Genomic DNA, 142,176 nt, shown 5'->3' on the forward strand with positions numbered 1-142,176 from the left:
TGCACTCAAAGTTTCAAAGGTTTATTAAGTAAAATTTTCTACTACTTAAGCCCTATCCAATTGAAGAGTCAAAAGTTGGTTTACTTAGAATCTTGCTCATTAGACAAGCCTTATCTTAATTTTCTTCTTTATTTGAAAATAAATCTCTAATTTTGAGCAATTTTGAAGCTTTTTTAGAAGAATTTGCAAAGGTATTTGAAGAACATGGCAAGTTTTGATGGACAACAATAAAGATTTATTTATTACATTAAAGATCATGCTTTATATCACTTTATATATTTAATTTTAGGCAATTGGCTTCTGATATCAATTGAGATAAACAATCTCTTATAAGCCAATTCTATTAAGGCATAAGAAATGATATAAAAGATCTATTACTATCATTATCTGATCCTCAATCATTGAATAAAGGTATTAGCCAAGTTGTGAAGTATGATAATTGATTATTTCAATGCTATCAAGATTAAGGCTTATGGACTTTAACAAAGCAACATACTAAAAATTTGTACTCTGCTGCTTCATCTAAAATATTACATCCATATTTGGAGTTAAAAATATGCCAATTGATGCAATACAATTCAAACTTCTTACAGTAAAAGAAAAAAAACTTCAATTTTAACAAGGCACATGCTTATTTTATAGTGAAGAAGGTCACAAATTTAGAAATTGTCCAAAAGAACAACATATAATCAGGAGTAGAAGTGCAATCATTTAAAAAAGTAAAGATATCTAGCTACAAAAGGAACTATGTAGCTAGATATTTTAATACTTCAAATTCATTAAGATCTTTTTTTTGTTCTACACAATTTGCTTGTTGTTTTACTATGCATTTATTTCTTTCCCTACAAAAACTTCAAACAAATATTTTATTAGATTTAGAAGTATTAACTTATTTTTTAGATAAGAAATTTTTCAAACTTCATAAAATTCTTCTAATACAAAAGTCAAAACTTATACATGTAGAAGTAATTGATGGTTAATTTTTATCTTTAGGTAATGTTACTCATGAGGCCATACCACTAAAAATATCATTTAAGAGCCATAGTTGTAAAATAATATTTAATATTATTAGAACCTCATCTAATCTTGTTAGGGACATAGTCCTTAGAACCTTCTAGAGACAAGTTTTTAGAACCTTCTAGAGACAAGCTTCTAGAACCTTCTAGAAGCAAATCTCTGGAACCTTCTAGAAGCTTCTTAGTTGGTAGAAGATGTTAAGGACATAGTCCTTAGAACCTTCTAGAGATAAGTTTCTAGAACCTTCTAGAAGCAAGTCTCTGGAACCTTCTAGAAGCTTCCTAGTTGGTATAAGTTGCTTGAGAAGCTTCCTAAATAGGAGTATATATTGGAATCGAGGCTGAAGAGTTCTTCAGTCTCGACAACACATCTCTTGGAGCTCTAGCTCACCTCTCTGGTGTTGTTCGTGTATTCATCTGATTAAACTAGTTCTTGCCAGTTCTTCTTGAACTTCTTGTTAGATCTCAAGTCTGTATTTCTGTGTCCGTGACAGTTTATCGAGACTTCACTCACCTCAGATATGAGAGCTAGTTTCTTCTTTGTTAGAGTGTGGATTATCCCTCTGCTTGGAAGTGTACTAGCATTTTAGAGGTTGCAGATTACCCTCCTCTAAACTAATACTTTTTTTGTTACAATATTGGAGTCTTATTCTTCTTGAAGAGAGTGGATTATCCCTTTTCTTGAAGCTCTTAAGGCATTTTAGAGGTTGCGGAGTACCCTCCTCTAAACCAATATTGTCTTCTTGTAGAGTCATTTTTGTCCTTCTCTTAGAATGGCCGGGGGCCAAGACATTAGTATGACGGAAAGTTTAGAGTCCAAGTTAGATGCTATCACGAATGCTCTCGCTACGTTATTGCAAAGAACTGCATAGATTGAAGGAGTTGTGGCAAGGCTTCATAATGATGGAGCATCTGGGATGGCACAATGAAGGTTGCACCAACCTCAAACTTCTGCACTTGGAGAAGCAACTTTGCCTCAGGTTCGACAAGCACCGCTGGTTCTACAACATAAGGAATCCCGAGTTAGCCTTTCGGACAAGTTTGATGGTACGCATTCCAAGTTTCGAGGATTCGTCAACCAAATCAGATTGATAACAGTTTTATAGCCCGAACGCTATCCAACGGAGGAGTCACGTGTTAGGCTTGTTCGAACCTTACTTACAGGACAAGCTCTATCATGGTTTGCTCCTTTGTTTGAGAAACGATCGTCCATACTAAACAACTTTGAAACCTTTTTGGAGGCATTTGAGGAAGCATTTGGTGAACATGACAAGGTTCGATGGGCTACAACAAGGATCCGGTTACTATGACAAGGGATGCGTTCTACATCAATCTATGCATTGGACTTCAGGCAATTAGCATGCGACATCAATTGGGACGAAGAAGCGTTGATGAATCAAATCTATTGAAGTTTAAGGGACGATGTGAAGGATTTGCTGTTAATTCTTCCTGATCCGCAAACACTCAACAAAGCAATTAGCCAAGTTGTGAAGTGTGATAACCGTCTATTCCAACGTCGCCAAGACCAACGTTCAAGATAACATACAGTTTGCCACACCCCAACTATGTCGGCAAGCAGGGTGAATTCACATTCAGAGGTAGAAGACATGCAAATTGATGTGGTATGTGTCAAATCTCTTACTCTAGAAGAAAAAAAAGGGGCGTATGGAGGAAGGTCTATGCTTGTATTGCGGTGAAGAAGGCCACAAAGTTGAAAACTGCCCCAAGAAGCAAAATCGACATATTATCAAGACTAAGGGCATGTTTGTTGAGAAAAACGAAGATGCCCAGCCACAATAGGAATCGTGCGGTTGGACAGTGAAATATCGCAACAACAACCAGGTTCCTTTCTTTCCGCTCAACCTGCCCTTTATTTTACAATCCTTTTGCTTATTGGCCCTCAGAAACTCAGAACCTTAGCATTATTAGATTCAGGAGCATCTGCTTATTTCTTAGACGAACAATTTGCAAAGCGTCATAAGATCCCTTTAGTACAAAAATCCAAACTTGTTCACGTTGAGGTCATAGATGGACGACCTTTATTGTCTGGTAGTGTCACCCATGAATTAAAACCTATAGAAGTGACGTTTAAGGACCATAGTAGTTATATTATTTTTAATATTATTAGAACTCCATCAAATCCTATTATTCTTGGTCTTTCTTGGTTGGAAAAGCATAACCCATCCATAGATTGGAAGTTACTAAAGATCACCTTTCCTACAAAACCACCCAAGAGTAAGCCTAGTAGAAAACCCCGAATAGAGAAATCGTTATTTATTGAAGCAAGAGCGTTTATAAGATCGTCCAAAGAAGGCACACCGTTTGTCATTTATGCGGCTCCAACTATGGGGGAGAAGATCTCGACAACAAGTATACTAGAGCAATATAAGGATTTTAAAGACGTATTTTAAAAGAAAAATGCCGACATGCTACCGAAACACAGACCATATGATTGCGCCATAGACTTACAAGAAGGAGCACAACCGCCTTTTGGCCCAATCTAAAATCTATCGTAGATGGAGTTGGCGGAGTTGCGGAAGTACATCGACGAGAATCTAGCCAAGAACTTCATCCGTCATTCAAAATCGTCAACTGGAACACCCATCTTATTTGTGAAGAAGAAAGATAGCTCATTGCAGATGTGCGTGGACTATCGAGGCCTCAACAAGGTAACAAAGAAGAATCGTTATCCGTTACCCTTGATTTCTGGTCTCTTAGAACAACTTTGACGTGCACGGAACTTTACAAAAATTGATCTAAGGGGAGCTTACAACCTCGTACAAATCAAGGAAGGAGATGAGTGGAAGACAGCGTTCCGTACAAGGTATGGCCATTTTGAGTATAATGTCATGCCCTTTGGTCTTACCAATGCTCCAGCAGTCTTTCAACATATGATGAATGACATTTTCCGAGAGTACCTTGATGATTTTGTTGTCATTTATTTGGATGATATTTTGATATTCTCCAAAAATGAGGAAGAGCATGAAAAACACGTTCGTTTGGTTTTGGAGAAACTATGCAAGTGAGGACTATATGCCATGTTGGAGAAGTATTTATTTCACCAAATAGAGATGGAGTTTTTGGAGTTTGTTGCGACTACAGAAGGCTTGAAGATGGACCCTAAGAAGGTGGAAGCAATCGTGTCCTGGGAGGTTCTAAAGACGATTAGAGACGTACAATGCTTTCTTGATTTTGCCAACTTCTATCAGATCTTTATCAAGAATTACTCTCAAGTTGCTGCTCTTCTCACTCGGTTGACATGCAAAGATAAGCTGGAATGGGGACCTCTAGCAGAGAAGGCGTTTCAAGACCTGAAGATCACATTTACTACGGCTCCAATCTTAGTACATCCAGACTTTACAAAGGCCTTTTATTTAGAAACTGATGCTTCGGATTTTGCTTTGGGAGTTGTACTTTCACAAATGGGAGAAGACAAGAAGCTCCATCCGGTTGCATTCTATTCTCAAAAGTTCTCTGCTGCTGAAATCAATTATGAGATCCACAATAAGGAACTTCTTGCTATAGTAGATTCTTTCCGAGAATGGTGTCTCTTTCTTGAAGGAGCTACATACCCAATGACCGTATACACAGATCACAAGAATTTGGAGTATTTCATGTCGGCTCAAGTTCTAAATCGATGTCAAGCTCGGTGGAATATGTTACTATCTAGGTTCGATTTTGTTATTACTTATCGACTTGGAAAGCAGCAAGGCCTATCTGATGCCTTATCGAGGAGATCGTATCTTGTACCAAAGGCTGGAGAAGCAGCGTTTGATCAACAATGTACGACATTGTTGAAGTTAGAGCAATTTCAGCTTTGCGCTACTATTGTGCCAATTGATGCTGACTTTCTGAATCAGGTACGTGCCGTGACCATTGAAGATTCAGTAGCCATTGATATTAAGTAGCGTGCCAATGACGACAAGTTCAAGGTGGAGGGAGATCTTTTATACTTTGAGGAGTGGTTAAATATTCCAAAAAGACCAGCATGACTACGAGTTCTTCAATCTTACCACAATTTTCCAACTGCGTGACATTTTGGATTCGACAAGACCTTAGAGCTTATTTCTCGAGATTTTTAGTGGCCCCAAATGTGGAAGGATGTGAAAAATTTTGTCATCTTCTACGACATTTGTTCAAGATTCAAGAATCCTTGGCATCGCCTTTATGGACTCCTACACCCATTGCCGATTCCACGTCGACTATGGTCTTCAATTTCCATGGACTTCATCACGGACTTGCCATCATCGAACTCATTTGACAACATCTTTGTCGTGGTAGATCGGCTTACAAAGATGGCGCACTTTGTACCTTGCAAGAAGACATCATCCAGTGAAGTCACAGCAAGGCTCTTTCTCGATAATGTGTATCGATATCATGGACTACCAAATGATATCGTATCAGATCAAGGAACCCAGTTCGTATCAAAGTTTTGGAGATCTCTCTTTGAGATACTGAAGGTGGATATCAAGCTTTCCTTGGTTTTTCATCCTCAAACTGACGGCCAAACGGAACGGGTGAACCAACTCTTGGAACAATACTTACGATGCAACATCAACTATCAGCAAGACGATTGGACCACATATCTGCCGCTAGCCGAGTTTGCATATAACAACACCCTCCATGCGTCGACTCAATACACACCATTCTTTTTCAACTATGGGTATCATCCGAAGCTTGATTTATTGAGTCCATCAACAAATAACAATCCAGCAGCTGAAGGATTTGCGAAACAACTATCAGAGCTTCAAAATACGTTGAAGCTTCAATTACAATCTGCTCAAGAATCCTACAAGGCGTCTGCAGATAGATTTCGGAATCAAGCACCTACTTTCAAAATTGGAGATAAAGCATGGCTTCTTCGACGGATTATCAAGACCAAGCGACCATGTGATAAGTTGGACTATCGAAGATTGGGACCATTTATCATCCAGAAGCAAATCAATCTAGTGGCGTACCGTTTGGAATTACCGGCTTTTATGAAGGTATATCCAGTCTTTCATGTTTCTTTGTTGGAGCCTTATCGAGAGTCATCTTTTCCTGAAAGAGTGCAATGTCCGCCACCTAGTATTGAGATCGAGAACCATGAGAAATACGAGGTTGAAAAGGTGCTGGATTTACGGCGAAGGTGGAGCAAGTTGGAGTGTATTGTTCATTGGTGCGGCTACGACATTAATGAGCGAACGTGGGAGCCAGCTGAAAATCTCACCAATGCGCCGCAAAAGGTACAGGAGTTTCATCAACAACATCCTCATAAACCTAAGCCGATTTGACGATAGATTCTTTTTGAAGCTTGCTCACCCAAGAATATAAGAAAGGGGGAGAGCACCACCAAAATTCGTAGTTGATGTAGTTATTTTTTCCAAGATAAAATAGAATTTTTTCTGTAGCCATAGTTCGGTCTTCTGATATGGATAGCCAAGAGATAGATACTATGTGAGTTAGATTATCTCAACCAACTAGCTCACGAAGGCGACCCTGAGATGAAGAACAACCTACACCACGACGATGACGGAGGATACCAAGTAACCGATCACTGGTGATTGTATTTGAGTCTGAGTCTGCTTACGATGGTCAGCCAGAAGGCGTATTTGCAGGACAATTTCACAATGAAGACACGAAAGTTCATGCTTGGTCAGAAGTTGAAGGAGTGGGCCACTACCGTTGGCTTCAAGGGCCGATGAACCACTTACCTCGTGAACAACAGTTGGAGTTCATAGCAGATGTTATGCGACAGATCTTCATTTTCTTGCGTTGGTACTGATTGACAACAACATTGCTTCTCAGAGACCTCGAAGCTAAAGAAGGGGGTGATATTAGGAATATAATCCTTAGAACCTTCTAGAGATAAGTTTCTAGAACCTTTTAGAGACAAGCTTCTAGAACCTTCTAGAAACAAGTCTCTGGAACCTTCTAGAAGCTTCTTAGTTGATAGAAGATGTTAGGGACATAGTCCTTAGAACCTTCTAGAGATAAGTTTCTAGAACCTTCTAGAAACAAGTCTTTAGAACCTTCTAGAAGCTTCCTAGTTAGTAGAAGTTGCTTGAAAAGCTTCCTAAATATGAGTACATATTGGAATCGAGGTTGAAGAGTTCTTCAGTCTCGACAACACATCTCTTGGAGCTCTAGCTCACCTCTCTGGTGTTGTTCATGTATTCATCTGATTAATCTAGTTCTTGCCAATTCTTCTTGAACTTCTTGTTAGATCTCAAGTCTGTATTTCTGTGTCTATGACAAATCCTATCATATTAAGACTTTTGTGGTTAAAAAGGTATAATCTATCTATAGATTAGAAGTTTTATAAGATTGAATTTCCAATAAAATTACTTTTGGCAAAACCTATTAAGAAGTTATGAACAATAAAGCCCTTATTTTTTGGAGCAAAAGATTTTATGAAGATGGTTAAGAAAGAAATGACATTTACTATTTATATAACTTTAGTTCATAAAGAAACAAACTTGCTAGTGGCTATTTGAGAGTATTATAAGAAATTTTGACATGGCTTTAAAAAAAAATGTTGAGATATTACCAAAGCATTGACTATATGATTGTACCATTGATCTTTAAAAAGAGGTTCAACCACCATTTGGTGCAATCTACAACTTATTGTAAAACAGATTTTTGGCATTAAAATTTTAAATAAACAAAAATCTTACAAAAAACTTTATTTTGTATTTCAAATGTTAAGGAGAAGCATTAATACTTTTTATAAAGAAAAAAGATAGATCTTTGCAAATATATGTTGATTATTGTGGCCTTAATAAAATAACAATGAAGAATCATTGTATATTATTATTGATATCAAGGCTTTTGGAGTAATTCAATCAAACAAAGATCTACACCAAAATATATTCTTGTAGAGCATATAATTTGGCGTGAATTAAAAAGAGGGATAAATAGAAGACAATATTTTGGATAAAATATAAATATTTTAAATATAATGTCATGCCTTTTAGATTAATAAATGCTCTACCTATATTCAAGAATTTGATGAATGATATTTGTTGAGAATTCCTAGATAAGTTTGTTGTCTGATATCTTGATGATATCTTAATCCATTCTAAGATTTTTGAAGAATATAAAAAACATATAAGATTAAACTTGCAAAAATTATAAAATATGGGATTATATGCCAAATTAGAAAAATGCATATTCTATCAATCAAAAGTGAAATATTTTAGATATATTATATTAAATGAAATCTTGTTAATAAACTTGAAGAAAGTTTAAATTATAACAGAGTAGACAACTCCAAAGACAATATAGGATGTACAATGTTTCCTTGAATTTGCTAATTTCTAAAAAATATTTGTCAAAAATTACTCCTAAGTTGCTACTCTTTTTATTCATTTGACATCCAAAGTCAAATTGAAATGAGGGCCTAAAGTACGAAAGACTTTTTAAAATTTGAAGGTTGCTTTAACTAAAGCTCCAATCTTACTACATCCAGATTTCATAAAGGCCCTTTATTTGGAGATTGATGCTTCCAAATTTCCATTAGGAGTTATATTATAATATATAAAAAAAGAAGATAGAAAGTTCTACCAAATTACGTACTATTCTAGAAAGTTTTCAGCTATAGAGATTAATAATGATATTTACAATAAGGATCTTCTTGTGATTATAGAATCTTTCTAAGAATAGTGTTACTTATTTGAAGGTATAATATATCTTCTGATTATATATATAGATCACAAAAATTTAGAATATTTCATATCAATTTGGATTTTGAATTGCAACCAAGTTTGTTAGAATATGTCATTATTTTGTTTTGATTTTGTAATTACATATTGACTAAGAGAGCAACAAGGACTATCAAATGCTTTACCAAAGAGATCATATCTTAGTCCATAGGCAAGAGAAGTACTATTTGATCAACAATATTCCACTTTCTTAAAACTAAAATAATTTATCTTTGTGCTACTTATATGGTTATACTTGTTGATTTAAGTTTTCATGAATAAATTCATATAGCATTAGTTAAAGACTCATTAGTTTATAATATCAAGGAGTGTACTAAGAACAGCAAATTCAAGTTTGTGGAAGATCTTTTGTATTTTGAAGATTATTTATATATTCCAAAATAACCAATATGACTTTCTATTCTTCAATGTCATCATGATTATCCAACTACACGACATTTTGGATTTAATAAAATATTGAAGCTTATCTCCATTGATTTTTGGTGGCTTCAAATGTAAAAGATTGTGAAGGACTTTGTCTTCTTAAATGACATCTCTTCAAGATCTAATTTTTTTTGACATTGTTCTTGTAAACTTCTATAGCCACTACCAATTTTGAAGCAACTATAGTCTTCAATATCAATGGATTTCATCACTGATCTTTTGCCATCAGCTATATTTGATGCTATCTATATTGTTGTGGATTGACTTATAAAGATAGCACATTTTGTCCCATACAAACAGGTAATTTTCAACGAAGTAATGGCAAGGCTCTTTCTTGATAATATATATTGACATGATAGCCTACCTAATGATATTATTTTTTTTTATCAAAGAACTCAATTTATATCAAAGTTTTGGAAATCTTTTTTTGAAATATTAAAATTAGATATCAAACTTTCATTTACTTTCTACCTTCAAACAAATGGTTAAATAGAACAAGTCAACCAAGTTTTAAAGTAGTATTTATGATGTACCATCAATTATTTTCAAGATGATTGGACCTCATATTTATTTTTAGTAAATTTTACTTATAATAATATTCTTTATGCTTCAACTTATTAAACACTATTTTACTTTAATTATGGTTACTATCCAAAATTTGATTTATTAGGTACATCAAAGGTTGAAAATCTAAGAGTTGAAGATCTTACAAAACAATTGTCACAATCCCAAATAACTTTGAAGCTCCATTTACAAGAAGCTTGAGATTCTTATAAAGTATTTTTAGACAAATTTAGAAAAGAACCCCTTATTTTTTAAGTTGGAGATAAAATATGGTTTCTTTGACAAAATATCAAGACCAATCAGCCTTGCAATAAGTTAGACTATCAAAGACTCGAGGCATTTTGTATTCAAAAGCAAATCAATCTTGTGGCTTGTCAGTTGGAACTACCCACATCTATAAAAGTATATCCAAAATTTCATATTTTTCTTTTAAAGGCTTATTCAAAATCAATTATTCTAAGAAGAATACAATCATTTTGACCTTGCATTGAAATAGATAGTTATGTAAAATATGTGATAGAAAAGATCATGGATTCTTGACAAAGAAGAGGTAAGTTAAAATATTTTGTTCATTGGTGCTACTACGATATCAATGAATATATGTAGGAATAAAAAAAAATCTAGTTAATGTGCTGTAAAAAATATAGGAGTTTTATTGATGCTATCTTCAAAAATTTAAACCTATTTTAGAATGACTTCTTTATGAAGCTAGTGTTAGAATGTATATAACAAAGAAAGTAAATATGAAATCAATATTCTTCATGGAACTCGGAGTTAGAAGAAGAAATAATGTCACAGACATCTAATAAGAAGATTATAAAAATATTCTTAGAATATTCTTTTAGATTCTAAAAGTTTTTTAAAAGGTTTTAGAAGATTTAAGAATATTCTAATAAGTTCTAAAAAGTTCTAGGAGGATTATAGAAATTATTTGTGAAGCTTCCTAAGATTGCTTCATCTTTAAGCAACATCAATTTCTTTTGAAAACCTTCTTGATACCTAATATATATTGGAGTTTAGGCTGAGGGGATTCTCAATCTCGACAATACATCTCTTAGAACTTTAGCTCACCTTTCTTGGTATTGATCTTGTATTCATTTGGTTAAATCAAGTTCTTCTTAATTTTCTTGTTGAAACTCTTCCGTTCAACTTTTTGTTGGTTTCTTATATAATGTATCCATGTGAAGTGCTTTTCATTCTTCTTATTCTTCTTCGGTTGATCACAATCACCAAAAAAGTGACCTTAATACTACAATTCCAATTAGTAATATCTTTTTGGAATTTTGATTTACTCCTTCATTTATTTTCAATATTCAAGACAAAACTCAAAGATTTTCCTAATTCTCTCCTATTAACATCCTTGCTAAGAATTAAATCTTGTACTTTATTAAGTTTCAACTTCTTGTTTTTTTAAAAAATATTTACTATATTCACAATTATTGTCCAAATTTTAGATATGGACAACAACAAAATTAAAGCTTTAGTCTTATTTTCAAGGGTTAGTTGTACAAAACTTATTTGAGTTGTAATCACATTAAATTTATTAATATGATTTAGAACAAATACATCTTCTTTCATCTCCAGATTAAACAAATAATATGTCAAATGTACCTTGTTAAAGGCAAATGTACCTTTTTAAACTACAGTAATAATAAAATCTTATCATGGATTCAACCTTAATAAGTAAAATCCACATTCTTGTAAAAAGGAAAAAAATCAAAATTTCATAGTATATTTTCAACCCATGTACAAAATTCTTGGATTGGATGTAATAAGCACGAGAAAACAGTGATTAACGACCTATGTAGATACTTGTTTTAAAGAACGTGTCTGGACATGCTAAACCTGATTTAGAAAATCCACGTCGGACGAAGACCATGGATATTAGGGCTAATCGGGCCTCGAACGGGCGGGCTCTCGTGACCGCGGCCTCCGAAGGCAGCACCCATCACCACTACGGAGTTAATATGAAGAAGGACCCAAAGGCGGGGGCGTCGGCATGAATGTATACGTGTGTCGGCCCCCACCGAGTCTAAAGCTTATGCCGCAAGCTGCACCTCCATGCTTCTCTTGTATTGCGTTTATTGCAGTCAATGGCGAAGCATCGCAATGCACCTCGAGCTGCTAAGCTTCAAGAGGAGCAGCGAACTACATTAGAAATTGCAGCTCCGGAGTCGGTCGGCTTTGAATTTGATGGAAAGGTTTTGAAGTAAGGGATGGCGATGGCGGTGGCCGTGTGGAGGTTGCAGCCAGGGCGATGCAGGTGATGGGAGGTTTACGGGATGAGGTGGACGGTGTTCGTGATAGGAGCGTTGGGAGGAATTTGAACGACTAAGGAAGGTCGTGAGGATTTTCGGGAGCTGTGTTGGGTCGTTCAGAGGATTTTGGGGGATATTGGTGAAGGAGAGAGAGAGTTGGGGGTTAGAGGGAGGGAGGGCGATGCGTGAGGGTGTTGGGTTGTGGAGGGATCCAGCCTTGGTGAGCTGTGACGTGCAGGAAGAGGATCACCAGCAGGAAAGGAGGTGGAGGCGCGATGTTGGTCGTATTCTTGCTGGACACCAGCGCGTCCATGAACCAGCGCTGCAACAATGGCCTCTCGTTGCTAGATTGTGCTAAGAGCGCCGTGGAGCACTTCCACAAGGTCTGTTGTTTTCGAGCTCCAAGGACTGTTTTCCCTCAGTTCTTGGCGTTTCAAGTATCGTGTTGGTAATTGTGCGTTTTGAGAGGTGGGAGCTGGATGGATGGTTCATCGATTTTCATAATAATGACGCAGGAGTTTACTTCGCCGCAGGAGTTTACTTGTCCCGCACCTGGATGTGAAGGCGCTAATAAGAGTATATAGGAAATGTCGAGTAAGAATTGGGGACCGCCATTTGCGATTTTCTGCTCTAATTCCGGTGTTTCGTCCCTGCTGTCATGTGTAGGTACGATCACGAGATGCATCATGTCGTGTGGACAGGTTAGGGAATTTTACTCCTGTTGATTCTTCTCGCCGCGGTGTTATTGTAACAGGCCAGAGTTGATGTTGTTGAATGGATTTTCTTTCTGGAATCAGTTAGGTAGGGGACATGTGCATGTGCATTATGGGTGATGATGGGCGGACGGACACTGCAGGTATATGCTCGTCACATGCGATGAGGGATCGGATTACATTAAGGTATCTCTCATATGGCTTGCAAGCTGGAAAATCCTGTTTTTCCTCTCTTGTCTAGAATTTTCTGCGTCGGCATGAGTGTGGTGAGGGTTATGGTTTTGAGGTATCGAAAATGGTGTGCATGCTCGTTGACTGACCGCCCACTGTGATTAGGTGGTTGATAAGTACCCCTTTACACATTTCATGCGTGCTCTGAAAAGCGTGCAAGCTCGGGACATGACCAATCTCGGAGGAGCTTTGCACCGGATTTTCAACTTTCTGCATGTGCAACGTCTTGTACTTGATATTGATCGTTACGGTAAAGTTCATTCCTGAACAAACTGCATATTTTACACAAACCCTAAATGAATGGGCTGGATAATGCATTTAAGTTTTGTTTCTTTTGGTGATAGCCTAAGCCATTCGCATATATAATGGTATGATGAGAGCTATATTATAAAACATGACCTGTACATCTCACAGCCCTTTGCTTTTCGGATTTGATCCTTCCTTTTCCATTTTGTGTTATTGTTTTGGGAGGAGTAATGGAGAGTCTGAGTTGTAGGGTTCTGAAATGCAGGGCAAGGGCGCAATCCATGCTACAATGACTTGACCACTATATTGTTACTCACCGATGGGACCGAGCTCACTTCTGTGGTACATCATCTGCTTGTCACTGATTGATTATCAGTATCTGAATAAAATCTGGTGCGTTGGACAATTGCATTATTAAGTCGTTTTTATTCATTTTTAACCAAGTTCTACTTGTGCTGCTCAGGATGGCGTGAGTAACAACCTGCAACCTACTGGTCCCACGGCAGTGGGAAGCGAATTGACGCTGCAGCCATTCCGATGGGATCAACGCGTTTTTGCAACCGTCTTGAGGTGACATATTTATGCGTATATATTCATTAATGTCATTCTACTTTATGCGCTCGCCATTAGTATTTGTCTTCGGTCATTTTAAACCAATTTGTTGCGGTCCTCTCCAGTCCAATCATTTGTTCAGAGAACAAGTGGTCATATTTTGGGCACAACGGGTAGATTTTCTACCAGCTTAAGACAAACCACAAAACCGAATCAGCAATGAAGAGAGCTTGAAGAGAACATGCTATTTTGAGGATGTAGTATTGTTGAAATTAAAAATCTCCACTTTTTTTTCATGCGAACGTTGAAACTTTTCTGGTGCAATTCAGAGTTATAAACTTTTCTGGTGCCATGGCATACTTTAAATTTCTTGAACTTGATGAAATCTCTAATATTGGATGTGGTTCTGCGCTTTTGTTACACAGAATACCATCAGTTAGTCCTGCAGTTTTGGAGAGAAGTGGACCTATTCCTCAAAATGCACCTATATCAGGAGCACCTTCTGCTGTGGTCATGGATACAAATATTTCTCAGTTTTGCGAGCACACAGGGTAAGTACGAGTTCGCATATGGAAATTTGGATCTTGGATTACACGTCTTGTCAATTATACGATTGGACGTGCGTATTCAACCTCTCCACTTTCTTACTTTATTCTTGAACTGCTGTGGTAAGGGAAGGTCTGATCATTCATAGATGAATAAGTCTCAAAGACACTATTCGAAATCACTTAATCGCAGGATGACTTCATATCAACTTTACCCACAACTTACCTAGTTGTGTATTGTGTTATTTGCAATATTTTAAAAATGTCTTTGTATAGAAGGCCTGCAACTGATTTTGGGTGACTCCAGGGGAAAGTGTTTCGTTGCGACTAGCTGGAAGGTGCTGATGCAGCACACAGAAGCGACAGCCACACGCCTGCCTCCTTGTGTCATTGTCTCCTTTGAGACTATGCCCAACCCCTCTTCTCTCCCTCCGCAGGTGCCTCAAACAACCAACTGTCTGATTTTCTTAATTAAGATTTGTATCCTAATTTCGTTGTCAGAAATAATTGTGCGAAAAAGGACTTGTTTTATCTGTCTTCGATTTACCGTCTCAAGCTTTGGAATACATGTATGCACCTACAGTCTTTGCATGCAATACTGAGATGATGTGGGAAAATGTTTCCATTGTTAAGGTGTTAATGAATGTGCTTCCACTTGTGACAGGTACAGCAGGCCTGTCATAGGAAGATGTTGCTGGTTCGAGGCGGACAAACTCAAGGACAGGGGCACTGGCCTATTCCTGAGGCATACTGGCCAGATCCCTCGAATCAGGGCATTCCACCGCGAGATCCTCATCCTATGATTGCATACAAGCCAGTTGACGCTGATCCTCATATACCTGTCAACTTCATTTTCGACAAGTATGAGGTGCGTTTTTGTTTTGGGGACTTCTTGGTGCTTCTTGTACCAAACATGTACCCGACATGCTAATGTGCATGTTTCAGGTCTGGTTTGTATTATATATTCTCGAAGAAGGGTGGATGTATTGAATTTATGCACTGTTGCAGATTGAATCCAATCCAATCATGGGGTTTCTCATGAAAGCCAATTCTGGAGCTTGTTGGCAAGTCTTTGTCCGTAATAGTAAAGGCACAAATCATGGCTACGGTGATCCCTTCGGGTAATTTATGGATTTCTAGCGTTTTCAGAAAGGAAATCTATTTCTGATTATTTTGTTTCTCTGTCTTTATTTCTTTATTTTTTTATTTATCTTTGTTCCTTTCCATGAGGGCATTTAATGTGCGTATCTGTTTCATGATGCTCTTGTTTTACGATTGATCTTTCATCGCTGACTTTGTTCTCAAAAATGACAGATATTTGAGACTCAATCGTGTTGGAAGCAATCTCACTCTTTTTGTTCTGCCGTACAATTATCCGGTAAGCCAGCTTTTCCTTTTTTGATTTAGTTTTACATGGGCTTGATGTGTGATTCTTAGCGTGGCTTATGTTCTATCTACACTATTCTGTCGTAAAACTTTCTTAACTTCTTACTTAATGCAATACCTTTTTGGATGTTTGGGCTCCAGGTACTGTGGCATCTTCTAGAGCAGCTTGGCAAGATGCCAGGGCAATCCAAAATGTCTCCATTACCTCAGTGGCGGCAAGACATGGAGAAATATTGTAGCAGTATTCCGGCATATTATGGACAGCCCTTACGAATTGCCTTGAAGCGTTGGGGCATCAACGCTCACGTCGTACCTGAGTCAATGGACAGTAACCTGTACACAGGATATGTGGGCACCCAGCTGAAACGATTCAAAACACAAGCCAAGGAGCTCTTTGATGCTGATATGGCTCGCATCATGGTCTGTATTGTAGTGGTGAATCGTTTTTGCTGAAGCTTTGATGTCATTTTTTATGACGCGTGTAATATCTTCCTCTGCTTAAGCTTTATTTTTAGGTTTCAAATTTGAAACAGGATCCAACATTGAATCGTGAGCCGCTCCCTGCTGCCGTGAATTCACCCTCTGCCGACGTTTGAAAGATAACCGTCGGCTCTTAATCTGTCTATTTAATGCGGATACGTAATCCTCTTCTGACTTCCTTCACTGTCTCTTTCGAATCTTAGTGGTCTAATTTAACTCTAGTCTCGTTGGTCTGTAACAGGCTGGACAACAAGTAGTAAGTGCTGGCAACGTAACACGATCATTATCGAGGACCCTTCCTCAATCCACTCCGCCAACTGCAGAGGCACCCCCGGGATTCACGTCTACGACTGCAACAAGTCTTGTCACACCTCAACGGGGAATAGGTCATGGTGAGCAAGTGAGCATTCGAAGACCAGGCTGGGAAATGCCTCTTCCCACTGGCCCCACCCCTGCCCATGTTCCACCAACATATACCCCAGCTACTTCATTTCCACCTACGCTCAGCATGCCCAGCCCTGAAATTACAGCTCCTCCGGTTGCAACGGGTATCATGAAAGATGTTAGTCTTTTCAAGAATCCTTTTGATATTCCGCGTGATCAACTGCTTAGGTACTTGCTTCATCCTCTTACAAAAGTGCCATCTTTTCTAAGACGAAAAGCTTCGCCTGCATAGCATCATCCATCAGATTTAACTTATTTTTCTGCCGGATGCAGTCAACTGCAATATCTGCCCATTCGAATTGGACTAGCATTGGAGACACGGCAAAGTAGAAGATTGGATAGAGATGTTGGAAAACCAGCCATTAAGTCCAGCCTTAGCAACCTGGCTGCACTTCTGGCGGCGAAGGAGGACGATGATGCTCGACATTCTCTTCCGATTGAAAAGGTGGTTAAATTATGGCAAAGTGTTGCTAGTTATTTGTTCGATTGAAGGCATTCAATTATTGATTTGCAGTTGGCATTGTCCACTACATACATATTGACTATGTTCAGTGCTAACCAAGAGTTAAATTGAGAACGTCTCACAATGACATGAGTAAACCTGATAATGCTCCTTCTCCCTTGATGAAACATCTTACGTCTCCTGTCTAAGCAGTCCGGTGATGTTCCTGATGTGCCCAGATGGGAGATTTCAATGATGCGCTTCTGAAGCAGCAGCCACCCCGCAACCCATTTGTAAGTAAATTTCTGAACCGAGTGTTGAATGTTAATCAAATGCATAATATATTCTTGACATTGAGCGCACCGGATCAGCTCTAGCATATTCATTTCAGCATGCTCCCTTTTTAAATCTCGGATTTGGAAGATGTAAGCAACATGTGTTGCACGAAAGCGTAGAATTTCCTCTCAAAGATACGATGGTTTGATATTAACCTGATTCTTCTCGGTATAGTCATTGTTGTTTCAAAGCTTAGAGGTTTTGACTTCTACGATAATAAGATGGTTCTCTGTGGCAATCTGGTGCTTGCGACTGATCTCCTCGATTGCATTTCATTTACAGGCAGAAGAACCTGACCGGACAAAGCAGCAGCGCATGATGTTTGGTAACCCATACAGGCAGGAGAAGAACGATGGTGGAGCGGATGAAGGTTGGAGTGAAGGTACAGGAGGGCTTTTGCAAAGAGGACGGAAGCGAGGTCGGAATAGGCGTATTCATCAACAAGGGGAATCCGGTTCCTCTCCATCACTCTCGTCATCCCCTTCCTCCTCCAACCTTTCCAGTCTCGCTGATTCTTCAACAGAGACATCGTCACCAAATGCGGAGGTCACATCACCTCAAAGAGGTCAACAATCAAGTGTAGATGCTGCAAACACAAGCACCCTAGATGGGAAAACAGTGGAACCAGTCTCAGTTACTTTAGAAAGGAAAGACTATGATCACAGAATCCTAGTTGCTGGTGCTGATAATGTAGAGAAAGGAAATATGTTAAGAGCCAATCACAAGTCACCAGTTTCAATCCCTGAAAAGCTGAACGAGTATGGAGATAAATTGAGAGCTGTAGAGAAATTTGACAATGATATGGATATAGAGGTAGCAAATGACATGGGGAACCGAGCAATTGATCAAGGGAGACGGAAGAGGCATATGGCGCCGATGGGGATACATCAGGAGCAATCTCATGTAGTTGCGTTTCTTCTTTCTGTTATCCGGGCTCTCCGTTATTCGAAGCCTTCAAACACTAAACAGGTCATCTTCTCTTCATCAAACAACACTACGCATCAAATCTTTTGTGACTCATTTCTTCTCCGCTGTGGTCTTACTCATCAATTCTCGTTTACTTTACTGCCACATAGTATTACTGATAAATGTTATATAATTTGTTATATAATTTTCAACGGATTCAGGATGATATGCTCTTTTACTGGTTGTTCTTCGCTGATTACGCAATGCATGTGTTGTACGTGCAGTTGTTCGACCTTCTGTCTGTACCAGATTTTCCAGTGGACAAAGGCAATTTTCTGGAGCAACTTATTCTGCAGGTGCGTCTTGCAGTTCTTATTTTATCCTCGACTGTGATGGATTTCTCCTTGTAGTTCAAGATCACATTTTTTACTTATGATGTAGCCTGATTTGATTCGATAGCTTCCTGATTGTTGCACATCATTGCAATATTTGACGAGCTTATTCAAGTATATCGGTACTAATATTTCTCTCATTCATTTAGATGACAACTGTCAAAGAATTCTGCTTAAAGTTACCTGTTTTGAGAAGTTGGTTCTACAGCTAAGTTTGGAATGTACGTTGATTTTTGTTTGCAGGCACATCGGTACAACAAATTAGCTGTGGCTAAGAAGCTGGTAGAATACCGAGACACCCTTGTAACAACACAACCTGATAATAGTGGACCCTAGCACCTAGCTTTCTTGGGACTTAGACGGAACGTCAAGGTTTGGAATCCCTCAAGCAGATACTCATATCCACTGGTGCATCTTGGAGGAGACTTCAAGTGGGGAGCTGCAGATTTACTAGGTGTAGGCATCGCAACAAGTCAACTTATTGCAGGCAACAGGGAATAAGAAAGTGAGGTAATCGATTTTTGGACCCAGAGCGGGACTTGGATGTAGCTGACACTTGGTTGAGTCAGTTACGGCATTTGTGAGGTATGTCGCATATCAGCTCGGATTTTTGGCCCATAGAGTTGCCAAAAAAGAAAACAATAGATGTAATTCCTTCTCAACTGATGTCGATAAATCGGTGTTACCCTCAAAAGGGGTATAGCACGATTGCAATGGAGCAGATGCTTGTGGTTTTAGCTGGCCAAATTCCCTCTATGGTTGAGGTTAAGCACATTTCGGCGGAAAGAAACAGGGCTGTTGAATGGACGCTCTAAGATTGTGGATGTGTATTTTCAATGTACATGGTGGATGAATTTTAATTTGCATAAGCGCAATAAATTTGGAGCTTTTATTTCCATTGTTGGAGACCAGGTGGTGTCTCTGGAAGCACATTATCAAATTAATCTAGACATCCAAAGTTGATGTTACTCTGTGGAATGGTATCCGGCCAGTGGTTACTGACTTCCCGGTTATTAATTGTGTGATGATTTTCTTAATGTCATCAATTTCGAAGTACACAAACCTTTAAAGGCACAATATCTACTTGAAGGAACAAATTACTTACTTCAAATATATTTGTAATTTTAAAGATTCCTATGATTTCATAAAACCACTCGTATTCTCATTTTTCACTTTATTAGAAATTCTGTGATGGTGTAGAAGTTGGATTAATATGAGCTTATATATATGTAAACATATACTGGGTGACGAAGATATCATACAAAATATCAGTTAAAAGGCATTTGTTTATGTTCAAAGTTAAACATATTTACTTTTTCTAAGTTAGTTTATTATTAAAAGCATTGTTTCGTTTTGATTGTTTCAGTGGCTGGAACAGAATTGTAACCCTCCTTGACTAACTTCAATATAATTTTTTTTACTTGTATTTATAATACGTGCCTTACATGTTGAGGGAATTTAGAGAATTTAAAGTAATTTGGAATTTCTGGTGTCTTCATGGTTTTAGATACAAAAGGTGATAACTTGTACCTTCCTAAATTAAAAAAAATGGTATGGATTATCTTCAAATAACTTAAATTAAAAATAATGATCTTTACAAACATAAGAGTACTTGTTCCCTACACAACAACAGCTCATGTCTTTCCTTTTTTTGTATATGAAAAATTGGTTTGAATTGTTCTCACTAAACACAAAGGGTACAAATAATGAACGCAGATAATTAGAGTCCAGTTTAGGGAGTCACCCGCTCCACCGGAACCCTAGAACTCGCACGGCAAAGACAATCCCCAGAGGGAATCTGAAATGTGGACTGTCCATTTTCTAGTTTCCACGGCCACTCTTGCGAAGCTCCATCCGAGGCGAATTCTCGATCCACGCCTGCAATCCCCTCCACACATTGTCGGTGCACAGATCGCACATCTAGCTCTCTCTCACTACTCACTGTTCCTTGCAATGTAACACACGATTCATAGCTGGAGTTGCTGGAGTTGCAAGTTAATTGGAGAGCACCTCCCTGCTCAGAAGGTCCACATTTTACCCACACACCTCCATCTCGACACTCTCTCCGATGCTCTCTATCTATAAACACACTGCCATTCAGCGATTACTCGTTATAGTATCAAAGCAACACCACCCACCAAGGAAAAATGTGTGTTTGCCCGATCCACAGCTCCAACTGTGTCGGTGATGGTGTAGAGAGAATTTTCCGGGTCGCAAGGTCGATATACAGAAAGATCATTTGCACCTCGTCGCGGGTACCCATTACGCAGCGAGAGGGTGTAACGTCAAGGAGCACAGTAGGTAAGCACAGGACCTGATGAACAAGCTTATCAGCACGTCGATAGACAAGGATTGCCGGCATCACACAAGATGCGGGATTCCTGCACGGTTTCAGCGTCTATCAACACACGCAGTCCGGAACTGGCTGCGGTTGTACATGCTTCCTGGATTTGATTCCATGTCGTTCTTCTCGGCCGATGCGTGCCGTTGCAAGATTGGCGTGTGCTTCGGGGACGTGGAGCAGGGAAGCGGCTAGGCGACGGGGGTTGCGTTGCTATAAATGGTCTTTGAGCAATCCCCGTGAGAACCCGGCGAGATGCGGAGCGAGTCGCAGGAAAGACCGAGCTCCGATGCTCCGAGCTCAACTACTCTGCATTAGAAGCATCTTGTTGATCTTGGCCTTTTGTCAACCAAGATTCCTTCTCTGTGATGCGGTTTTTGAAACTTCACAAGGACACAAGGATTTGGTCGCTCACAGATCCAGGATGAGCACACAACTGTCACCACCACGGCTCATTGGTTTTGGCACAAGTTTCATGCTGGTTTTTTTCGTGGTTGTGGATATCGTTTCTGTTTTTTAAGCTTTGTTGTTTTGCAAGGGTGAAAATTATGCCATGTTCTGTTGTTACAAAACACACGTAAAGCAATGCCATGAATCTGAATTGTGTATGAGTCGTAAATTGTTGTTTAAAATTTGGTAAATTACTTTCAAGTGACATGCATGACAATCTAGTTACTGAACTTGTATATTGATTGGGAATAAAACATGATAGTTTTCTTTCAGCAAATTGTTATTGTCGTTGTTATTGTTGTAAAGAAATCAACGAAAATTCTTCCAATTTGATGAGTTTTTTATTTTTTTATTTTTTTATTTTTTTATATGTACAATACAAGTCGACTTAAATGCAATTCGAGAATATTGTCATGAACTTACCGAGTTAACGAAGAAATAAATGCCACAAACCAAAGCAACTGTTCCATTACGCTACATTTCCGTGTGTTTTAAAACTGACCAACGCTGTCAAATTCATAAACAAGGAGGATCAATTCATGTCACTAGATTCTATCATTAATATTTCAAAACAAACTCCCAATCATCCACACTCCCGACATATTTTAAAGGAAAAGGCCGAGATTCTCTTCCAACCACTCAAAAACACCGTACATCCCAAACTACTCACGCAGATTTCCATTCCACTCTATTCAATTTTCTCTGACAGAAAAAAAAGAATACCACCTTGAAATTATCTGATCTCAAATCCACGAAGCTACAGGGACTTCACTGCAAGGTCAAGAATCAAACCTGCAGATACAGGTTGCGCTTGTTTTGATAAAACAGAGCTTGATGCAAAAGCATGCGGGACAGCAATGCCACGTTCTGAGCTGGGGGTGAAGGCAAAACGAGGTCAAGACCCAGGAATTCCTGCAGCATGGGTCGTGCCAGGTATCAAACCGATGCATCGCATTGGGTACGAAGATTGCCACAACTACATTCGGTGGCACGATCACGTAGCCGCAGAAGAAAGAAAAACCACAAAAGCGTGACTGGAACTCATTCTAGAGTACGCTACGCAGAATGTATCGCTCAGGTTCACCAAATAGAGTTTGGTGCATGAGTTCGTTTTGTGGTAGACTGCTTCAATTCACCCAACTCCGAGGAGATGAAAGGGGAGCAGCAGAAGAGAATTCCAAGCAGAAGACCGATCCAAGACACACACACGCTTAAAGAGGAAGGAAGCCAGACACACAACCAAACACCCAACGACCTAGCAACGCATCGAAATTTCATGAGCTTGAAAGAAAACCAAAGCCCAACGGTGAAGGGTCCTAGGGGTGACGGTCACGGGTGATCACTCCGCCTCAGAACCTGACCTAGTCCTGGCCCAATGACCAAGCCCCGCACGGTACGACACTACCGAGGAGTCTCGGTCATAGGTCGGGTGGGGGGGGGTGGAGGAATAGAAGCGGCGAGGAGCGCTGTTGCGGTGCAAGCTGGCCATGAAGAATCGCTCCGCCCTCTAGAACCATCACAACTTTGCAGCTTGCGACGGGATCGACTGGGAGCGGTAATGACTGATTCATCGACCTCATTATTGTCGCAACGCATCCGTCGCGGTTTTGGCAGCCCATCCGCACGCCGGACGGAAGGAAGCTTGGGCTGCGTCTTCGGGGATGGAAGTCGGTCTCGACGCGCTTTGAATCCGGTGGAATTTTGGGGTTGTGGTGGTTGCTAGAACACAAAAGGAGGGGGGGAGTTTGTTGGGGAGATTGGTTGTTGTTGTTGTTGTTGTGTGGAGCGGGAAGAAGAGCTTCGTCTGTAGCTGAGCTCGGGTGCGCAGCTATGGATCTGAAGAAAGTGTTTGATCAGACCGTCCGGGAGCTGTAAGTTTTGTGTTCTCGTTCCCTCGAGTTTATTCGTTTGGCCATGGGCGGTTGCGTATCTGACATGAGGTGCATTGTGGAGAGGAGTGCTGATTCGGATTTGTGTGAGTTTCCTGAGAGATTAGTGGGTGAGATGGGCGGTTCTTGGTCGGGTGGGGATTGATGATGCAAGGGATGGCGGACACGGTTTTCGGGGTTTACATAGGTTTAATGGTGGGTTTATTTCACGGAGGAGTGCAATGGGGGGTTGATCTTACTGGAAGGACAGCGGAGGATCTAGAGGAGATGTATGAATGGCTGATTGTTGTTGGATGTGCACAGGAAGCGAGAGGTCAACAAGAAGGTGCTTAAGGTTCCCGAGATTGAAGTGAAGGTAAGGATCTGCTCTCGAAATGAGATGCATGCACCGCCTGTGATGTATGGGTATTACTTATTCAGGTCTCTGGCACGAAGCTCGGTTAGTCCAGTACGAGTTTCAAGGCTTGAATGTTTATTTAGATTCGACAACCATTTCCCATCAATTTGGATTTGTTGAGTCGTTATGAATTGCTGACATACCGTAAGAGAGGTGGTCGTTCTACATGTGGATGTGAATAAGCGTCGCAATGCTACGTTGGCAGAGCTAGCATGCACCTTTTACTGCACTAATTACCTTCTTTTCTACAAGACTAAAAACGAGACATTCAAGGATTCTGCAAGGCAGAGAGAGATAGTGGGCTGTACATCTGTTCTTTTCGAGGTCCATGTAGAGGGGATTTATATGGTACAACACACTTTGGTGATGTTGGATGGGAACGAGGATTGAATTTGTATTCGTTTTCTTAGGTGTTGGAGGCAACCAGCAACGAGCCTTGGGGTCCTCATGGATCGATCATGGGAGACATTGCGCAGGCTTCTCGAAATTAGTATGTTCTTAATCTACTCTTGCGTAACTATGTATTATTTTTAGAACGAATTTTCTTGAGTTTGCATGCCACTCGTCGGACATATTCAAAAACTTAAGCTCTTGTTCTGGTCTGCATTGTGCAGCAATGACTACCAAATGATAATGGCTGTCCTGTACAAACGCCTAAATGACACTGGGAGAAATTGGCGCCATGTGTACAAGGTGATTTAACCTTTTGCCGACCTGAGCAGGAGCATGTTGAGGCTTTTACCTAGTCACCTCGTACTCAGCGACAATTGACTGGCTGGAATTTGCTCAGTCTTCTTTCATTAGAGTATCATGGTGCTTCAGTTTTTTTTTTTTTTTTTTTTTGTTTTGTTTTTTTGTTTTTTTTGAAGGAGTTTTGGCTGGGACGACACTCCAAAAGCTGACCATGTTGAATCCGTGTGTGTGGTAGGCTTTGACAGTTTTGGAATTCTTGATTGCAAATGGCGCAGAGAGGGTCATCGATGAACTTCAAGAGCATACTTATCAGATCCAGGTAGCTGTCTGCAGGAATTTGCAGAGCACTGTTACTTATTTTGACGAATCCCTCTGTTTTCTTTTCACTTTTTTTTTTAGGGGTAACCCACTGTGTCGAAAAAGTGTCAGTCCTAACAGCTTTCTGCATCAGATCCTACAACTAACAAACTATTTTTTTCGTCCTTTCAGACATTGTGCGATTTTCAATACCTAGAGCCAAGTGGCAAGGATCAGGGAATTAATGTACGGAAGAAGGCTCAGACTCTGGTAGCTTTGATCAAAGATAAAGATAGAATCCGAGAAGTGAGAAGCAAGGCGGCTGCCAATCGTGATAAGTATGGTGTCGAGCACTCCTTTTTACTTTTTAAAGTCTTAAACTTCGCTCACCCTCCTCTGTGTTCACTGATGTATTGAATTTTCTCCCCCCTGTTTTTCGTTTCAATATCTTCCGATGCAAACACGAAGAACTTGTATATGATATATCTGATTGTGGATGCCACTGCGCACTAAATGCATTGTAAGTAAGTTGATCGTTTTTGCAAAGCTGCAAACTTCTCAGGTGTTGTAGATTTAACACGCCAATGAATGGATGTGACCCGTGAACTCAGATATCGTGGAGTCTCTAGCACCGGAATAACTCACCGCTCAAGTTCTTATTCAAGCACTAGGGGAAGTTATGGTCATAGGGATGATGAGCGGTATGGAGGAAGCCGTGGGGGAAGAGACGAATATGATTACACTGGGAGGGGCAGTGGCCGAGATGGTGATCGGTATAGGGACGAGGATCCTTACGGAAGAGATAGGGAGCGAAGTAGAGATAGTAGTTACGATGGGCGCGATGCATCTAAAGAGCGTGATGCTTATGGGTCCAGGGCAGGTGATAGTTATTCGTCGAAAGGTGGTGATCGCGATGGTTACGGCTCAAAGGCAGGTGATCGTTATGATAAGTACGAGAGCGGATCTGCAAGTGATCGCGACCGTGAAAGGGGTTACGATGACGACGATAGCTACTCTTCTAGGTGAGAAAAACAGCCCTTACTGGTGATCGAAGATAAGCTTTTTTACACATTTTATCAAACGCTGCTACTCTAATATCGTCTCTGAGGTTTGATGGATGTAGTTCTCGACAGAGCTTATCAGTGCCTTATATTTTGTCGCAGAAGCAATTTTTTGTTTATTAATATCGTCGATTGGAGACTTGCAATAAAGCTATTCCTGATGTGGGCTATGCTTCTTAGCTTTACTGAAATCCTCCTTTTCGTCATTTAATTAGTCTTTCCTATTTTGACTGCAGGAATGGCAAGTCGAAAGGCGGATCTACACCACCTCCTGCTTACGAGGAAGCGGTTCAGAGGCTTGCTTCCGACGTAGATAGGTGATTTAAATATCAAAAAGCAACTTCATTCTGTGGAATGGCCTCAATATCTGTTCTTTGAAGTCTTTCTGGAATGCTGGATGACTTGTCTGTTATCTTAAACGACTAAAAGCGATTACTTGTGCGCAGTAACGAGGGCCAAGGTGTGGCTGCAGCGGTGGCAAAAGCTTTCAGCAGTCAGGAAGAGGCTACTGTGCTCACCGCATCAGAGATCGTGCCAAAACCAAGTGCAAATTGCTCTTTTGATGCAAGCCAAACGGCAGACGATGATTTTGATGATTTTGACCCTCGCGGAACCAGCCACTCAGCTTCTGGTGAGTATTATTTCATCATAATGTTCACAAGTTCTGCAACTAGATTGAATGGGTAGAAAGTAGTTTCCAATGTCCAAGCCCAGATGATCGCATTAGTCTTTGTGTTCAACATGTGAAGCAAGAAAACGGGCTGATTGCATTATTATTTTTTTACTTTTTGTACTTAATTGTTATTTTGAAGAACACCTTGGAGGGGTTGACTCGGGTACACTGTATGTGTCACATTAAGTTGCCGTTCTTCTTAAAGTTGTGGTGACTGCATCCAACGTCGCTCCTTAGTATTCTTTTGGACATCAAGTGAACTTATGGACTATAGCATGATGCTGAGATTTTATTTTATCTTTTATTTCCAAAAACTTTAAAATTAAAATTTGTTTGGATCTCAATTTGAATCCTTGTGGATTTTGTAGCCTCTACAGCAAGTCAGCCAACGGAGAATTTCTTTCCAGAATCAGGAAATCTATCTTTATTCCCCGATTCAACTTCTGCACCCCCTGCACCTCCTGCACAAGCACAACTTCCTCCAGCAGCGCAAAAAAGTTTAGGTGGCCTTGAAGACCTATTCGGTGGTAGTTTTGATGTAGCTCCTGTTTCAACTTCTGTTACCACTCCCGCCCCAGCGCCTCCCAATTTCTTCTCGAACAACGCGGTAGCTATTACTGGGGTTTTAAATTGTGAATTTTTCTGTTTTATTGTTTGTGTACTTCCTGTTTTACTTATTGACGTGATGCACTCATTTCTCATAAATACCCATATTGCAAGAATTCCTCATTTGAGTATTACCACTTTCATCAGGTTACGTAGATCTGGTTTGCGCTTACTTGTACATCTATCTGGTGATGCAGGTGCAAGCAAATGATTTGTTTGGAGATTCATTTTCTGTGACTCCTTCTAGTGCATCTGATGGGTTCGGAGCTTCAGCTTTTCAATCCACTCCAGCTTCTGCTGCCCCTGCAGTAGCTTCGGACCCGTTTGGTGGATCGTCGTTCCAACTGGGCCCTCCACCCCCACCCCCTCCTGTTTATCAACCGCCAGCTGCCCCTGCTAGCAACTTCGGAAATAACTCCTTCCAGAGTCATGGTGCACCAGGAGTGCCCAATGGTTTGAATGCAAATATGTTCGGGCACCCATCGACTCCATTTGACCCGGCTACTAACAACAATGGATTTTCTCATATATCCGGGCAAAGCTTTGGCAACAACCAGAGTTTCCCTCGAAATCAATCGTTCAGCGGCATGACCCAAGCATCCAGTGTAAATCAATCCTATTATGGAGCCTCACAGAATATGGGTGGCATAAATAGATCCGCTTCAGCGCCACAAGAATTACAGCACTTGGAACAACCACCAAAACCACAGCAACCAGCTAGAAAGGAATTCGGACCAGTGAAGTCTGCCATTTGGGGAGACACACTTAGCATGGGCCTTGTTGATCTCAACATCGCAGGACGTGAGCACTCTTACTCTTGTTCAATCTCACTCTAATTTTGTCTGGTTTTCTTACGTCCATGTGGGTCAAAACCAGTTTCATCCTTGTCATTTTTTTCCTCTCGGTGGCTGCCATATGGAGATCCTGTTATCTTTTCCTTCACTAACCTCTCTTTTCTGTTGTCACTAGTTGGATTTGTATTTCACACCATTTCTTGCAACTGATAAGGATTATTTCGTTGTGCAGCGAAAGTAAATCCTCTAAACGACCTCGGAATTCAGTTGACAGACCCTACTCTAAAGAACGAGCTTTGGGGTGCCGACAACCCGAAGCAAGCCCAAAAAAAGCCTGCATCGTCATCTGGGATGGGGATGGGACAGCCTATGGGTAAAGCTATGGGATCCGGCACTGGCCTTGGTAGAGCAGGGGCCAGTGGACTACCTCCTCCTATGCCTGCGACCACAATGGCAAGACCAGGTATGGGCATGGGTCCTCAACAGGCTGGTGCCATGAACTTCAACATGGGCATGGGCATGGGCATGGGTTCTAATATAGGCATTTCGCCGGGCATGAGTATGGGTCCTCAGATGGGAACGGGTATGAACCAGATGGGATCAATGTTACATATGGGTATGGGAGGCTACCCAAACCAACAGCAACAGTATGGCTATAGGTAAATTGCGGTTTTGTAAATAACCAAAGTTTTCTTTTTCTTTTTCTTTTTTCTCTATTTTTTTTTTCTTTTTTTTAAAGAAATTAGTTTAGTGTTGTTTGTTATGCAGAGCTTACTGGTGTAGTTGCTAGTGATAGCCACGATTGCCTCAGCTGATAGTTAGTAAAGCTAGGGTTCTCGCCCGGAAGGGCAATTCTTCATTGCAAGGCGTCTTTTGAACATGTCTTCTGTTGTCCAGTAAAACGCTTTGGCAAAATTTAACCCCTGATTCCATAGTCCATTGCGGTGGACATGTATTTGTCTTTACAGGACCAGTTACGGTATGGACCACTGGTCATTAGTTGACATTTCCACATCCGTCTTACAGATTGCTTTCTTACATATTTTAATAAACTACTAGTACCTTGTACAGAGTGTTGTTGTTGTTGTTGTTGTTGTTTTTTTTTTTTTTTTTGATTCCAGCTTTCATGCGTCCGTGCCTACATGCCGACATTCTTGGTCAGATCCAGCTCTTGTGTTGTGGTGGTCTTTGTTACTATCACTTTCTTTCCTTACCACTCTCACTGGTGGCTTTTTGAATTCCCTTTCGTCAGCTCAGTAAATTCTGATTATATCCCAGGCACAATTCCTGGTCATTCTCTTTATTGGTTCTGAGAATCCATTCAAGTTGTGAGGCTTCAGTTGCACCCACTTGCGAAGAATAATCGGTAATCATCCGAAAGTTGTTCTGTACAATATTCTTCATGCAACTAGCTTTGGTTCAGCGAAAGCCGCTATCTGCTGGCTATAGAAAAACTGGAAGGGGCAGCTACCTCCTCGACTAGAGCAACAGATCATGAACTGCACTTCGTGAGTTTTATGAATAATTGACTGTGAGTTTTATGCATTATCGATTGTGAGTGTTATTCGTGATTCATAGTTCCATTCATCACCACTTACGCCACCAAAGTTGAACAAAGTCCACACCGAATGAATGGAAAGTGACAGAGATGCTTTTCAGTGAGGCACCATTACAAAGGGTATCTTGACACTCAAGCATATGGTGAAACAATCATTTAGATGTACCCATGTTACGCAATCATGCATGAAGCAGATTACTGATACCCAAAAAAAAATCAAGAACAAAAAAACAAAGTAATAAATTCCACAAAGGTCATGGTAGAAAGTGAACAAAATACTTAACTCCAACTCCACTTTTTGTGATTTCCTAACCCTACAAAGGAGCAACAACCACACACCATTCATTAAGAAGCGAACTTTCCAGTCAAGTCAAGCCAAGTCAGCCACATGAACTGCCCTTCTGAGGCTTCTGGGCAGCCCGTCAAAGTGGCGAAAAATCTTTGCCGGATCCTTTTTGAGGCAAATAGAACCGAAGGGGATTAAGACCCTCTAAAATAAAAGAATGCCAAAAGTGGATATTAATACTTTGGTATGTTTGAATGTATATGTGTATGTACCTCATTCACATTAAAAACAATACAATACCATTTTGGAACTCTACTAAGTGTTCACGTGAAATGGGTTGAAGTGTTGTCTAAATTGGGTCACCCTAAAAAGTGCTAAATCAAACAGCAAAAAGCTCAAAGGAAAAAACAAAAGGAAAAACAAAAGGAAAAACAAAAAAAAAAGTTTAAAATAAATGAACAGTAATTAGCAAACACCTTAATGTGATGCCACTTGTCGCACACTGCAATCTGACGTGGTCTCGTTACGTGGAGCCCTATCACGCTTTACCCCCAACACAGCTGAGCTGGATTGCTTCCTGGTTCGCCAAGTGTCCTTCTTTTGAAGGCTTAGATTTTTATTTGAATATTTTATTTTATATTGTTGACTTGGTTGGGCTGCTCAGTGCCTCACCAACACAAGAGGCATGAATCGCATTCAATGTATGGAGTTTAATTAGGGTTTCAATTTCGGGAGTTAATATGGTGCGAGGTTTTGGAGATGAAACTAAATGTAATTTTAGGGGAACTTTTTCATGTGTCTGAATGTCAAGTGGGCGCGTGGGTTTAGAGGGAAAAAGTTTTAAAAAAGTAAAAGAAGAAGGAATAAAATCCTGTTTTCACACTTGTATTGTATCAAATCGTTATTGGGTGGACAGCTATTGTATCATTTGAAAACACTTTTAATACAAGTTTATATACTACAATTCATTTTTATTTAACAAGTTGTAAGCACGATTTACGAAAAAAACACTTGTAAATGAAAGTCAATATAAAGGACCATTTAAGATATTTGTGTATGACAATGAATATAAAGTTGATTAAATCCATTGTGTCTAAGAGTTATTTGCATTTAGAATTCTGTACTCTCAATTTAAGTACTTTATGAGCAAAAGTTATGATGGAACTCGAGAACGAAGGGGTCCAAAAGGCTTAACAATAATGATAATAATAATAAAATAATATGGGTTGTCTTTAGAGTGAAGAGTCACACGCACAATTGGAAATATGAGAGCCCTTTTGTATGCCATGTAACCAACAAAAAGGCTTCTCTATTTCCGTGCCCCCATCATTCAAATCCCCAAAAAGGATTCCCATTTATATCGTTAAGCCACGCGGCACATCAAATTATGCCATCTGGCCGACACAAGTGGCAGTGAATTCGATGAGCTGGCCAGGCACCCGAGCTGACTTGGCACAGGCCTTGGTTCATAGCCTTTTGTGTGAAAAATGTTGACAGTGTATTGGGCGTTGTCTCTTGCGGCGTAACCAAACCAGGTTAGGTTCGGAGTAACCCTATTTAAGGGAGGGGGACTCAAGTACTGCGAAAGTACAAAACAGGGGAGCCACTTACCACCACCGCTTTTTTTCGAAACACTTGCGATGGGTACCGCCCATGTTATCGCCCGTGTGAACGAAGCCTTTTCTTAGAACCATGTCGGTCTCGCCCGCTGAGCCGCGAGAGAATATGGGGGCATTATTGGGATCGACGATCCACAAATTAGGCAACAAGTCACGGTTGCGCTTCCACTACAACAAGGGGAGGGGGAATCTGTCTCGATGATTCTGGATGGATCAATGCATGGTTGCTCTAGAAGATGGTCGCTGTTACCCAGAATATTCCTCTTACACCTCCCCTTCCAGACAGGCGGTTTTGTTAGGTGAGGCTTACAAAAAGTGTGGCCGTCAATTCTCATCACTATTGTGTTGAGTTTAGTGCATTGATTGGATGAATGGTGCGCGGGAATTGTGACGGAGGATGGTTTTGAGGGGCTTCTTGCAGTTTCCGTTAGAAGAGCAGGGGACCCTCATTCCAAGTCTCCGACCGTTTTCCATTCCCCAACTGCACCACCCTCATGCATTTGGACTCGTAATCTCCAGAGCTGGAAATGGTCTGCGTTCACTAAGGAAAAGTGTTTCTGGGGCCATGGTCTTCTCACGTGAAAGGGAGAGAGAAGTCAAAGAAAAATCATCTGCCGCCCCCTTGCGAGGGGAACCTGGGCGTGGAACTGAGGGGTTCGTTAGAGAAGAGTAGCTTGAGTCTGCCAGCAATCAGGCTGCTACTCGTTGCGGCAGAATCGTAGAGGCCATCGTATCAATCCCTGGCTGACTCGTCATTGCCTCTGGTTCACTTCGAAGCTTGAGATATCAACTTTTCTCCCATTGATCTTTATCCACACTCATGGTCGGCGTCGTTACCAACTCGTTTATTTCAGGCTTGGACTTTTCTTTTTTGGGTACTTTTACTTTAGTGAGGCAATTGATCGTAACGTGAGAGATTTATAGCTTCGCCGAGGTGCGATGTTGTTATGATTCTTGAGGGCGGCGAATTCGGAGCGTGTCGCGGAACTTGGAGGTTGGGGTGAGTAGGGGTGAGTGGTAGTGTGTTTGAGCGAGTGAGAGTTGCGGGAAGGTGCAATGGTTGACTCGAGGTATACGCGGATTAGCAGGAAATGGGTTGGATTTGTGACAGCAATATGGGTGCAATCCATAGCGGGGAACAACTACACATTCGCCAATTACTCTCAGGAGCTTAAATCCGTGATGCACTACAACCAGGTGCAGCTCAACAATTTGGGAGTGGCGAAAGACGTGGGGAAGTCGTTCGGGTTGTTTGCGGGCTTGCTGGCGGATCGTCTCCCCACCTGGCTCATACTGTTGATAGGTGCTGTTGAGGGCGCTGTCGGCTATGGTACGCAGTACCTCGTCGTGAGTCAGACTATCAGACCTCCGTCCTATTGGCAGGTGTGTAAATATTTGGCTCCACTCTTGGCTCAGACTTTTCTTTCAACATGGTTAAGAAAACATATGTCTCAGTCCATGTTATCGATTGTGGTCTTGAGACGAATGTGAGATGCGACCTCGGATGCTGCTGTTTCTGACAAATGCACCTCATTCTGCTATCGTTTTTTGAGGGTAACAGGACGTTGAGGAGTAGATATTTGATTCTTCTGGAAGGTTTTATGCTGTGGTTCTTGAATATGTTGAGTTTGTTGTTTTTGTTGTTGGTGTTGTCGTTATTGTGATGAGATGCTTGTGTGGATGGAAGAAAATAAGACGTTTATGAGAGTACAACTGTGATTTGGAGCCACCATCATTGTTATTTTCGCTGCTAAGTATGCCATGAACATGAGGTTTAAATGCTGAGGTGCGGTTTTGTGTGGGGCTTCTATCGCAGATGTGCGTCGTTTTGTGCATGGGAGGTAACAGCACCACTTGGATGAACACTGCTGTTCTCGTGACGTGCATGCGCAATTTTCCTCGAAGCCGTGGGACAGTTACCGGAACGCTCAAGGGATACATCGGCTTGAGCACTGCCATTTTCACGCAGCTCTGCACAGCGCTCTTCACAAGTGAGGCGTCATCGTTTCTGCTCCTACTTACCATCCTGCCCGCGATCGTATGCTGCTCTGCCATCATCTTCCTGACCGAAGTCCCAGCATCTGCCAGCCATGACGAAGACGTGGAGGAGCAGGCTGGGTTCACGATTATCAATTGGATCTCTCTCGCGCTCGCCCTGTACCTCCTCACCTTCACCGTGCTGGAGTTTTTCTTCCCCCTATCATCATTGCAGTTTAAGTTGTTCGCGGTGGTGCTTCTGCTCTTCCTAATTGCTCCGCTGGTGGTTCCTCTCAAGCTTATTCTCCGTATTTACAATGACGATAAATCTTCCCCCGTGAGTCCCGACGCCACCGCAATCACGAAGCCTCTTCTGGAGGAAACATCAGACAACGTGGTACCTCAAACAGACGCATCTCAAGGTGTTCTTACACAAGTAGAGAAGGGCAGCAGAGCCGACTCAAAACTGGACGCTACAACCGCTGACGATCGTGAGGTGTCGAAGAGCGTCGAAGAATATAAGTTTCCATCCCTTGGTGAAGACCACAACCTGACAGAAGCATTATTGACGATTGAGTTCTGGTTGCTTTTTTTCACATTTCTATGCGGTATTGGTACCGGCATCACGGCTATCAACAACTTGGGTCAGATTGGAGAGGCTCAGGGATTCGCAGACGTCTCTATCTTCATCTCGCTTATCAGCATTTGGGGCTTCTTCGGTCGTGTCGGTGCTGGTGCTGTCTCCGAGTACTACGTCAAGTAAGTCTCCCTATCCCTTCTATTAAGAATTCTTCATGCGAGACTGTTTGATCCCCAGAGTTATCTTCGTCTTTCACCTTGTTGTAACCTAGTTTCATTGAACCCAGACGGTTAGTTGAAACGGATCCAAAGTATATCCAATTTGATAGGACCCTTAGTCCTCAACTCGGACCGTTCTCCTTAAATTTAACAGTATTCAACCTGGTATTGAAATTTGTTGTTGAGTTCATTTGTTTCCTTAAAGTTTGGTATAGCGTTTTTGGTTTGGGAAAGTTCATGGTCAAGTAGGATGCGCGGGCGAATTTTTACGGTGGTTGCAAGCTATTTTGTTGTAATTAATCAAATTCTAATTTGAATTGTTGGTGAATTTGCAGAAAGGCAGCCATTCCTCGCCCATTGTGGATGGCGATCTCGCAAATTTTCCTCCTCATGGGTTACATTATGTTCGCCATGGCAGCCCCAGGCTCTCTCTACGTGGGCTCCATCGTAGTGGGGATTTGCTACGGCGTGCACATCTCTATCACTGTGCCAACAGCATCTGAGCTTTTCGGCTTGAAGCACTTCGGCATGTTGTACAACTTTCTCATCCTAAACATTCCCCTGGGGTCCTTCCTCTTCTCCGGCATGCTAGCCGGCTGGTTGTACGATAGGGAAGCCTCCAAAGTGCCTCATCTCTCTACCATCTTGGTTAAGAAAATATTCTCGACTGCAGCAGATTTTGTAGCGCTGGGAGAGTCGGTTGATCCGCCCAAGTGCGTTGGCTCCCACTGCTTTCGGTCGGTGTTCATCGTCATGGCCGGTATGTGCGCATTTGGCATCTTACTTAACGTGGTCTTGATTTTGCGGATTCGGCCCTTGTACCAAGATTTATATGGACCTAATGGTTCAGTAGAGAGGAAGAGGAGGATGCAGCCGAAGTCAAGGTAATCGGACAATGTAGAATTACGCAGCTGCGTCGTTGTGTTTAGAGTAGGGAGTACGTAGGAATAAGCTTAGAGCCTGCAATTCGATTTGAAGAATAGTCGCGATTAAGATGAAGCATTTCTGTACAATATTCCACAGAATTCCGGACTCGGAAGGATATGTATGTCCCAGAATACAATGCCCCGTTCAACCCAAATTTTTGGAACGGAGAACATGACAGTGCACATTGAGACGCTCTTTTTCTTGCGGATGACTTCTCATAGAATTAAAGTTGCACCCTGCTAATGCATCTGCATCAAACGGCCTGTCTATTCGACCAGCACACTCTTCTATCAGATGCTCTTTGAAGGGTAGTATGCCAAAGAATATGGCATGAAGCATTGTTCCCGTGGAGAATGCTCCCACACTCCAAATTGCCTCAGGCACGCCTTCTTCCCTTGCATACAATTGAAGCGTTCGGCAGCCATTGCCCTGCTTTGAGAAAAAGCAACACATACCGAGCACCGACCTGCCCTAGTACTTACACGCAACGTTGAAACGATGTCCACGCTTAATGTCAAAAAAAGTTTCGTAGATTCCTAGACACGTCCAAACGAACCTCGGAGTCTTGAATCACTTTGTGAATATTAGTGATTCGAAACTGCGGCAGTAAGGAAGTTTTATGTAATATATGTCAAAGCCATGGCATCTAACGCATTCACAATCCGATCGACTTTGCAATCAGAAGCTTCTCTTGAAGATTGGAAGTCATCATCGGAGAGCAAGCTCGAGATTTTTCAGCTTGCTTGATTGATCTTCGTCACGATTACCGCTCTCTGATATCAGATACCTGAAAAGATTGTGTCAATTGTCTCGATAGAAGACAATTGACTTACTTCTCACACTGGATTGAGAGGTTGATTTGCGGAGACACTATGGATTAAACTTCCATGCTGCCACATGCAATCGGGAAAGTACTTTTTGTGACGCATATTCACATTAGCAGCTGAAAACCCTAGAATTTTACCTTAAATGAGTAGCTTCGATTCAAATGCGATCGAAATCCAGAGAAGGACAATCAATCCTCTCAAGATCACACCTTCAATGTCGAATCGAATGCAGAGTCTGGTTGATCACGACGATGTTGAAAGCCTGCCGTGGGCGGTGAATTGAACTCATGTGCCGTAACTGAAAAGGGTGGAGAAAATTATCACAAGAGTCGTTGCTAAGAAATTAGGTTTTTCATTGTTTTCAAATTTATTTTTTGTGATTAGTGTTAAGAAGTGCGTACAAATATAGCTGTAAATTGTTTAGTGTAAAAGTGGTGCTAAGTGGAAGCATGAGGAAAAACAAATGATGATTGGTAATTTTCAAGACAGCTGTTGTAGGTTTTTTCTTAATGTGGTTTTAGTTTGAAAGCTTGAAACCTGACAGTATTCTTCAGACTAAAAGTAGTTAATAATCGTTTAAACAATCAAAGTCTGATCCAACTGTAGAAATCAATTAAATCACTCATGGCTTCCTTTCTCTTGGAATCCAACTGCCGGGATGTGCTTGTAATTTTGAACAGCAATTTCACAAGTTCAGTGAGCGTGAGTTCACAGAGAGATCATGAGTTTTATCACTTAGATGGTGAGTATCCTGCATGTAGCATTACTATTTATTGCACCAATTAATCGGTCACTAGTGTGCCATAGCCACGATGATTGATGTAAAGGCTTCAAACACATTGAACTGTTCCAACTACTCACAGAAGTCTGTACGTTCGACAGCTTTCGGTGCAGTTTTGGCACATTTGATTCTCTCTAGTGGCCAAATAGAGATGATGATTCATGTGGGATCTGTTTGGATTGACAAACGTCTGAAACTCTAATTCGAATCGACCTGATGTGTATAAATGTGATGGTGTGGAACAGATTTGTCCTTCTTCACTTTTACACATCGCACTCTTCATTTAACGCTCTGCGCTTCTCGCTCATACTCTACCACTAATTTGGTAAAGATCTTGATCACTTCATCTGATTTCATGAGTTTGACCAGAGTGACTTGCGGGAATTGTTGAGTGCAAAAACATCTGCCGTTTGTTCTCAAGAACAATTTTTTTGATCATTCACATCTCCTCCGTAGTCTCGACAGAGTAAGCAACTGGTCGTACTGAATTAGCCATACGTTGACAAACAATCATGCGGTTCATAGTTACTTTGAGGTGGTTTCATAGTACACTTCGCCACCGTTTGCTGTGACTTTCTGCTTCGTTCTTAATATCTTGCGACTTAATTGATGCAGCAAATTATGTCTCGTCTCGTCTCGTCTCGTCAAGTCGTCGGTACCAGCGTCATTTGAATCGTCACAACGATGAGATAGTAAGCGACGTGCATCCACTGGAGCTGACACAAGATGAGCGCTGATCATTTCCAGACGAACAGAACATCTGTGATGTACCTTGTCTGGTGCGCAAAGATCGACGACGTCAATGACTTGCAGTCAATGCGACATGAGGCAAAGTGATCTACGGTCCTGGGAAAATTTATGTTCACGGTTCTCCAAAAGTTTGAGGGGCAGTGGATGAGGTTCATTTTGACAGAGCGCCTCGGCCCATCCTTACTCCAGGAGGCCGTAATGACATGCAAGTCATCTTCCAAGATTCGAAAATTAGTTTCTCTGTCACTGTCGCAATTTGCATTGAAAGATTAACTGATAGATCCTTCTTCCGAGGTTTGCTTTCATCACTTTCTAGCCTGTTCTTGAAAATAACTCGCATTGACCACTCTTGTCGGGAAATTATGTAAAAGATATAGTCACAGCTTCATAAACAAGTATTTTTTCTCCTACTTCCATGCAGTAAGTATCTCGAGCTATTTCGGTTACAAAATTACATTTTAGGGTATCAAGCATCACTCTTGATAATCAACAGTTGATGGGTTTGTTGGTACGTGTTACCATGTTGCGTCAACATCGTTGAAGCTAGGCATCGAGCTGGAATCTGTTTTGAATAAGGTATCATTGATGAATAAGAGAATGTCCTATGTCTTCCAGATTTACCGACAAGTTCTCTACATTCTGTGAATGCGACGCAGAGCTCTGTTTCTTCGACGTCATGGCGTAGACTCTGAAATCATGCAGTCTAACGCAAGTTGCACATTCCGTGGACACCATCCAGTGTTCATGATGGTTATTTCAATTGTCCAGATACTTCATCGTGTATAGATGTAATTAGACTGTACTTTTATATTCATCAAAATATACATCAGACTCTTTACTCAACAACAGCTTCAATCGTTCAGTTATGATCCATATTGGACATGAAAAGGTGTCAAACTACACGCTGTGGGTAAATCTAACTTCGTTTTGCCATGCCTACCCCTCAGAATGATATAATCGTGTGAGAAAATTGTTGAAAGTAATGGTTCACGGTCATTCATTTGTGAATTGCCAAACTTTTTGCAAATTTGACAGGTCACTTCTCTGAGGCCAGAGTATAAATGTTGGCGTTCACAACGTCAATGAAAGTCACGGCATGTGGTGATTAGAATGGTTGTTACTGACTACGCTGACTGGTCAGCAAGTGATCGACACACACGCTGAGCACTGGCAAGTTGATCGGTGGGCCCGAAGCCCCAAAAATTACAGTCGCTTTCAAAAGCAATGCGTGAGGGTCACCTTTCACATCCAAGTTCCAATGAATCTGCTGTGTAAGTTCCGTGCCGTCCTCTCATTGAACTCAATCAGTCTGCATGAATCTCGGCCACAGTGTAGACTCCAGCGACCACTTGGTACTCTGACAACTCGTCGCAGACAACGGGGATAAACAGTGTGCTTGCATTGTGACGAAACGCTTCACTCATCACACTGAATCTCACGGCATGGAAATCGTGTTCTAGAATCTATACATGCCTTTTGCCACGCCTAAGCCGTGCGTTTTGCCACACTGAAACTTTCCATTCCTTTGGCAGGTGCAGAAGAGGTAAGACTGAATAGTTATCCCAGAGCGGTAAATGTGAATGAACGTTTACTTAATTCAAGATGCTAGAAACTAAGGTGCTTGTGGTAAGGGACTGCATTGACGTGGGTTTGATGTGAGTGAATTTCTGAGTTAAAAGTCTTTGAATTGGAGGTAATTGCACCTCATTTTGAAACAAAGTATCTACACCCGAGTTCATCAAGTGTGGACCCGTGAATTTCCAGTATGTACGTTAATCCATCTTCCTTGGTACGTGCTCGTGGATTCTTTGCCCCTCGTAGTATATATGGTGGGACATTCTCGTAAATTGCATAGCCTGGCAATTGGCTCCGTCGGCGACCTTTTCCTGTCTTGACGACGTCAAAGTCTAGTAAACTGGAGGTAAAGCTCCAACTTCACCCGCTTCGAGGTAGTATCTGATTCACCGTAGGTTAGGAATAACGAGCACAATGAAGCGTTAATGATTGTCCCAGAATCCGGTGTTGTCGGTAAGGGACTCTCTTGATGCACCCCAGATTGGTTCAGTAATCGTAACCTCATTATTAGTTAATTCTTTGAATGTGGTGATGAGGCCTAGAGGTTCTTCACTACAGCCAATTCCCGACAAATCATACTCAGCGTTTGAAATACATGGGTTTTGTGGTATTCGATAATTTTTGCAGATTTATTGAAGTGAATTTTAAGAATATTCTTCCGCGATCTACAGCTTGGAATTCGGCCGGCATCTGGAGAATTAAGTCTGACTCGAGTAAGGGCTGCAGCACTACAGTTGCAGAGTATGTGCGTCCTTCGGCAGCCTCAGCGATTTCTGCATGTTATATGATGGATCAAAACCATAATGTTGAAAATTATGTCTAAGTATCTGCTCCTGATGGGTTTGGTACCCTGAAGTGGCTGGAAATCTTTAGTCAGCTCTCTGGCGGAACATGTGTTCGGTCAACTTCAAAAACCGATCACCTGCATAGAGTGGACTTCGGAGCATTATCCTGCGATTCACATGACAGTTGGCGTCAGGTTTTCTACTTCGAGGAATTTGACAACTTCCTGAAAGATTAGCTCCAACCCACCTCCCTTGAGGAAGAGACCAGGACTCAATGCAGAGGATTACAGACAAAACTCGGACACCAACCCTTTTCAGCATATTCTTCTGATTGGAAAATGATTGATGGGCGTCGTAGGATGTGTAGTATATTGGTGGGAGTGATGTTCGTATCTACGCTTTCAGAATTTTCGTCACGATCTTTGTGTTGCCTTCAATCTCTTCATGTAGAGCATTTAGTTTATTCTAGACTGCGAAGCTCGCAGCAAGATGGAGAAACGCACAACTGCTGTGAAGGTTCTGCTGGGTCTGTTATGCCTTCACCTTTGCAGTAGCTCGGTCGCTGCTGAGGATCAGAATGAGTACAATACAACCGATTGTAAGTCGCTGAGTAAAGCCGCTGAATGCAAAGGTTCAACAGATTTTCGGTGTCTCTTGCAGCTTTGTTGTGTGCACGAGCAAGAGATCACATCGCATAGTCACACACACTGATGACGCTTCCTATTACTTAACTGCAGTGTATGCGATGGAGCAACTTTGGGGCGAATGGAACAAGACCAATCCAGATTTTGATACCAACTTAGCAGGATGGAATGACCATGCCGCTATGCAACCGCCGTGCAAACCGAGCAGTCCATGGCGAGGAGTTTCTTGCAACGCCAAGCAGATATCCATGTCTGACGGAAACGCATGGAAGTTTGAGATCGTTGGCCTGTAAGAATTTTTCTTTTCAAACGTCGTGGGCACTTCTAGGAGGTTAAGCAAGTTGTACATAAGTTTTCTTTAATATGTCTTCTTTGATTGAAGGGGAGGCTTGAAATACATAATGCGGCTACTATTGGTTGCTACGTTTCTCATGATATGGATTACAGGGCGCTGCGGAACGCCGAAATTGTTGGCTCTTTGCCGCCGGCCATTGGAAATCTCACCAACCTCGTCACCTTGTGAGTTGGGAACGACTAACCCTGGGCTGCATATGTTCATAAGCATCTTACTCTGCGGTGTGGAGTGCAACAAGTCACCCTGTCATTTCCAAGGAGTTTAATATGTAGAGTGCACACATGGGGTTTATATTGCCCCCTTAGCTTCTGTTGAGCTGGTTGTTGCGCTTTGCAGAACCCTAACGGAGAATCGGGGACTTACTGGTGCCATCCCGGAAGAACTCGGCAACTTGAAAAGCTTGTTTGAACTGTAAGCCACTTAAATGTTGAGCTTCATTGTCCTGTTCACTAACTGCAGTCGTACTGGTTACTACTATTGTGTCTGTTTGGCTCCTAACATTACAAAATTTGCAGAGATCTTCATGGAAATGGCTTCACTGGATACATACCTAGGTTCTTCTACGACGCGTTTGGGTTCCTTCAAGCAATGTAAGTCTAGAGCTTTTTCATAACAATACAAGAAACATATCATGTGCAGATTGTTTAGAAATCGGCGCGAATTCAAATATTATATAATTAAACATTATCAATGATTGTGCAGTGACTTGAGTGACAATCAATTGAAGGGCCAGCTTCCGGAAAACAACAACTTCTCGTTCCGTACCATTCAAACGATGAATGTCTCCAAGAACCTGTTCTCTGGGTCCATACCTCCCAAGTTTCTGCTCTATCTTAAAAACCTAGTTTCTGCGTAAGAATGTCACTTCAGATTCAAGCTGTATACATCAAAACTTCAAAGATTAATTGTTCGATATTTTTTTATCAGTTTTACAATGTGAAACGAGCAGTCTGTTTATTTTGTGACATTATTTGCAGGGATTTGTCCCACAATGAATTCACTGGTGCCCTCCCAACGTTGGTGTCTCCGAACCAAACTAAGATTCTAGAGCTGTAAGTATGCTGGATTTTTTAAAATCAATGTCAGAAACTCGGTGCCTCATGGCCGTAGGTTTCTATTAAGTTTCGTTTACATTTGGCATGACTGATAATATCGGCAGAGCGGTGGTGACCAGTTGATAGAAGAGTCAGCATTAATCGTAAATTTGGTTTCTGGGATGAGATCTTGTGCATCATTGCGAGGGTCTGAAATCTAATGTGTTAAATTTCGATGCTTTAGTGACTTCTCAGACAACAAACTCAATGGGTCTTTTCCAACAATGTCGGGGCTCAAAACGATTCGGACCTTGTGAGTCGACTCTCCACCTCATGAATAATTGTCATATTGTAATATCGTGTTGCTTTGTCACCTTGTTTCTATCACATCGGCCCCAGAAATGAAGAGTTAACTGTGATATCTTCTGCAGCAATGCGAGTGGGAACCTGCTCTCCGGAAAACTTGATACAGCCTTGTTGTTCAACATCTCCTCGTTAACAAAGCTGGACCTTTCAAGGAATCGATTCACAGGCGCCATTCCTAATTTAACCTCCTTAACCAAATTGGAATATTTGTAAGTTCATTTGACGAGCTCTGTATCCGAACCTCTTCAATTGCTCAAATGAGTCCGCTGGGTGGGAGATGGTTTTTCAATCCTGCTATTCTCTTGTATGCAGAGATCTGAGCTACAACAATTTCACACCTGGGCCAGTTCCTGATTGGATTGGCAAACTCAAGAGCCTTCACACGTTGTGAGTTTCTCCAATCCAGTCAAATGTCAATAGAAGATTTCATGGTATCTTTGAGGGCTTTGTTTTTATTGAATTTGATATGCTCCTAACAATCATGGTGTCACCAGGAAGCTGCAAGGAGTCTCCCTCACTGGAGATGTTCCTTGGTCTGTCCTAGCTGGTTCCGAGAGCTTGACGACTTTGTAAGATTTCAACGCGTTCTCAATTTTCGTCATGCAGTAGGTACTATGCACCAAAAACAAGGATGAAAACTACCTTAATGCCAATAGACTGCTTTCATTCCTTATGCACATGAAAAACTCTAGGCTCATGTGAAACATTTGAAACTATTTGCAGACTTCTGGACTTCAACGATTTGAAAGGGACTCTAGACATTAGTCGCATACTCGCTGCGCCTAACCTTAGCCGGAAAATTCAGATAATTAGCCTAAGAAACAACTCCATCTCGCATGTTGCTTATTCTGGTCACATTAACGACCTCAACGTCAAATTCAAGTGAGTTCATACATCACCCGAGGGTTTGTTATATGTGTTCGTCAATGGATTTTTTTGGCATCGGTTAAATTGGAGATGGTATGAAGAGTGGAACGAACAGGAAATGAATCAATTGTGGACCGTATCAAAATATTTACAGGCATCTCAGTAGTTAACCCTTGCTAACGGATAATTTGACACTTCAATTCACGCAGTCTCTCAGGCAATCCATATTGTGACTTGGCCGTGAACCAAGACGACGACGACTTAACACGTTGTGTTTGTCAGCAGACATGCTTTTATACTGGTAACATTTATATCCCAACAAGCCTACACACGCAGCTTGCAGTGCATCTTTGGTTTGAGAGATTCTGATTCCAACTCACAAATTAAGAATTTTATCAACTCTTAGAACTGGTCATTTAATTAAACTTAGATGCCACATTTATACTTAGGCATTTACCAGTGTGATTTTCCAAATGGCAGGAAATATAAAGAATAACAAGAATGTCATTATCATTGCGACAGTTGTCAGCGGATTTGTTACTGTGTTTGTGAGTCTGGTCTCCATTGCTCTATTTTGCCAGAGCAGGAGAGAGCGGAAGAAGCTTATATGCGAAGCTAACCAAAGTACAGTTTCTTCCAAAAATTATCCTTCTGGCTTTTCTGGGACTCTATTTGTACACAATCTTGTCGTTCAGTAGCTACTAGGACACAGAAGTTTCTGTTTACTAACCGACTTGTGAGTGATGTCACTGATTGCAGAATTTGCGGATTATGAAGTTAAGCCCACTATATATACCTACAGTGAGATTCGAGCTTCTACTGGAGATTTCCATCCAGAAATGAGGCTTGGAAGTGGACATTACGGTGCGGTTTACAAGGTATGCTCACTGGCCAGCCGTTGACACTTAATTCCATAGCGTTGCTTTTCCCCCGCAATTGGAGACGTTGCAAGAATTGGTGTAATCGTTAATTTGCATTTAAACCAAGCGCTTGAAGGTGGGTATATGTATGGGCAGGATGACGAGGGAAAAGATTTTAATGCTATAACCTCTCATGTTATCATGTCTGCAGGGTACATTTCCAAACGGAACTCAAGTTGCAGTGAAGCAACTGTTTACTAAGTCCCAACAAACCCTACATGACTTCCTTAACGAGATTGTTCTCGTTGCAGCTGTCAAGCACCGCAACCTTGTTAAACTGAAAGGATGTTGTATTGGTAAACATGAGTATCTCCTGGTGCATGAGTATGTGGAACTGGGCGATTTGGAGCAATTGTTATTCGGTGAGTTGCTCTTCGAAAACAATCAGCAGTAATACATTCCTTCTTTTGGAAAGTAATTTTTGTGTCATGTCTTTGTTGTTCTGAAATTCTTTACTATTTTTTTAATTTTTAATTTTTTTTTGTGGTATATACATATCTATCATTTGTACAGAGAATTCGCATAACGTCAACATGTGCTGGGCTGTGCGGCGAAATATATGCCTTGGAGTGGGTCACGGGATCCATTACCTGCATTCTTTAACTCAACCGAGAATCATTCACCGCGATATCAAAGCAAGTAACATTCTGCTGGACAAGAATCTTGAACCGAAAATTGCAGATTTTGGTTTAGCTTTATTGTTTCCTGTTGAACAAAGCAACGTTTTGACTATACATATCGCTGGCACTAGGTGAGCACTTGAGCAAATCAGCTTGATATTGACCTTATACCTCAAGAATTATAAGTAGTACTGTTTTGGACTGTCCGATTTGCTCAATCTACTTCACACTTGAATCTCCCTCCCTCTCATGAAACTGCGGGCGTTTCATTTGCAGAGGATATTTAGCCCCAGAGTACGCAACTCTGGGACAATTAAGTGAGAAAGTTGATGTCTACAGCTTCGGGGTTCTGATTCTTGAAATTGTGAGCGGAAGACGCAACATCGACTCCAAGTTGCCAGAGGACCGCGTCTATCTTCTGGAATGGGTGAGTAAAATGACTACGGATCTCTCAATTCGTGCAGCAGAAGTGGACTCTTCTTAAATTTTAGTGCTGACTAACGGGAGCTGTGTTGCCAGGCGTGGAAGTTACGCGACGGAAACAGACTTCTCCAACTCTTAGACCCGAAGCTCACTCTTCAAGTCCACGAAGAAGTGGAGGTGCTAAGGATCCTCAACATAGCCTTCCTGTGCTTGCATATATCAGCTGAGAAGCGCCCCACCATGGCCCGTGTGGTAGCCATGATGCAAGGTGACATGGACGCAGAAATTTCAGAGCTAACACAGCTTCGAGAAGAGAGCCGCTTGGACAAGAGGTTTGAATCGATCGTTCCTGACTTCAGCACACTCCCCCATAACTTTCCCTCTAGCTCAAGCATCATATCTTTACCCTCCAGCAGCACTATACTAAGCAGGGACTCTACGATGTATACAAACTCCACTCCCTCTGCTTCCAGTAATAGCGTGCTTTTAGGTGCGACCAGATCTACGATTGACATACCTGGTGCTGAGAAGACCACATGACCCAACTCGTAAGAATTTTTGGTTGTCATTGAATCACCCATCCAAGTGAGTTGTTACGGAGGTTGGACTTGATGTCAGTTTTGATAGTTAGGCATTTGCAATGAACCTCAAGAGTTGTTAACACTGGATCACATGCAGAAACTAGAGCCAACTGGGTTCAATTCACAATTCGAGAAGGATGGTGATCTTCAAGTGGGGTCTGTAGCCATCTGCTTGCTCTGTGCACAAGCAAGAGTAGCAAATGGATTACTGTCTAATTCTTCCACCCTCAAATTTGACTCTTTTCTCATCTTCTCTCCCATCAGCTTGTACTCGAGATCGCACCCCAGGGGTTTTTTGACTCAGTTCATGAAGTGAGGATTTCTTGTGCTTCTCCCTTGATGGAATTTGTTTCATCGGCACTTAGTGAGAATACTTTTTCTTTAGATTGTTCACTACCTTGTCCACTCAAAACTCTGCAGGAAGTGAGACTCTGCAGGGACAGTGGTTGTGGTTGAGCTTGAGTCCCTTTGCTTCCATCACCAGGCAAAGGTCCAACGCCAACCCTCCATAGCTGCAAATTAGCGAAGCCTTCTTAAGGACGTGCAGTCGATTTGGCCATCTGTGAATACTATCTTTCCTTCATGCTCACAAGTAACAAAGATTTTCATTTTATTCTGAAAAGAACTTTATATCAAAATTATTATAAATAAATTATCAACTAAGATATTGAAGTTTTGCTATCATCAAATAGAAACACAGCATTCATCAGTACTTTCATTATACTTTCATTTCTCAGTTTTAAATGTTTTTGCTGTATTCTGAACTCTTTTTTAGGTGGAAATTATCCTTGTTCTTGTTTTACGGTAAATATTACGATATCTTTCAATGCAGTTTCCATTCCTTAGTAAATTATCTAGCATCTTAAACCTCTTCATAAATTATAGCATTTACTGAGACATACCTTGTCGTATCCCTAAGAATGTCTCTTCCTCTTGTGATCTTATTTTTAATCAGATAACAAAAAATTAAAAAGTTGTAACAATTTCAGTAGTTCATTTAATTATTCTGTAAATGGAAATTCTTTTCAATGTTGTTCTTTCTTTATTGAAGATATATATGTAATAATTATAAACAAATTTAAACAATTTGTACGCAAATGAATATCGCATTGGTTTTATTGTCTTGTGTTATCCACTTGTTGCCTTCAATAGTCACGACTAAAATCTCACATTTCACTGCAGTGAGAACCTTGTAAGTCTCAACGAATAAACTCAAAAGTTTCACACCACCGCACATTTGGGTACTCGTACACCACATACCCCCAATTCAAATAATCTATACCCTTTTCATACGGCATCAGAATTGGTTCAAATTCAGGTCGATTGGGTGACTGAAAAACTGACATGGAATGGTCCAACTGATGGGGAGGAGGAGACTCCCCATTCTCAGTCACCGATTTCTTGAAGCAAGTTTCACACATGTCAAAGTCATTACACACGTTGCAATGCCAACCACGTTCACCTTTGAAGAGTGTATCGCACATATCACATTTTCGGTACAAAATAGAATTCACCTGCACAAAACAGTCCATTCAGATCAATAAAAGCTCAAAAGCTCACAGGGAGCAATAAATTCAAAGTTGAAACACACGACCTGCATAGCAAGCTGCGGTAAATGGATAATCAGATCATGCCTTCGCACATTACTACAAACTAGTCCAGTTGTTTTTGAGGAACTGAATTACCAAACAGACCACGCCCTCAGCATAACATTCTAAGCCTACCTTTCATATTAGTCTATTTTTTGGGGCACTTACTCAGTGCAAGCTCCCATCGAAGGCAAGACAATGAACGATGGCACAACAACAATAACTCGAACCTTGTGACCACGTAGGTAGCAATTCTGAACCATATCACTCACTCCATCATCTAAGGTCATCTCAGACTCTGGAAAATTCTTTTTTGATTACTTTATACGTTTGGCCCTGGCATTAACAGCTTGTCATTCATGTAGGGATCATATATGTTGTATAAAACCAGCACTCTAAACCAAGACAGTGAGTGATGGCACGTCAGGTACCCTTACCAATTCCCACTTGGATAAAATGGAAGCAATTAAATTATTATGTGGAAAAAAAACAGCGCGACTTGCGGAAAAATGAAAATAATCATCGGTATCAAATGATCCATCGGAATTCGATAACGCATCATAATATGAAGAGAAATCATGATCAGATATGATTTGCTTAAGCCTTCCATCAGAGAGTGGAAGAGTGAGAGCCTGACGGACAAGAGGAAACGGCTCAGCTCGAAACGTATGCCGGGTATTGCTCACGCAATCTTTCAAAACCAAACCGCCGAGAACGTCTGACCTCAACCCCTGGTCGGGCCGGTTATAAGCAACAAAGATGCTCCCCTTCATGACCGTGATCTCAAAATCGTAGGACGATCTAACAAACACGCACACTCTGTCTCCATCTTGCAGCCTTTCAACTAGCGGGTGAGACCTTCTCAAGGTGCAAATGTATGCTTGGTCCCGATGGTCTCTACGTCGCAGTGAGAACAACTCGCTGGTGAACACCTCTACATCAGATCGCAAAATTCGTCCTTCCACGGAGCACTTGCCCCAGAAAAAAGCTAAAAACCCTTTGTCGTGGGCTATTACCGTGATGACCACGGCTTCCACCACAATACCGCACTCCTTCCTCGAAATTCTCGTCTCCAAGCACAGCTCATTCGCATCTCGCACTGAACATATCTTCCTCATCATTGTGTTCTCCACAAACCCGATGGCATGGTCGTAGTAACTGATCACTTGACAACTTGGCGCACTGATCTGACATCAGCACAGTATCTAGTAGGGTAAGTTCAAGGAAGCCAAAATAAACTTGTAAATGATCATAGCTTCCCATTTCTTGTACAAGATTGAGGTGTATAGCGCGATGACAAACATTTGAGATGGGTGTGTTAGACAATGTGGACTGAAAGTGCTGTACCTGTGACCAATCGTTGTTGTACGGGAGGCACACACCACTTCCACTCAAGTAACATTCTCTCAAATTCGAGTTGGAGACCTGATCCTCATACAGATGCGACAAGCTGCGACATCTATAGACATCAATTTTCTCAAGAGCAGTGCATTCACTAGATTCCAGGCCTCGCAATTGAGTTAGCCTTGTGCAGTTATAGAGGCTGAGTTTTCTGAGCTTTTTCACCTTCTCTTGGAGGTCCACACAAACCAGTTGGCGGCAGCCACTGAGCTCCAGTTCTTCAAGGAACGCAGGCAACGCATCGACATTAGCCAGGTCCCTACTTCGTCTCATGTCCAAGATGGCCAAGGCTGTCAAATTCTTGAAACTGTTGGGCAACTTGGTCAGCTTGTTGTCAGGCATGAGAAGAGAGGTCAGACTTTTCAACCTACCGAAGCTAAGAGGCAAGTCCGAGTCCTCAATGGGACACGATTCGAGGTTCAGTTCAGTCAATCTGGGCAGTTCTCCAAAGTTGCAAGAAAGCGTCCTGAAGCTCGTGCAGTGCTTCAACCTGAGGATCTTCAGCATCTCTAGCTTTCCAAAGCTCTCAGGAAGGCTTTTTAGTTCGTCGCAAGATGTGATGTGAAGCTCACTTAGTCTTCGAAGCTCTCCGAAATCAGTGGGCAAATGAGTTAATCCTGAATTTGCGATACGGATAAACCTCAACTTGACAAGCCCCTTCATCGACTGTGGCAGCTCTGAGAGGGAGCAACACCCTGACAGCCAGAGCTCCTCCAGTAAAGACAACCTAGAGAATGATTCTGGCAGTTTGGTGAGGCTGGAAGCCCTTCGAGCAGAAAATTTGATAAGATTTGCTCCCAGCTCTCCGTCGTCGGTTGGGAAAAGGGTCGCTATTTTCCTGCAGAAGTCCATTGACAATGCCTTGAGGTTGGAGAGCTTAACTATGCCCTCGGGCAGCCTCTCCAGGTTCCGGCACTCATTCAAGTTAAGGTCCTGCAGTCCTTGCAGGTCGCCCAGAGAGCCTGGTAACAGTTTCAGCTTAATGCACCCTTGAAGATTCAGAGTTCTAAGCATGGTCAGTAGTTTGATGGTCTTTGGGAGCTTCTTCAATGCTCTGCAGTTACGAAGGAGTAACACTCTCAGCAACCTGGGCACTGCCTGATTGGGACAGTCACGACACATCCAAAAAACGAACGACGACATCAGCACCACAAATATCTATAAATAGCAAATTATATTAAGAGCCGGCCTTGAGCTACATATATCATACAAATGATCGGGCAATAACATGCATTTTCAACTCAGAGGATTGAGTTGAAACCAAGTACAGCATACTTATTAATCCTTTCTTTAGATACCTGTTCATCATCGTCTGACCAAAGTCGAGCTAAGTTGTCACTATTTGAGAGATCCAAGATTACCAAACACTTCATGTCCAATCTGGGAGGCAGTTCTCTGAGAAACGAGGATCTCCACTGCAGCCACCGTATCTTCTTAGATAGTACGGAGAAATCTCCCTCAATTCGAGCTCCATCTAGTTGCATCAAGTGGATCTCAGACATCGTTTGAAATGCCAATACACCAAAACTTGTTGGCTCCGCCCCAACCAGCGAGTCCTCTTACTTCCTTTGACCCCTACCATGACCAACATCAACTATTAACGTTTGTCTTCTGAGACACCTTGCTTACAAACATGCACAGCCACGAGTCAAATCTAAACATACGTATATCATTTCAGTTGTGGTAAAAATCACTATAAATTAAATCAGCACTAGGCATCAAAAACTCAATTCATATAATTTGTTCATCCTCTTTTTTTTTGTTAATATCAACCTTTCTTTACTTATGTACATATCTATCAGAATGGTTCAAAACGAACAAACCTTGCCTTCTTTCAGGTATTTTTCAGCTTCACTAGGATCCCACAGGTGGCAACGATGCCCTTCTCTCTTCAAACTACCAATCTTCTCCACCTCGTCCATCTTTCTGCCCATCTCCCGTAGCAGGTCATGCATGGTGAGTCTTTTGTCTTCGTCCACTTCCACAAGCGACTTGTCTTTCAAAATTTGCAAGGAATCATGGACCATTTTAGAGGTCATGCACTCCAAGGACGGGCAAGACCTACAAGATTTCCAGATGTCGATGGCATCCTCCTCCAGCAAACCAACCATTTGGCAAGAGACATCTAAGAACATCATCTTGTCTGGATCCCGTAGACCCTTGTAACTGATGCTAAGAACATCTATGATATCAGGTCTATCCCTCAGAGTCTCGGATGCCTCACTCCACACTTCCTCCGACTTTCCATATAAATGTTGTCCGATAACCTTCAATGCCAAGGGAAGACCTCCACACAACTTAACCACCTTGGCTGCGAGAGGGCGAAAGACATTACCCTCGGCCGTTGAAACGTCTCTGTTCTGGAAAGCGTGGAGCCAGAAAAGCTGAAACGAATCTTCGTGTCCCAACTTCTTCATATCAAGCGGGCAAAAAGCACAGGATGGCTCAACGTTCATGATGGCTCTCATCGTATCCCTCTCACGTGAAGTTAGTATTATTCGGCTTCCCCCGCCCAACTTCAGCATGTTGGGAACGAGTTCCTTGAAGTGGTCCACGCTGCATATGTTGTCTAAGACAACCAACACTTTCACTCCAGCGAGGCCCTCGAAGTGGTTCACGTATTCTTCATCTAAGTTCTTCTCATTTTTGTTGAGGAGGTCGCGGAGTACCTGAGCTTGAAAAAGTTTCATGTCCTGACTGGCTTCTAGCTTCAGAAAGGTGTGCTTAGTAAATCCACGAGCAGTGGAGTAAAGGTTGTAGACTCTCTGGGCAAGTGTGGTTTTGCCAATGCCTCCGATGCCACATATGCCTAGTATCCCCACCTTGTCCTCCATTTCTTCCAGCAATCCGAGTGTTCCTTCCAGTAGCACCTTGCCGCCAACGATTGGCCACGGAACCTGCTGTTCCCTACTTCGTGGTGCAATTAGTTCCTGCACCCGGTCGATGATTTTATTTTTGAGCTCTTTCCCATCTCTGCACAAACACACACACACACACACGCGGTACACATCGATCGGTGTCCAATCATAATCCTGTTCAATCTCTTTCTAGATGTGATAAACTGATCAGAGTCCAATCTCCCAAACACGAGCCATTAGTAACCCCTTCTGCTGGTTTCAGAAGCACTCTTATTGCCTGCATTAAAACCCAAGCTGGACTCAACTTGCCACGTACATTATAAGGCCTGCCAACTGAGAAGTTGATGGGATCTAGGAGAAGGTCAAGAATTAGCATTATCTATTAAGCACTTGAAGCACTATAAACTAGTGATGACAACGGATTTGCACCGTTTCATGCTTCAATGTAATGTGAAAATCCCAGACTTCAACGTGTATGGTGTTATGAAGCTATAGGAAAAAAACAATTAAGGTGGATGTATCAGTCATCGTTTGCCATACTGTACTATTGCCAACCTCACATTATGAAATATGGAGTAGAAGAGGGAAAAGGGGCCCAGAATCCTCCCTATTTTTGCTTATGAGAATGTTCTCATCGACCTTCATTGGTCTAGCAGGAGATGAATCGAAGAGCAGCTAGTGCTAAAGGGCAGCCTGGTGAACCTCTCAACTAAACACTGGGGGACGGAGGTGGACAACAGTACAGCATGTGTACCGACAATGTTAACTTAGGAAGCAAAATGCCCATTCAAACCACTGGTGACTTTCCAAGCGGTTTGTGAAATTTTGAAGCCTTGAACAAGTATGTAGAGCTCAATCGAATTTGTCAAAAACAGAGTGCTACACATCAAACTCAATTACAAACAACTCAGAGTTTTGTTTCTGCGTTTCGAGGACATACTCGCCTTTTTTGAACACAAATCCTTTGAGATCGGCTGCATCATGTAGAGCTTCCCTCCACTCTGAGATTCGCCGACCAGAATATCTGATTTTATTCTTCTGAAACGCTTGCCAGAAAGGACTTCCAGGTAAATCGGGCGTGCGAAGATCTTGAGGCTTCACTTTGTAAAAGACAGGCACCAAGGTGACAGCGCCGTTGGGACTCTTTCGTCTACGTTTTAGCATAGAAACCAGTTCATCGAGGCAGTATTCCGATTCAGCGTACCGTGGAGAGAATATGGCCAAGTGAACCGATGTGGCTTGAATGGCTGCTTCGATCTCCTCGAAGACTAGTTTCCCCTCTCCCAGTGACTTATCCACAAACGGAGTGTACTGCTTCTCCTCGAGCCCCTCCTGAAGGAAGGTGACAAACGAATACTTTGTGTCAGGGCCCCGGTGGTTTATGAAAACGTCATACTTGATCTGTTGTTGGACGGGACGAAGTTGAGCAGCAGAGCTACCGAGATTGTAGACGTCATCACTCTCCGCAGCGTCAGTTGAGCGTGGGTAGTCGCCACTGTCGGTATGGAGACTGTTACGAGTGTCACTGGGATGTTGTTCTCCATCACCTCCGAATCCACCACAAACCCACGCTATCCATTTACAAATGAATCCTAACAAGAGATACATGCTGATGTATAAGGCTGAACAACCCACAACTTGGAAAAGCAAGGAAACTAGCACAAATGAGTCTGTGCCCAGGCGAATGCAAAGCCATAACCTTTGTGGTCAGAGCGAGGTTTTCAATGAAGCTGGACTGGGGTGGGGGATGCTCAACAGTGACAAGATACAATCGAGGAGTATAATTTATAAAGCAGTGCTTTACATTAAAACAAAATTCAGCACGTCATGTAAAAACTTACGAAGATTAAATAGAAGTTTAGGTATTCACTATTGCAACTTAGGACATTTTAAAATGTTTACCATGATACAGTTTTGAGGTTTCATTTATTTATTCATTACATTTTTTAAATATATTTCAAAATTAAATTTTCATTTGTTACACTTATAAAATATATTATTTATTTATTTATTTATTAGGTAATAGGATGTAAATATATACTGTTAAAATATAACAAAAATGTAAATAAAAAATAAAATAAAAAATAAAAACTAATCTGACTTGCAACAAACTTTAGAATTCGTACATTATGTTTTTATTGATTTTATACTATTCTACCATTCATAAGTCAGTTATCATAAAAAAACGTAGTTATAATGTGAATATTTCGGTCGTCCATAGATTGTTTTGTCTCAGAAACTTCACATTCGTATTATTTTTTATTTTATTTTAAAATAAGACAAAATCGTACCCAACATAAAATAACTGATTTGCACAGAAGTTTTTAATAAATAGATTATGGAATTTTTAGAAAATATCAATTCTATACTATTATTGTAATTTTTCAACAAAACCCTACTACTACTGTAATTTATTTTTAAAGTCAATTATTAAGCTTGTATTTTATTTATTTTTTATCAAAATCTTATACGAGTATAATTTTAACTATAACTATTTTTATAAGTACTGTTTTAATCTAAATATAATTTAAAAGTGAGTGCATTTTATATACTAAACTAGCTCAATTAAAGTAATTGATACAAACATAAATAATATAGGCTTTATCTTATTGCATATAGGACTATTTAGAAAATAATATTCTTCTTTTTTTTAAAATATTTTTTCCTATTGATTTATTTATTATAACATTTACAAATTTATAAAAAAGAAATTAAAACTATGTACAAAATTTATTGTTTTTCCTAATCTAAAACTTAGAAAAAATCACTTCAAAATTTAATGCATACCATAATTGTCATGTGTAAGTTTTTTTCATTCCCACTTTTCAAATTGCATAAACTTTAATTTTTCTCTCTTTTCCTTTCCTACCATATCAAACAACAGTCTATAAACCAAACCCTAAAACAAAACTTCCAATGACGACGTACAAGACCTTGGAATCATCACACAAAAGATGTAAAATAAACACACAATTGCACAAAATCACATCACAACACAAGGGATGAACTAAAGTAACAGAATGGATGATAAAGTAACTATGAGAGGATGACATTTTCAAAAAGGCGACAGGCCCCCGAAAAGCCATAGCAGTTATTGAGGTCCCGAGGAGGGCATTCATTCATTCATTCATTCATTCATTATTTGGGTTTGCTTTGCTTTTTGTATTTGTGTGATTGTTTTTTGTTTGTATGTGTTGGCCTCTCTCTCCCCTCTCTCGTCACCAATATACCCACTGCGTACCATGTCCCCCCTTCCGAGGTCCTCCCTCAAACCCTAGAAACGTCGACGGGGCCTTTCAAACGCCTCCCGGTGTGGCGCTCTCCCAACCCACCGCAATCTTCCATTCTGGTGTCTGAGATTAGCCCCACACTTTTTCATTTTAGCACATTTTGTGTCGCACTTTGTTGGGTGGAGGGAGATTGTTTGTTTGTTACATAGAGAGGAGGGGAGCATCCCTGTCTGGGATTTTGTTTTGGCGTTGTTTGAGTAGCTTGAGAGGAGGAGGAGTTTAGGTTTTGAGTTGTGGATTCGAGGTTGGAGGTAGTGCTGCTGCGGTGGAGAATTCCGAAGGGGCGCGGGTTGGATAGATAGAGCGGGGAGAGTAGCGTGAATTTTAGGGTTTTGTGTTTGGAGCGACTGGTGGGTGTTGGCTGTGGAGTTTCCAGCGGTGTTTTTTTGCAATCTTGCTGTAAGAGCCCTTGCCTTTGCACTTTTTAAATCCTGATCCTGGAAGTAAGATGTATGAATGTAAAAAAAAAAAAAAAAAAAAATTACTTTGTTGGTGTTGGTATTTAGTTGCCGAGCCAGGGAAGTTGTTCCTAGACTAAAGCATGGGCATTCAATGAGTTGTAATGTGGGGCGCAGTGTTTGGTGAGGATTTGTGTGCTTGGTGGATACTTGCCAGTTTTTAGAGTAATGGGAGAGATGATGGCTAATAATCTTTGTTCTTTTACGTTTTTTATGAATTGTGTTAATTGCAGTGCGTTTTGATGTGACATGGTAGCAGTGGGTAGCGAGGTTCTGTTGGAAAGAAGGCGGTTTTGTATGTGATCATATTTTCCTGCGAGATCCATACATGTATCTTGACTAGATGTCTGATAGGGTTACTGTAGTTTAGAGAATATTAAGAGAGCCAGGTGGATTTACCTACACATCATTATTATTTTGTATTGCATACCTCAGGTGCTCACAGAGCGTATTCTTTTAGATAGTGGGTCATGTAATGTTACTTCTGGACAAGATTAATTCAGTCGTTCTGTGGATTCAGCGAATTCGTCTTCTGGAAAAGAGGCTTCGTCTTGTGAGCACGCTTGAATTGTGGTTATGATGCGGAGACATGGATATGGTGCAAGCGCCCTACTTGTCTCCAGATCTGCTTTAATCATCCTAGGTCAATGGTCTATAAGCACACCTTGCTTGAAGACTCTGTTCGGCAAGTGTGGAGTTTCTTATGTGCATTCAAGGGTATGTAGACTCCCAGCAAAGGGCTCGGAAGGCGATCAGAGGATGGTGGCTATATCCGCATTAATTGCTGTGACATAACCGAGGAATGTGTTTGTGTTCAATTACATACAGGACAGGGAAGGCAACAGTCAATACCTGTGAGTAGGATCAGGCTAAGGAAGGAGAGTTGCTGCGAAGCTGAAGCCTTTGGGGTTATGCAAAGAGAAGGGCCGCGAAATGGATGGCGTACGGTATGGGCTGCAACAAGCAAGCTGGGAAAACAGCAGCGTACGCATTACATTAAAATATTACCATCAAAAGAACACGGTTGATGTGGTTTTTTCTCCTAGATCTTCATGTGGGGAGATACCCCACACCCATGACATGGTTTATGACAAGCTATAATGACTTCTCTTGTCCCTCAATACCTACTTGAACCGCGTATCAAGCACGCTCGCTCGAAACCGCCCAGATATGGAAATGCTCATGGCTATGGCTTTCGCAGAAAGAAAAAAAAGAAAAAAAGCAGTGGCGGTTGGTCTCTCTCCTGTTTCTGTGTTGGCTGCTGACTCTCCCTTATTCTTTTGGATGCACAGGCTTTGGAGAGCTATGATCCAAATCTCGGCCCCGACCTCAGGTTCCCTTTTCTTTCTCTGCTATTGTCTAACCCAAACCATTGTATATGGTGTCATTGCGGTTCGATTTCATATTGAACTCTCCACTTGGAAATACTTGTGAACATTGTTTAGTTTCGTTTTTGAACTTTTGTACTCTTTGAAGTTATACCTGGTTTTTATCGAATTTCAGATTTCTGAATGAACGTAAGTTCTATAAGAACGTGCTGTTGTGTATGGACTACGCTAATAGTCAGTTGCTCCTGTCACATTTATTTTATCAACAATTTCAGCGCATCAAACAGTTTTTGTTGCTGATTCCTCATGAATCCATCATAATTTAATCGAAACATAAAGGAGAAAGAACGAGACGAAAAAGTTCGTCTGGAATGAAATGAACTTTTTACACTGTCTCATGGATTCTTTCACAAGCTGAACTTTGCATCTGTCGAAAGTGGTCGATCTTCCATTTGCCGCTCTCTCCTCAGTTGTTAAATCCTCAGTCCAGTTCTATTTATTGGGGGCTCTCGATTGTTCAGTCCACTGGTTGTTCTCCTTCTGAAATAGTTGTTTGTAACAGGGGCGGGGGAGCATATGGAGACAGAGGATATATTGAGGACTCCTACCCGCCCAGGGAAGCAGGGCCCCCTTATTCGCGAGGTGCTTATCCCGGAGAGGCTGGTCTCGATGCGGACAGCTACCTTCAGCATGGTTGGCCACCGAGCAGACGACGGCCTCTCGAAGGAGAAATAACCCAACAACGCGGTTCACACAGACTTGAGAAATTCAACCAGGGGAGAGAGATCTATCAGAGATCAAGGCGGGATTATTCACTGGAGAGGGGCGGCCGGGATGCAACCTTGGAGAGGGAAACCGGTCGGGACGTCGTGTTAGAAAGGCTCCCTTCTCGCACCGGAAGCCGCGATCGTGAGAATGCTGATGGCGATTTTGACTGGGAGTATCGTCGCGATCGACACTTCTATCAAGATGGCAGAGATGGCAATCGAGATGTGGATATGGCCGATCTGTCTAGACCTCGAAGTGGGTCACCTTCTAAATTTCGGAGGGATGACGTATCCGGCTTCCGAGGAGAGGATATATCCCCTCGGGAGAGATCCGGTCGACGATCCCGAGGAGAGGATCGAGGTCGAGATACTTCACGTCGACGCAGGGACCGGGACTATGACCGCAGCAGGAGCCGCAGTCGAGAACGAGAACGTTGGAACTGGAGTCCAGATAGAGTTAGAGGCCACGAAAGGGGCCGCTCTTATGGCCATGATGATCGAGACTTTTCTAGACGCTTTAGTCGATCGCCTCGGAGCAGAAGCAGAGGAGCTGGTGGACGCGAGTCCAGTTACGATGATCTACGAAATGAGAGGAGACGGGATAGAGATAACTCCCGTTATCATTCTGCTTCTGCCATGGTAAGAAGACTATGACTCATCGTTCAAGAAGATATCTGTGTGGAATTGCTAGATTGAGTTTTTAGAGTTGTCTGTGTTTTCTGTATTTGATTCAGGCCATTGTGACTTGCACCTGAATGCTGTTACTAGGGTCTCTTGCCCAGCAGCTATTCGTCTGTGACATGTCCTTATCTTGTATGCAGCATTCGCAGATCGTTTGTGCACATTGCTAAGTTGTCCTGCTTTATCGTGGATTTTCCTGCAGCCTCCATCTGCGACCCTTGTGGTCAAGGGACTTTCCCAAAAGATTTCCGAGGATGACCTGTATCAAGCACTGGTAAGTATCGCATCAACTTTGCTGCTGTATATATGAAATTAGTTCTTGCTTTAACCTGCTCGTTAGAACTAGAAGATGTTTCCTGCTTTAAGCTTAATACCGAATATTCTCAGCCTCTTCTATGTAAGCGTCAAAGTAGATGGTTATATGATATTCTATTTCCATGTTTCGTAGGCTGATTGGGGACCACTGAGACACGTTCGTGTTATCAAGGAACGAAGTACGGGAGTGTCACGAGGTTTCGCATTTGTGGATTTTCCAGATGTGGTGAGTTGTTATATTCCTTCATGTGTGTTATACTGGTCACTTCTGAATTCTTGCTCTCTCGATATTTTCTGATTTTTCTGGTTAAGGTTATATCATATATTCAGATTTTTAGATCTGAATGGTTTCCTCGAAGGCACTGAAGCCCATACAGGTCACCAAGTTTGGCAATATGAGTAGTTTCTTATAGTAGATTGGTGCTCATAAATCTTGTTATTAACGGCTCATGGGTTGCTGAGTTATTCTTACAAATATTTATTACTCTGCGGATGTTAATTTGAACTTTCTATATGAGCTGCAGGAAGCGGCTCAAAAAATGATGGATGGTATTGGTTACGAAGGCATTATAATCGATGGGCGTCGTATACTTTTTGAATACAGGTCTGATCTATTTTCCTACGGTTGTTTCTATCATCCAGTGTATCGAATGCGTCTGTCTGTTGTCAATATTTTAGGTGAGATAGTAACTGAGAATGGTCACCTCGAATTATCATAGGAAGTATCTCTCTAATCCGTGTTTTGATGCAACACCTTATCGATCATCAATGTAATGTGTCTTTTACTACGTTGTTTTCTGAATTAATGGTGGTGACGACTGTTATGATTTACTTTGGACTGTGAAGCAGCAGCAAACCTACAGGCGGTCCTGGAATACTGCCTGGCCCAGGTCGAGGTGCATTAGTGAAATCTGGATTAGCTGCAGCCGATTGGATGTGCACAGTTTGTGGATGCAATAATTTTGCCCGACGGGTTGTGTGCTTTCAGGTGAATTGCCTAATTTCTCGATTCTGAACTCTAGATATCATTTAAAGGATTAACCTCGCTGATTACAGACTACTGTGGTTTTTTTGTGAGATGTTCCTTGATGCAGTTAATTAGTCCTTGTATACAGTAAGGAAGGAATATCTTAACTGTAAATGTTGGTGATTTTGATAGTGCAATGAGGCGCGGACAGATGAATCACCTGCTGCAGATATAACTGCTGCTTCAGGAGCTGGTGCTAGAAGGACTTCGGAAGCAGGTGAGGCGTGACGAGGGCATCACGTCATTCCTTCCTCATATCTTATGTTCGAGTTGTTGCGTATAGTTTAAGCTTGTTCATCTTTTGCTGTGATAATGTTGCAGGGCCGACGCATGTCCTTGTAGTTCGTGGATTGGACGAAACTGTTGATGAAGAAAGCTTGCACTGCGAATTTTCTAAATATGCACCCATTAAGGTATTTGTTTAGTCCTTCGTTTTGAGATCGTCAGAATTGCATTTACAGTTGTTAGAGGAATTGTACCTCATACTCCCGTTATTCATTGGTGAGTGTAATGTCTGCCTTTGGAAGAACATGGCCCTTTTTTGTGCAGTCTTTAGTGATTACGAAATGCTCATATCTTATGGTTGATGTTTATATGAGTTTTCAGGATTTGCGACTTGTACGAGACAAGTTCACCAGTGTTTCTAGAGGGTTCGCCTTCATACATTTTCACTCGGTATATTACTATCTTCTAATGTCTTAACTGTGCGTAGTTTATCAGTTGCTTTTAGTTTTGTGATGAGATGGAATATTGATGAATAAACTAGCTGGAGTCACCTAATCCTATACCCAAAAGCCAATGTCCCAGAGAAAGGATGCAATGATGGTGGTATCAATTATAGATAGTTTTTCGTGAATTCAATAGGTGACGGAGTTACTAAGTGTGACAGATTCCTTGACGCAATGGAAAATGCACTAGGAGTTGCGATAGTTAGGAGCTTAGTGCTCTTTCCATTTTAATAAAGTTGGCTGTGAGATTCATTGACAATCCATCCTGTCGTTGTAGGTGGAAGATGCTGCCAAAGCACTTGAGTCAACAAATGGAATAGCATTGGATAAGAATGGGCAGCTTTTGCGAGTTGCTTTTGCCAAAAGTATTGGTCCAGCTTCTGGTGCCAATTCTCAAGGCAGTGCGGCCGCTGCTGCTGCAATTGAAGCTGCAACTTTTGCTCAGCAGGTGTTACTCTTTCCTGACGTTTTGTTATTATTGGAAATATCTGCTAATTATGGTCACTTGATGTGTTATTCTTGTGCTCCAGACGGATTCCTCTCCAGCAAAGTACTTAAATAAATAATTTGGGATATTATTTCAGAGAGGACAAGGTTCTATGTTCTTATGTGTAGTTGAAATAAATTTTTAACGGATTAAGCCTTTAGTTGGAACTCTTCTCTTGTGCACGAGGAAATATTTGTTAGCACAATTGACTTCGTCCTGCGGCCGGTTTTAAGTCGGTACTGGTTTTGTGTACCCATAAAGATCCGTAAAGACCTTCAGTGTTATTGATGATTTATATTGTGTATTTATCGGAATGTTTTATACTGTAGATGATCATACTACAGTTCTAATGTTACTTTTACTTTTTCTTTGTCAGTATGATATGATAGGCTGGGCTCCAAAAGAGTACAATCCTGGCGAGAATGCGGAGACTGGATTGCAGAAGATAGCTGAAACAGACGCAGGTAGTAGCGGAGAGGGAGATGGTGGCGCTCCTCAGTCAGGTTTTGTTTGGGATGAAGCTTCTGGTTATTATTATGATTCTTCCTCGGGATTTTACTATGATGGGAATCAAGGTAAGAACTGTGATCATTAAGTCAAAACCCTCTTTGATCGCTACACTTCTGCTGATTTGAATATGAAAGTGGTGTAATCCTTCTGTCATGTTTATTTCGTTACATGATCTGCCTTGTACAATTGGTCCCTGCATGGTAGTATCTTGTTGTCGTGTTTGGCTTTCAGTGGATTAAGTATTGTAATAAAGAATTTGCATTATTAAATAATGTTTCTTCCTCAATCCACAGGGTTGTACTATGACGGAAATTCAGGAGTTTGGTATACTTACGATCAAGATACGCAACAATACACTCCTTATGTGCCTCCGGAGAACACCGCAACTGCTGGAGAATCTGCTGAAGCTCCAGTGTCCGCTACCACAGCGCCTACTACCACAACGTCAATATCGAAAGCTGTTATCATATCAGCCCCTGCAATTGTGACGCTGGATTCCCAGGCTGAGCCTAAAAAGCCAACCTTGGCGGAAGCAGTAGCAGCTGCTGCTGAAGCTGCGAAGCTCACTGCCAAGAAAGAGAAAGAGAAGATGAAAGAAAAAGAACGAGAACTTCGGAAGGGTGTGATGCTTGGAGCCGGAAAGAAGAAGATGAATAATGTGATGTCTGTGTGGAAACAGCGCCAGTATGAGGGTTTGACCCCTGCTACCCTTGCTGAAGAAACGCTTCCCTCAAGCTCAGATATAACAATGGATGGGAGTGTTAACAACTCAGTCGGCCGGGGATCATCATTACAAGCTTCAGCAAGACCTTCTCAGACTGGTTCTGTCGGACGAGGAATGTCTACACTTGGCCGTGGAGGGGGAAATCCTTTTAGTGGTAATTATCACCCATCTGAAGGGGCTGGCAGAGCCAGACCCCTTACTCAGAGTTCTGGCAGAGGTGTCTCAGTATTTGGTGTGTCAAGCTCAGTGCAAAGTGGAGGTTCAGCAGGAAGAGGAGCTGGACGAGGAAGAGGGGTTGAGACGGGGGGTCCTTCTCTTGGTGGTGGAGCATCGGAGAGTCCTGTCGTTATCACTCCATTTAAAACTGACGCGTCTGCATTAGGGGCGTTTCCTAATGTCCCGACGACTACTACAACTAGAAGAAGATTCACTGAAACCCCTCAAAATGGATACAGAGACAGAGCTGCAGAGCGTCGTAGTTTGTATGCGTCCACATTGCCTGGAGATGTTTCTGAAGGCGATGGGAAAGGTAAAGGTATACGATACTTTTAGGAATGAGTTATCTCTAATTATGAACAAGTAATCCAGGTCCTTTGACGAATGTTCCACTGTCGATGTTTTAATGCTTACAGCACTTAAATTTATGAGCAGGGAAAGATATGCCCTTCCCTCCCGGAGTTGGAGCAAGAGGGGTAGGTCGAGGGTCCGACATGCCCTTCCCTCCTGGAGTTGGAGGGGGAGGATCAAAACAGGGGGTAGTCACAGATCATTCTGGTGCTGTCATGGGTGGTGCTGAGACTGAGTCCTTCGAGGTCATCACCGCTGAGAGAGCTTTGGATGCGAGCAATGTTGGCAATCGCATGCTCCGAAACATGGGGTGGCAAGAAGGCTCGGTATGTGAAGAACGCCCAACGTCCTTCTTATGCCATTCTTTTGTGCTGTTTAAACAATTTCTACCTTTCAATCTACATATTCGAGTGTCTTTTCAGTTATCCTATTAATACAAATTAATTGATGTAATGCTAGACTTCAACCTTCTGTTATGTGCCTGGAATTAGTAGTTTTCTAGTATACTGCAACTACAATGACTTAACGCTTTCAATTTGGGCTCTAGGGGCTTGGCAAGGAGGGAACAGGTATCGTTGAACCAGTGCTAGCCCAAGGAGCAGGAGAGAGGGCTGGGCTTGGAAGTCATAGCCAACAGAAGAAAACTGACTCCCGGTTTGAAACCCTTCCCGGTGACAGTTACAGGATCGTCATCCAAAAGAAAGCACTAGCTCGATTTCACGAGATGATTTGACTATGCTGTATATTAGACTTGGTTCTTTGCCAGTGTTCCTTAGATTCTACTTGCATTGTAGGTCTAAATTCCAAGGTCGGAACCCTCACTTTGTATAAACTTTTGATGTTTACTTTTAACTTGGTTTAGAAAAGGACTGTTGGTTGCCTTTGACCAAGTTTTTCTAATAATAAAATAATTTTAGCATTTCAGATTGCCATGGATTCATCTCTGTGGCCTGGTTTTACCGACATCCATATACTTTGTGGGCGAGGAGATATCTGAGCAAGACACGTTGTTTCCATAATAATGTTTATTTTGTTCCTTGAATCATGGTCAGATGAATGTTGTTCTCATGTAGCGTCACAGCTTTTACCATGTGGACCTTTAGTTCTGCCTTGGAAGCAAATGCATAAGTATACAAGAATTTTCCAATGTATAGGTAGGTGACGCAAAAGACGTGAATCACATGTAGTTTTTTTAAAGCAGAAGTCTTCTCTTCAAATAGCAAAAAAACAAGTTAATTTTGCACTATGTAGATATCTGGTCAAATTAATTCATAGTCCACATTTAGCATATACAAGAAAGGAACATTAGTAAATAATCAAAAAGATCCACCGTGTAAAAGCAGTTGTATTTGTTGTAGCAAAGATAATAAGCCAAGCTGTATCAGCACTGTTAGTGAAACCGAGTAGAATTAGAGTTTATTTCACAATAGGATTTTGTTTCACCTAAGCTGTAGTTATACTTAGTGGTTGTACAACCTCGTTCACTTGTTGCTGTTCTATTGATTCTCAAATCACATAACAAAATTTGTGGGTAATTATATATTCCGTTATGTTCTGAAAAATCTATGAAAAGGGAGGGAATAATTCCACCAAACATTAAAAAGTTGTTAATTACAAATCACTAAGTGAAGCAAGAACAGTGTGGAACTTGACAAATGTGACTATTTTTTAGTAGCATGGGATAGTAGAAATTGATCAAGAACTTCCTATCATTTAGTCGGTTTTGATAAATTTCTACCATCCCCATGCTACTCATGCGACACAGGTTAATGAGATATAGATGTAGACATATACAAGAAGAAATGTTTATAGTTGTATGTTTTATCATCCTTAGCAAATAGCGTGTGCGTCTTTATCATTCCTTCTGATAAGCCCCCAACTGGTAAAGTAAGTTCTTCCTTTTTAACGCTTAACTCTTCTGCTCCCTACAGTCCATGCTACTATTCTGCTCCTAGTTTCCTCAAACATCACACTCCTACCTTCATTAGAAATGTTACACTTGTGTACTGTTGCAGACGAAGTGCTAACTTTGAAACACACCAATCTGGCCAGAAATATGCCCTACAGTTCAGTAATGAGTACAACACAGCAGAATTTTTGGCCCACTTAATTTTGTTCAATTATTGTGACCTCCTGGGTTGGTGAAGATTAACTTAGATGCATCATTCAAAAGATTTCCAACGTGCAGTGCCAAGAACTGATTTGAAGGACAGCAGCCTAGAAGAGCTAAAACAGATGAATGGAAATAGTAGAACATTTGTTCTATTCGTTGTGAGTCTAGCTTCGAAGATGCATCTTGTAAACGTAACACACACACACACATATATATATATATATATATATATATATAGATATACATACTCCAGAAGGATCGCCGCACGGACGGACGGACTCAACTCTATTATCATATAGATATACATGCATGTTGTATTGATCCAACCTATTTGCTGCAAGACTCAATGTCAATGCTTACCAAAGAGCTGCAAAGCAATGGACCTGCAAGGAAGGTGTTGTCACTGTTCGTTGCTTCAAAAAGCTTTATGCTGCTCACGCTTTCGACAGATCTATTCCGATCAGTGCAGACAAGTGCCCGATCTCTTCCTTGTCGCTGCGGTGAAGCTTTTTGTCGTCGTAATTGATAGAAAACGAAGCAGATTCTCGCCATGCCGCAAATGGTGCAGGGGCTTGTGGGTCAATCTGGGGGGTTAAGCTCGGTGCCCTCGAGGTTCGTGCAACCAGCTCACGGCAGTCCGCGACGCACCCACTCGTCTGACCAGCTTGACGCTGTTCCCGTGATCGACATGGAAGGCATGCACGCTCCAGACCAGGAACTCAGAAGCCGTGTGGTTGCCGAAATCGCTAAAGCTTGCGAAGAATGGGGCTTCTTCCAGGTTAGCGAAGGTCTGTACGAATTATGCTCTGTTCATTCGAATTTAGTGTGAATTCGTACTCATTGAGACGCCTGTGTGTGCGGTTGTTTAGGTGATCATCCATGGTGTGGCTCCTATTCTGATGGAAGAATTTAGAGGTGTGGCAGATGGGTTCTTTTCTTTGAGCCAGGAGGAAAAAGTAGAATGTGCAGTGAAGCCTGGGATGTGTGTAGGCTACGGACGCTTCTTTGAGACGAGCGATGGTGTTGCCAATTGGGCTGACAATCTTATCCTGTTCAGTTACGGAGACGAGAAAAAGCTCGCCAATCCATGCATGTCTTCGAAGCCCAAACGTTTCAGGCAATGGACGACCTAAGATCTCTCCTCTCTGTAATCCCTGCAAGGACCTGGAACCAGATACAGGTCGCACTAACGCTGAACCTGTTCTTGAAGAAAAGTAGTCGACAAGTATGGCAGTGCAGTTTTCAAGCTCTTCACACTGCTTATGGGGCTCATATCAGAGGGCATGGACCTAGACCCTGACGCCATAGCCAAGCAGGCGAACGCGCACGACACTTGAGCTGCCATCCGCACAGACCTCAACTGTTATCCACCATGCCCACAACCAGAGCCCGTGCTAGGATCTGCTCCGCACGCAGACCGAGGCATTCTAGCAGCGCTACTACAAGACGGAGTCTCGAGACTGGGAAATGGTTCCCGGTTCCACCTACGAAACATGCTTTCGTGATCAACTGGGTGACAAAACGCAGGTAAGAATTCTCTCCACAGTTTGAATAATACTCTCAACAAACACTTCCCACGTAGTTAAGTGTAACCGACCCTCACAACACAGGAAACCTTCTCACGCTGGATTTGGCGCAGATAATGACCAACGGGAGATACAAGAGTGTATTGCACCGCGCTGTGGCCAATCGTGCGGCGATGAGATACAGCATCGCAAACTTTCTAGTGCCAGCAGATGAGACGGTGATTCGGCCAATTGCGGAGCTGGTGTCCCGATCATCATCGAGTCCGGCGATGTGTTGCCCCGTGAGCTACGGGGAATACACGGGTAGGAATTCGTATCTGTTCAGGCCTCTGGAAGGCAAGCGCCGCATCGACTCCTTTCTCGTGTCTGCGTCGTAAGTATTCTGCGCATTACCTCCGGCGATCAGGATGGATGGATGTATGTGTGATAGATGAATGTATCTGGTGGTTGTGTCGATGAAAGTGACGTGGTGGATGACTATATGGATGGACGGATGTCGTGGTTGAGTTGGATGATACCAACTTTATTTAGTATGGAAATGACAGTGTAACAGTTTATAAATATCAATTTAGCCACTGAATTATTTTCCGACAATACAAGTTTGATACAGTGTAATGTAAAAATATATAATTGTTAGATTGTAGCTTTTAGAACTTTTGCGTAATTGAGTATTTATGACTTTTTACAAAAATATGGAAGTAAATATTTTAATAAAAATTAAGTTATAAATATGGTCTTTGTGAGATTTGAAATTTAATTAGGATATTTGATTATATTTTGTAATATTTTTTAAAAAAATACTGGACATTTTTTATTTTAATTATCAATAGTATATTGGGATAATCTACTATAAAATTCAATATATATATTATATATATAAAAAGAAGGGAAGTACTAGGTGGACACCTTTTTTTATTGCATGGACACTTCTTGCGCCATGTGTGTAAATTATGTATGCAATTGAGTATTTTTCATTTTAGAATATCATTTTGATACTTACTTTCTAAAGTTCATAATTATATGTATAGAAATATTTTATAGAATTTTTATATGAACATCACAGACGCATATAGTAAAATACAGATCCAATCTTCCAAAGTTAAATAATAATCATTTCATGTTTATTCAATTTTTTCTTTAGTTCTAATTGCATTGTCTATAATTATTTGGAGAGCAAGGCTGTGAAATTTAAAATAATGATATGACAATGATGTTATTATGTGTGTGGGATGAGTGGCATACGGAGGGAGAGGTGTCTATGCAATAAAAGGGAGGTATCTACCTATTAATTATTAAAAGTATTTATTTTATTTTATTTTAATCAAAAAATACATTGGTTTTGAAGTTTAACAAGACTATTAATGAATTTTTTTATATAAGGTAAGTTTTGAAGGTACTAAATAAAGTTGTAAGAAGTTTTATAAGATTTTGTTGACTCTGTGTAAGTTTTATTAAACACAATATTTCTTTATTAATAATTAGTTCATAGTATATTCTAAAATTCAAAACTGCTATTTCTTTTTCTTTTTCTTTTTATAATTCTTAAATTTTTTGTGGAATTTCTATTTAAGAGCCAATTTATTTGTTTATCTTTAAGTGTATTTATTTTCTTTGTGCACTTTTAATCAAATTATTAACTAACCTAAACTCTTTGAGTGTAGCATCTTTCTAAGCTTGCTAAAAATCCTTTAAACAACTAATTTTTCATCCATCATAATTTCTTTTTACTTTTTAATTTCTGCAATAATTATATAGTATTTACCATTTTATTGTCATTCTACCAACCCAATACATCTAAACTATGACATCTATCTTGATGTATAGATAAATTTCACATTTGTTAGTACTAAAATTTCATTGCAATTTAACTACTTTCTATTCATTTTTTATTAATAATCAAAGAACTTTAAGAATTTGTTGTTATAAATGATTTTGTTTTACAAATGTTTAAGTAATATTGTCATATTTTTTAAAGATGCAGAATGCAAAACATTATTTCTATAGCATCCTTTAAGTTTCATGTTTTTAAATTTAACTAGCCTTTTATTGTGCATTATGCTTGTATTGTAAGAAATTTTATACTAATTATCCACATCTAAATTTTTTTCTGAACATAATATTTTAGAATCTAAAACAAGATCAATTTAGATATGGTGCTCTGTCAGTCTTTATTAAGTATGTGTATATATGTTTATATTAGGCAACAACTTTCTATGCAAATTTAACAATTTTTAGTAAATTATCAATAATATATTCATAGAAATTTACCAAGTCAATAAAAATAACCTAAGATTCTTGTATTTTATTAGCTTTTCTTATTTTTGTATTTTTAAAAAATTAGAATGCATGTAATTTGATGCCATTACTCATGTTATATCTTTGAAATTTCATCATTTGTTCCATTTGAAACAATTAAATATGCTTCATTGTTTTGGTAAATGTCTTTTATTCAACTAATGTGAAGGATCTGAAAATTTCCTACTTCTAAGTTTCACTAAAATTTTATAATAATATTTTCTGTGATATAAAAAAAAATGACATACATATATTTATAGAATAGCAACAAAACCTTCAATCATATTCTTAATAAATTTGAAAAGAAGATTAACTCCTCTCATTCTTTCTTCTTCTTTTATTTTATATTTTTTTTTGAAGGAAAAATATCATATATATCCCTTAAATATGCTGAAATATTAAGAATATCGCAATCTTTTTTATAATAGCAAATATGCCCTAGAAATTTGTGATAATAATAAATGTATTCTTATTGGTAATAAGATATTATCAATATTCCTTGTTTAGTTGTCATTTGGGGCCTAGACTATTGTCATAAACATACATATTTACCCTAATAGTTGTTTGGGTAATATGAATAGATAGAAGTAAGTAAAAATAGATTAATTTCATAATTTTTTCCAAAAAAAACTTCTTTGAAGCTTTATGGACACAATTTCATCTTTATACATGTCTAATGGTGATTGATAGATTAAAAACTTGACCAACAAGTTAGCGACATGTTGCATGTATTGGTAGCTTGTTGTACAAGCTATCAATGTAGTGCACATATAAGAAACTTGTCTTGTAAGTTAAGACATGTGTCTCACAAATTGGGCATGTGTTACAGATCCTCTAGAACTTTTTCATGTAGTTCTTAGGTAGATAATATATATATAGAAGCAAGAAAGAAGCCTTCTTCACTCTTGTCAATTCTTTTCTTACTTCTAGTCTATTTTTAAGGATCTTTAGTTTTTTTTATCTTTGGCACTAGCCATTCTAGTTTCTTTTCAATATTCATATTTTGTTATTTCTATTTTGTCATCTTTCTTTGAAAAAAGTGTCACTTGTTTATTTACCTTCATTGAATTATTGTCCTTAACAACTATAGGCTGCATAAATTTTACTACATTTTTTTTTGATTTTTTGAAAATTGAAAAAATCTTGCCTGATTTTTGACGGTTTCCTTGGCTGCCAATGTCATTCTTCTTCTTCAAACTTTTTCTATACAAAGAAAAAGAAAAAAAACCACCACTTAATACAGATTTTTTTTAAATGACCTTGTGCATAGATGGTGATGATTCCTAATTGAGGCCGGCATTTAAATCCACCTTGATATCATCTTTGGCATCAATATTTTCAACAAGAGTCTAATAAATAGGGAATTCCACATTTGCATTACTAATCTCACTTCAAGGTAGAGTAAAGAAAACCTTAGCATATAATTATGTCTTAGATTTTATAAAAAAAATATTAGATTCTTATTTTACATTTTGCTTCTCTATACAAGGCTTTTCTTGATCAATTTTCTTTAGATTAATTTAAAACCAATAGATTACAAACTCATGAGAATTCAATATATATTAAGAAAAACTTTCGATATGTTTCAAATTTGAGACTTTGATTCTATAGGTCTGGCAGAAAGACATTAATTTAGTTAAAGTTATTAATCCTATTTTAAAACATCTTTGACTAGCTTGATCTTGTTTACATAATTTATAGTTGTTTTTAAAACTCCAACTTCCAAAAGAAGCCACTTTTATACCTATGTGATTACACTACTCAATTTTCTCACATCTTAATAAATATTGACTCCTCACCAACCTATTTAAGAATTTTTTTAGCCTACTACCTTGGCCATGACTAGATATTAAGGCTCACTTCTTAGACAATAAGCTTATGATATTCTCATTTTGAATGTCTTTATATGAATCTCTTACCAAATAATATTTGTTCCTTGAGAAGAGTTGCAAATTGCTCATTGTAACCTCCAATAGTTTTAGTATATTTATACCTCCATATATTTTAAGAAACAAAATAGGTATTGAGTTGGAGTTGTAAAATTTTAAAGGTAAAATGGAATTAGTATGTAACTATAGACGAGAAAGAAATGATTACTTTACAAGGACCTTAATGTCTTTTTATGTGAATGAAATATTTTTTTTCACCAAGTCATAATGATCTCGAAGCTTTGAAGTCCCTATATGGATGTATGTACTCTATGTAATGATTTGACAATTTCTTTAATAATATACACTTGCAAGATTGACAAAACACTCCAAACAAGCTTCCTTTGGATTTGTATTCTAGATTGAATAAGGTGTGTATCAAAATTTGTAAGACCCATAGTTTAGGCCTCAAATGAAAATTAAACAACGAATATTAATGATATCTTATCACCACTTAGAATTTATTTGCTATTATAACAAATCTAAGGAATATATTTGCTATTATTAAAAATATAAGGATATTCTTAGTATTTTAGCATATTTGAGGAGTATATATGATATTTTTACTTCTTTTTATACTTATTAATATACTAAAAAGACTAATTTATTGATTTGATTTAATTATTATTATTATTTTTTATTAATATATTTTTAATAAAAATAGTTTTTTTTGTTAGTAATATATTTTTGAAACCATATATATTTGTATATAGAAGTATTTAACACGAGCCCAAAAACCTATTTGTATAATTAAATAGAAATTTTTAGATCTTCTTCATCATTAAAATAAGGTTTTAATGAATAAAGAAGATCTAAACAATTTTATCTGCAGTTGAACTAATAGAATCATGGGTTTTTATAAATATAATTTATTAAATCATAACATATGACCAGTAGCAATGATTTAGAATGGCTACTATTAATTCCTATTTTTATTAGTCTTATCTTAATATACCTATAAGTATTTATATATTCAATCTTTTTCATGTTAATTCTATACTATAGTTTCTTATTTTTGACATTATGTGTAACATATAGAGATGAAAGAGAGACTTATATACTTTATAGTTATTTGCATTTTGCAGTAGAAAGAGAGGTGCACATGTTTGCACTACCAGAGGGATATTATTGCTCGTACTATCTACAATGAGTGACACTGATTGTGTCAAATTGCACTTATCAGTCGTTCACCTATTTCTTATCTTATAGAAACTTTATATGTCACTAAATATCACTTTATTTATCAATGTAATAAAGATAATAAGGTAATTTTTTTTGTTTTTTGCTCATTCCAACTATATTGAACTTACCAAAAGGTATATTTTGTCTATCTTTATAGATTATATCTATAAAATAAATAGATTTAAAATACCAATATTATATATTTTAGAAATAAAATGTTTTAATATCTCTTTTATCATTACTATTGCTTTTATCTAAGTAGAAACAAAATCTTTCTTTTGTTGGATATTAATCTGGTTTTTGCAATTATATGGTGATATTTTATCTATATGCATAGGTGTTGATGAGGATTTGATATTAATAAATGCCATTGAATCAAAAAATTTCACTTCAAATGTATTACTCTATATTTGATATATATATATTTATATATATATATATATATATATATATTTTAATAAATTCAAAGAAATATTTTTTAAACCAAATAGAATTAAGTTGATATTTATTTCTTCTAGATTAAACCATTGGGTTTATTTCTCTTTTTAAAGAACTATTTGATTTGGAATTGTTAAATCTTTAGAATAAGTAAATTTCTACTGTTGTTCATGCAACTATTGTATACTTACAAAATATTCGGATACTACACAAGCAATATTTTTTTAAAATTTTAAAAAATAATATCCTTTACTTATAAAGTATTATTACATCACAAGTAGAAGATCAACATTCACTATTAGTAATTTTTAATAGTAATATCATTTGGTGAATAATTTTGAATTGTTTGCTACAATATCACCACAAATTAAAATTTCTTCTAAAACTCTTTTCTTTATCTATAATATTGTTAGTAATATATTTAATCTAATACCTTTTTACTAACAAGAAAAAGTATATGATTAATTATTAGAATTTACAATAGTTATTGTAAGGTTGAAAAGCTCAAGAATAAGTCATCCAAAGGATAGACCACATGGAATAAGGAACATGTTAAGAAGTGAGGTACATGCTAAGACATTTATACAATATTTTCTTTTATAATTTGAAACTATTGAAGTAGGAATAACAACATATCTTTGCAAAAATTGCAAATGTGCTAGATATAATGAATGTATATGTCTTACAAGAGTGACTTTTTTTTTATAGTTATTAATAAGGAATTACAAATATAATCCAATTTATAGTTGAAATCTATCAAAGATGATTTGTATAAAATTAGAAATTAATATATTATTTTAATAATTTTGGTTTATTATTTATTTAAATTATAATATTAATGAAGGAAGTGTATATAAAAGAGATGTACATAATGTATGTCAAAATGCAATTTGCATTGCAAATATGGTTTTCCATCATAAGCCATCTATCCATTTTATGCAATTATATAATTTGTTTCAGATTCATGCTAGCTAATTGAATCAAATAAGCTACTTCTAAAGTCTAATTGGCATATTCGGATGTTATCTTTATAAAATATAGGAACTAATAATAAATCCCAATTTAAAAACCTCTTCAATTCAAAGCCTTAAGAAATAACACATGAAATTTCAAAGATTAGATAAGTTTTGTTAGACAATCCTACAAGAAGTTTATCACTAAAAATCTTATTAGATTCTATATAGGAACACAAAATTCTAAGCATGAAAATAAAAATCATATACAAAATCTCACAAAATCAAGATATATTATATAAAATCTTTAATGACTTGCCACCAAAGAATGTTTTTAAAATAAATGAATAGAAGATATAATTCTAATATGATATAGCTAAACTCATCTTAATCTTAGAGTGTTTGCTTTTCAAATAATAACCAATTCCAATTATATTTCTAATTATATTAATGCTAACAACAAGAATATCAATCTTTTTAGTCATATCTTTTCATTTTTTTGGCCTAATAACCTCAAAATGAATCTACACAACATAAACATGGATCAACAAACTCATCATTTTATCAAAATAAGATTAAGATTTGCAATTATAAAGAAAGTTTTGAAAAAATTAGTAATAATATTACTTTCAACTCTGTGAGTAATATAATATTTTGAGATTTTTTGGGTTCTTGAATTGTTTGAAGATGTATGAATTAGGAATTTTTTTACAATTTCTTCTATTTTTTGAATATCATCTTTCATTTTCTTATCTAAGTCGTTAAAGACAAGCTCTATCCCAAAAGCTTTTAATATAATTTGATGCTTTAAATTTATAGATGCAAGTAGAGTAACAATAAGCTTATAATCTTTGGCACCTATAATAAAAGCTAAATCAATACCAATATTTCCATTGGTTGACTCAACAAGAATTCTTTGTTTAAGATAGACAGTAAGAAGTTCGACACTCATAAATAACCTGTATTTCAAATATAAAATCTAAATATATAAAAAAATACCATGCAACAACCATCAACACTAAGATTTCAATTCTTACAATGCAAGAATAGACCACCTATATATTACTAAAACATAAATTTTTTGATGAATCATACATTAGTCAAATTCAATTAAATTTAATCAACTTGTAAGAGTTGCAATGTATCTAAATGAATCTAAAGATAAAAACATCAATCATATAAACAACTACAATTCTAAGCCAAGTGAAGAGGTTGCAATGCACTATCAATATTAACATCAAACCCACTTATTAAAAAATCAAAATTTAAATTATCCTAATTCGCAACTATAAAGTACCAATCTATTATAAACATACTTATAATTATTTAGATAATATAAAGAAATAGAAATTATTAAAAGTAATTTAATTGAATAATATCTTATGGAAAAGCATCCTAAAAGCTTTATAGATGTAATTTCACTTTTATACATATCTATAGATAATTGATAGGTTAAAAACTTAGCCAACAAGTTAGTCATATGTCACATGTATTGGTGGCTTGTGGTACAAGCTAACAATATGGCACACTTATAAGAAACTTGTCTTGTATGTTAAACATGTGTCTTATAAAATAAACACATTTTAGAGGTTCTATAGAACATTGCCACATAGCTCTTAAATAGATAGTATACATAGAGGCAAAAATAAAGCCTTCTTTATTCTTGTCTACTCCTTTTTTACTTCTAGTTTAGTTTTAAGAATCTTTAGTTTTCTAGCCTTTGGCAATAACCATTCAAGTTTTTTATTAAATATATTTATTTTTTGATTTTTAGCTTGTTATCTCTCTCACTTATTTATATATATATTTTTGAATTCTAATCTTTGATAGATTGAAAAGAGTGTTAATTTATTATTTTTGTTTAGTTTTATAAAAGTGAATAGATCACTCTTTTTCTATTTTTGTATTTCAAAGATTATAGATGATCTACTTTGAACTAATATTTATTTTTTTAACACTATTATTTTTTTTAAAGAAATAGAATTACTTCTCTTTGTAGAAATTCTTATTTTATATTAGATATTATAGATTATGATCCTTTAATTTAACTTATGGATATATTAAGTTATTCAAAATAAAATAATAAATCATATATTCTACACTTAATAAAAGTGAAAATAGATTTGCAACTATTGCAGATCTTCTTAAGCTTGTCAATACTTTTAAGATAGAAATTTCATACATCATCAACATCAATCATAGAAGCACTATTCTTATATCTAAAGAAAATTTCCAAAATCTATTCTAATAAATTGTGCAATTGAAAGAAGCAAGTAGATCAACCTCACAATGAAATTCAAGAAGTTTTACTTCTACAAGCACTAGAAAAAAAGAGATTTGTATGCTCAAGAAGTTTAATGGAATAAGATAAAAAAATTTAAGATTTCTATAATAAATTAAATTCTATCTAAAGTTGCATCTTTTCCAATATCTTCATGGATTTACTTAAGTTGGACTCATAAGTACACTTTTATTTGAAAATGTTCTTTCTTGATTTGCATCTTTAATGGAAAAAGATTTATAGCTCTTTTATGATTTGAATTCATTCTTAGAAGTATATATGGCTAAATTTGGAGAAAGTAATTGAGAAAGAGTAGGAAAGATCAAGATCTTATTTTTATCACAAGAGCCTCAATCAGCTACCATATATATTGTTGAATTCCAAAACCTTGCTTGTAACATGGATTAGAATGAAAAAGTTCTTATCAATTAATTTTAATATGGATTAAAAGATAAAAAAAAATATTTTTTATTGAAAATGCCAATTTTTTTTTTTTAAGAACAATTTATTACTCAAGCCATTGCATCTAACAATTAAATATTTCAAAGATATCAAGAACAAAGATTTGGTTGAAAAAAAACAAGTTAAGTAGTAATAGAAATTCTTAAGTTTTTAGAAATTTACTCATCAAGATCAAAACCAATGCAAATTGATATGGCATGTTTTAAACATTTCATTGAGAAAAAAAAGACTCAATGTCATAAAAAGAAATTGAGCCTATATTCCAGAAAAACTAAGCATACTATTCAACATTGTTTAAAAAAACAATGCAATCACAAAATAAGGAGCATGGTTGCTAAAGTAGATAATATGTTGGTAAATAAAATTTTCTAGCTTCAATAAGGACTAGGAAGGTAGAACCATATGCAATATTTAATAAAGGTCATATTTTCTTCTCAAATCTTTTACCTTATTTTATAATAAATATATATTTAAGATCTAAAAATTACAAAAGCTTTGCCTTATTACATTCAAGAGCTTTAGCTTTTTTTATAGACAAATGTTTTGTCAAAAAATAAGAAATATTTTTACTCAAGAAAATTAAATTATACATGTAGAAATCATAGTTGGTCATTCATTGTCATTTGGAAATATTATTTATAAGACTATTCTTTTAGATGTAGTAATTAAAGATCATAATAGCATAGTAATATTTAATGTGATAAGATATTTTTTTAATCTAGTTATTTTAGGATTATAATGTTTAAAAATGTATAACCCTTGGATAGATTGGATTTCTTATAACCTAAATTTTTTTGTAGTTTAATCTAAAAATTTGTTAATCAAGTAGAAATATATAAGTCTAGTACATCCATACCTCTATTAGTAGGTGCTAGAGCTTTTATGCATATACAAAAAAAAAAATCATCTTTTTCTATATATGCCACACCCATTTTTGATGGTGAAAAGATATCAAGTAGTATTCTTAGCTAGTATCAAGATTTCTAAGGTATTTTTGAATAAAAATATAAATAGTATTTTTAGAGCATCAATGCTATGATTATTCAATTGATCTTTAAGAAGGAGCTTAATTGCCATTTGGACCAATCTATAACTTATTTCAAAATAAGTTGGCTGCATTAAAAGAATACATTGATGAAAATTTGGCCAAAAATTTTATATGCTATTTAAAATCTCCAATATGAGTTCCTATCTTATTTATAAAGAAAAATGATGGATCTTTACAGATTTGAATAGACTACCAAGGACTTAATAAGATCACTATGAAAAATATGCATCATTTATCTCTAATTTCAAAACTTCTTGATCAACTCAATGAAGGAAAGGTCTTTACAAAAATAGATCTACAGTGAACATACAACTTGATATGCATTAGAAAATGAGACAAATAAAAAATTATATTTCAAATCAAATATAGATATTTCAAATATAATGTCATAGAATTTATATTCACAAATACATTAGCTATTTTTTACATTTAATGAATTATGTATTTTATAAGTTTTTTAATAATTTTGTTATTTTTTATTTGAATAATATCTTAATCTATTCTAAAAATATAGGAGAGTATGAACTTCATATTTGTCATGTATTAAAAAAACTAAAAGATGCAAGATTATATGCTAAGATGGAAAAATGTAGTTTATACTATTCTAATTTATTTTTTAAGATACATCATTTTAAATGATGGCCTTATGATGGATCTTAAGAAGGTCTAGACTATCGTAGATTAAAAGATTCCTAAAATAGTTAAAGATACATAATATTTTTTGGAATTTTTTAATTATTACAATTTTTTTTTTAAGATTTTTTCTCAAGTTGTAGCTCCTATTATATGCTTTATATATAAATACAAACTTGAATGGAGCAAAGAAGCTAAAGCATCTTTTAAAGCCTTATAAACAACATTTATTTTTGTATTAATCTTATATAGTATTAACTTTTCTAAGGAATTTTCTATGGAAATAGATGCATTAGACTTTGCTATAGATGCTATTTTGACACAAATAGAAGAAAATGACAAGCTTCACCTAGTAGTTTTTTCATTCCAAGAAATTTTCAATAACTGAGATTAACTACAAGATTCACAACAAAGAGCTTCTTGCAATCATATATTTATTTCAAGAATGGTATTATTATCTAAAAGACGCTTTAAGTCTAGTCACCATTGTTATCATGAGAGAATTTAGTTTTAAGAAATTTTGAGTATTTGTTGTAACTAATTTATCAAGTACAAGATTGATGATAATTTTGAGCAAAAGATTGAAATAAGTTTGAGTACAAGACTAGATGAAAAATTTCAAATAAAATTAGATACAAATCTCTCTACAGGATAGATGAAATCTTGTCCACAATTGTAGATAAATCCCTTTTTACTCAAATGGCCATCTTGACCTCTTTATTGCTTTAAATTTAATGATCCTTATGTTGATAGAAATTTAACTTTAAATGACCTTATTTTAAATGTATTTTATAGTAAAAAATAATTTTGAGCCATAAAAATTATCTCTTCAAAGTTGGGATTTCCAAATTATTATAAATATAGATCTCTTTTATTAAATAAATCTCTCAAAATTCATTTGAATTTAGATTTTAGCAAACCTTGATTTTTTGAAGAGTCAACAATAAGATGCACTTGTAAAAACAAATTTTTATTATAATTCAAAAAATTGAAGGACTAATTTAAGGAAACTTGAGGATTTATGTTTCTACTTTATTATTTTATAATTTTGAAGCAAATGAGTATATATAAGTGTCAGCCCCAAATTCACCACTCATTTAATTGACGCTACACAATAGGTTCAGGGGGTGGAATGGAGGGACTCCCAATTGTGAAATTTTGAGTGAATTTAAATATGGATGTTTGTAGTTCAATTCAAATTAATGCCTTCCAAAAAATGGTTACCAACATTGAATTAAAATGTTAAATGAAAGTTACTTTGTAAACATAAAAAAAAAAATTAACTAAGTTCTTAATATTAATTGATAGTAAGAATAAAAACTTAAGTTTGAATTAAAAGTTAAAATTAATAGTTAAGTTAAAAAATTAAAATTAAACATTAAAATTTAAATCAAAAAATTAAATTTGAAAGTTAAAATTTTAAGTTAAAAAGTTAAGTTAAAAAGTAAAAATTAAAAAGATTAAGTTAAAAAGTAAAAATTATAAATTAAGTTTAAAAGTTGAAGTTAAAACTTAAAGTTAAAAGTTAAGTGAGAATATTAAAGATTAAAAGTTAAAACTTAAAATTTATTAGCCAAAAGGTGAAATGTGGAGATTACAATTCACTGTGAAGGTAATAGTAAAAATAAAATAAGAGGGATGAAAGCAAAGGTACCTTGACAACACACAAGGATTGAAGGCAACAACCCCCTTCTACTCCAAATTTCACCAAAATTTGTATTCAGATTTGATTTGAATCATTCTTAGCTTGTTGCAAGGCTTACTTAAAGATGTTTTTGATTTAATAAATCTCATTGCATCATAATGATTCAGTCGTGAGAATTCCTCCTTTGAAGTTGAAAGCTCTAAACTGCCACCATGACCAATCCTCTTCACTTAGAAATTCACTAAAAATTCAGATTTTCTTCAAATCCAACAAAACTTATTTCTTTAAAAGCTCAACTTATAAAGCTTGATGCTCCCTAAATTTTAAATGAAGTTATATATCAAGCATTGAGAAATGCCTTTCCGAACTTGATTGATCTTAACTGCAAAGGCAGTCGACTCCCTCACACTCAAAAATTCACCAAAAATTTCTTCTTACTCCGAATCAAGCGAGTCTTATTTCGTCAAAAATCTAACAACAAATGTTACAACTTTTTGGAATTTCACATCAAAAAAAAAGAAACTGAGTGACAGATTAAGGAAAATCCGAGGCCCTTGAAACCCTTGGGATATTTGGAAGGCCGAGGGAGCTATCTACCTTAATGAAGCATATTTTAAAACTTAATGACCATCCTTCAGAATTAAAAATCCATACACAAACAATCACAAGGTTTACAATGAGATTTAAGTCTAAATAAAAATTAAGATTAGGGTTTTGGCCAAATTTTGGCATGGCTTTGCCCTTCACTCAAAAGAGGAGAGAGAAAGGGCTTGAAAAACCAAGCCTCTCTTATATAATTGAGTGGAGGCTCGTAGAAGGGTGGCTACATCTCCACCCTTGATTTTTAAGATCCCTAATCTAGATCTACGGCCTTCATTCATCCAAGAGCCAATCTCGTTACCAAGGCTGACGGCTCTTGTAAGTAGTCAAGAAAGCATTTTTTGATAAATCTAAGATCACAACTAAGTTAAAAATACCTTTTTAAGCTAAGATTGACTATTCACATGCCTCAATCCATGCTCAATTATAATTTTCATGGAAGTTTTTACTTACAAGGATCTTGGCAATTTTTTTGTAAAATTCTTCAAAATGAGAATTTTATTGCTTCACTTGTATTTTGAAGGAGAGGGTACTAATCTTGTTTTCTTCACTCCACGGGGTAAATCCAGTGCTACCATTGCATTGAAAAGATTCACATGAATTAGAAGAACCACCGTACTACTTGAATTTGTCGAATTTGGAGGAAAACTCAAAATTATCATTTCTACCTTCACTAAATCTTTTAGAGAATTATAATTCCAACTCCTAAATCATGTGAATGATTATAGGTATATTCATAGGCTTTTAATCAACCCTCATAGTAATGACTAACAACCTTTAAATTATCAAACTAACTAAATTGCTATTCTAATTTTTTAATTCTTATCACTTTAGTCCTAATTAACCTAATTCAAAGAATTGGGCTATAATTTATACCATCAAGGGTTGTAATCCTAAAAATTCTATAAAACTAAATTCTATTTATATAAATCCTAATCTAACATGCTCAATTATCATAAAATAGAAAAATAATAAAAATTTAAATTTTAGAATATAAATAAGAGATCCCAATAAGCATCTTCAACCCAAATTGGACATCATCTACAATTAAAAATAAGTGAAATTACTTGAAGAATGATCCAACTCCTTTATATACCTATTCTAATCACACATCATAAGAAGATCTAATTCTTAAAAATCAAAGAAAAAAAGAACAAGATAAGAGGAGGTTAAGCAAGAAAAGAAAGACTATTCTATGGCAAAGAAGAGAGTGCCTTCTTCCAAAAAAAGTCTCTATCTAAAGTAGAGGAAAAGCCTTTGTATCATCTCCAATCATTCAACCTTAATCAATGAATTTTTGCTACCTAAAAGATGATCTTTTTTCATTTGCTAAAATTCATCCTTCAATTATTTGCAAATGATAGTTTCAAATGATAAACCAATTTTGTCATTGATTTCAAAATCTGAAAATTAATAAATAAATAAAAAATAAATATATTTTTTCTATTAACAATAAAATCTAATTTAAAAACCAAATTTAATTTTAATTCTACTATTTTTACTAAATAAATAGCTAAAATAAAAAATAAAAATAATACAAAATGATAGTGATAAAAAATATCTAAATCAAGATAAAATTAAAATTAGAAAGGAAAGAAAAATTTTAAGAGAAAATTATAAAAATAAAAGAATTAGGCATTTGAATATTGAACATGTATTATACTTCTTGTCTAGATCTATGGCTATAATCACAACCTATCTCCTTTTGCTTTTATAATTTTAAATATTTTTATTTTTTATTTTTTATTATAAATCCATACAATAATTTTTTTTTTTTATATATTTTAATTAATGTAGCATTTTGCAATACAACATCTACCTTCTCCAAACTTACACATCTTTCATGATGTACCAAATTAGTCTAGATTGTCTTTATTTTCATCTTCATCATGTCTACTCTTTGAATTAATATTGTCTGGTTGATCTTAGTAAATTTTCTCAAAATTGGCTACATCTTCAGAATTGCATCTATCATCTTGCCTTTTGAATGCTTAATTCTTTTTTTAACTACCAAAATTTTGAATTGAGTACTATCAAGCTTATAGAGTATTTAAGTACCATTATCATGTACTTCTACCACTATATATGGCCCAAACCACTTGGATACAAATTTCTTGACCATGCTATGTTGATGCTAGTAACCTTTCTATTATGATTCTATTCTCTCAATTTAAAAATATCCATGTAGGTACAAAATTTTCTTGAAGCATGATTATATTTTGGCCCAACATAAATTTAGTTAGCAAATAATTAATAATAGTGTTATATATGGTTCTATCTAACTACAAAGCAAATTATAAAAGCCTAGGGGATTGTTTTGGTTTTCCTTTATAGGCTTTAAGTAGAGTGTCAATGATAAGAGTATGATCCTTTTTATTCTTGCCATTTGCTTTAGGATTGTAAGCAATTGTTAGCTTCAACTTCATCCTATACTTCTTAAAAAACTATATAACTTCAATTGCATCTACCCTCCATAATCTACTCTCATCCTATGAATATTGTCATATTCACTTAAAATATCTTCTAATATAAATTTACAAACTCCTTTTGTAAACTTGGTTCTCAAAGTCTTATCTTCAATAAAAATTTGAGAGCTCTTCTTTTGCTAAAATAAGCTTTCTTATAATCCATAAATTCAATGGCAATGCAATCAAATCAATCATTTATTCAAAATACATTATAAGTAGATAGGTAGGATATAATTTATCTCTATATTTGATCTTAGTCTGTAGCTCATATTTAGTATAAGAAGCTACAAAATCTCCACATCTTTATAATAATCCTTTTACTAATACGATTCTTTGATCTTATTATAGGTAGTCCAAATTTTTCTATGACTTGCCTAAAGAGTGTCATGAAACTCTTTGAGAACTTGGTTATTAGTATCTATATTATCAACGACCCTTAATGACATTCCATCCTTCTTTTTTGGCATGTACTATAAGAAACCATTCTTCAAAAGATAGTGATAAGACTAGTATCTAATATCCTTGAAAGTCTAGTCCAATTAGCTTTCTTGTCTCTTCAAAGTATTCAAATAAATGTCAATATCTCTTAGTCTACCTTCATATACATCTTCTTTAAAATGTAGATTACTATTACTTGTGCTTGCCCTATTTATTAAAAAAAATATAGCCATAATCTTCATCTTCATTGTCTTTACCAATTTCATATGTCTCCATGTCATCTTTACATATATATCTTGCTCTTGATAATATATCTTCTACTCAATTCTTCTTGCTAGTGATATGCATAAAAATAATGCTCAATGATATAATATAGGCTATCCACCATAGCATGGCAATATTTGGTATAGATCACTTAAAAATCATATCAAGCTAGAGCAAACAATCGAGTTTTAGGACAACATTAGTACCAATCAAATAGTTCATGTCTTAAAATAGATAGATACTTCAAATCTCCTTCAGTCCTTCTATTATCAACTCTTGCTCGTGTCCTTACTTAAACTTAGTTTCTTCCTTCAAAAGCTTATACAATAGATCAACCACATGAGCAAAACTAGGTACCTAGATCTGGTAGAAGACATATGCTCTCAAAACCCTCTTTTCTTTGGTAATGCTACTACATGCCTTCATCTTAGCAATAGTATTTACTTTCTTAAGATTAGATTTTTTGCCATATCTTCTATAAAAATGTCCAACCACTATAATCTCATCTATATCAAATCTAGAATTGTGAATGGACAATGTCAAATCTATTTTTCCAAGTCTTTCCAAAATCTTTTCTATATCTACAATGTAATTCATCACAAACATCTTACAACCATCTTCATCTATAGTCAAGTCTTTAGCTTCTTCTTTACAATCTTTGATTGATATATCATCCACAAAAGATATAATCTTCTCAAGCACAAAATCTCTTAAAATATGGTTCATGGCATTTTGTAAGTGAGCCATTGAATTTGTGGCAGTTCAAGGTAATATAGACATCCTTATAAGTTCTAATAGAATCTTCATAGGTATTAGATCTCTACTTTTATTTGCAAATTTAAAATAATTATAAATTAAATATAAATCTCCAATAAAATAGATGGTATGTCTAACAAATGTTTTAGCAACTTCATCTACAATTAGCTCAAATCTCTTATTTTTGATAGTAACTTTGTTGGTTAGCTACATGTCTTGAATAAACCTTAATGCTCTAGATTTCTTTGGCATTATAAATCAATGGTTGGAATATGGTACCATTGAAGACTGTCAAGGACAAGAACTCGATGAAAAAACAGTTTAGACAAGTAAGCCTTCACTCAAAGAAAAGTAACAAAATATGAATAATAAGTATGTATATTGAAAAGAGAAACTAGAATGGCTATTGCCAAAAGACAAGAAAACTAGAGACCCTTGAAACTAGACTAGAAGCAAGAAAGGAGTTGACAAGAGTGAAGAAGCCTTCACTCTTGTCTCTATATATACTATCTAACTAGGGGCTACGTGGCGACGTTCTATAGGACCTCCAATATGTGTTGACTTTGTAAGACACATGCCTTGACTTACAAGGTAAGTTTTTCTACGTGTGGGCCACATAGTTAGCTTGATCTTCAAGCTAACAACATGTGTGGCACATGGCCAACTTGTTGACCACGTTTCTAATCCAAAAAGTCAATTAAAGACACCTATGAAGTCAAAGTAGCGTCTAGGAAGTTTCTAGGAAGCTTCTATATTAAATATTATAGAATTAACTTACTTTTATCTACTTTTACTTACTTCTACCTATTTCTATATGTAATTATTAGCTTACATGATTATGGCCGTGACATTACCCCCCCTTCTAGAGACGAGTTCCACGAGGAGCGGTCATCATATGTTGAGAAAATCTATGATGCGACGAATTGTATTCGCCACATACTCTGATCTCTGTTCTCTTCGAAGATGATTGATAGGGCCTCTTAACCATCGGTAGTGTCTCATATCAAGGCGGAAAGACCACCCAGTTATTTGATCATTGTTGAGGCCTTCGTAACTTCCTTCGAATAGAATATTCGGAACACCATCAGGAGTTGTTTCTACCTCTAGCTAAATCACCAAACATCGGGAGTCCCTTTCCCAATCGTGATACCAAACGCGTTATATCTCACCATCTATTCCAGGAAAAACATGTCGTTCTTGAAGATCTTCATCTCGATTGCGTCGTCTTGAAGGTTGTGACAATCGTAATGTCTCGTCCGACAAGTCAGCAAACGAAGGTTCTTGAGTTGAATCTGCTGGTTGTTGGCTCTCCATCTAATTAGCGTCACAAATGCAAAGAAGTTACAAACAAGGATAGGAAATTGAATGTTATCTTCCCTCAATCTTGTCTCTTTTATAAGAGAGATTTTCATCTTGGTTTTGATGGATGTCGTTGATGAAAAACTTTGACTTTAGCTGATGCATTTACTAGATTCCTGGATGGCTCCCATGTGCATTCACTAATATCATATCCGCGCCAATGAACAAGATATTCCAGCTTATTTCGGCACCGCCTTGAGTCTAATATCTCTTCTACCTCAAATTCTTCATGATTATCTACTTCTATAGGAGGCGGTGGCATTTGTCTTCTTCCTTGTATATCCACTGTCTTATATGGTTCAAGAAGAGACACGTGGAATACAGGATGGATCTTCATTGACTCCGGTAGATGTAACCGATATGCAACTGGGTTGATCTGTTCAGAGACAGAAAAGGGGCCAAGCCTACGATAGTCCAACTTGTCACAAGGTCGAGTAGTCTTGATATTGCAACGAAGTTGCCATACCTTATCACCCACGTTGAGTTGTGGTTGCTCCTTACGATATAGATCTGCGTTTATCTTTTGTCATTCTTGAGCTTCCTTCAATTGCGTCTTCATTATTGCATGTAACTCTGACAACCGATTTGCCATATCTTCTGCTGCAGGATTATCAACTTTTGAAAAATCAAAGGTATCAAGTCGTGGATGATAGCCATAATTGGCAAAGAAAGGTGTTTGTTGCGTGGAAGAATGTACCGTATTATTATAAGCAAACTCTGCCAATGGCAGAAGGGTTGTCCAATCATCTTGTTGGTAGTTGATAGTACACCTTAAATATTGCTCCAAGACTTGGTTTACGCACTTTGTTTGTCCATCAGTTTGAGGATGGAAAGCCGAAGATAGCTTTATGTCCACTTTTAAAATCTTGAAAAGGATCCTCCAAAATCTTGACACAAATTGAGTTCTCCTATCTGATATGATATCTTTAGGTAATCCATGATAGCGATAGATATTATCAATGAAAAGCTTAGCTGTTTCTTCACCTGTGATACATTTTGTACATGGCACAAAATATGCCATCTTGGTGAAACGATCTACTATCACAAATATAGAATCATAAGATCTTGAGCTTGGAAGATCTGTGATGAAATCCATAGAAACAGAAGACCATGGTTGTTCTGGTATAGGTAATGGCTGAAGAAGTCCGTAAGGTCGATGACGAGGAATTTTTGATCTTGAACAAATATCACATGATTGTACAAAGTCTTTGACTGACTTCCACATTTGTGGCCACCAAAAATCTCTTGATATGAGTTCCAAAGTCTTATTATATCCAAAGTGTCCTGTTGCTGGAAAGTCATGACATGCTTGAAGAACACGTAAACGTGCTTCTCCTTCTGGAACATATAGGCGTCCTTCAAAATATAATAGATTATTCTTGAACTCGAACTTAGAAGGATCATGAGACTTGGAAGAATTATTCTCGATATCATGAACAAGAGGGTCTGAGGACATAGTGGACTGGATTTGCTTGAGAAAAGTTGAATCAACAGTCAATGTTGATTTCATTGCTCGGAGATGAAATTGCTCCGGTTTCAAGAGGACCGTTCTTTGTTACTCAAAAGCTGCATCTCCTTCTTTTGGTGTAAAATAAGAACGTCTAGATAACGCATCGGACAAACCTTGTTGTTTTCCTGGCCGATAAGTGATAATGAACTCGAATCTTGACAAAGACATACTCCAACGAGCTTGACGACGATTCAACACGCATGCTGACATGAAATACTCGAGGTTCTTGTGATCTGTATACACAATGACTTGACTAGAAGCGCCTTCTAGATAATGACGCCATTCTTAAAAGGAATCCACGATCGCAAGAAGTTCTTTATCGTGGATCTCATAATTGATCTCGGCTGCTGAGAATTTTCTTGAATGAAAAGCTATCGGATGAAGTTTGTCATCTGTTCCCATTTGTGATAAAACTGCACCCAAGGCAAAATCTGATGCATCTGTTTCCATAAAAAATGCCTTGGAAAAGTCAACACGATATAAGACTGGTGCAGAGACAAACGATGTCTTCAAGGCTTCAAATGCTGCTTCCGCTTCTTGATTCCATTGGAATTTATCTTTATTAGTCAAGCGTGTAAGTGGAGCTGCAACTCGTGAGAAATCTTTGATGAAGATCCGATAGTAATTGGCAAATCCCAAGAAACATTGGACATCTCTTACTGTCCTTGGAATCTTCCAATCCATGATTGTTTGGACTTTCTTAGAATCCATCATCAGACCATCATTTGAAATGATGTATCCTAAAAAGTCAACTTGAGTAGTGTGAAATACACACTTTTCTATCTTGGCGTACAATCCTGCATCTCTAAGTTTTTGTAATACTTGACGAACATGTATTTCATGTTCTTCGACGTTCTTAGAATAGATCAGGATATCGTCTAGATAGCAGACGACAAAATTGTCTAAGAATCACGAAATACATCATTCATGAGATATTGAAAAGCAGCTGGTGCATTCGTGAGTCCAAAGGGCATGACATTATATTCGAAATGTCCATACCTGGTTCGAAACGCAGTCTTCCATTCATCTCTTTCTTTGATCCGTACTAGATTATATGTTCCTCTTAGATCTATTTTTGTATAGATCTTAGCTTGATTCGACTGGTCAAGGAGTCCTGATATCAAAGGTAATGGATACCTGTTCTTGATTGTGATCTTGTTGAGTCCTCGATAATCAACACACATTCGTAAAGATCCATCTTTTTTCTTTACGAATAGAATTGGAGCTCCTGCTGGAGATTTTGAATGGCGTATGAAATTCTTCGCTAAATTCTCGTCAATATATGTCTTGAGTTCAGCCATCTCATCTTGCGATAAACTATAAATTGGTCCAAATGGTGGCTGAGTTCCTTCCTTGAGGTCGATTGAACAATCATATGGACAATGCTCAGGAAGAATATCTGCATTCTTTTTCTTAAAAACGTCTTGATACTCCTGATATTGACTTGGAATGCTACTTGAAGTCTTTACGTTTTCAGAAATAGGTGCAGTATAAATAACAAAAGTTGATCCTTCTTTTGCTGCATGTATAAATGCTTTTGCACCTATCAGTACGGGTTTTACTATACTAGACTTATAATTTTTTACTTGGTTGGTAGAACTATTAATAACGCTTTGGGAAAAGTCAAGTTTATGCGAATTCCAATCTATTCGAGGGTTATATTTTTCTAGCCAGGATAAACCTAAAATAACTGGATTGGACGGGGATTTAATTATGTTAAAAGCTATGTAGCTATCATGACCGTCTATTGTTACTTTTATAGGATGAGTTTCATGAGTGACATCTCCAGAAGGCAAGGGACGACCATCTATGACTTCTACATGTACTGGTTTAGGTTTCTGTACAAAGGGTATTTTACGACTTTTAACAAATTGTTCATCTAAAAAACATGCTGAGGCTCTCGAATCTAATAAAGCAGAGGCTTTGTAATTCTTAGGTCCTAAGTATAAGTCTATTATAAAACAAGGAGAGGGTTCTGAGGAGAGGATAGGACCTTCATTAGGAATTGTACAAGGTTCCAGCTGCACGGTCCCTATTGTAGCTGGACGAATCCGTTTTCCGACATGTTGTCTTCTTTGACCGTCGTACCCCTCATTTTATAGTTGCGTCGTTTCTTTGGACAATGTTGAGCAGTGTGCTTAGGTTCTCAGCAATATAAACATAATCCTTCTTGACGACGACGAATCTTTTCTTGCTCAGTTAGGGGTTTAAAACGTACCGCATCAATTTGCATGTCTTCTACTTCTGAATGTACGTTTGGCAAAGATGTTGATGTTGCCATTGAGTAATAACGTTGAGGTTCCCGTGAATGATTCTCGGATCGAAATTCGAAAAGTTGATTATCACATTTTACCGCAAAATCGATTGCTTGACTCAAAGTTTGAGGATCACGTAAGTTGAGCATCAATTTCTTTACTTCGTATTGCAATCCATAAAGAAATTGACTGATGAGTGCAGCATCATCCCACTTGATGTCAATTGCAAGTTGTCGAAATTGTGAAGCATACACTGTTATTGAGCAATTTTATTGTCGCATAATTCGGATCTTATTTGTTGCAACACGAGTTGCATCGTGTTCACCATACATAGATCGAAACTCCGCCAAAAAAGCTTCCAAATTGTCCAATATTGGATTTCGTTGTTCAAGAAAAGACGAAAACCACAATAATGCAGAACCAGAAAGTAGAGTGCTAATAAACCTGACTTGTGATCCTGGAGTTGGATAGCTTTGCGGTTGAAGTTCAATTGCCAATTGTACTTGATTGATGAATCCTCGAAACTTAGATCTCGTACCATCAAATTTCTCGGGTAAGGCAATTCTTGGTTGTCTAGTGCTTACAGGGTGTTGTACAATTGGAAAAGGAACGTGATTTGTTGTAGATGTTGAAGCAGCTCCGATCATCTCTATATCCCCACTTTCTGCTATTCTTGTTCTTTCATGTGTTGGTGAATTGAGTTGATGTATCGCAAGCATTAACTCCCTCATTTGCTCTTGCATTTGTGCCATTGCACTCTTCATTTCAACAAGCTCTGCCATAATGACACTAAGAAAAAAAAATTGTTTGATACTGCTCAAGACAAAAGAAAAGAAAGACTTGATAACAAAGGAGATACTAAGAACAATATCAGTTTAGAAGTGGGTAATCCGCAAACTTCTAATACGCTTATGCCTTGTCAAGAGAAAGGGATAATCCACTCTTACTCAAGAAAAACAAAGCTCTGATATTGTAAGTACACTCTTGTCAATCTGTCAAGGACAAGAACTCGATGAAAAAACAGTTCAGACAAGTAAGCCTTCACTCAAAGAAAAGTAACAAAATATGAATAATAAGTATGTATATTGAAAAGAGAAACTAGAATGGCTATTGCCAAAAGACAAGAAAACTAGAGACCCTTGAAACTAGACTAGAAGCAAGAAAGGAGTTGACAAGAGTGAAGAAGCCTTCACTCTTGTCTCTATATATACTATCTAACTAGGGGCTACGTGGCGACGTTCTATAGGACCTCCAATATGTGTTGACTTTGTAAGACACATGCCTTGACTTACAAGGTAAGTTTTTCTTCGTGTTGGCCACATAGTTAGCTTGATCTTCAAGCTAACAACATGTGTGGCACATGGCCAACTTGTTGACCACGTTTCTAATCCAAAAAGTCAATTAAAGACACCTATGAAGTCAAAGCAGCGTCTAGGAAGTTTCTAGGAAGCTTCTATATTAAATATTATAGAATTAACTTACTTTTATCTACTTTTACTTACTTCTACCTATTTCTATATGTAATTATTAGCTTACATGATTATGGCCGTGATCTCTACTTTTGTTTACAAATTTAAACTAATTATAACTTAAATATAAATCTCGAATAAAATATATGGTATGTCTAACAAATGTTTTAGCAACTTCATCTACAATTAGCTCAAATCTCTTATTTTTGATAGTAACTTTGTTGGTTAGCTACATGTCTTGAATAAACCTTAATGCTCTAGATTTCTTTGGCATTATAAATCAATGGTTGGAATATGGTACCATTGAAGACTCAAATATATTCATTTGAAACTTCTCCTTCAATAAACTTACTAACTTAGGCAATAGAACTCTTGCCACTAAAATAGGCTTTAAATCCCATGGCACATATGATACAGTGTAAAAAGAACCATTGATACAATCTATTAGAATGCATATACCCAATTTCATCTAATAATGAAGCAAAGGCCTTACTAAATCTAGAAAGCATGACTCAGAGTCTCTTCTTCTCTAGCTCTTTGAAGAATTCATCATTTCCAATTTATAGCTTAATTATTATCTCTTCAATGAATTTGTATCCAATCATTTGTGTTTCTTTCAACTTGGACTCTTTTTTAGCCTACTTGATGTAATCATCAATGTTAAGTAGTAATTATGTTGTTATAGGCTTAACCTTCTTTGACATTATCTTATATTTGATTATTATATTAGATTCAAATTGAATACCATATTTTAAAAGATGATTATATATACCAAAAGGCAAAGTATAATTATACGTTTTTTAAGCTTGTCACAACTTTCTAGTAATCAAATATTTTGGATATAACAAGTCTTTGGAACAATATCTAAAAAATTTTGGTGGCTTTATATGTGAAAGGCAATTAAAGACTTTGTACAATCATATGGCATTTGTTTAAAAACAAAAATTTCTTACCATCAACTTTATAGACTTCTTTAGCAATTATCTTTTTTGAAAAAACTATAATATTTTATTTCTATGGATTTTGTCATAAATCTTCTAGTCTCACATTCTTTTTACTTTATATTCATGATAGTAGATCATTTCACTAAGTTGGATTTTTTTGTACTATATACAAAATCTATCACAATTAAAGAAATGATTAAGTTTTTTCTTGATAATATTTATCACTATCATGTATTTTCCAAAGATATTATTTTAGATAAAGAGATTCAATTTGTATATAGATTATTAAAAAATCCTTTTTAACATTTTAAAAGTAGATATAAAGCTATCTTTGGCTATTCAGATTTAAACTAATAGACACACAAAGCAAATAAACCAAATTTTGGAGCAATATTTAAGATGTACTTTCAACTACCAACAAGATGCTTGGACAATTCTTTTGTCACTGATAAAGTTTGCTTATGATAATATGGCACTTTCTTCTATGCAACAAACACCTTTTTTTATTAATTATGGTTATCATCTATAATTTGATATTTTTTGACATTTTTGAAGCAAAAAATCCTCAAAATCTTCAAAATTGAAGAAGGTAATCTACAACTTCTAATACTCTTATGTCTTATTAAGAAGAAATGATACTCTACTCTTAATCAATAAATGATAAAGCTCTAATATTATAAGTATATTCTTATCAATCTGAGAAGAACAAAATTTCAATGAACGTAAATAAACAAGTGAGATTTTTTTCAAAGAAAGATGAAAAAAATAAAAATAATTAAATATGTATATTAAAAACAAAAATTGAAATGACTATTGTCAAAAAACAAGAAAACTAAAGATCCTTAAAACTAGACTAGATAAAAAATAAAAAAAAATTTGATAAGAATGATGAAGGCTTCTCTTTTGCCTCTACATATACTATATAACTAAGAACTTGAAAATACTTTACAGGAACTCCAATATGTGTTTAATATGCAAGACATGTGTCTTGACTCGTAAAGCAAGTTTTCTACATGTCCACCACATGATTAACTTGTACGACAAGCTATTAACTTATGTGACATATGATTAACTTATTGGCCAAGTATTCAATCTACCAATTACCTATAGACATATATAAAGGTAAAATTTTATCTATGAAGCTTTTAGGAATCTTTTCTATAAGATGTTATCAAATTAATCTACTTTTATTTATTTTTATCTATTCATATTATTTAAATAATTATTGAAATAAATATTTATGTTTGTGACATAATCATGATGAATTTGCTTGGTTTTCATTGGTTGAGGATCTAATAGTAGAATAATGAATCTAAAGGTCATTATTTTTTCATGATAGTGATGATAGGTGGGCTGCTCTACTAAAAGATTGGATCTATTTAATATTTCTTTAAATATAAATAAGTGACTTAATTCTTAGGTATTACTATGGAATCTTCTTTATTACTTTGGTACTAATAATATTTTTTGAAGGAAGACAAATGACAAAGAAAGATTTTTAAACACTTTATGTAAGTTATTAATGACTTCATTATTATGTTATTGAGATGTTTGTAAGAAACATTATAAAGTCCTTATAAAATTATAGTTGGTAAGGTGCACTACAAAATTTCACTCATAACTTTATAAAAAAAATTCTTCTTCTTTTCCTATAAGGGATTATCAAATTTATACTGAAATTTATAAAATTAAGAATAAGACTTATTCATCTTAAATACAATTATTAATTATTTAAAAAAATTTGCCACGGAAATAATTTGATTGATTAATTTTTTTACTATGTACATATTTTCTAAGAAATGATTTTTTTATAATTGGAAATATTACATTTTAATTATTTAATTATTTATTTAAAAATAATAATACATTTACATAGGATAGTGTCAATGCAACCATAATTTTTGCCAATTTCAACACAACTTGCTACTCACTCAACATTTTTATTTAGTTATTTTAGTTTTATTTTGATCATTTTTTTTTTTATATTTCTTTATATACATATATTTATAGAGAACTGTGAAAGAAATGGTTGTGATGGTAGAAGCAAAAAAAATAACAATTGGTTGAAATTTGACTGATAGTCCCATGGGATTGTAGTGACAACAGCAATAACATTATGATGATATTAAAAACATCCTTTTATATAAACTGTAAAAACAAGTTGTAATCACCAAAAACATACTCAAGAAGAAAATGAGCTGTAACCAGTGTCCACGTCCTCCTCCTCCTCCACGATTGCATTGATGAAAGCAGATGAACGGATATGGATGAAAAAGAGAGATGGAGGGAGGAAGGGAGTGGGGAGCATGGATGATGCTCGGGGGGCGCAAGTAGGGTTGCACCAAGCGAGGCCAGCCATATGGATGATAAGCCTTATCCTTTGGAAGCTTCGTTTACCCCCCGCCCGCTGTCCCGATTCTGGGCTTCAGAAAGCTGCTCTTGTGAGCTTCAATATCCACAGCTCCATTTGATCAGCAGGGGATCTGAGGGATTTCGGTTACTCCTTTCTCTCTCGTAGCGGGTGGTTCCTTGTTGTTGTTGTTGTTGTTGGTAGTGGTAGCAATGGCAGCTATGGCAGCAGCAGCGCAGACTGTGGCAGCCGGGGCTTTGTTAGGTAGCCAGGGTTTTGGGTTGGCCAACAGCCGCTTCGCCGGTGCGCAATTTGGCGTCAAGGGAGTTTCAAATGGCTCCCGCCTTAGCTGCCGCACTACCTACACCATCCCTAAGAGTCGCCAGGGGCTGCTCGAGGAGGCGGAGAAGCGGTGGGAGGCTGCTCTTGAGAGTCCCCTGGCTGGTGTTCAGTTTACAAATGATGAATTCGCCGATGCTCTTTCAAAGTATGACTTCAGCTTTGAAATTGGCGACATGGTATGTCAGAGAGTTTCCAATTTCGTGTCTCGCATTGGCCGCATTACTTAGTCGACTTGGTTTTTTTTTTGTGGATAAGTAGCTCGGTTCAATTGTAAGGTTTGTTTGTTGATGTCGACCTCGTCTTTGCAGGTCAAGGGTGTTGTCTTTAAGTCGGACTACAATGGTGCTCTCATAGATATTGGGGCTAAGGCGCCAGCTTATTTGCCCATGGGAGAGGCTTGCATTCACAAATTGAGGAGCGTCGAGGAAGTTGGACTTTACCCTGGAACAGAAGAAGAATTTGTTGTTATCAAGGACGATGATGACAATGGTCGCATGATCCTGAGTTTGAGGAAGATTCAATATGACCTTTGCTGGGAGCGGTGCGCGCAAATGTTGGCTGATGACGTCGTCGTCAGGGGAACGGTGGGTCAATTGACTGCCTCTTAATGGATAATCTCTGATCATCTAATGGTTAGAACCTCATTTGCAGGTGACCTAGTTTTCTCTTAAATACCTTAGTCCCGACCACCTTCCGTGGTTTCAGAACCTTCAGCAGGAAGTCTTGGTGTGAACATTAAACGGCGCTACATTAACATTCGAAATTGCGATTCGGTCCTCGTCATGATACTTTTTTAACAATCCTAATACACAGTATGCCTAGGTTTTGTGTGTAAGAGATTTCTCCTGTAGATAATCATTTATGTCCTAGAGTTTCGAATGGGTGAGAGGTTTGAACGAGTACAGTCCAAGAATTGTATTAGTATTAGAATGTCTAATCATTTTGCGGCTGCATGCTATTTATATTTGGTAGCTGAAGACAAGCAGTGGTCATTGGAGCTCAATCTCTCTACGTGCGTTTTTATCTCGCTTAGCCTTCCTTTGCACTGAGATCAAAATGGAGTTTAGGAACCTGAGTGATATCCACTCGGAAGAATTTAGGTTTTGTTCTCTCGAATCTCTGTTCTTGAAACTGCACGAAGGTCTTTCGACATGCTGTTGATTGGCACTGAATTATTTTCTTCCGTGTACAGATCTTGTCGCACAACTCAGGAGGGTTTGTTGTAGATGTTGAGGGCCTGCGTGGTTTTGTGCCTTTCTCTCAGGTTTCAGCTGTAAGTACTCCGATTTTACCCTTAAACCTGTTTGAAAATCACGGGCACCTTGTTTATTGACATGCTTGATTTCTGCATTATTACCTGTTTCGGTCGAAGTTTTATGTTCATTATGATTAAAATTTCCGCGCGTGGTGCTTGCTCTGCTCCATTGGCAGAGGGGTGCCCAGTCCAACCCTGAAGAACTTTTGAACAAGGAAATCCCTCTCAAGTTCCTCGAGGTTGATGAGGAGCGCACGCGTCTTGTTCTTAGCAACAGGAAAGCAACCTTTGCCGAGAACCAGTCAGCCTTCGGAATTGGTTCAGTTGTTGTTGGAACCGTCCAAACTGTTAAGCCATACGGAGCTTTTATTGATATTGGAGGAGTCAGTGGCCTTCTGCATATCAGCCAAATTAGTCACGATCGCCTCACAACCGTTGAGACTGTACTCTCACCTGGAGATAAATTGAAGGTACTTAGTCTTACCAGTCTTTGTAGAAGTGAATGGTGTTTAGTCCGTGCACATGGATCTTCACGAACTATCACGCATGTTGACATAAGTTGATTGTCTTCTTTCCTTCGTTTATAAGACTTGATGACTTCATATGTGAGTGGTAAGGATGTGTCTTACCATTAACATGTCTTGTTGTGATTGCGCAGGTCATGATTTTGAGTCAGGATAAGGACAGAGGCCGTATTAGTTTGTCCACCAAGAAGCTTGAGCCAACACCTGGTGACATGTTGCGCAATCCACAATTGGTTTATGAGAAGGTAAGTTTTTTTCTCTTAATAGCCTTCTCTACGACCTGACTTTCAATGCACATTTTTCTCGTCCTAAGCAGTAGAATTGCCAATCTCAATTAACATATTCAAGAAAATTAGGCTCTTGCGGATGTCATCGTTTCCTTCGTTTCTGCAACCTTAATGTATTTTATGCTCTCTTTTATTGAGGTATTTTCTAAATTACTCAACTATTGCCCCATAGGCTGACGAGATGGCCAAGACATTTAGGCAAAGAGTTGCCCAAGCCGAGGCAGCCGCTAGGGCAGAAGAATTGCGACTTCAACAAGAGGTATGGAGTCAACGTTCCCCGTTATCATCATGTTCGAGTGAATTTTAGTCCCGGAAATTATCTTTATTGTTGGTCCTCTTGAACGCTGTCACTGACCCTTTCACTTCTGTTTTGTGCAGGCTGGATTTGGTGTTAGGAACGACTTCTCCACAGTTGATGACTCCTTGGGCATTGATAGCCTTGGCTCCTTAGGTTTACCCGTGGAGTAGATTTAATTCTAGAGTGATAATTAGAAGTCTCGCTCCTACCGGCACCCTGAGCCCCTTTTTACGCCGAATTTCCGAATCAGGTAGTGTGTATTCTTTTTTAAAAAGTTCTCAGAGAAAGAAGTCATCTAAGGTAGCTTTGAAGCAGTCCTTGTCCGGAAGTCTACACGTACTATCACTTTTCATTTTAGTGAGCTACACAATACCCGCTGGAATGTTGAGAAATGGGGACTGCGTGTTTGTCTAAAATCGATCCAATTGCTCAAAGAAGATGTGCCATGTTATCTATCCTATCTAGAAAGAGAGCTGCGAGGCACTAAATGTAAGAGCGTCTTTCTCTTGAACTGTGTTTCGGAATGTGCTATGATTCCACGAATTATTTTAAAAGGAGGGTTTGTAGAGACTTACGCCCCGAATCTTCACTTTTTATTGCCTTGAGAGGACTCCAAGCACCATCTGAACTGCACGTCTGTATCATTTAAGTCTTCCACTTAACAGAGGACTCAAACTCCCAAAATGCGGAAAGGACTGCCGAGGATAAGGCCGACACCTCGGGCTGCTGTTTATTAATATATCTGGGCGCTTGACGCCCCAGAAAGCTGACATGGACATGATTTCATGGCTGAGAGTTGGCCAGGTGGAACAGTTACATTTTCTCAATCTGTACTTACTTTTGGATTTTCCGCACGTGAAAGCCAGGACTGGTACAATAGGATTGAGGGTCTAGTATTCTTCATAATCTAACTTTGACTCTTGTTATAAACTTGCTGAGGTGATTTTCACCTTCAACACAAGGAGTATCCATTGTTCTCCACTGGTTCCAATACGGTTTCACCGCTATGTCCTTTTAAACGACCACAATGGCATGTGTGAATAGTCTTGAATTTGTTTGCTGTCAGTGGTTTTACATTCACAATTTTTTAATGAAATCTTGTTTACATATTCTCATCGTTTGGAGGTGTCACAGACCTATGGCAATGAAAAATTGTGACTTCGGTTCATAAATATCCTGTACAGAAATTAGCGAGTTGCAGGATTCTGCGGGAAAACGCAGTAGCGTAGAATCTATCAATCGCGTTGGAGGCAAGTAAATCGTTTACTTGTCACATTGGGCAAATGTGCATTTTATTCGCCCCTAATAACTGAATATTATGGATGAGTCTTGAGTTGCCATTACAAATCGAGGCTGAACAAGCTTCACTGACCACCTGTTCGAAATCGAAAAATGTTGCGGTATTATGAGAAAGAGGCGAGCAGTTAGCTATGGTTCAGGGCCAATAAATGAATCCAGGCTACATTTACGGTTGGACCTAAAATCACAAGAGAAAGATCAGACATTTCGGAGAGGCTAGGAAGATGGCACTTAACTGGAGTGCCACTGAGCACTGCACTAAAGTGCACCAGCCACGGAGAAGCTTTCACCGCTGCACGTTCCGACGACTCTTCGCCTATAAAGTTTGCAGCGATACATATCTATTTTCATTCGTCACTATCCCAGTGCTTCGAGCTCCATTGCTCTGGCGTGAGGCTCAAGTTTAGCACATTGTCACCGCTTGCACCGTTTCGCATCCTGCCGGTACCGGTCGTTTACCCGCGCCGTGTCTTGGTTATTCTTCTGTACAATTTCCCGTTTGGAGAGTGTTTCTTGTGATTCTCTAAGGGTTTTTCTGAGACTTTGCTGTTGTGAAGTGGGTTTTTGAGGCGGTGGTTGTTGGAATCTGAGGGTTTAAGATTTTTGAGGCGAAGCGTTGGTAATGTTGTCGTGGAGCTTTGAATTGTAGTGCTGTGCGCTTCTGTGTTCGAACTGGCGGTTATTCGGTAGGGTTTGGCACTATTCTGGTGACTGTTGGTGTTTTCAGGTGATTTTGGTGGAGAGATCGCCGGCTAGGGTTTGGTGACAAGGGGGGGCAACAAAGATGGAGCTGGCCTGTTGTGGTTGTGGAGCAGGGGCGTTTCAAGCCACAGCCGCCGCTGCACTGGTGAGGCCGGACTGCGGGACCAGGAGTAGCGGGCGATCTTCAGCGCTGCCTTCTCGGAAGGCTGGTGCGGTGCCGGCATTGCAGAAAGTGTGTGTTGGTGGAAATCAGCTCTTGAAGGGCGGATTCTTCCAAGGGGCGGCGGCGGTGAAGATTGGCGCTTTGAAGCAGAATGTGGGCACCAGAGCTGCCGGCCATAGCTCCGGCGGAGTGGTCAGTGTGTTAAGTGAGGAGAGAGGCATGGAGAACATGACGTCGACGGCTCTCAAGGAGGCTGATGTCCCCCTCCCAGACGTGATTGAGTCCGGAATCAGCAGTGGCAAAACCCTGACTGCACCAACGCCGAAGGATTTTGTTTCCAGGTATGCCGAAGATGAGCCTCGTAAGGGCTCCGACATTCTCGTGGAGGCTCTTGAGAGAGAGGGCGTGCGTACCACATTTGCGTACCCTGGTGGCGCTTCGATGGAGATTCATCAAGCCCTCACAAGGTCCAATGTTATCAGGAATGTGCTCTGCAGACACGAGCAGGGTGAAATTTTCGCTGCTGAAGGGTATGCGAAGTCATCGGGACGTGTGGGGGTTTGCATAGCAACTTCAGGCCCAGGAGCTACCAACCTTGTCACGGGATTGGCTGATGCGTTGCTGGACAGTGTACCTTTGGTGGCCATCACTGGACAAGTGCCCCGGAGGTTCATTGGTACTGATGCTTTTCAAGAAACTCCCATTGTAGAGGTCACTCGGTCTATTACCAAGCACAATTATTTGGTCATGACAGTAGATGATATTCCTCGCGTCATTCGGGAAGCCTTTTTCCTTGCGGCATCAGGACGTCCAGGTCCTGTTCTTGTTGATATTCCGAAAGATATTCAGCAACAACTTGCCATTCCTGACTGGAATCAACCGATGAAGCTCCAGTCATATTTGAACCGTCTTCCACCTCCTCCTCAGGTCTCTTTAATGCAACAGATTATCCGTCTTCTTTCCACTGCTAAAAAGCCTGTCATCTACTCTGGCGGTGGGTGCTTACACGCAAGTAAGGAGCTTCGAGAATTCGTTGAGCTCACTGGCATTCCAGTGACATCTACCTTGATGGGATTGGGGACGTTCCCTGCATCGGACGAGCGGTACCTCTCTATGCTAGGAATGCATGGAACAGTGTACGCTAATTACGCCATCGACAATTCAGACATGCTTTTGGCGTTTGGAGTGCGATTTGATGATCGTGTGACTGGGAAGTTGGAGTCTTTCGCCTCAAGGGCCAGTATTGTGCACATTGATATCGACCCTGCAGAAATCGGAAAGAACAAGCAACCTCATATTTCCATCTGTGCAGATGTGCAGCTGGCTCTTGCCGGGCTCAACAAGCTTATTAAGGAGGGGCCAGCCACGAGGCCAAGCTTTTCAGCCTGGCGGAAGGAGCTTGATGGAGTGAAGGAGAAATGGCCCATGAAGTTTCCCAAATTGGACAGTCAAGTAATTGTTCCCCAGTTTGCTATTCAGACATTGTGTGAGTTGACCGGAGGAAATGCTATTATTTCAACTGGCGTAGGGCAGCATCAGATGTGGGCTGCACAATGGTACGAGTACGAACAACCACGGAGGTGGCTCACCTCGGGTGGACTTGGAGCTATGGGCTTTGGTTTGCCAGCTGCCCTTGGTGCTGCTGCTACAAATCCTGATATTCCCGTGGTTGATATTGATGGAGATGGAAGTTTCATCATGAACATTCAAGAGCTTGCGACGATACATGTGGAAAAGTTGCCCGTGAAGATCATGGTCTTGAATAATCAGCATCTAGGTATGGTGGTTCAATGGGAAGATCGGTTCTACAAGGCCAACCGAGCCCACACTTACTTGGGTGATCCAGAGGCTGAAGCTGAGATCTATCCTGACTTTTGCAAGATTGCGGAGGGATGCAAGGTGCCTTCAGCTCGTGTCACACGGAAAGAAGACTTGAGGGATGCAATTAAAAAGATGCTTCAAACTCCAGGACCGTATCTACTTGACGTTATTGTCCCCCATCAGGAGCATGTGTTGCCTATGATCCCAGGAGGAGCAAGTTTTAAGGAAATTATCACGGAAGGGGATGGCCGACAAATATATTGAAAGGCTTGGTGCTGAAAAGTATGTTCTAGATACTATGTACGTACGCGGAATCATTAGTGGAAGAGTTTTGGTTGCTGAGTTGTGGAATAAATTGGGTATCTTCATAGCTTTTGCATGTGTTGGAGATGGAAGTGTGCTTGTAGTTTGCATTCAAGGTTATGGTTTACATGAGTTAGCTGACTATAAGACGTATCCTGAGGTTCAAGAATAAACTGCAGAAATCAATTTAAGTAGTTTAGAAGGTGAAGTAATCTTTACCTTGGTAGCCTAGCTTGATCCGCATTTGCTTCCGGAATCATGATTAGGATTCAACGTGGTCATTACTATTTACAAACACCTTCACGTAATCCTCGAGAATTTAAATGGCATAACTGTAAGTAAGTTGGCCTCTTTCTAGGCACAGTTTTGTACGTGTGCCTTAATCCTGAAATGAATTTTTTTCTCTGCTGTATTTCGGTACTACATTGGTAAATTACATCACAAATTCGGCGTAGTAATGTGCGTTTGTCAGAGGTTTCTTACTATTTCAGCTCATTGTCTGCAATCGGCTCCATGTGTTTAATTCAGATGCTTCGCTTTTGTTTCACATTGCTTCATCTGTGTAGACATTGCCCAATTTTTACATTTTGTTCTTTTATTGTAGCCTCAATCCCTACTATCTTTTTAGAATTTTCCATGGCTTTAACCAACTAAAGGACCTTGATTGAGTCTTTAGAAATTTCCATCCGTTAAGTAGAGTTAGTATCTTGTAGACTTGATAGTAATTAGTGAGCAATTTGTTAAGAGTCACTTCGCATTGGCACACAACTCGACTGGAGGTGCCATGGATAAGTTTCCAAGACTTGGTCATTCTTTTCTTCTTAAATTGGGTGGCTGTTCCTTATGTCTTGCATTCTTCACTGACTTTGGTAGAAGAGTAACTTCCTCCTTTGCTTGTTTTGGAGGCAATACTACTTTAGGGGTTTGCTTCACTCTCGCACTACGGTTTAATTGTATGTCCTCATCTTCTTGAGTCCATCCTCCTGAAACTCCACGAAACATACAAAGACATGTGACCAATCAAGTAGATGTCTTGGCTGTTGCTGAAGTGAACTCCATGACCAATCAAGTACATGTCTTGGCTGTTGATGAAGTGAACTCTTATTCATTTTTCCTTGCAAACAAGAGACACCATAATTGAACCTTTCTTCCTCTTCTAATTGAACCTTTCTACTTCTTTTGCTTCTGAAGGTAGGAAATATATACACAACTAGGCATTTGCAGTGCTCTATGTGTTAACAAAGGTCAAGGTGAAAGCACCACACAAGGTGAAGGCACCACACAACCTCAACTTCAAGCATTTACACAAGAATCTCCTACAGTTCCTACGAATGTTAAATATTAATTGTAACGTCAATGTGACGCACGAAGATGAATTGAAGAATCATGACAAAATTGGGAGATAAAGAAGTGTCAACTAGCAAGAGGCGCGAGCGGAGAAGGGGCCTGGTGTGCCGGTCCAGCCTTGAACGCATTCCAACAAAGGAGCCACCAATTGGCCGGCAGAAATGGCATTAAACACCTTCTCAATCTCTTGCCCCGGAGACACCGTCCTCTGCCCCGACAGGAGCTGCGTCTTCAAGTCTCCGCGCACTAGCTTGTACAATGGATACGTCCTACAGTCTTGAATCCTGTTTGGAACCAAGGATAGTCCCTTTGTGTCATATGCTTCTCGCACCGCGGGCACCACACGGCTCAGCTGAAGCTTCAACTCTGCCTCAAACACTGGAATCTGCCTAAATACTGCGTTGGAGGTCTCCTTGTCGGCACTCTTCAAGGCACGGCTCACCAGCACCCCTCGCAGTTTCTCCATTAGAGGGTATGAATCACTGGTGGAATCGTCGATGTAGCTGAACACCGGCTGACGATCCACTACCATCAGTAGTTCCTTCTCGCAGAAGCGTGATGGCAGCAGTGATCCGTCGCTGCCCATGAAGAGCGTCTTCTTGGCCACCTGTGTCACTACTTGCTTCACAGCCGACTGCATGGTCTCTTCGACATGACGCAGGTCGATAGCCTGGCACAAGCCTACCAAGAAGGTGGCACTCATGAGCTTGAGAATCTCCATGGCTTCCTCCGTCTTGCGGGCTGACACCAATCCCAGTGAGTTCACATCTTGGTTGTGTTGCTCCGCGCTTTGGACATGGGTGGTGACCGGGTTGGCTAGGTAGTTAATCTCCGACAAGTACGAGGCCATGGCGATCTCTGCCCCTTTCATGCCGTAATCCAGGCTGGGGTTGGGTCCCCCGCTCAAATTGGAGGGTAATCCGTTGTTGTAGTAGTCGTTCACAAGTTCGGAGAATTGTGCGAACATGAGCTTAGCGATGGCGGCCAGAGAGAGGCGCATGTTGTCCATAGACACGCCGATGGGCGTGCCCTGGAAGTTGCCGCCATGCAGAGCGATGCCCCTGGCAGCATCGATGATGGGATTGTCGTTCACAGAGTTGATCTCCCGCTCGATGGCGTGGGTGGCGTTGCGGATGACCTCCACCTGAGGGCCCAGCCACTGCGGGGAAGTTCGCAGCGCGTATCTGTCCTGCTTGGGCTTGCGCAAGGGGTCGGTCTCATTGAACTTGGCGGCAGCCTTCATGAAGGAACTCCCGTCCAGCACCCACTCCATGACAGCCGCAGCCTCCATCTGTCCGGGGTGGTGCTTCAGCTTGTGAGTCAGGGGGTCGGCAAATTCAGGCTTGCCCTGCATTACCTCGCAAAAGAGCGCGGACAGAACCTCGGCGAGCAACACCATGATGTTGGCATCGTAGCACACGGTGGAAGCGAGGGCTGAACCGACTGCGGTGCCGTTGACAAGGGCCAGCCCTTCCTTGGGCGCCAGCTCGAACGGCTTCTCCACGCCTGCGATGCGCAAGGCCTCCAGTGCGGAAACCTCTCGTCCGTCCTCGGTGACGGCTTTGGAATTGGGGCGACCGGTAAGCAGGCCGGCGATATACGACAAGGGGACGAGGTCGCCGGATGCCGTGATGGTACCCCGCAAGGGCAACTTGGGGGTGACGTGCGCGTTGAGTAGCTTCTCCATAGCATGTAGGATCTCCCAGCGGATGCCAGAATAGCCCTGCATTAGCGTGTTGGTACGCACTAGCATCGCCGCTCGGGCAGTCTCGGATGGCAGGGAGTTACCCTTGCTGAGGACTCCCGCATTCAGGAAGCGGATGAGTTCGCGCTGAAGCTCCACTCCTTGCTGCGTGCGACGATGAGAGGTCGCTCCGAACCCGGTGGTAACGCCGTAGATGTCACCTCCGCCCATGATCCTGTCGAGCACCCAGTTGGAGCTCTCGTCCACTCTACTCCTGGCATTGGCAGCATCGAGCACGACATGCACCTCAGGTCTGCGAGCAATGGCTGCTACCTGAGGTACAGTGAGGGTGGCTCCCTCGATCATGACCTGGGTGGCATTTTGGTAAGTGTCGACCATCCGCTTGATTTCTTCGAGGTGGCTGCATTCCATGGCCTTGGCGGTCTTGGCCCAGTTGAGAGGATCCGCACCATGAACTGCTCCATTACCGAGTTGGCCAATGCAGTACGGAGATGTGTTGTCATCATGCATCATGTCTGAAGATGCCGCATCAATTTGCTCACCTGATCCGACGACATTAAGCTCCTCAGCTCGTGGTGCCATTGTTGGTATTGAAGACCTGCAATTACACTATCTGTCGAGATCTACTGGGTGCGCGGAGCTACGCAAGACTGTGATGTACTGAGAGTTCGAAGTCGTGCCTGAACGCCTACTTCAGGAAGCAATCTCTACCAAGCAGCAGTAGCAAACTTTCCTGATCTTTCAAGAGATGGGAGGTGAATCAATTGCTGAAGGGTGGGATGCAGGCCCTGTCCGGCATTCGCTGCTTGAATGGGCGTCAGGGTGAAGTGAAGATTAATGAGATTCGGGGAATGCTCTTTAAGCAACTAATGCCTCTGGCTAGAGCGCGGTGTTCACCGTCGAAATGTATTCTATCGGCTGACACTAGTCCATAAAGGTGGATATATTGCGGTGAAAACAGTCCGAGGCGGCGTTGAAATGTTGAAAGTGGTGCCCTTCCTGGACCTATGAGCCTCCTGGTGCCACATGAAGGATGAGAGTCCTCCAGATTGATTTATGATACAGGGTTGTTGAAATTTAGTTCGTCTGTCGTTTACTTCAACACTATGTCAAACTACAATTCCTCTCATGTTCTTGTCGGGGATTCTCAGGTTCTTTGGGGTGGACCCACTTTCTATTGGAGAAAAGTCGGACGCGTGTTCTTGTTTGGAAGGACGAAGGCGCTGCGATTCTTCGTGGTCTCCAGTCTGACTCTCAGAGTCTCTGTCACACTGGTCTGCTGGAATGGATCGTTTCGCTGATGTCAAAACTGACCAAAATATTAGATTTCAAAGGGCCAAGTCAAGACCATGACTTTTGCGTCCGAATGCGAAATTCGAAAATTATCGTGCAATTGCGAAATTTGAAATTCGCCTCTAGACGGCATGGAGTAGCAAAGTGGTGGGGTGAATGCAGAAAAATGGTCAACAGCTTTCAACAGCAATGACTCCACAGAAAGAGCACACGATTCAATGCAGTAAGCGTCTTTCTTTATTTCTGCAGACATAAAGTCGCGGTCAAAATAAAATATACCCCCTAAGCTTCCAATTAGACTAAATATTCCTTGTCAACTTTAGAAAAATATTAGAAAAATCTTATTACACTTGAATCAGCTCCAAATAAATTCTAAACAATTCTTAAAAATACTAATCCACCTCTAAAAATCCTAATCAACTCTATTTTTATAATAAAGTATCATAATAAAATCTTAAAGAAATCATGAATAAATTATAAAAAAATCATAATAAATTCTAAAGAAATTATTAAGAAATATTATTAAATTTTTTTTTTAAAATCTTAAAGAAATCCTAATAAATTCTAAAAAAATCATTGATTGAATCCTAATCAAATATTAATTAAAGCTGTAATTTGATTATCTAATTAAGCTTAGTTTGATTAAAAAATCCAACAAAACTATGCTCATAAATCTACAAATTTTTAATTTTGGATGTGCTATAAAATTCACATAATTTTTTAGAATTTAATTCTTTTTTATTTCACAAAAAATAGTCATTAAAAACAACGTTGACTTTGCAAAGCTTTCACAAAGTCATTATCGACTCAAATCCCTCAAAACCAACATTTAAAGAAATTCTCTCAAGTTTGCTTTTCAATTAAAAAAAGAAACTTTTGATTGCCATAGATATACGGATTTATACCTCAAGGTTTGATTCTGACTCTAGTTTACAACTAATCCTCTTTAAGTATCAATCTAAGATTATTTTACATGATATTTGTTAAAAGATATTTTTTACTTTTATCTAGATATTTTTATAATATTATTTTACTAAATTACTTTATTTTATCATATTTGTGGTCTAATAAAATAAATAATAGTTTTTTTTTTTTTTTTTTTTTTTTTTAATTAAAAAATAGCATTAAAATCAAATAAAATACTTAGATTGTCTCAATATAGATGACATTATAATTGTAATGAACTATCACGGACCTACATATTTACTTTAATAATTACCAATATGATTAAATAGAAGTAGGTAAAAATAGATTAATTTCATAATATCTTCAAAGAAGCTTCTTAAAAGTTTCATAGATGCTGCTTTGACTTTATACATATTTTTAGTTAATAGGTAGGCTAAAAACTTGTTCCACAAGTTAGCCACATAACACACGTGTTAGTAGCTTGTGGAACAAATTAATTATGTGGCGCACATATAGATAACTTGTCTAATAAGTTAAGTCATATATTTAGCAAAGTCAACACGTGTTAAAGGTCTTATAGAATATTGTCATGTATGCCATAGTTAGAAAGTATATATGGAGGCAAGAGTGAAGCCTTCTTTACTTTTGTCAAGGCCTTTCTAGTCTTTTGTCTTATTTCAAGACCTTCTACTCTTCTTGTCTTTAGCAATAGCCATTCTAATTCAATATGTTACCATCTTTAAGTAATTTTTTAGTCTTTTCAAGTGACATAAGAATGTATAAGTTTTTATTATTATTATTATTATTATTATTTTTTATTTTTAAGATTCATGACTTTAATATTTTGACAAGAGTACTAACTCATTATTCTTGTCTTGTTTTAAAAAAGAGTAGATTAATCCACTTCTATTATTGTATTTTGAAGTTTGTGGATTATCCGTGTTTAAACAAACTATTTAATTTTCTAATACTCATTTTTTTTCTAAACGAGAGAAAATTATCCTTCTTTGTGGAAATTTTTATTTGATATTAGGAAAGATAGACTATCTTCTTTTAATTTAATTTGTAGATTTGTTAAGTTTTTTGAAATAGAAGGAAAAATTACCAACTATAGAAACACTAATCCTATGCTTATAGAAAAATTTCAGAGTTTATATCAAGAAGTTGTGCAGTTGAAAGAAATAAGTAGACGTCATAAATATATATATATATATATATATATATATATATATATATACTCTAGAAAATACCTATATGATTAGATAGAAATAAGTAAAGTAGATAAAAGTAAGCTAATTTCATAATACCTTTTAGAGAAGCTTCCTAGAAGCTTTATAGATATTTTTTTGACTTTATATGTATTTGTAGTTGATTGATAGATTAGAAACTTGATCAACAAGTTAACCACATGTTGATAGCTTACAAAATAAGTTAATTATATAACAAATATATAGAAAACTTGCGTTATAAGTTAAGATACGTATCATACAAAGTCAATATGTTTTGGAGGTCCTATAGGATATTGTGACATAGCTCCTAATCAAAAGTATATATGAAGGCAAGAGTGAAGCCTTCTTTATTCTTGTTAATACCTTTCTAGTCTTTAGTCTTATTTTTAGACTTTTTAGTCTTTTTGTTTTTAGCAATTGTCATTCTAGTTTAGTAATATATCACCTTTGACTGACTTTTTGGTTCTTTTCACTGTTATAAGAATATATTGAGGATTTCTTTCTTTAAGATTCATGTCCTTAATAGTTTAACAAGAGTGCCAACTTATTCTTTCTATTTTGTTTTAGAAGTGAGTAGATTACTCCACTTCTATTATTGTATTTTGAAAGTTATAGATTACTTACCTTTAAACAAACAATCTTATTTTTTAATATTGATCTTTTTTTCAATGAAAGTAGATTATCCCTAAAACAGAACTAGACTATTTCAAAAATCCAAGATCCTTCAAATCTACAATAACATAAGGCCTTATTACAAAATATGAAAAAACAAACAAACAAAAAATTGAATGGAACTAAACAGAATAAGATATGAAAGATAAAACTAAGAAAATAGAAACAGAACAAAATAGATCTGAACAGAAAGATGCAATACCAAACTTTACTAAGAGAAGGGGTCCGAAGCCATATCTGACCAAATGTCCTAAAAAGCCCTGGCTAGTCCTATTTATACCTTGTCCTACTATCCTAGACCTTTTAAAATATTTCTAGGTGGTAGATCCTACCTAAATAACTATCTTAACTCTTTTTTTAGAAGATTCTATGATAGGCTCCATCTAGATAATTATCCTTAGGTTTTTTTAGAAGATTCAATGGCAGGCTCCATCTAAATAACTGTCCTAAAACTTCTCTAGAATATTCTTTAGTGGATCCAATTTAATCCATTAACTTAACCTCAATTCTAAAAAATTCCATGGCTCTAATTATCTATATAATTATCTTATCTATATTCTATTACAATTAATTCCCCTCCACTTATGCAAAACGTCCTCATTTTGTTCCCTATGGTATCTTCAAATTGTTTCTTAGCAATAGGTGAGGTTTTGTGCAGGTTTCCACGTTCCATCATAAATAGGATAATCTTTCTAAAGAACTTTATATTGAAGTTGTGGACGTCCACTACCTTGACTAAGGTAGCGATGCACCAAAATATTGTCCACTTTATATACTTGTTGGTCACTAACTATAACTAGTGGTGGTGGTGGTGGTTGATATAAATCTAGAAAGCGCTTTGATTCAGTATGAAATTCTTTCAATTATGAAACATGAAAGATTAGATGGATCCAAATATGTGAAAAAAGCTCGAAGTAATATGCAATATCAGAAATCACTATAAAAATGTAGAAAAGGTCTAAGCCATTGAGGCATTAGTTTATGAATTTGGGTTGACCTGAGGTAATCCATGGTGACAAAAGACGGTATCAAAGAAGACTTGTACAAGCATTGGAGCATCAATATCCAAGTATATTGGGGCCAAATGATGTTGCTTTGATAGTCAATCTATAAAGATAGCAACCGCGGTATGATTATGAGACGTCTTCAATAAATACCTAATGAGATCTATAGTCATTTGCTTCCAACTTGCCGTAGGTATAGAAAATTGACTGCAATAATTTAGGAGACACTATGTTGCATGCTTTATTACATTGATATGACTTGCAAGAGCATATAAAGGCTCAAACATCACAATCCAAACCTACCCAAAACTATGTCCTTGAGATCTATTCTAAGATCTTCTTTCATCTTAGATGTCTAGATATTGGGATGTCATGTCCCTTTTAAAGTATGTGTGTCTAGAATTTTACATTATTGGGTACATAAAATCGCTTCTTGAAATAGAGCAAGCCATCACTAAGAGTATAATCTTGATATTGTATATTATCCACCTTTAGTCGATTGCTAATCAACTTGAAATAAGCATCTCGTTGCGTAGTTTTCTTCCATTCTACCTCTTTGGTTAGATCTGAAATGATATTGCTAATGGTAGTAACTTCTACCTTGTCTTCTAATCCGTCCTTCAAGTTTGGTTTCCATAATAAACTATCTAGTACTATATGTTGTCACCCTTGCTTATATTCAAGCTGCATATCAAAAATGTGTAATTATTCTTTTCAATGATGATGCCATGATTTCATATTTTTCAGATGTAAATCATGTAGCAATAGTCAATGGTCAGTCCAAATAACCACTGGCTTTTCCAATAGATAGTGTCGCCATATCTTTGTGGCATGTACAATCCCTACTTGCTCTCGATCACATATAGAGTAATTGCGCTTTGTCCTTTTGAACTTACATGATTCATATGCTACATGTTAAAGGCCTCTATCAAAGTCTTATTGAAGGACTACTCTAATAGCAAAGTTGAAAGTATTAATGTCAAACATACAAGGAAGATTAGGATCGTACAGTTGTAATATTGGAGCAGTAATGAGTGCCTCCTTCAACTTATCAAAGGCATTTTGCTGCTCTAGTTTCTATTCAAATAGAACACCTTTCTCTAATAGGCTTATTAATGAGGCAGCAATGTAAACAAATTGTAGAACAAAACAGTGATAGTATCCAAGAAGGCCTAAAAATGAATGACTTCAGAAGCATCCTTGGAGGTTGACCAATCTTCTACTGCTTTCATCTTATCTTGCTCTATACGCATACCTTCGAAAGACATCACATGTCCTAAAAAAGTGACTTCTGAATTTCAAAGTTCATATTTTGATTCTTTGCAATAGAAGCCATTTTCTTACATTTAATGTAGCATGTCTTGTAGGTATTGCTCATGCTTTTCAAAGATTTTACTATATACAAAGATATCATCAATGAAGTCAATTATATACTTGTTCAAAAGGTCTTGAAACAATTTGTTCATGTGACCCATAAAAAAAGCCAAAGGATAAAACTTGCCATTCAAAATATCCATAGCGCATACAAAATGTTGTCTTTTTTACATCTTCTCTTATAATAGGTGTTTGATAATAAACACTCTGAAGATCTAATTTACTAAAGATAATTGCTTCTTGAAATTGGTTAAGAAGATCATCCACGCAAGAAAGTGGATATGTATTTTTAATAGTCTGCTTATTGAGACCTCAATAGTTGATACAAAGGTGAAGTCCACCATCTTTCTTAGGTGCAAAGAATAGAAGTGCTCCCTATGGTAATGTGTTTTCTCAAATGAGGCCTTTCTCCAAGAGTTCATCTTATGTCTTTTGCACTTCTTTAAGTTCTTTTGGTACTAGGTGATAAATTGGTTGACTTATTGATTTGGCTCCAAGCAAAAATTGTATTTGAAAGAAGGCACCTTGATAAAGAAGTATGCTATTAGATAGGTTGATTAGAAAGACATCTTAATATTTTCATACGAATTGTTTTGCCCGTTCTATCCCTTTGGTTGTCTTTTCAACCACTGATGCAAGATTTGGAACCACCATATATATTGGTTTCTCATGCTGTAGTTCCTTCTTCATAAAGGTCATTTCTACAAGTAAGTCTTTTGTTGGAGATTGTCTTCCTCTTCGCTTGATATGGAAGTGCAAAGAATCACCTTGAGTCCTACATCTTTAAAAGAGATTGTCCTTGCTACTCAATCAACTTGCTTATTTTTTATCTTTAGCCATGGCATACTAAGGATAACATTATACCTTAGCTTTGTCACCTTCAATCTCTCTCTTAAGACATAAGCGTCTATCAATCTCAAGGTTTATTTTTTACGCATCTCACTCAATACATTGTTGTATGGCGTGATTTGCTATCTAGGAATATATCAGGTATCTAGCTAAAGAAGGTTTAGGTTTCACTTGTATATTATACCTTAGCTCCCAAAAATCCTCTTTGCTTTGTATAAAAAACTCAAAATATATTAAAATCCTTCAAAATATTTTTCTTCCCTCAAAGACCTTTTTACATCAAACTTTAGGATCTCATATATCTCGATCCAATCGTTCAGTTTGTTTCAAATTTCTACATAAGATAGATGCTATTCTTAACCCTTACTATAACAAAAATGAACCGTACATCTATCACCGATCTTTCAGCATCTTAGAAACCCTAGCAGGTGCACAAAACCCTAACTTACAAGCACCCAAAAACTATTTTCCCTATATCTCAAAAACCCAAACTCCAAATTCCACAAAACTTATGTAGAAAGTTTTATAAGAAGATTATACACAATCTTGGAAACTTTGAGTCAAAACCTCGTCAAATTGTCTAAAATATAGCTCAAATCACAAGTACAAGTAAATCGGGCTACTTACTACCCTTAGATTTCAAGCGCTGATTTCAACTACCAATATCTCCTTCATCAAAGTTTGGAATTTGATAAAAATTAAACATAAATTATAGCCGAAAAAGTGCTCTCTCCAACTCCAGTCGCCGATTCTCGTTTGATATCTGTATGCGTGCGCAATGCGCCAAAGAGTGACAGTAGGTCCAAAAACTAACACCTTAACTTTGAGCGTCTATAACTTCTTCATAAAAACCCCAAATGACACAAATTTTGCACTAAAACCATATCCAAAATCCTAAACCTTTTGATCCTAGCCTTCAAAGTTCGAATGGCCTCGAAAAACTAACCCTAATCCCCAATATGGCCTCGGGCAGCCTCCTCAAAGTCCATTGGTCATGATTTTTGACCAATAGGAATGGAGATTTTCATTATTCATCTCCATTCATCTATATTGGTGCCCTAATTACTCCCTTTGCTACCAAAATCCTTCTTCAATTCTTTTTCTTATAAGATTTACATAATTTATGCTCTAAAAATCAAATAAAAGAATCAAAATAAGTTTTCAAATGTCACCATTGTCTATAAAGATGACTCTAAATATTTAGAAGTTACTATCAACCAAAACCAATCTTAAAAACCACTATCAAAAGGAAATTAAAGTTATACAAATTCTATAGTAATCTTTTTCAACAACCTCTTTTCAAGGTAATAATCAAATTATATTCTAAAACCAATTAAAATCTACTAACATGGCTCTCACCATGTTACTCAATAAATTATGTATTAAGTACATAATTACATTATTTTTATATAGTAGTTGAACCACAATACGACAACATTTTCTTGATTATCTGTAAGATATATATTTCTTCCTGTGATTGCATTAATTTTAATTCCAAGCGAATTGAAAATTTTAATTGAGATGTAATTTTTTGTAGACCTTTAATCTACAAGCACTTAATATGGTTGTCATCTTAATAGTCTCGTTGAATGCACTAGTTAATTCTTTTTATAGTTTTTCAAGGCCATGCTATTTGTCTTTGAAAAATAATAGCTATCGCCAATATTGACCTTTAGCTTCTTTATTGAGAAGAACTATTTTTTTGCTCTGACTCATTATTGACTTGGTGAATTTTGAGACTAAAAAACTTGCCTTGTCTTGCAGATACTTGCACTTTGACGTTTTAGACAACCTTCCATGTGATGGCCTAGCTTTCAACAATAGAAACATAATTCTTTTTGTACCAATATTTGTCATCTTTATGGTGTCAATATTCCTTATAAGGCATTAATTTCCATTAGCATTGGTTGTTGTTTTGTAATATTAGATAGTGGTATAAGACTTCGTACTATAGGTCATACCCTAAAATTTCAAAAATCTATAGCATGGACCTTCTATGCAATTCAAATTGATTCTTTGAATGTATGTAGATTCTTTAGCTCTATCTCTTGCTAGACTCTAGGTTTCAAACCTTGTAGGAATTGATCCATCATCTTCACCTCCAAAACATTACTAATTTAGAGACATAGGAATTAAAATTGAAAGACATAATCTTGCACTGACTTAGCTTGTGTAAGATTTGCCAACTGATTGTGTGCTATCTTTTCTGCATTGATGGACCAAAATTGATTCCTAAACTCAGTATCAAACTCCTCCTAATTACAAAATCTACCTTGAGCTTCATAACTTTGAACTCGATGTCGCCACCAAATGATTGTCCCATCTTTCAAATATCTGGCTACAAATATGATTCTTTCAGTGGTATTTGCTTCAAATAGTTGCAGATATTGTCACATGTTGAAGAGCCATTGACATACATCTTCTTGTTTTGAAGTTTCAGAATATGTATTAGGCTTATCAAATTTCAATCTAGCAAATGTCGACTCTCTTCTCCTCAAGACTTCTATTTATCCTTACAAAGTAGCTATCTAGTCTAAAAGATGTTATATTTGAATCTCCATCTGGGATTGCTATGCAATATCTTTCATATTTGTAATTTTTCCACTAGACTCCACTATTGTAATGCCTTCTCACCTTCCAATTGATTTTTTAATAGTAATTTGTGGTAGCCTCAACTTAGTACCTAGTGTAATTATAATAACTAACCTTGCACTAATTGATGACTACTGACATACTACCAAAAATAAATAGTCTAATATTCACTTTGATACCAATGAAATAGGATTAGACTATCTTAAAAACCTAAGATCCTTCTAATCTACAATAACATAAGGCCTTATTAAAAAATATGACAAAATAATTTAGAACAAAACTAAACAAAATTAAACAAAATAAGATATGAAAGACAAAATTAAGTAAACAAAAACAAAATAAAAGAGATCTGAATAGAAAGATGTAATTTCAAACTTTATTAAGAGAAGGGGTTTAGATTCATACCTAACCAAATGTCCTAAAAGGCCTTCGCCAATCCTATTTATACATTATCCTACCACCTTAGACCTTCTAAAATATTTCTAGGTGGTAGGTCCTATCTAGACAACCATCTTAACTCTTTTTTTAGAAGGTTCTATGATAGGCCTCACTTAAATAACCACTCTTAGGCTTTTCTAGAAGGTTCCATGATAGACCCTACCTAAGTAACCACCCTAACTCTTCTCTAAAATATTCCACGGTGGATCCTATTTAGTCCACTAACCTAACCTCAATTCTAGAAACTTCCATGATTCTAATTATCTATATAATTATCTTATCTATACCTTATTATAATCTCTCTTTATAAAAAAATTCATTTGATATTAGACGTTGCAAATTTCTCTCCTCTAATTTAATTTTTTGAACTTGTTTGAGTTGTCTATAGAAAGAAAGATTATGGATGCTACTCTTAGTGGAAGTAAAAATAGATTTATAGCTATTATAGATCTTCATGAGCTTGTCAACACTTTAAGAAAGTGATTAAAAAAGAATAGCAAAAATCAAACTCTTATCTTTGTAGTAAGGATCATGGTCAGCCACCATATATACTACTGAATTTTAAAACCTAGCTTATAATATAGATTGGAATAATAAAGCTTTTATCATCAATTTTAATATGAGTTGAAGGATAATGTCAAAGATTTTTTTATTAACAATGTCAAAAATAAAATCTTTAGAATAATTTGGTGCTCAAGCCATCGCATGTGATAAATGATTATTTGAAAGATATCAAGAGTAAAGACTTTGCTAGAAAGGAACAAATGAAATAATGTCAACAACTCCCAAGTTTTCAGAAACACAATTCATTAAAGCCAAAACTAATTTAAATTAATACGATATATTTTAAATTCCTCACGGAGCAAAAAAAGACTTGATAATGTCAAAAGGACTTATGCTTATATTGTAGAGGAGCTAAATACACTGCTCAATATTGCTTGAAAAAATAATGCAACCATAAAATAAAAAGTATGGTTGCCGAAGAAGACAATGTATCAAAAAATAACTTTTTCCAGCTACAATAGGGATCGTATGGGTGGAATCTTGTATAACTCCTAATAAAGGTCATATTCTTTCTTTAGATTTTTAACCTTATTTTACAATAGAAGTTTATTTAGGACCAAAAAATTACAAAGTCTTAGCTTTGTTAGATTTAGGAGCCTCAGCTTCTTTTATAGACAAAGTTTTTTTCAAAAAATAAGAAATATTATTAATTAAAAAAACTAAATTTATACATATAGAAATCATACATGGTTATTTTCTATCTTTTGGAGATGTTATACATGAGACTATTCCTTTAGATGTAGCAATTAAGGATTATAATAGTATAATAATATTTAAGATAGAAGATTCCTATCTAATCTAATTATTTTAGAATTATCTTGGATATAAAAGTATAATCCTCATATAGATTGGATTTCTCATAACTTTAATATTTTTGATAGTTTCATCGAAAATATTCTTAGTCAAATAAAAATATATAAGTTTAATATATATAAATTCTTATTGATAGGTGCAAGAGCTTTTATGCATGCTCCAAAAAAAAGGTTATCTTTTGCTTTATATGCCATACATATTTTTGATGGTGAGAAGATGTCGAGTGTTATTTCTAACTAGTATAAAGATTTCTAAGATATTTTGAAAAGAAAAATATAGATATTCTTCCAAAATATTATTCTTATGATTATTCTATCAATCTTCTCAAAAAAACTCAACCACCATTTAGATCAATCTATAGCCTATAATAAAATGAATTGGCTGCACTGAAGATATACATTGATGAGAATTTGGCTAAAACTTTTATATGTCATTCTAAATCTCCAACCAAGGCTCCTATCTTATTTATGAAGAAAAAAGATGGATCTTTGCAAATGTATGTAGATTATGGAGGATTCAATAAGTTTACCATCAAGAATATGTATCTTCTACTTTTGATTTCAAGACTTCTTGATCAATTGAATCAAACAAAGTTCTATACAAAAATAGATCTATGATGAGAATATAATATAGTACGCATTAAAGAAAGAGATGAATGAAAAACTACATTTTGAACCAACTATGGGCATTTTGAATATAATGTCATGCCTTTTGGATTCACGAATGTACTAGCTGCTTTTCAATATTTAATGAATGATGTCTTTTATAAATTTCTTGATGATTTTTTCATTTGTTATTTGGATAATATCTTAAATTATTCTAAGAATAAAAAAGAGTGTAAAATTCATATTTGTCATGTATTACAAAAACTTAGAGATGTAAGATTATATGCAAAGTTAAAAAAAGTATATATTTTATACTACTCAAGTAGACTTTGTAAGATGTATCATTTCATACAAAGAGCTAATGATGGATTCAAAGAAGATTGAAACTATCATAGATTGGAATATTTCAAAAACAATAAGAGATGTGTAATAATTTTTAGACTTTATATATTACTATTAGATCTTTATCAAGAATTTTTTTCAAATTGCTGTTACGAATTGTATATAAGATAAGGATTCAAGATGAAGAAATGGAATTAGTTTAACATTAGAATAATAACTAGATATAAAGCAAGAAGGTTTTGTGTAGACTATAAGAAGTGAGTTCTCGAGATTAAGGATCCCATGAGCCTCTATTCCTATATATACTAGGTTCTAAAAAGCTTCTTGAGAAGTTTTTATGAGGCTTGAGAACAAAGCAAGCCTAAGATCCTTCTTTGGCAACTTCCTAAATCATCTGAAATCTCTTCGAACCTTCTAAGATCTCATATGACTTTCTAGATTTTTTTAAAAATCTATTAGAATCTATTGGAACCTTCTTAGAACCTATTAGAACTTTCTAGAATCTTCTAAAATCTTCTAAGATCTAAAAAAATCTTCTAGAATCTTCTAAAATCTCCTAGAGCCTTCTCAAACCTTCTTGAGTTGTCTATACATGACATCACCTCCTAGCTTCAAGGTCTCTGAGAAGCAATGTTGTTGTAAGTCAATATATATGCAAGAAATTGAAGATCTATTGCATAATGTCCGTTATATATTCTAGTTGTTTTTTGAGAGGCAAATGGTTCATAGGTCCCTATAGCCAATGATAATATTCCAAATCTTCTACTTGTGACCAAGCATGAACTTTGATATCTTCAATATGGAATTTTCCTTCAAATACTCCTTTTGGGTGTCCTTCATACATAGGTTCTACCTCAAATACAATTATCAGTGACCTATTATTGGATATTCTTTGATATCTTCATCATTTAGATGGCTCTTTATCTGGCTCATATTTGTGAGCTACTTGGTTGAGATGGTATGATCGGCAAGATATCTATCTCTTAACTATTCATATCACATAAAGTAGACAAGACTAAAAGAATATAAATAGATTATTGTCATGAATTCAAACTACTGACTTATAATATTCTAAACATTTAAAAAACTACTTCTTTAAAGGCTTCCTCTTCTCTTTCTTTATGAGGCTAAGAAATCTTCATGGTAAAGATATCTTATCATGATACTGTTTTTTATTTTGCTACTTTTGGTCTAAATGGATGTTGTTGATGGAACTTTTAAATCTTTATTTGTACATTTACAAGGTTGCGAGCTGGTTCTTATGTACAATTGTTGATATCATATTTCCACTAATAGACTAGATATTCAAGCCTTCCATGTTTTATTCTTGAATCTAATACATCTTCTATCTCAAATTCAACACAATCATTGATTACAATCATAGGAAGTAGTAGTTTTTTTCAACCTCGTATGTTCGATTATTTATATCTTCTCAAAAGTGAAACATGAAAGTTTGTATGAATCTTCATGGATGAAGGTAAATCTAAGTAATAAATTACATTATTGATTTGTTTTTGAATCACAAATGGTTCCAACTTTTGGTAGTCCAACTTATTACATGACTTATTGGTTTTTATATCATGCTGGAGAAGCCACACTTTGTCACCAATTTGGAATGGAGGATGTTCCTTTCTCAATTCATCTGCCACTAGCTTATAACATTGTTGAGCTCTTTCTAGGTGAACCTTCATGGTTGCTTGAAGTTTGGCCATCATTGTAGCAAACTCTTCTACTGCTAAATTTGTCGACTTTGAAGGCTCTATCATATCCAACTTTGGATAATGATTATAATTTGAATAGAATGACATTTTTTGCATAGATGTATGGATTATATTATTATATGCAAACTCTGTCAATAACAAATAGGAAGTCCAATCGTCTTGTTGATAGTTGATAGTACACTTCAAATATTGCTCAAGAATTTGATTAACCACCTCTTTTGGCCATCAGTTTGACGGTGGAAGGTAGAATAAAGGTTGATGTCAACTTTATGAATGTTGGAAACTGCCTTCCAAAACCTTGATATAAATTATGGCCTATGATCAAACAAAATATTATCTATCAATTCCTAATAATGATAGACATTATCAATAAAGAGTCTTATCATCTCTTCACCAATAATTGACTTCTTGTAAGATATAAAATGTGCCATCTTATTCAATGAATCAATAACTATGAAGATAATGCTAAATGAGTTTGATGATAAAAGATCTGTAATGAAATCCATGGAGATAGATGTCCATGCTTGTCTTAGAATAGGAAGGAGTTGAAAAAGTCCATATGGCTAGTGTTGAGTGTTTTTTGACCTTGAATAAGTATCACATGATAGTACAAATTTCTTAACATCTTTTTACATTTTAGGCCACTAAAAGTTTCTAGACAGAAGTTCCAAGGTCTTGTTGAATCCAAAATATTTGGCTGCAAAGAAGTCATGGTATTTTTGAAGAATGGAGAGATGAATTGGCCCTTTAAGAATGAAAAAAAATTCTTCAAAGAATAAGTAGTTTTCTTCAATCTTGAATTTAGAAGACTCTTCAAGAAGGTTGTTAGCAAGACACTTGATATTAAAAATAAGAGGATCCATAGTTGAGGCTTTACAAACTTGATCAAGAAATGATAAATCCATAGATATTGATACATTGATTGCTCAAAGATAAAATTGCTGAAGCTTTAATAAGGTTGTTTATTGTTGATCATATGCTCCTTCACCTTCTTTTGATTTAAGGTGGAAACATCTTGATAATGCATTTGATAATCTTTTTTGGCTCCAGGTCAATACATGATACAAAAGTCAAATTGTAATAAAAGTATACTTTAATATGCTTGGCGATAATTTAAGACTCTGATTGACATAAAATATTCAAGATTCTTATAATCTGTATATACAATCACTTGATGAGAGGCGCCTTCAAAAAAGTGGTGCCATTCTTCAAAAGAATCTATAATGGCAAGCAATTCTTTATTGTGGATTTTATAGTTAATTTTTATTATTGAGAATTTTCTAGAATAAAATGTAATTGGATGAAGTTTGCCATCTTTTCCATATTGAGACAAGATTGCTGCCAATGCAAAGTCTAAGGCATCGATTTCAATAAAATAAGGCTTTTGAAATCTGGATGTATGAAAATTGGAGTTCTTGTAAAAGCATCTTTTAAGCTTTGAAAAAATTTCTCTACTTTGGAGCTCCAATCTAACTTGTCCTTACATGTAAATTGCATAAGTGGATCTTGAAGTAATTTCTAAAAAAAATCCTATAGAAGTTTACAAATCCAAAAAAATATTAGACATCATATATAGTTTTTGGCTTTGCTCAATCAACGATTGCTTATATCTTCTTTGGATCCATAAAAAGTCCTTTGTTAGAAATAATATATTCAACAAATTTGACTTAAGGTGCATGAAATACATACTTCTCCAATTTTACATATAGCCTAGTACTTCATAATTTTTCCAACATAAGATAGACATATTTTTTGTAGTCTTTTAGATTCTTAGAAAAGATTAGAATATCATCTAAATAGATCACAAAAAAGTCTTCAAGTTGCAGGTAAAATATAACATTCATAAAGTATTGGAATATGGTTGATGCATTGATAAGTTCAAAAGACATGACATTATATTCAAAATATCCATACCTAATACAAAATATTGTCTTCCATTCATCTCCCTGTTTAATACATACTTAGTTGTATGTACCTCATAGATCAATCTTTGTAAAGATCTTTGTTTGGTTAAGTTGATCAAGAAGTCCGGATATCAATGCCAATGGATATCGATTCTTTACTCTGATTTTATTAAGATTGCAATAATTGATATACATCCATATAAATCTATCTTTTTTCTCTACAAATAATATTGGAGCACTAGCTGGTGACTTAGAATGTCAAATAAATTTTCTTAGCCAAATTTTCATCAATATAATCATTTAAAGTTAAAAGCTCATTTTGAGATAAATTATAAATGGATCCAAACGGTGGTTGAGCACCTTTTGGAAGATCAATTGCATAATCGTAAGGACGACACTTCAACAGGATGCCAATATTTTTTTTCAAATACATCTACAAAATCCTTAAATATCTTTGAAATTGTTGTTGTAGCAATTAGAGGTTCTAATTTTAGATTTGCATAGATAGTAAATATTATGTCCTATTCGACTGCCTTTATAAATGCTCTAGCTCCAATAAATAAATATTGTTTAAGTTTTGGCTCATTAGGTATTAGAAGTTTTTTCATAGATTTGGAAGTTCTATGATTTATTAGAAGAAATTTTAACTTTTGAGATACCCAATCTATTTGTGGATTGTATTTTTTGAGCCATGAAAGTCCTAAAATGATTGAATTTCATGGTGATCTAATAATGATGAATACTACTTAACTACTATGGTTATTGAAGGTTATTTTTAATAAAATTGTATCATAAGTGACATCTCGAGAGGATAAAGGTCGACTGTCTATTACTTCTATATGTATGGCTTTGGATTTTTTGACCATACAAATTTTATGTGATTTAAAAACTCTTCATTAATATAACATGTAGAGGCTCCTAAGTCAAGTAATGCATGATACCCTAGTCTTGTAACTTCTAACTATACAAATATGGTAAAACAATAGGAAGGACTATTAAAGAGTACAAGATCTTTTTTGAGTTGTGATAGTGAGGAATCCAGCTACACGGTCTCTACTATAGCTGGACATCCTCGTTTTCCTACAAAGCTTTTGATGATGTGGGTGTACTTATCATTCAATATATACGTTGGTATTTCTCTGAACAATTATTAACCTTGTGGCCAAGTTTTTCACAATATAAGCATATGCTAAATTTCTTTCAACACTTTTTTTCTTACTTAGAAAGAAGTTTGAAGCAAATTGCATCAATCTGCATGTCTTTTGTTTCCAAATAATTATTAGAAATGGATAGTAAAGAAGCTGCAAAATAATTGGTATATACATGTGACATAATCAAAAAATGTTTATCTTATCGTTGTTGAAATAAACAGTTATTGTACTTCATAGCTTAACTAATGGCTTTATTAAATATTTGAGGATCTAGCATAGACAATAATAAGTCCTTAACATCATCTCTTAATTCCCAATGAAATTGGCTCATCAACGCATCTTCTCTTCAATTTATATTGTCAAAAATCTAAAGCATACATTGATGTAGAACATGTTCTTTGTCAACGGTTTTGAATTTTAGTTGTTGAAGAACAAACCTTATCATGTTCACCAAATGCTTCCACAAATGCTACCAAAAGTACTTCAAAATTGTGAAATATAAGAGAATTATTTTTAAATAATGGAGTGAACCAAGATAAAGCTTGTCTTGAGAGCAAGGTTTCAACCAAACCAGCATAACATGTTTTAGTGGAATATCATTGAAGTTGAAGCAATGTAATTAGTCGTACTTAGTTTCCAAAGCTACAAAATTTTGAGATGGTGCCATCGAACTTTTTTGAAAGACTGATCCTTGATTCTTTTGTTGTTATTGTTGTTAGATCATTGCCTAGAGTGGATGCACTTCCAATGTTTGTTGAATTAGATATAATTATTTGAGAATTTAAAACTTCTATTGTAATTTGATGTGGTGGTTGAATCACTTTGGCTTTTTGACCGTTATATAGTCATATATAATTCTTCACTTTGCTTTGACAAAGTTTCTGTCTTAATCCTCAATGCTTGAAGAGCATTAATAATATAATCTAATTTGATTTCTTTGGAATCTATTATATTAACTTTTCTATCTTTTGCCATAGAAAATCAGAGAAACATATGCATTCAAAGAAAAAAAAAACCTCATCTATGGTATTAAAAAAAAAAATCAAAAGAATATTTTAAAAAAAAAGAATATTAGTCTAAAAGAGAGTAATCTGTAACCTTTAGAATACTATAGTACTTCCAAGAAGAGGGATAATTCACTCTCTGTCAAAAAAGATCAAGTTTGTAATATTATTTTATGGCAGTCTCGACAAACTATTAAAGACCGTATACAAGATAAGGATTCAAGACTAAGAAATGGAATTAGCTCGATATTAGAATAATAACTAGATACAAGATAAGAAGGTCTTAGATAGACCACAAGAAGTGAGTTGTCAAGATTGAGGACCTCCTCAACCTTGACTCCTAAATATGTTAGGTCCTAAAAAACTTCTTGAGAAGTTTTTATGAAGCTTGAGAACAAAACAAACCTAAGATCTTTAGATCTTAAAAATATAAATTAGAGTGGAATAAAAAAGCTGAAGTATTGTTTGATACTTTAAAAAAAGAATTTATTTTTGTATCAATCTTAATGTGTATTGACTTCTCTAAGGCATTTTTTATGGAAGCAAATGCATCAAACTTTGCTTTGGATGTAATATTATCACAAATGGAAACAAATGACAAATTCCATCCAATAGCTTTTCATTCCAAAAAAATTTCAACAACTGAGATCAATAATAAGATTCACAACAAAAAGCTCCTTACAATCATGGATTCATTTTAAGAATGGCTTCATTATTTAGAAGGCGCTTTGAATCCACCCACAATGTATACAAATCATAAGAACCTTAGATATTTCATATCAATATGTATTGTGAATCTTTGCCAAGTTTGTCGGAGCATGTCTATATCAAGATTTGATTTTAAGATTACTTATTGATTTAGAAAATAATAATGTTTGTTGGACGACCTTTGAAAATGTTCTTATCTTGTACCAAAAAAAAAAGATGCAGCTATTAATTAATAAAAAATAATTCTCTTCAAGCCCAAGCATTTTTACCTTCAAGCAATAAAATCAACATTGACTATTGATTCAACCTTTATTAAGTAAATTCAATCAAATATGTCCTATGATCTTCTTATCCATGATATCAAGAATAATTCTTTTAAGTCTCATGATACTTCCAAGTTTGAATTCAAGAACAACCTACTCTGTTTCAAAGGACAATTATACATGCTAAAAGGTTGGACACAATTACATGTTCTTCAAACTCGTTATGACTTTCTAGCAACCAAATATTTTGGATACAACAAGACTTTAGAGCTAATATTAAGAAATTTTTTGTGGCCTTAAATGTGGAAGGTAGTTAAAGACTTTGTATAATTATTTAATATTTATTTAAGATTCAAAACTCCTTACTATTAATCTTATGGACTTCTTTAGCTATTATCTATTCTAGAACAACCTTGATCTTCCATTTCTATGGATTTTATTATTAATCTTTTGGTCTCAGGTTTGTATAATTTTATATTTGTGATAGTAGATCATTTTACAAAAATGGCACATTTAGTACCATATACAAAATTTATCACATGTAAAGAAAAAACTAAGTTTTTTTTTTTAACAACATCTATTGCTATTAAGGATTGCCTAAAGATATTATATTGGATTAGAAGACTCAATTTCTATTAAGATTTTGAAGAATAATTTTCAAGATTTTAAAGGTGGATATAAAGCTCTCTTTGGTTTTTCATCCTCAAATTGATGGACAAACAGATAAGTTGAATCAAGTTTTGAAGCAATATTTGAAATATACCATCAATTATTATCAAGATGATTGAACAATTCTTTCACTATTGGTAAAGTTTACATACAATAATTTGGTATATTCATTCATTCAACAAATGTCTTTCATTATTAATTATGGTTATCATCTACAACTTGATATTTCTTACTTTTCAAAAAATTGTAATCTTACGATGGAAGATTTGGCAAATTATTTGTTAGAATTACATGCAACAATGAAGGTGTAGTTAAAGAGAGCTGAAGAATGACAAAAGATTAATATAGATACTTATCGTAAGGAACAACCACAATTCAACATAGATAAAAAGATATGGTTACTTTGTCACAATTTCAAGACTACTTATACTTGTGATAAGTTGGATTACCATAGACTTAGACCTTTTCCTATTAGTAAACGAGTTAATTCTATTGCTTATCAAGTATATCTACCAAAGTCTATAAAGATCCATCTCGTATTTTACATGTCTTCTTTTGAATCATATAAGACAATGAATATCTTGGGAAGAAGACAAATGCCACCTCTTCTTATAGGAGTGGATAATAATTAAGAGTTCAAGATAGAGGAAGTCTTAGATTTAAGGCGGTACAAAAATAAGTTGGAATATCTTATTCATTAGTGCAGATATGATATTAGTAAATATAAATAGGAGCCAAAAAAGAATCTTATAAATGCAATAAAGAGAGTTGAAACTTTTCATTGACGACATCCATCAAAATCAAGATAAAGAATAGCAAATCTTTCCTATAAATGAAATAATATCAAAAAAAGATAACAATCTATTTTCTATCCTTTTTTGTAGCTTTTGTGTATTGGTAATACTAAAAAGATGAAGAACCAATAACCAATAGAGTTAATTCTAGAGCTTTCATTTATTAATTTACAAGACAAGACATTGTAATTATCACAACCTTTAAGATGACTTAATCAAGATGAAGATCTTTAGAAATGACATATTCTTCTTCAAATAGATGGCAAGATACAATGTATTTGATATCACAACCTTAGAAGAAAATCTCAATATTTGGTGATTTTATTAGAGGTAGGAAAAACTCCTAACGTTGTTTCAAATATTTTTATTTGAAAGAAATTACGAATGCTTTAATAATGATGAAATAAAAAAGTGATCTTTTTTGCTTTGATATATGATACTATCAATGGCTAAGCAGACATATCAACCATCTTCAAAAAAAAACAAAGATCACAATATGTGGCATATATAATTTTTTGCATCTTAGATTTAATTAGCACATGATGATTGCTCATTATGGAACTTATTCCTAAAAGGAGAGGTAATATCATGGATATATATAGATACTCAAGTAAATATCTATAGAATTAAATAGAAATAAGTAAAAATAAATAAAAGTAAATTAATTTTGTAATACCTTCTAAAAAAGCTTCTTAGAAGCTTCATAGATATTGCTTTAACTTTACATATGTTTATGGTTGATTGATAGATTAGAAACTTGATCAACAAGTTAACTACGTGTTGATAGCTTATAGAATAAGTTAACTATGTAGTAAACATATAAAAAACTTACCTTACAAGTTAAGATAAGTATCTTATAAAGTCAATATATTTTGGAGGACCTATAAGATATTGTCACATAACTCCTAATTAAGAGTATATATGGAGACAAGAACGAAGCCTTCTTTACTCTTGTTAATAACTTTTTAGTCCTTAGTCTTGTTTTTAGACTTTTTAGTCTTCTTATTTTTGGCAATAGCCATTTTAGTTGAATAATATATCATCTTTGACTAACTTTTTGATTCTTTTTAAGTCATAAGAGTATATTGCGGATTTCTTTCTTTGAGATTCATGTCTTTAACAATAGATCAATATCACAACCAAATTTTTGGAAGTTTTGCTTTTATAAGTATAATAAGAACAAAGATTAGTATGCTTGAGAATTTTGATGGAACATGATCAAAATTTTGAGGATTTTTGTAATAAGTCAAGCTCTATCTAAGGTTGCATCCCTTCTAATACTATAACATATGAATAATTAATGCAACTCTAGATAGAACTTCACTTGTTATATTGTTGAAATCATGCACTAAGTTCTTATCAATTTTCAATGGATTTATTGAAGTTAGTTTCATGACACTAAATATCTTTGAAGTCATATACCAAGCTCTTATCTTTATAAGAAGGATCACAATTAGCTATCATATATTTTGTTGAATTTCAAAACCTCACTTGCAATGTGGATTAAAATAAAAAAAGTCCTTATCAATCAATTTTGGTATGGATAGAAGAATAATATCAAAGATATGTTATTAACAATACTAAAAGTAATATATTTAGAATAATTTATTACTCAAGTTGTAATATACTATAGTCGATTACATAAAAGGCATCAAGAAAAAAAAATTGATTGAAGAGTAACAATTCAATTAATGATGGCAGCTTCTAAGTTTTTAAAAAGTTAGTCATTAAGGCCAAAATTAATATAAATTGATACAATACAATTTAATTCTCTTATAAGTATGAAAAGACTTAATATTATCAAGAGGATTTTTACTTATATTGTGAAGAAGCTAAGTATATTTTTCAACATTATTCAAAGGAGTAACACAATCACAAAATGAGAAGCACAATTGTGAAAAATGAAAATGTATTAAAAAATGAGTTTTTCCAACTACAATAGAGATTGTGCAATTGAAATCAAGTACAACATCTAGCAAAGTTTCTATTCTCTTTTCAAATTCTTCACCTTATTTTATAATAGATATTTTTTTAAAACCTAAAAATCATAAAGTTGTTTTATTATTAGATTCAAGAGTCTAGACTTTTTTTATAGACCAAGACTTTGCCAAAAAGTAAGAAATATTTTAAGTCGAGAAAACTAAATCTATACATGTAGAAATCATGGATGGTCATTTTTTGTCTTCTATAGATATTATTCATAAGATTATTCTTTTAGATGTAGCAATTAAAGATCATAATAGCATAGTAATATTTAATGTGATAAGATCTTCTTTTAATTTGATTATTTTAGGATTATTATAATTAAAAAAAATATAATCTTCAAATAGATTAAAATTTTAGTAAGCTTAATTTTTTTGATAGTTTAATCCAAAATCTTATTAGACAAGTAAAAATACATAAGTATACTACATCCAAATCCTTACTGATAGGTGTAAAAACTTTCATCCATGTTATAAAAAGGATTATTTTTACTATATATAGTATGTCTATTTTTGATAATAAAAAGATATGAAGTGATATTCTTAGTTAATATCAAGATTTTTAAGATTTTTGAAAAAAAATACAGATATTCTTCTAAAATATTGACCTTGTGATTATCCAATTGATGTGCAAGAAATACCTAAATTACTATTTAGATTGATCTACAACTTATTGCAAAATGAGTTGGTTGCACTAAAAGAATAAATTGATGAAAATTTAGCTAATAACTTCATATACCATCCAAAAATTCCAACATGAGCTCCTATCTTATTTTTGAAGAAAAATAATGTATCTCTACAGATATGTTTAGATTATTAGTAACTTAATAAGTTCACCATTAATAATAGATATTTCCTACTTCTGATTTTAAGACTTCTTGATCAATTCTATTAAGAGAAAATCTATATAAAAAAAAATCTATAAGGATCATACAAATTGATTGGCATAAAAAAATAAAAAATAAAAATGAATAGAAGATTGCTTTTTGAACTTGGTGTGGACATTTCAAAAATACTGTCATACCTTTTGGATTTACAAATATACTAGCCACTTTTTAACATCTTATAAATGATATTTTTTGTGAGTTTTTTTATTATTTTATTATTAGCTATTTAGATAATATTCTAATCTATTCTAAGAATATAAAAAATATGAACTTCATATTCATTGTGTGGTAGAAAAACTTAGACATGTAGAATTATAGGTCAAGATAAAAAGTATATATTCCACACTACTGAAGTTGACTTTTTAAGGTACATTATTTCCAATGATGGTCTAATAATAGATCCAAAGAAGGTCTAAACTATCATATATTGGAAGATTCTAAGAATACTAAGAGATACATAATACTTTTTAGAATTTGTTAATTATTATAGGATCTTCATCATTTTTTATTTTTTTTCAATTTGTGGCTTTTTTTTACATATTTGACATGTAAAGATAAACTTGAATAGAACAAAGAAGCTAAAATATCTTTTAAAGCTTTGAAGATAACATTTATTTCTACATCAATTTTATATTGTATCAAATTTTTTAAAGCATTCTTCATAAAAATCGATGTATTAGACTTTGCTATAGGTATTGTTTTGTCACAATTGAGAGCATATGACAAGCTCTACTTAATAGCTTTTCAATTTAAGAAAGTTTCAAAACCCAAGATTAACTATTAGATCTATGACAAAGAACTTCTTGCAATCATGGATTCATTTTAAGAATGAGATCATTATTAAGAAGGTACTTTTAATCCAATCACCATATATATAAATTAGAAGAATCTCAAGTACTTCATATTGGCATGTTTTTTAAATTATCTCTAAGTTTATTGAAGCATGTCTTTATGAAGATTTGATTTCAAGATCACTTATCAATCTAAAAAATAAGAAGGTTTGTCAAACACTCTTTCTAGACATTTTTATCTTGTACCAAAAAAAAAAGATGCAGCTTTTAATTAATAAAGAATGATTTTTTTGAAGTCCAAGCATTTTCATCGTTAAGTAATAAAATCAATATTAATTTTTGACTCAATCTTTGTCAAGAAAATTCAATCAAGTATATCCTATGATCCTCTTATTGAAGATATTAAGAATAATTCTTCTAAATCTTATGATACTTTTAAGTTCAAATTTAAAAATAATCTACTATATTTTGTAAAAAAATTATATATTTGAGAAGTTAAAACATGATTATGTATTCTTCAAGCTCATGATGACTTTTGAGCAGCCAAACACCTTGAATACAATAAAATTTTGGAGCTAATATAAAGAGATTTTTGGTGGTCTTAAAAATAGAAGGGAGTTAAAGACTTTATACAATCATATAATATTTTTTCAAGATCAAAAACTCCTCATCATTGATCTTATGGACTTCTTTAGCTATTACCTATTTTGAAACAACTATAGTCTTTTTTTTTTATGGATTTTATGATGGATCTTTTAGTCTCAAGTTTTTATGATTCTATATTTATAATAATAGATTATTTTATTAAGATGGCACATTTTGTAATATGTATAAAATTTATCACAAATGAAGAAATGGCTAAGTTTTTTCTTGATAATATCTATTGCCATGATGGATTGCCCAAAGATATTATATTAGATAAGAAGACTCAATTTGTATTAAGATTTTGAAGAATTTTTTTCAAGATTCTAAAAGTGGATATGAAGCATTCTTTGATTTTTTATCTTTTAAATAATAGACATATAGAATAGATGAATTAAATTCTAGAGTAGTATTTGAGGTGCAGCATCAACTATTATCAAGATGATTGAATAATTCTTTTGCTATTAATATGGTTTGGATACAAAAATTTGATACATTCTTCTATTCAATTTTATTTTATTTTATTTTATTAATTATAATTATCATCCACAACTTGATACTTTTGACTTTTTAAAAATTAATAATCCTACAAGAAATAAAGCTCAATGATAATAGATGCTTAATGATAACAAAAGATCAATGTAAATGTCTATTGCAAGGAACAACAACAATTCAACATATGTGACAAGATATGGTTACTTTGTTATAATATCAAGATTATTTATCTTAATAACAAGTTAGAATATTGCAAGCTTGAATCTTTTTTTATATGTAAAGAAGTCAATCATATTGCTTATCAATTATATCTATCGAAGCCTATAAAGATCCATCTCATATTTCACATGTCTCTTTTTGAGTCATAAAAGATAATGAATATCTCAAAAAGAAGACAAATGCCACCTATTCTTATAAAAGTTGATAATAATTAAGACTTTGAGGTAGAAGAAGCCTTAAATTCAAAGCAGCACCAAAATAGATTAGAATATCTTGTTCATTGGCATAGATATGATATTAATTAGAGCACATGGTAGCCAGCAAAGAATCTTGCAAATGCAATGAAGAAGGTTCAAGCTTTTTATTTAAAATATCTATCAAAATCAAGATAAAGAATAAAAAATCTTTACTATAAAAGAAATAAGATTCACAAAAGATAGCATTCTATTTTTTTTTTTTTATCTTTATTTTTAGCTTTTATGTATTTGTAGCACTCATAAAATAGAAAATAAATAATCAATAGATTCAACTCAAGGACTATTATTTGTTGAGTTATTGAACGAGATATAATAATCATGATAATCTCAACAGTGTTCCAAATATTTTATGTGAAGGATTACAAAGGCGTCAATAATGATCAAATAACAAGATGGTCTTTCCACCATAATATAAAACACCATCAATGGCTAAGAGGACCTATCAACCATCTTTGAAGAGAACAAAGATCAAAATATATGACAAATATAATTTCTTGCACCTTAGATTTTTTCTACATATGATGGCTGCGCCTTGTCAAACTCATTCCTAGAAGGAATGGATAATATTATAGACATACATATTTATTCTAATAATTATTTATATGATAAAGTAGAAGTAAATAAAAATAAAATAATTCCATAATAACTTCAAAAAAACTTCGTAGAAGCTTTATAGATATTGCTTTGACTTTCCACATGTTTATAGTTAATTAGTAGGCTAGAAACTTGGTCAACAAGTTAGCCACGTGATATACATGTTAGTAGCTTTTGGAAAAAATTGACTATGTGATGCACATATAGATAACTTATCTTGCAAATTAAGTCATATATTTAGCAAAGTCAATACCTTTTGGAGGTCTTATAGAATATTGCTATATAATTTCTAGTTAAAAAGTATATATGGAGGCAAAAGTGAAGCCTTCTTTACTTTTATAAATACCTTTCTAATCCTTAATCTTGTTTCAAAACTTTCTAGACTTATTGACTTTAGCAATAGCCATTCTAGTTTAATATATAATCATTTTTAAGTGATTTTTTAGTCTTTTTAAGTGACATAATAGTGTATTGAGGTTTCTTTTCTTTGAGATTCATATCCTTGATATAATCATTGTCAAGAAAGGTTTTTATTTTTATTTTTAAATTAAATAGCAAGATACAATATTTTTGATACTAAGATCTTAGAATAGACTTTTAATGGTTTAATGACATCTAATAGAATGAAGAATGTATTATTTGAAGGTAGCTATAAAGGTCTCAATATTAATCAAATAATTAGATGATTTTTTTATCCTTATATAGAATATTATTGATGATTAAAAGGATCTATCAACTATATTTGTACAAAATAAAAATTAAATTTTTTTATTAATACCATTTGACAAATATTGGACTTCATCAACTTATAAGGCAATGATACAATTCTCTCTAGAACTTTTGGTCTATTAAAAGAGATAATTTAATGGATAATAATATTTATTATTATATTCATTTAAATAAATAAAATAAGTAGAAGAAAATAAAAGTAAATTATTATATTATGTAAAATTTTATTTTAAAATATTCCAAGCACCTAGCTATAGAAGATAAAAGAAAATTATAATAATAAGTCCTAAGAACTCTAATAGAATCATATAAAAATTATAATTAAAGCTTAATAAATATTATTAAATATTAATCAAGTTTAATTAAATTTTTAAATAAATTATAAAAGAAATAAAAAAAATCTTAGATAAATCTTAATTAAATCTTAATCAATTTTTAGAAAAAACTTTATCAAATTCTAAACAAATTCTTAACAAATTCTAGTAAAATCCTAAAACAAAATTTAATTAAATCTTATACAAATTTTAATTGAATCCTAGATAAATTCTAAAAAAACTTTAAAAATTTTAATCAAATCTTAGACATATCTTGAACAAATCTTATAAAAATCTTATACAAATCCTAATCAAATCTTAAACAAAATTTTAAAAAAACTTAATAAAATCTTAGATAAATCCTAATCAAATCCTAGACAAACCTTAATCAAATTTTTTAAAAAATCCCAAACAAACTCCTAAACAAATCCAATTTTTTTTTTAAAAAAATATTAATCAAATATTAGAAAAATTATAATCAAATTCTAGACAAATCCTAACAAAATCCTAAATCCTAAATCGACCCTAAATCTTAAACAAATTCTTATTAAATCCTAAGGCAGATTAAAACTTCTATAACTGACAATCAAAGTATTGATTTTAATTCACACTTTGCATATTCTTCAACCACTAAGCTGGAAACAAGCACAAATATTTTAAAGAAGATCAAGCTTGTGAAAATAGAGGACAAATCCTAAAATTTTCTTGAGTGTTGGCCGATCTCCATCTCTAATCTTGATACCAATTTCTTCAAGGCAAAATTTCCTAATTCCACTATTTAATACCTCTCAAAATTTACTTATATGTTGGAAATCAAGTTTACTATCTAAATACATAAATTTCATCTCAATCCAACTAGTAGATTGCTAAAAATCTTAGAAAACTTCACTAACCTTCAAAATCCCATTTTTGAGACCTCAACCACTTAAACTTCAATAATCTTCAATCTAACTATTTGGTCATGCTTAAATTTATAGCACATAATAAAAAAAACTTAATCACAAATCCATAAATTACCACTTGTAGATCTACTACCAAACTCACAAAATTCTTCCAAATGTTTTTTTTTTTTTTTTTTTTTTTTTTTATTTTATTTCACAAAACAAGATTCACCAAAAACAACTCTGGCTCTGCAAAGTTCTTGCAAAGTCATTATAAGCTAAAATTGCCCGAAACAAATGCTCAAAGAAACCTTATAAAGTCTTTTGTCAAATATCACACTCTAATTTGCCAAAAAACCTTAGAGTCACCATATATGTGTGATTTTGTATCTTGGGATCTGATTTCAATCCTAATTGAAAGTGGTCTTTTTTAGATATCAATTCTCATTTTTTTAAGGTAATTTTTGCTAAAATCAAATTTTAACTTCTTTGCATATATATTTTTATTTTTTATTTTTTTAATATGTCTTTTTTTATCTTATTTATGGCCCTACAAAGTAAGAAGAAGCCTACTTTACAAAAAGGTAGCATTTGCATTTTTAGTTTTACTACCTTTTGACTATTATCTAGATTTCTTAGATAATTTTCTATAATATTTTGAAATAAGATCTTCTATAATATAATATTTTCTTCTCTTTCACATATTAGTCATGTTATGTCACAACAACATTAAATTGTTGATAACTTATTAAAAAGCTTCTTAAAAGCTTTATAGACTTTATAGTAATAAGTATGAAGCTTTAAAGCTTTAAAGTTTTTATAGTTTGTAAGCAATTGATAGATTGATAACTTTGCCAAAAAGTTGATCACATGTTATACATTTAGCCACTTCTTTTACAAATTGGCCATGTGGTGTGTGTTGAGAACTCTTTTTAAAAATTAAACATGGAACCTACAAGTTATACATGTGTCATATAATCTATAAGACATTGTTACTTAGTTCTTTAGTAGATATTAAATATGGACATAAAAGTGAGCTCTTTTATACTCTTTTCACTTTAAAAAAAAGCCTTCTTCATTCTTATCAACAATTTTTTGTGCTCTATTATAATTTAAGATTTTTTAGTCTTTTTATGTTTGGCAATAGCCATTATAATTTCAATTTTGTATCTATCTTTTAATTATATATATATTTTTTTTGTTAGATAAGAAGTATTTTTATTCTTAAAATTTTATTATAATTTATGTCTTTAACTTATACAAATTTTTAAACATCATATAATAAAGACACATATCAACATAAGAATTATAATATCATTTAAAGCCTAATAAATTAATATTCAAATATAATAATTATAAAATATTGAAAAAACTAAAAAAAAAATTATAAAAGATTAAAAATCTAGCAATATCTTACATTTTTAATTTCAATATTCTTTTATTATTAAGAATATTTAAAAAAATATATAAGAACTTACTAGTATAAATAATAGAAAAGAATTTTATTTTTTAAAATTTCTATATATATAAATAAACATATATATATACATATTAAAAATTAGCCTTTAATATAAAATTTACATAACAAATGTTCATGTTATTTAAGTATGGTTCTTAAAAAACTTCCACAAGGCTTTTGTAGTAGCTAATACATATAGAAATAAAATTGATGCTATACTCATTCTTATTAACAAGTTTCTTGTATTTTAGACTTATTTCAAGCCTATATTATTTCTTTAAATATTAGAATAATTATTTTATTTTAATAATACATAAATAATATATTTTATTAGAAATTTATTTAAATGCATGTATTTAATAATTTAAGAAATTACAATTTTTGATATATACTTGAATTCTATAAATTAATATCTTAGCAATTTAAAACTTTTACAAGATCAATAATATTCTTAGTTTATAAATTTTTTGATACTTATCACTTGCAAAAAATAATAAAAATATAAAATAAAATAAAAAAGTTTTATTCTTTTTACAAATACTGCAATAAATTTGTATTAATTTTTTCAAAAAAATAACATTTGATTGTTGAAAGAAAATTATAAAAAAACTAAATCTTAATTTATTTAAATATCTTTATGATAATATGAAAAATTACTAATAAAATTTATCCAATGCCATTAAAAAAATTATGCAAAAAAATTAAAATTTCAAAATTTAATTTTAAAACTTATATATATATATATATATATATATATTTAAAACTAAATAAAAGTAAAAGTACATAAATATAGGTCAAGAACATCTTTGGAACTTTAAAAAGATATTCATATAACAGGATCAACAATAGAGTTGCAAACAACCAACTATTGAATACATCAAAAGATTTCTCTAGCGTCATTATTATTACTTCTTTTTTTTAAAATAAAAACAATGGAATACGGGTGTTGGGTTGTGTTTTACAATACATTTAATTATCTTATAGCTCAGTGTTGTAGCAGTTTTCCAAAACAAGACAAAAGTTCACTACTGCACAAAGGCAAAGGCCTAAGTAAGATCATGCTCGAATGTCATCTATCCAGTTGGGGTCGAAACATGGATGTTTCAAACATTTTGAACACTAGATGTTGTCGGATGTGGTCGCTCGGCGACTGCGGCGATTACACAAATCCCAACGTGTGCCTCCGAATGGCTGAATCGGTTAAGATCCGCCATCTTTACACCTGGGTTGCTTCAATAAATGCATGGTCTTTGGCCTCCTGGATGGGAATATTCTCCTCACCAGTTGTTTCACATGGTTGAACGTTCTGAATCTTTGCTTGCTTGCTCAAGAAACTGCTCAACATGTCTAGATTCTAGATTCCCCGATCATCATCCTAATCCGCGCCGCCCGGGGCTAAATTTAATGAAGTTGAAAAGAAGGTCGGATTTGGCATCCCTGGTTGATAACTTCAAACTCAATGGAGCTGTTCTGAGCTTCGTGAATGGCGGCATCAGAACGTCACAAGTCTTGGATTCAGGACATCTTTCAACATTTGGGCACGTTTCTAACGCAAAGAAGTAAAATTCTGTCTGGATTTTGCAGTCGCCGTGTTGCAGTGGACCAGACAGTTATTTCAATGGTCACGTGAATCATCTCACTGTAAGTCACTGTAAGTCAAATGAGGATAAGTATCGATCAAAAGTCCAAACAAAAAAGTATAGAACTAAACCAACTGATAACGACATTGTCTGGAAAATGTTTTATAAATAAGTAAGAGTGTCTCGTGTAACCGCAACAGACTTGTTTATTTGAGCTTCAGAAGTTGTTGAGTAAGAATTTTGCTCTGCAATCGTCTATTTTTTTTACTGTAAGCTTTGCAGTTTGTTGGCATATCGTTTCTTGGATTGAAACTATATCGCCAAGCAATACCGTGCGTGCAAGATTTTGACCATCATTTATCCAACGCTGCTACTCTGTTTGCGTTGTGCGCGGAAGTGGGTCACGTTGCAAATTCGTGGAGCAGTTGGAGTGACTATGGCAATGCACTCTGAATCGTTTTCCTTTCCATTGGGAATTGTGTTCCTTTGCCTGGCGTTGGATCTTCAAGCAGTTTACGTAGTCTGTAGGCACTTGAAGACGCAGTGTGGACGTTTAGTCGAAATTTTCGTTCCAATCATGTAGAGTGAAAGTACTGACACATGAAATTCTTAGTTGCAGAGGGTGGAAAGATTCTCTTTCAAATCCTGTTTGTCATGCTTATCACTACCGTATATAAGGATACCCTTCAAATATGTACTAGGATTCATATTGACTGTGAGTGACCATATGATTTAATATAAACAGCATGGCAAAGTGTTCTGATACAAAATGTGCTCTGCGATCGACGTGGCTTTTTTGTAACTGTCACAAAGTTTGTTTCTCCTAGAAAGTTTCTCAAAATACCCGCACGAGATGAACTCGCAAATGTTTGGATATCTTCTTCACTTACTGCATTGCCATGATATCATTAACCTGAGATTAGTCGAGCACCGTGCGGACTCCGGTGCTATCAACCATCAATCGGGTAACATCATTGTTAGTCTGGTCAAGTTCAACATTTTAGCACAGACCTTGCGGTCGCAGTGCCCCCGCAGTGCAGTACAACTAGCCCTACCAATCTAGGACTGATCACTCTGTATATAGATGCAAACCAAACAACGCTGCAGCTATTCTGTTGAGACCCAGAGTCGATCGAAAGCAGAATCGAGGAAAATGGTCGCATCAAAGCTCATTCTACAATCTTTTGGGTTGTTACATTCTGTGGATAGTGCAGTGTCGCCCATCAGTACCAAAACCTGACGGCAGAAAATGTTGTCGCATTTCAGCTTCAGATAGGACCCCATGTCGAAGAGGCGCTGTTCATTATCCCTCCTGGAAAAGACACGCCGTCTTAAAGATATGCAATCTCCTGAGGCACTAAAACCGTAACCACACTCTGCTCTAACCTCCATCGCGTTGACTGTCACTCTTCTCATGCACTTAACTCTCTTGTGCAGTAACTAAACACCACCAAAAACTGCGCTTGTGAATCAGCACTTCTCTCGTCAGGTCAGAAGGGATCCTGCGCACAACCTTACCGACACTCGCCACAGAATGCTGCAAAAAAGTCTTGTCGTAACTCCTTCGAGCTTGCGCGGCACTTTTATAACTTTTTCAAGCTGTAGGAGTGTTGCAACGTGAGGTTATCCAACCGGTTATGTCAAAAGCGTATACCATCTCTAATCTACCCTTTGTTTGCTGGATAAATTATAATGATTCAAGGGAAGACAACAATTAACGAGGGGGATCACCAGAGAATATTAATTAAGTGGTGCCAAATGCTCAAGTTACCAATCCTATATCGAAATTATAATATTGAGCAGATTAAAACCGAAACACAATTTATCTTATTAAAATTCGACATGCAATTAAGACAAGTTGCCAATTATTTAGGGGGAGCATCAGGAGTTGGCTGATTGTACCCCTGTTTCTTTCCGTCCTCTGGAGAGCATTAATCGCATGCCGCTGCTGACGTCAAGTAAAGAAATATCTTCACTTGTCGTGAGTCTCTGAAGTCCTTGTCCATGACGCAGAGCAACCCAATTCTGACTCTTTGAACAATAGGTGACTGACTGCAGTTGGTTCAAATTGGGGTTCATTTCAAAACATTTCACTCTGAGACGACTTGACTATCCTCTGAAGCCGGATTTAGCAAAGGATGTGCAACGTTTCCTTGTGGCAACCTTCACCGTACATCAGCGTGCCGTAGACTTTTGATCCTCGACATACATGAGGAGGTTATTCTGTGGCAGCAAGTGATTTTGTGCCGGATGTTCACGTCTTCTAAACATGGTGGATTCTTTTCACCACCGTTTTCTTCATCCGATCGGCAATTTCGGGCATTATCACAACCAACATGTTTTCTCATGCATCCGGACTGAAGCACTGTACTGTTTCACGTTGCAGATCTGAATTTTAGCTCCCTGCTCGAAGGCACACGTTTTAAGGCTAGGAGTGTTAACGAAATCCTGGTCAGTGTGAATGTCTGGCTAGAGAAACTGATGACGAAATTGTCCTTCATGGAGATCAATAATGTGTTCAGCACTGTTTGATACATGCATCCAATCTTTACGGCCATGTGAGCCAGTGCTGGAATCTACCAAATCCTCGTTTCAGAGGGAAAGACAAACAGAGAAGACACGGAGCTGGCACTGTCCTGGTGGGTGCACGATTATGCGCAAGACTTGCACTTGAAGCTTGTAAGTGTGCCAGGCTTTAAAAGAAAACGAGAATTCGCCGGATAGGTTGACTTTCATAGATCAGATTTCAATACGGCCAATTTTCCCTAGCCTGGAAAAACCCTTCAAATGGTTTCACTCCTCTGTTGAGGCAAAACTAACAAACTAAAGATGTCGCATAATCGGTGCGCTATGTCGGAGGTTTCAGGGACGTCTAGGTGGCGTGAACTTGTGAAATGCCATCGCAATGTTTATCGATTCAACTAACGTCACATCACCTGTAAGCCCACAAAGACGATGCAAAGTTCAAGTCATGTAGTTGAGCAAATCCAAATAATTCGAAAAACAAAATGAAATCCGGGGTGGGTTGTTCACCCGCCACTTCCAAAGCACGTCAATTACATGGAAAAGTAGGAGTCCAGTTCAGAACATTGTACCGGCATCTTGACATGTGCAATAAAGTTGGTTTGACCACAGAAAGGGTGTGCTTTCTAAAAACTTAAAGTTGGCTTGTTGGAGTAGAGACGTACAGTGAACGAAGGATATGCTCAAAAGTGGGAAGTGCGTTGTACTCAACGCCCCTATGAGTTCCTCTTTTTCAGTGCTTTCGAAGAGGCAAACTTCATTTTGCCGAAAAATCGCGGCTGTAAAACTTGGATCCATCCTGGAAAACCCAGTGTTAGGCTTTCCATGTCCTATTGTCTAAACTTTGCTGCGATCTGATGCTGCACTTCGGACTTAGATAATGAGCTTGTTTGAGAGCATCTCACTTAAACTAGATTATGATCAACACGTTGGGGTTACAAAACATGAATTGGGTGGGTTTGCAACCAGGAAATCGGTGTGGATCTGGGAATTGGAGCCTAAGCGACATGCACATCGACTGGATTATCTCCCCGAATGCTGGGCCATGGGCAACATTTTTCTACTCTTACGCACAATCGCAGTATGCCATGATTAACACTGACTCTCCACGGTACAAGAATCCGTCAAGCTGCCGGTCAATCCCATGATTCCACAGGCTGTTCCAGAACCAGGAAATTGCACCAAACAACGCTAGGAACGGGAAAGAAATCTAGGCCTTACCAACCAAAATCCTGTACTTTCCATATTTATCCTGCTTCATGCTTTATCTTATTGTCTAGTTTATAGTCTGTAATAAAAATCAAATTTCCAATCAGTACTCTTAAGAATGGGCATTTGGCTACGTTGATTAAACATGCTTCCCAGTCATCGCTGTCTCTATTTCTTGCCTTAGAATTTGCTTGCACACGGAAATTCTTTAAAACTTCTGTTTGGATTGTTCAACAAAATATTTCAGGCTTGAATTCAATATACAAGACATTTGGGCCCATAACACATCAAAACACAGATTACTCGCCGGGTCTGTTTCAGCGCACAACAACCTCTGCCAGCTACACACAAGAGTTAGCAGTTTCTGCATGCACCTGGAATGCGAAAAAACAAAAGTTATGGAATACGCCAAAGGAAAGAGTCAAGGCATCGATGGAGCATTCATTAATCCCGTTCAACGAAACTTGATCTGAGGAGGGATGGTCTTCTTCCCTTCCGTTGCTTTCAAACCGATCGAATCGAAACTGCATGAAAAGCAAAGGAAGACTGTACAATTTAAGGGTGTTTTGCGGAGATAGGCGAACTGCTCGTCATTCCTCAGCAAGCACGTCACCGCTTCAATCAATCGGTGCTTTTGGGTGTAGGTTAACTGCACTGGGGAGCCGCCTCTGTGTCAGGAATCGGGACTCGAGAATCGAAGCTTCACGCATTGCCATGGAGATCGGTGGAGCCTCTTCGCAGCGATGCCATAGCTCATTCGTCGCCACTGGGACTGCGGGTTCATGACCGCGGCGAGATTCGAGCCCACGCCGCTGCTTTGCGAAAAAATCAATTCAATATTTTCTAGATCTTAATGATACTATATGCAATTACTCAGACTTTTGATACGTCCTATAATTATCTTTTTATTCATATTTTCTAAAATAGTCTTCATGTCTGTTTTTATCAACTCATTATGTGCAAAAAAACCATGCAAAGTAGAATTTGAAATTGCTAATCAATTTCTTTTAACTTTTCTTGGTTTATATGCATAATGTATATGTAATTCAAAATAAAATGAGCTGGAAATTAAGGTAAAAGACAAATTCCAAGGTTTTTATACATTTAAAAGCTTGTTAAGGATATGACTTTTCTTTTGGTGAAAATAGGTGGATTTAGCAAGTTTTTTTTGCAAAAGCTAAATATTATTTTAGAAGCTTAGATTAGGCACATAAGCAAAAAAAAAATTTTAAAAATCAGTTGAATAGATTTGCAGTTAGAAGGACACAAGATACTTCAGCTGATGGCTTCTCGAACATGTGAGATCTATTTGGGAAATCAAAAATTTGTTACGTCTATTTTTAATAAAATAGCATTTGTTAGGCTTATTTTTTATATTTACTCTAATTTTTAAGTTCATACTTGTTAGGATGAAGATTTTTATTAGAATTGTTAGACTCACCCAAAATATAGGTAAGAATGATTTTATACAAAATATTTAATAGGATACATGAAATTAATAATTCATTAAGAATAACATTCTATTAAAACTGATCTATTTATCTGCTACTTAAATCAATAATTTAATAAACTATGTACTAATATTTAATTATTAAATTAAACACATATACATACATATACACTTTTTATAAAAATAATAATTCACACTCTATAAAATAAAATATAACTACTGTAAACTATTGTTTTTAAATCGGTCTTATAAAAAAATAAAAAAATAAAAATAAAAATTACAAAATTAATTTTTTCTTACTATCATATAAAATCTAATGCCACTTTTATAATTCGTTATCAATTTCCTCATAACGTGGCACAACTTTGACACTATCAAAAAACAGAACGTTTTTAGATAAAAAAAACAAACGTTTGTAGATAAAAAAAACAAACGTTTGTAGATAAAAAAAATGAAAAAAAATAAAAAACGAATTGATTGATTGAAAAAATTGTTGAGAATCTATCAGATTGCAAATACTGTACAAATGAAACAGTCTCCGACATGTGCAGTCTAGGCTTTGCTTTGCTTTGCTTAGCTTTGGAGTGTACTCACCAACCCATTGTCCTCTTCTTTTACCCCCTAAACTATCATATTCATACACATACACACACACGCTAACGCACGCCTGGTATCACCGCCGAAGCATCGATGGATCGACTGTGGACCCGAAGAAGGTCCAGAGCAGGGCGATCCCGCAGTGCTATGCTTTTCAGATAGTGCAGGTGGTTGCGTAGACTACGTCCTCACTCAACTGCCAAGGCTGCCGGACACCCGGTCCATAGTCCTCGTGTCCAATGATTGGCTACAGATCCTAGACGTCGGTTTTTAGTTGGGCCCTGGAGAGTCCGCACATTTGCTGCCGGTTGCCCAGGTTTTCTGCGAAAAATCAGTCCTGGAGATGGTGCAGCTGCTAGTGACTTGAATCGTCACTGGATGCGGGTCTACTCGGCATTTCTTGAACCCCAACTGCTAGAGTAGATTGCTGGGACCCTGAGTAGATTAAATTTTGCTAGATTGATTCTTAGCTCGAGTTTATAGAATGATGCTCTAGGACAGATAGCGTTAAATCGACTCGCCGAATGTAGGCTTTCAAGATCGCAGACTTGAGGGACTCTTGAAAGCTGCTATCAGTGCATTTCCTGTGCAAAAACTCGATCTAGTTGTTCGTTGGTTTGGGGTGTTGCATGAGCTTGAGTGGGTTCAGATGGCGAGACGCGACCGGAGTTGAGCGTGGCTTGAGGGCTTTAATAATCCGCGGTGAGAACTCAAGGGATTCGGCGTCCTGTTGGGAGGTCTTGATTTGTAGTTGAGCTGCATCCCAAATGGTCACCTTATGTAGGAGGGCCTGGAGTGAAGGGTTCGAGATTCGACGATGTTGGCAAAAATAGCGCCATTACGGTTTCTTCCAATGGGATGACGATGAAGGATTACACAGCTTGGTATTCTCGCATCAAGAGTCTCGTATTCTTCCTTGTGGTGTTAGGCACCGGTGCAGTCCTCGGCGTCGTCACAACTTTGAATGTTGTCGGATACATCACCAACTCCGAAAGTGGGTTTCTCTCAGCCCGATTCCCGACTTTGCCTCCGCAACTTGATGCTACTTCGTTTGTTTCCACGTCGAATGTTTTGCCTACGACACCAATATCAGCGGATCTTTCCAGTGCCAAAACAACTAATCGACCTGATCTTCCTGAACAACATGAATCATCTTCCGAGGCATCCCAGATTCAGCACCCGAAAACCATGGAACCTAACTCAACTCGTGCAGATAATGTGCGGCTGGTTAACGGTTCAGATGTGGCCCTTGAGCCAGGCTCTGCGTCAACAAATTCGACCAAAACAGAGGACTCTGAGACTGTTTCCGAGGAGATGGATCCTTGGAGTGTAAGTATAGTGGTGAAGAAATCAACTATTGCAAGAAAGTCTGAATTGGAAGAAAATCCAGAGGATACGATCGATGTTGGTGGAATTGACTCTAAGGTGACAGATGCGGTGATAAATTC

General features: G+C 36.6%; 12 protein-coding genes and 1 pseudogene across 29 annotated transcripts in view; 10 read left to right on the plus strand and 3 right to left on the minus strand.

Annotated features, from left to right (window-relative positions):
- The first annotated feature begins 11,751 nt into the window (after window positions 1-11,751).
- LOC112287883 (uncharacterized) lies at window positions 11,752-19,355 on the plus strand. 2 transcript variants are annotated; one of them, XM_024531477.3, is made up of 18 exons: window positions 11,752-12,347; window positions 12,631-12,665; window positions 12,821-12,863; window positions 13,014-13,158; window positions 13,420-13,496; window positions 13,618-13,724; window positions 14,132-14,257; window positions 14,559-14,688; window positions 14,916-15,119; window positions 15,260-15,372; window positions 15,566-15,629; window positions 15,779-16,057; window positions 16,359-16,729; window positions 16,835-17,006; window positions 17,243-17,296; window positions 17,622-18,308; window positions 18,530-18,601; window positions 18,881-19,355. In XM_024531477.3, the coding sequence occupies exons 1-18, from the start codon at window positions 12,240-12,242 to the stop codon at window positions 18,971-18,973; spliced, it is 2,880 nt and encodes a 959-aa protein (XP_024387245.1). In that variant the 5' UTR covers window positions 11,752-12,239; the 3' UTR covers window positions 18,974-19,355. The 2 variants fall into 2 exon arrangements, with proteins under 2 accessions (XP_024387245.1, XP_090109985.1); XM_090253859.1 differs by lacking the exon at window positions 12,631-12,665 and having other exon boundaries at window positions 12,209-12,347.
- A 3,558-nt stretch (window positions 19,356-22,913) lies between these two features.
- On the plus strand, window positions 22,914-28,906 carry LOC112287766 (clathrin interactor EPSIN 2). Its single transcript, XM_024531140.3, has 12 exons — window positions 22,914-23,299; window positions 23,621-23,672; window positions 24,125-24,204; window positions 24,329-24,407; window positions 24,643-24,726; window positions 24,897-25,042; window positions 25,316-25,726; window positions 26,002-26,082; window positions 26,212-26,396; window positions 26,807-27,045; window positions 27,242-27,845; window positions 28,071-28,906. Exons 1-12 carry the CDS (start codon window positions 23,259-23,261, stop codon window positions 28,499-28,501), a joined length of 2,433 nt encoding a protein of 810 aa, XP_024386908.1. The 5' UTR covers window positions 22,914-23,258; the 3' UTR covers window positions 28,502-28,906.
- A 2,880-nt stretch (window positions 28,907-31,786) lies between these two features.
- Window positions 31,787-35,185, plus strand: LOC112287223 (protein NUCLEAR FUSION DEFECTIVE 4). 2 transcript variants are annotated; one of them, XM_024530023.3, is made up of 3 exons: window positions 31,787-32,684; window positions 33,118-34,037; window positions 34,412-35,185. In XM_024530023.3, the coding sequence occupies exons 1-3, from the start codon at window positions 32,358-32,360 to the stop codon at window positions 34,962-34,964; spliced, it is 1,800 nt and encodes a 599-aa protein (XP_024385791.1). In that variant the 5' UTR covers window positions 31,787-32,357; the 3' UTR covers window positions 34,965-35,185. The 2 variants fall into 2 exon arrangements, with proteins under 2 accessions (XP_024385791.1, XP_090109986.1); XM_090253860.1 differs by lacking the exon at window positions 34,412-35,185 and having other exon boundaries at window positions 32,211-32,684; window positions 33,118-34,041.
- A 4,873-nt stretch (window positions 35,186-40,058) lies between these two features.
- On the plus strand, window positions 40,059-46,215 carry LOC112287902 (uncharacterized). Its single transcript, XM_024531508.3, has 19 exons — window positions 40,059-40,319; window positions 40,459-40,654; window positions 40,813-40,884; window positions 41,057-41,131; window positions 41,236-41,310; window positions 41,423-41,572; window positions 41,698-41,772; window positions 41,999-42,067; window positions 42,186-42,329; window positions 42,433-42,507; window positions 42,615-42,689; window positions 42,844-43,002; window positions 43,197-43,288; window positions 43,468-43,611; window positions 43,747-43,865; window positions 44,059-44,269; window positions 44,421-44,658; window positions 44,804-44,954; window positions 45,047-46,215. The coding sequence occupies exons 1-19, from the start codon at window positions 40,211-40,213 to the stop codon at window positions 45,488-45,490; spliced, it is 2,673 nt and encodes an 890-aa protein (XP_024387276.1). The 5' UTR covers window positions 40,059-40,210; the 3' UTR covers window positions 45,491-46,215.
- Window positions 46,216-46,608: 393 nt separating this feature from the next.
- On the minus strand, window positions 46,609-53,129 carry LOC112287385 (uncharacterized). Its single transcript, XM_073536566.2, has 6 exons — window positions 52,320-53,129; window positions 50,345-51,494; window positions 49,820-50,056; window positions 48,468-49,619; window positions 47,558-48,307; window positions 46,609-47,045 (listed from the first exon to the last, which is right to left on the minus strand). The coding sequence occupies exons 1-6, from the start codon at window positions 52,985-52,987 to the stop codon at window positions 46,731-46,733; spliced, it is 4,272 nt and encodes a 1,423-aa protein (XP_073392667.1). The 5' UTR covers window positions 52,988-53,129; the 3' UTR covers window positions 46,609-46,730.
- Window positions 53,130-54,528: 1,399 nt separating this feature from the next.
- On the plus strand, window positions 54,529-63,185 carry LOC112287544 (SUPPRESSOR OF ABI3-5). 10 transcript variants are annotated; one of them, XM_090253861.1, is made up of 16 exons: window positions 54,529-55,068; window positions 55,361-56,111; window positions 56,420-56,460; window positions 57,018-57,861; window positions 58,106-58,177; window positions 58,352-58,444; window positions 58,743-58,822; window positions 59,065-59,206; window positions 59,378-59,462; window positions 59,567-59,658; window positions 59,852-59,920; window positions 60,251-60,421; window positions 60,837-61,035; window positions 61,264-62,229; window positions 62,346-62,587; window positions 62,809-63,185. In XM_090253861.1, the coding sequence occupies exons 2-16, from the start codon at window positions 56,061-56,063 to the stop codon at window positions 62,992-62,994; spliced, it is 3,333 nt and encodes a 1,110-aa protein (XP_090109987.1). In that variant the 5' UTR covers window positions 54,529-55,068; window positions 55,361-56,060; the 3' UTR covers window positions 62,995-63,185. The 10 variants fall into 10 exon arrangements, with proteins under 10 accessions (XP_090109987.1, XP_090109988.1, XP_090109989.1 ...); XM_090253862.1 differs by having other exon boundaries at window positions 55,387-56,111; XM_090253863.1 differs by having other exon boundaries at window positions 55,648-56,111.
- A 1,455-nt stretch (window positions 63,186-64,640) lies between these two features.
- On the plus strand, window positions 64,641-65,674 carry LOC141044437 (jasmonate-induced oxygenase 4-like). Of its 5 annotated transcripts, none has more exons than XM_073536709.2 (2): window positions 64,641-65,152; window positions 65,432-65,674. In XM_073536709.2, the coding sequence occupies exons 1-2, from the start codon at window positions 64,925-64,927 to the stop codon at window positions 65,672-65,674; spliced, it is 471 nt and encodes a 156-aa protein (XP_073392810.1). In that variant the 5' UTR covers window positions 64,641-64,924. The 5 variants fall into 5 exon arrangements, with proteins under 5 accessions (XP_073392810.1, XP_073392813.1, XP_090109993.1 ...); XM_073536712.2 differs by having other exon boundaries at window positions 64,641-65,162; window positions 65,432-65,596; XM_090253867.1 differs by having other exon boundaries at window positions 65,365-65,596.
- A 72-nt stretch (window positions 65,675-65,746) lies between these two features.
- Window positions 65,747-66,631, plus strand: LOC112287386 (protein DMR6-LIKE OXYGENASE 2-like; annotated as a pseudogene). The gene is made up of 2 exons (XR_016505246.1): window positions 65,747-65,901; window positions 66,014-66,631. The product of XR_016505246.1 is annotated as a protein DMR6-LIKE OXYGENASE 2-like (transcript).
- Window positions 66,632-93,297: 26,666 nt separating this feature from the next.
- On the plus strand, window positions 93,298-96,478 carry LOC112287674 (small ribosomal subunit protein bS1c). Its single transcript, XM_024530934.3, has 7 exons — window positions 93,298-93,696; window positions 93,829-94,104; window positions 94,713-94,793; window positions 94,952-95,245; window positions 95,434-95,544; window positions 95,759-95,845; window positions 95,965-96,478. Exons 1-7 carry the CDS (start codon window positions 93,391-93,393, stop codon window positions 96,052-96,054), a joined length of 1,245 nt encoding a protein of 414 aa, XP_024386702.1. The 5' UTR covers window positions 93,298-93,390; the 3' UTR covers window positions 96,055-96,478.
- A 1,066-nt stretch (window positions 96,479-97,544) lies between these two features.
- LOC112287673 (acetolactate synthase 3, chloroplastic) lies at window positions 97,545-100,584 on the plus strand. The gene is made up of 2 exons (XM_024530933.3): window positions 97,545-97,627; window positions 97,911-100,584. Exon 2 carries the CDS (start codon window positions 97,968-97,970, stop codon window positions 100,131-100,133), a length of 2,166 nt encoding a protein of 721 aa, XP_024386701.1. The 5' UTR covers window positions 97,545-97,627; window positions 97,911-97,967; the 3' UTR covers window positions 100,134-100,584.
- A 666-nt stretch (window positions 100,585-101,250) lies between these two features.
- Window positions 101,251-104,033, minus strand: LOC112287672 (phenylalanine ammonia-lyase). The gene has a single exon (XM_024530932.3). It carries the CDS (start codon window positions 103,804-103,806, stop codon window positions 101,590-101,592), a length of 2,217 nt encoding a protein of 738 aa, XP_024386700.1. The 5' UTR covers window positions 103,807-104,033; the 3' UTR covers window positions 101,251-101,589.
- A 31,564-nt stretch (window positions 104,034-135,597) lies between these two features.
- On the minus strand, window positions 135,598-138,518 carry LOC141045831 (uncharacterized). Of its 2 annotated transcripts, XM_073536618.2 has the most exons (4): window positions 138,045-138,518; window positions 136,852-137,885; window positions 136,463-136,548; window positions 135,598-136,261 (listed from the first exon to the last, which is right to left on the minus strand). In XM_073536618.2, the coding sequence occupies exons 2-4, from the start codon at window positions 137,026-137,028 to the stop codon at window positions 136,057-136,059; spliced, it is 468 nt and encodes a 155-aa protein (XP_073392719.1). In that variant the 5' UTR covers window positions 137,029-137,885; window positions 138,045-138,518; the 3' UTR covers window positions 135,598-136,056. The 2 variants fall into 2 exon arrangements, with proteins under 2 accessions (XP_073392719.1, XP_090109994.1); XM_090253868.1 differs by having other exon boundaries at window positions 136,093-137,885.
- A 2,362-nt stretch (window positions 138,519-140,880) lies between these two features.
- The window catches only part of LOC112287447 (uncharacterized), a 3,002-nt gene continuing 1,706 nt past the window's right edge, over window positions 140,881-142,176 (plus strand). The window contains exon 1 of the mRNA XM_024530427.3: window positions 140,881-142,176. This exon is cut by the window's right edge and continues 370 nt beyond it. Coding sequence (XP_024386195.1) covers window positions 141,587-142,176 — 590 coding nt within the window. The 5' untranslated portion in view covers window positions 140,881-141,586.

This window comes from Physcomitrium patens, chromosome 10 (genome assembly GCF_059467195.1).
Source record: "Physcomitrium patens ecotype Gransden chromosome 10, ASM5946719v1, whole genome shotgun sequence".
NCBI classification, from domain to species: domain Eukaryota; kingdom Viridiplantae; phylum Streptophyta; class Bryopsida; order Funariales; family Funariaceae; genus Physcomitrium; species Physcomitrium patens.

Excerpts from the sequence above, each read along its gene's own strand:
- LOC141044437 (XM_073536708.2), top strand. The coding sequence starts at position 64,925 with ATGCCGCAAATGGTGCAGGGGCTTGTGGGTCAATCTGGGGGGTTAAGC. Across the intron at positions 65,153-65,243 it reads AAGAATGGGGCTTCTTCCAG|GTGATCATCCATGGTGTGGC; the intron begins GTTAGCGAAGGT and ends GCGGTTGTTTAG.
- LOC112287673 (XM_024530933.3), top strand. The coding sequence starts at position 97,968 with ATGGAGCTGGCCTGTTGTGGTTGTGGAGCAGGGGCGTTTCAAGCCACA.
- LOC141045831 (XM_073536618.2), bottom strand. The coding sequence starts at position 137,028 with ATGAACCCCAATTTGAACCAACTGCAGTCAGTCACCTATTGTTCAAAG. Across the intron at positions 136,549-136,851 it reads GAGGACGGAAAGAAACAGGG|CTTGAAAAAGTTATAAAAGT; the intron begins GTACAATCAGCC and ends ACACTCCTACAG. Across the intron at positions 136,262-136,462 it reads CTGTGGCGAGTGTCGGTAAG|GAGGGATAATGAACAGCGCC; the intron begins GTTGTGCGCAGG and ends TGTCTTTTCCAG.
- LOC112287766 (XM_024531140.3), top strand. The coding sequence starts at position 23,259 with ATGGATCTGAAGAAAGTGTTTGATCAGACCGTCCGGGAGCT. Across the intron at positions 23,300-23,620 it reads GATCAGACCGTCCGGGAGCT|GAAGCGAGAGGTCAACAAGA; the intron begins GTAAGTTTTGTG and ends GGATGTGCACAG. Across the intron at positions 27,046-27,241 it reads ATTTCTTCTCGAACAACGCG|GTGCAAGCAAATGATTTGTT; the intron begins GTAGCTATTACT and ends CTGGTGATGCAG.
- LOC112287674 (XM_024530934.3), top strand. The coding sequence starts at position 93,391 with ATGGCAGCTATGGCAGCAGCAGCGCAGACTGTGGCAGCCGGGGCTTTG. Across the intron at positions 94,105-94,712 it reads ACGTCGTCGTCAGGGGAACG|ATCTTGTCGCACAACTCAGG; the intron begins GTGGGTCAATTG and ends TTCCGTGTACAG. Across the intron at positions 94,794-94,951 it reads CTTTCTCTCAGGTTTCAGCT|AGGGGTGCCCAGTCCAACCC; the intron begins GTAAGTACTCCG and ends CTCCATTGGCAG.
- LOC112287385 (XM_073536566.2), bottom strand. The coding sequence starts at position 52,987 with ATGTATCTCTTGTTAGGATTCATTTGTAAATGGATAGCGTGGGTTTGT. Across the intron at positions 51,495-52,319 it reads TTTGTGTTCAAAAAAGGCGA|AGATGGGAAAGAGCTCAAAA; the intron begins GTATGTCCTCGA and ends GTGTTTGTGCAG. Across the intron at positions 47,046-47,557 it reads TTTTATCCAAGTGGGAATTG|GTGAATTCTATTTTGTACCG; the intron begins GTAAGGGTACCT and ends TGTTTTGTGCAG.
- LOC112287544 (XM_090253861.1), top strand. The coding sequence starts at position 56,061 with ATGGATGGCGTACGGTATGGGCTGCAACAAGCAAGCTGGGAAAACAGC. Across the intron at positions 58,178-58,351 it reads ATGACCTGTATCAAGCACTG|GCTGATTGGGGACCACTGAG; the intron begins GTAAGTATCGCA and ends CATGTTTCGTAG. Across the intron at positions 59,463-59,566 it reads TAGAAGGACTTCGGAAGCAG|GGCCGACGCATGTCCTTGTA; the intron begins GTGAGGCGTGAC and ends ATAATGTTGCAG.
- LOC112287223 (XM_024530023.3), top strand. The coding sequence starts at position 32,358 with ATGGTTGACTCGAGGTATACGCGGATTAGCAGGAAATGGGTTGGATTT. Across the intron at positions 32,685-33,117 it reads GACCTCCGTCCTATTGGCAG|ATGTGCGTCGTTTTGTGCAT; the intron begins GTGTGTAAATAT and ends CTTCTATCGCAG. Across the intron at positions 34,038-34,411 it reads GTCTCCGAGTACTACGTCAA|AAAGGCAGCCATTCCTCGCC; the intron begins GTAAGTCTCCCT and ends GTGAATTTGCAG.
- LOC112287902 (XM_024531508.3), top strand. The coding sequence starts at position 40,211 with ATGGAGAAACGCACAACTGCTGTGAAGGTTCTGCTGGGTCTGTTATGC. Across the intron at positions 40,320-40,458 it reads TGAGTACAATACAACCGATT|TGTATGCGATGGAGCAACTT; the intron begins GTAAGTCGCTGA and ends ACTTAACTGCAG. Across the intron at positions 44,270-44,420 it reads TTTGGAGCAATTGTTATTCG|AGAATTCGCATAACGTCAAC; the intron begins GTGAGTTGCTCT and ends TCATTTGTACAG.
- LOC112287672 (XM_024530932.3), bottom strand. The coding sequence starts at position 103,806 with ATGGCACCACGAGCTGAGGAGCTTAATGTCGTCGGATCAGGTGAGCAA.
- LOC112287883 (XM_024531477.3), top strand. The coding sequence starts at position 12,240 with ATGTTGGTCGTATTCTTGCTGGACACCAGCGCGTCCATGAACCAGCGC. Across the intron at positions 15,630-15,778 it reads TTCTGCCGTACAATTATCCG|GTACTGTGGCATCTTCTAGA; the intron begins GTAAGCCAGCTT and ends TTTGGGCTCCAG. Across the intron at positions 16,058-16,358 it reads CTGATATGGCTCGCATCATG|GCTGGACAACAAGTAGTAAG; the intron begins GTCTGTATTGTA and ends GGTCTGTAACAG.